The sequence below is a fragment of the Pleurodeles waltl genome, chromosome 3_1, assembly GCF_031143425.1.
Source record: "Pleurodeles waltl isolate 20211129_DDA chromosome 3_1, aPleWal1.hap1.20221129, whole genome shotgun sequence".
In the NCBI taxonomy this organism is placed as follows: Eukaryota; Metazoa; Chordata; class Amphibia; order Caudata; family Salamandridae; genus Pleurodeles; species Pleurodeles waltl.
Window position 1 is genome coordinate 30,807,029 of NC_090440.1, and position 121,896 is coordinate 30,928,924.

The 121,896-nt window shown below is 48.6% G+C and overlaps 1 long non-coding RNA gene across 3 annotated transcripts; it reads right to left on the bottom strand.

Moving 5' to 3' along the window:
* Positions 1 to 80,074: 80,074 nt before the first annotated feature.
* On the bottom strand, positions 80,075 to 120,882 carry LOC138283720 (uncharacterized). 3 transcript variants are annotated; one of them, XR_011201297.1, is made up of 4 exons: positions 120,556 to 120,882; positions 111,303 to 111,379; positions 103,859 to 103,897; positions 80,075 to 80,285 (listed from the first exon to the last, which is right to left on the bottom strand). It is a non-coding gene; the product is annotated as an uncharacterized lncRNA (long non-coding RNA). The 3 variants fall into 3 exon arrangements; XR_011201296.1 differs by lacking the exons at positions 103,859 to 103,897; positions 111,303 to 111,379; XR_011201295.1 differs by lacking the exons at positions 111,303 to 111,379; positions 120,556 to 120,882 and having other exon boundaries at positions 103,859 to 104,890.
* Positions 120,883 to 121,896: the final 1,014 nt, after the last annotated feature.

Here is a 121,896-nt window from a genome sequence, read left to right on the forward strand (position 1 = left end):
TAACTAGTATTTCAAAATGTTATTCTATGTATAATATTTGGTTGCATTATATTATCCCTATTCAGGCTATTATCTTGGACCGTCATAATGGATGTTTATTGATGAATAACTCTAGATATGAACATGCTGCTTGCTCTTTTTCTTTGTTGTTATCTCAGTAACTACAAACCTCTAAACTAATCCACCTGTGTTTAGTTAATTAAATCACAGTAGTATTGATATGCACACTTAATAACATACTTGTATGAAGCTTAAATATTGAGTTATCATATAATTAAGATTTCTTTCATCAAAGTATGGTAAATTCAACTATGAATTAGTCAAGATTATGCCTGTAAATATTGCCTGCTGGATTTTCAAATATCCTCTCTATGTTTAAAGTGCTTGACCTTTGCTATTGCTCCACACTGTCTCACCTAACTCACTGAGGTGTATCTGGAATACTTTCTAGGATGTTCTCTAGTACCTTGCTAGATCCACACTAGTAATAAGACATTTTACTATCCTTGACTTTATTGACACTTTTTACTACTATTTGTACCACTTTGTATCATTTTCAGCCTTGAAAAAGCCCCAGGTGTATCCACCCTTAGGGGGCAAAACACGTGTCGGCTGTCTGTTTTGAACACCTACAAGTCCTCTTAAAATGACTTCTACAATGATGTCTGGATCTTGAGGACAATAGTAAAAGGATTTGGATTTACCAATTTGACTTGAAGAATTAATTTCAAATAATCTTCAGTAAGTCCACTATTTTTATATGGAAGTGGGTTTTCAACTTCTTCACTGTTTCTTTATAAGTGCCCCCAGTCTCCATAAGATTCCATTAGGCACCCAACACCAACTTTGACCTCTGCACCCAGCCGGCCCGTGTTGCTGGTTGTACAACCTTGTGGGGCATTTTTATGAAAAATGGTGCAGTTGTGCGTAATTTTTCTTAATGCCGGCTAAAGCCATTCCTTAAAGCTAACCGTGTGCCATATTGATGGAATGACATACAATGGCGCTAAGGAATGGCTAGCGTCAAAAACAAAAGACACTAGGCGGGCGGGTATGGCATTAGGGTGAATGGCACTAGTGGCTCAGAAATTACATTAGGCTGGTTAGCGAGAAAGGTTTTTCCCCAGTTAGCCTGGTGTCATTTACTGACGCACAAGCAGCCAAAAAATGACTCTTTTCTAAGTTAAGACAGGAGTCATACCCACCACCCAAATGCCCACGACAGGGTACCAATGTCCCCTGAGCAAGCCCAAAATGCCCAGTGCCAAGCATGTAAGGGGCCCCCAATAACACTTTAAAAAAATATAATATATACTCACCTAAACTTACCTGGTGTGTGGTCTACCCTCCTGTAGTGTCCCTGTGGTATGGGTGGTCGTGTTGCTGCGCCTTGGGCATTTTTGTGCCCGTTCCATGGTGTTTCACCATGGAAATGGGCCTACCTGCACCCTAATGCCTGATCTGACACAGGCATTAAATAATGGCGCTAGGCGGGCTTAGCTCCATTATTTAGGCCCGCTGCCTCCATACGCGTTGTTTCTGCGGCGGAGGTAGATATGGCACTAGGGGGTTAGCGTGTTTAGGACGCAAACGCCTACCTTGCATCTCATTGACGCAAGGTGGTTTTGCACATTCAAAAGTTGGCGCTAACTCCAATATTTTGACACTAGACGGGTCTACTGTCAAAATATTAACATGGAGTTGGGTTAGCGCCATTTTAGCGTCAAAATAAATGGTGATGAGGCAACGCTAATCATCCATAAATATGGGCCTTGGTGTCTTCCTAAACTTTGTCCTGTGGACACCCTAACCCCGGAAGACTGGGCTTGGAAGTCAAGTGTTTACCTGCAAATTGTGTTGTTCCTTTTCCTCCCCTAGGACTGCATTGCTATCTATAAGAAATAGCACTGTGTCTACTTATTTAACTAAAAAGTATTACTTACCAGTAAACTGTTTGACCTGTATACTCTACACACAGTGCAGTTGATACTTGAGAGTGAAACTGTACTCACCTGCAACAAAGATCATTTTGGTTCTCGAAATAAAGTAATAAAGTATATTTTTGACAAATAAAACATTGGCCTGGAGTTAGTCATTGAGTGTGCGCCTAATTTCTTGATTGTGTGTGTACAAAGAGAGCATTAGTATTATCTACTTTAGCCTCTGTAAAGCCTCCGGAGATCCTTACTTTGGTAGAGCCAGCTTCCTATATTGGTGGATCTGAGGTGGGGTCTACGACTTTCCATTTCCTGGACTACTCAGCCAACATCTGATCACACAACTTAGGGCCATATGTACGAACACATTTTCCCATTGACTCAGAATGGGAACAACCCTTTGCTACATCTGGCCCCAAGTTCCAAAATTGCCTTTAGATTCAATTTATTTTTGAATTGACAATTTATTTCCAAATTTTTAAAAGTCTTGCGAGGGCCTTGATTAAGTCCCCTTTAGCATTTCTTGTTAAGTTTAAAACATTATTACAGTTGAGGTAAAGTAACTATAAGTAGTCTTAGTTCCTAAAAGAAATCCCCAACCTTAATGACATAATGAGCAGCTCAGAAGACATAGTTGTGGAAATCGACCTCACCCCTAACCCCCATCCCAAGATGATAGAGCCAAGGTCCCTCTGCCGTCTCAAAAAGATTTAAACTGGTTCAAACCCTATCAAGATCCAGCTCCAGGAGCTCTTGGCAGAGTATGCAAAGGAACACCCTGCTGACGAGGAAGGCCTCCTCTCAGATGAGGAAAAAGTTAGGGATCAAAGGATGATCCCTCCCCCCCAACCTCACCAGGGAGGACATGGCCTCTGTGCCCCTGACTCCAAGGATAGTACTCACAGGACCTGGGTCTCCCACAGGTGAGTTGGGCTCCTCTGAGAACACTGAGGGCAGCCTCAGTTAAGAGGACCGCCTTTTAGCCACGATGGCCAAAAGACTAGCTTTGGAGAGACAGCTCCTAGCTATAGAGAGGGAGAGAGCAGAAATGGGCTTAGTACCCATTAATGGTGGCAGCAACCTCATACCTAGGGATAGAGAGCAATCTTATGACCCTAAAATCCCCAAAGGGGTAGTCCCCAAGTATGAGGATGGTGATGACATCACCGAATGGTTCACAGCCTTTGAGAGGGCTTGTGGAATGAGAAAAAGTTTCACTGGGGAGCTCTCCTTTGGGGACTCCTCACAGGAGCAAACGCTGAGTCCTATGACCTTATGAAGGCTACCCTGATTGAGGGCTTTGGACTCACCATTGAGGAGTATATTATTCGGTTCAGGGGGTCTCACAAAACCATGAGCCAGTTCTGAGTTTACCTCAGAGACTACTCAGTGAAAACACTAGATTGTTGGTTAACTGGAAGTGACGTGCATAACTATGATAGGTTCTAAATAGGAGGCACTGGGCCCAAGGGACCAGATAGGAATACGTTTAAGTAGACCCACATAGTAAAATGGTCCGCATACACTGGAGAGATAGGGTTGTATATACTGATAATTATCATACTTGTGCATGGCTTTGTTCTGTTTTTTTTTGTTTTTTTTATTATTATTTTTTGTTGTATTAAAGTTTTGTTTAGTTTAATTTCCTTGTCTCTGTAGCTAAATGATGGACAATAACATGCTTAATTAGTTACAGTATGAATATTATCCTAGTGTATAAATGGAATGTATAACATGACATTATAACCACTGACTGTGACTGTTTGGAATAATATGTCTATACATCGACTATTGCCACATGCAGAAAATTAATAAAATAAAGTTAAAAAAAAACTATGATAGGCTCTAAAATTTGTTTATAAAAGAATACATATTAACTAATTGCTTTAATGAAACGTTGCATCAATATCTGGTAGACCAAGGTCCGATTTCTCCCCAAGAATTGGGAATGAAGACAGACCACTGGGTCAAGACTAGGGTGATCAAAGCTTCCACTGGGGTGACCAAAAGAAAGGGGTTACTAAGCCTTCCCAGGGGAAGGGGGGTATGAGGGTGTGAGACACCTAAGGATAAAACTAAAGAGTCTTCTAGAGGCCCCCAAAAACCTGCTCAGGAGGGTGGGTCCGAACCTCTTCACAATCCTCTTGTGGATACAAAGGTAAAAATGTTAATCCCATAAAGGCCTGGTGTTTCAACTGTAGACAGACTGGACACCAAACTGGAGACTTGGCCGGTCCCAAAAAGAATCCCCCTAGTACTGCACCAGCTAGCACTGGTGTAGCCAGTCTCCAGGTGGGATCTACAGTCTTCCCAGAGCAAATCATGATTCACACTAAAGCTATTTTAGCCTCTGGGGGTGGGGTAAATGTTGCCACTTTTGCTGTCTGGCCCCTAACATGAACAAATACAGACTTCATCACTTGATTATTGGGACTAGAGTTGAAGCCCTGAGGGATACAGGTGCCAGTGCCACCATGGTGACAGAAAAACTGTTTTCCCCAGGACAGTACTTGGCTGGACAAACCTATTCAGTTACCAATGCTGATAATGTAACTAAGGTCCATCTCATGGCTATGGTGACGTTAGAAAGGGGAGGGGCTATTGGCCTGAAACAGATAGTGGTCTCTTATGCAATCCCAGTTGTATGTCTGCTAGGAAATGATCTCGAGTACTAAGCATGGGCTGAGGTAGAACTCAAAACCCATGCAACCATGACGGGAATCACTGAGATGGTGTGTGTGTAAACCAGAGCACAGAGGTGAGCACAGGGAGGAAAATAAGTATTGGAGCCTGGAATAATGTCCCAACTTTCCAAGAGAAAGAGTAAGAAGACTGTGGGACCAACTCCTAAACAGCAAAAAGCTCAGGACCCCTCTTCCCAGGAAGAGCACTTATCCTCCCCAGAGGGAACTGAGCCCATGAAACTTGAACCTTACCAGGTTGAGCTCTCCTCTACGGAACACCTGTGCCAAGAACAGAGAACCTGTCCTACTCTTGAAGACCTGTGACAGCAAGCTGCTGCACAGGAGAAGGGAGATGTCACTGGCTCCCACAGGGTCTATTGGGAGGAGGGACTCTTGTGCATTGAGGCCAGAGATCCCAAACCTGGTGCCACAAGGTGAGTGGTAGTGCCTCAGCAGCTCAGGGAATTCATCCTCACACTAGCCCATGACATCCCCATAGCTGGGCACCTGGCCCAGACCAAAACTTGAGATAGGCTAGTCATCCATTTCTATTGGCACACTACGTCTCAAAAGGTGAGAGTTTTGCAGCTCCTGTGTCACCTGCCAAGCCTGTGTTAAGGCATATGGCCACCTGAATTCCCCCTAATTCCACTACCTGTGGTTGGGGTCCCTTTTGTAAGGGTTTGTATGGACATAGTGAGACCACTTTGACCACCTACAGCCTCAGGAAATCAATATATAGTGGTACTAGTAAATCAAGCAACCAAGTATCCTGAAGCAATTCCCCTTAGGTCTACTACAGCCCCTGCAGTAGCCAAAACCCTAATTGGTTTCCTAAGGAGGTTGTTTCTGACAGAGGTGCCAACTTCATGTCAGCTTACCTGAGACACATGTGGAATGAGTGTGAGGTGACCTACAAGTTCACCACACCATACCATCTACAAACCAATTGACTTGTTTAAAGGCTCAACAAGACATTTGAAGGCATGATCATGGGACTCCCTTAAAAGTGCAAAAGGAGATGGGATGTCATTTTGCCATGCCTGCGTTTTGCCTTCAGGGAGGTGCCTCAGAAGGGAACTTCTGCTTAGCCATCCTGTTAGGGGACTACTTGCTCTTGTGAAAGAGGGTTGGGAGAGACCTCTCTGATATCTGAGCAAGACGTTGTGGACTATGTACTAGCCTACTTTCCAGGATGGCAGAGTACAGGAAGAAAACCTCTAAAAATGTTGAGGCCAGCCAACAGCCCCATAAGCAGTGGTATGACCAAAAAGCTGCACTGGTGGAGTTTTAACCAGGGCAGAAGGTGTGGGTTCTGGAGTCTGTGGCTGCGGTATTTCATTGAGGCCAACAACTCCCTGGACACCTCCCACTCTGGCTTCCGCAGCAACCACAGCACGAAGACAGCCTTCCAGGCAGCCACCGATGACATCCGATTACTCCTAGACCGCGGCCACACCACAGCGTTCATACTCATCGACTTATCAGCAGCTTTCGACACGGTCTCCCACAGCACCCTGCACACCAGATTCCACAACATAGGAATCCGCAGAAAATCCCTGGAATGGATCCACTCCTTCCTCTCTGGGAAGACGCAGAGGGTCAGGCTCTCGCCCTGCACATCCAGACCCACAGGAGTCAACTGCAGAGTCCACCAAAGATCCTCACTGAGCCACACACTGTTCAACGTATACATGACCCCTCTCGCAGCCATTGTCAGAAGCCATGGTATGAAAATTATGTCATATGCGAATTACACACAACTCATTTCCATCATTGAATACCCGGACACTGCCAAAAGGAACTTCCACTGCGGAATGGAAGCTGTCGCCACCTGGATGAGAGAAAGTTGCCTCAAGCTCAAGTCTGACAAGACTGAGCTCATCATCTTTGGAAACGCCACCTCAGCTTGGGACGACTCCTGGTGGCCCACATCCCTCAGCGCCCCCCCTGCACCGACTGAGCACGCCCGTAACCTAGGCATCATCCTTAACTCCTCCCTATCCATGCAGGTAAACTCAGTCACCTCCTCCTGCTGGCACACACTCCACAAACCTCAGAAGATCTTCAGATGGATCCCAGCAGACTGTCGCAGAACAGTCACCCACGCCTTAGTCACAGGCAAGTTCGACTACAGCAAAGCCCTCAATGCCGGCACATCAACTAGAAACATCAAAAAACTACAACTCATCTAGAACGGCGCCACTAGACTCGTTCTAGACCTCCCATGCCGAGGACCCATTCTAGACCTCCCACGCCGAGAATCCATCTCCCAGCACCTTAGGACCGTCCACTGGCTACTGGTCGAGAAGCAAATCATCTTCAAGCTATTACCCACACGTACAAGGCCATACACAATGCAGGACCAGCCTACCTGAACCACTGCGTCTCCTTCCACACCCACGCCAGATCCATCCGCTCTGCCCAGATTGCCCTGGCCACTGTCACTCGCATCTGCAAAACCACCGCCGGAAGACAATCCTTCACCTACATTGCAGCTCAAAGAGCTGGAACAACCTCTCCTTGCACCTCAGACAAAGCCCGTTGCTTACCATCTTCAGGAAGAACCTCAAGATGTGGCTCTTCGAATGAAGCCCCTCCCCTTTCCCCCAGCGCCTTCAGACCCTCACGGGTGAGTAGCGGCGCTTTACAAAAACTGATTGATTGATTGGCTCCCAGGGCACTTCAAGACAGATGGAGTGGCCCTTACCCCATCCTTGAGAAGAAAAGTGAGATCACCTGCTTGGTACACCTGGGCACTAGCAGGACACCCAAAAGTGTGATCCATGTGAACCGCCTCAAGCTTTTCTGTGACATGGCTGATGGTTACTGGTGAGGATCAGGAGGCAGTGAATGAGCCTCTCCCTGACCTCCTCTCTCTCAACCCTGAAGATGTGTCAGTTGACTACTCAGACACCCTTACTGCCCAACAGCAGGCTGACTGCAGGCAAGTCCTACAGCAGTATGCAAAGCTCTCCTCCTTAACCCCTCGACAGGCACACTGGTGTACCCATGATGTGGACACTGTAGGCAGCTTGCCTGTCAAATCCAAGGATTATCGGCAGTCTGACCAAGTTAAGGAGAGCAGCAAAGTTGAAGTCAACACGATGCTGTACTTGGGGGTTATTGAACCCTCTGACATCCCCTGGGCTAAGCCAGTGATCTTAGTCCCCGAACTCATCCCCAGGGTAGAAGACAGAAATGAGGTTTTGTGTGGACTACAGAGGTCTCAACTCTGTCACCAAGACAGATACTTACCCTATATACCCAGGTCTGATGAGTTGATAGACAAACTAGGTGCAGCAAAGGTTCGCAGTACCTTTGACTTAACTACAGGGTACTGGCAATTTCATATGGCACCGGGAGCAAAAGAAAGTACAGCATTCTCCACACCTGATGGACATTATCAGTTCACCGTTATGAACTTTGGTTTAAAGAATGCCCCTGCCACCTTCCAAAGATTGGTGAATCAAGTCCTTGCTGGAATGGAGTCCTTTAGTGCAGTATATCTAGATAATATTGCTGTCTTTAGCTCCTCCAGGCAGGATCACCTGGTCCACCTGGGGAAGGTTCTGCAGGCCATGCAATCTGCAGGCCTCACTATTAAGGCATCCAAATGCCAGATAGGGCAGGGCACTGTTGTATACTTGGGCCACCTTGTAGGTGGAGGCCAGGTGCAATCCTTACGGCCCACTATCCAGACAGACAGTTCTGGACTGGGAATCTCCTACCCCCTACACTCTAGTCAGGGCATTCCTTGGCTTATTACAGGAGGTTCGTGAAGGGGTATGGATCCATTGTGACCCCTTCACAGAACTTAGCTCTAAAAAAAATGCCCAGGAAAGTTAACCAGATGGTTAGTTGTCAAAAGGCCTTTGACACTTTGAAGGAGGCAATGTGCTCAGCACCAATTCTCAAAACTCCAGACTACTCTAAGCAGTTCATTGTGCAGACTGATGACTCTGAACATGAAATAGGAGCAGTCATACCCCAAATCAGCAGTGATTTCCATGAACAGCCTGTTGCTTTTATTAGCGTTGGAGTGCCATTGAGAGGAAGGCCTTTGCTGTGGTTTGGTTCCTGAAGAAGATGATACCATACATGTTTGGTACCCACTTAATTGTCTGACCACGGACCTCTCAGATGGCCGATGCAGATGAAAAGCAAGAACCCTAAACTTTTGAGGTTGTCCATCTCCCTACAGGGAATGGACTTTACAGTTTAACACAGACCTGGGACTGCCTATGTCAATGCAGATGTATTTTCTGGGTTCTTCCACTTAGACAATGTAGACTCTCTTGGTAAAGGTTAGTCTCATCCTCTTCCGTTTGGGACGGAGTTGTGTAGGAAAGCGCCTCTTTTGGCATGGTCACCCCCCACGTCCGCACTTTTTGCCTGATATCTGATACTAACTTTCCTGAGTGTGTGCTGGGATTTTCCTAAACAGGGCCCAGCACCTGTGTTCTTTCCCTATACTGTACCATTGCTTCCACAATTGGCACATCCCTGGCACACAGCTAAGTCTCTTGTAAAAGGTACCAATGGTACCAGGACCCTGTGGACAGGGCTGGTCTTTAAGGGCTGCAGCATGTATTCTGCCACCCTAAGGGACCCCTCACCAAACACACACACACACACTGCCATTGCAGATTGTGTGTGTTGGTGAGAGAAAAAGGTAAAGTCGATATGGCATTCCTCTCTGGGTGCAATGCCCACAAACCACTGCCTCTAGCATAGGTAAGTCAACACTTTAGCAGGCCTTACAGCCCTAAGGAAGGGTGCACTATACCACAGGTGAGGGCATAGCTGCATGAGCAATATGCCCCTACAATGTCTAAGTCCATTCTTAGACATTGTAAGTGCAGTGTGGCCATATTGAGTACTGGGAGTTTGTCATTACGAACTCCACAGCTCTATGATGAATTCACCGAAGACTGGGAACTTCTCGGCTCAGTAAACCCACACTGTGTTGGATTTATTGAAAAATGCACACAGAGGGCATCTTAGAAATGCCCCCTGTATTTCACCCAACCCTCTAGTGTGGGGCTGACAGGTCTGTGCCAGCCTGCCACCAACAGACAGGTTTCAGACCCCATGGGGGGGAGAGTCTTTGTGATCTCAGGAGTCAGAGACTATGGGGGTAATTTTGACCTCAGCAGTCTTTTTGAAAGACCGCTGAGGGACCTCCGTGCGGAAGACCGCCAGTGGTGGTCCTGTGATTCGGCGTGGCGGTGTTCTGTTGACGGAGTGGTGTCGGCGGAGCAGCCCCCATGGATCCCGTCCCCTCCTGGAGGATTGACGGACCAGGTAAGTCGATCGTCCGTTAGGGGAGGGGGGGTGGGGCGGTGTTGTGTTGTGTGTCTGCATGGGGGTGTGCGTGTGTGTATGTAGAGGGGGTGTGTGAGTGCGTGTATGCTTGCAGGGGTGTTGTGTGTTTGGGAATGAGTGCGTGTATGTCTGTGGGTATGTCTGTATGGATGTGTGCGTGTATGTTTGAATGTGGGTGTGCGTGTCTGACTGTGTGTGTGGATGTTGGCATGTATGTCGGTGTGTGTGAGTGTATGTGTGTTGGTGGTACCTGCGTGCGTGTCGTGTGTGGGGGTCGGGTTGGGGAGGGGGGTCCTGCCACCTTTGGGGGGTGGCAAGGGTGTAGGGGAGGGAGTCGGGGTTGTTGGAGACCCCTATCAGTGCCAGGGAAGGAATTCCCTGGCACTGATAGTGCTTACCGCCATGGATTTTATGGCGGTTCCAAACCACATGAAATCCATGGCGGTCAGCCGGGTCTAAATACCGCCGGCGGTATAGTGACGGCCGCCGGACTGGGGACCCAGGTCTCCAGCCCAGTGGTCGTCTCCGCCCTGGCAGGTGGAACGGAGAACCAGCGGATGACCATGGCGGTAACTGCCATGGTCATAATTCCAAAAAAAAGACCGCCAGCCTGTTGGCGCTCTTACCGCCGCTTCTCCGCCGTCCGCCAGGGTCGTAATGACCCCCTATGTCTGCTCTGGGTGGAAGTGCTTCAAACCTCCCCCCTGCAGGAACAGCAACACTTGCTGGTGAGCCTCAAAAGCTCCTACCTTTAGTTCTGCTGCCCTAGGGCACTCCAGCTAGTGGCGATGCCAGCCCCCGGACCAGTACCAACTTTTGGTGGCAGGTCTGGTGAGAAAATAAGTAAACACCAGGAAGAATGTCCTGCCCAGCTGAGACTATCCCTAGAGTCCCCAGAGCTGAGATGAACCCCTCCTGGAAGAATTACCCATCTTGTTCTGGAGGATGTTAGCCAAAAGGTTTAGGAATGTGCCCTCCTCCCCAAAAGGAGTGGGCACAGGAAGGATGTAGCCACCCTCAGGGTAGGTAACCATTGGCTACTGCCCTCTGTCCCCTGTAATGCCGCTAAATCTAGTATTTAGGGGCATCCCAGAACCTAAACCGAGTACTTACCTGCAAATTGTGTTGGTACTTTTCCTCCTCTAGGACAGCATTGCTTTCTATGAGAAATTACACAGTCTACTTTTGAAATTGAAAAGTATTACTTACCTAAAAACTGTTAACTGTTTAACCGTGACTTCTAAACAAAGTACATTTGATACTTGAAAGTGTACTTACGTGCAACAAAGATCCTTTTGGTTCTAGAAATAAAGTAACAAGGAATATTTTTTAGCCTGGAGTTAGTCATTGACTGTGTGCCTCATTTCTTGAATGTATGTATACAACAAATGCTTAGCACTGCCCTCTGATAAGCCTAACTGCTTGTCCACACTACCACAAAAGAGAGCATTAGTGTTATCTAACTTTAGCCTTTGGGCATCCACTGGACTCTGTGCACACTATACCTTACTTTGGTATAGTATATAGAGCGCCATCTTCCTACATGTATTATCTGCCTTCCTTCCTGTGACATCTGCAGGAAGTTTTCCAGACACCACTGTGAGACATAGAGAAGATTCGCCGGCAAGCAAGATAGAAAATGACAAAAACAATCTGCCAGTGCGACTTCAGAGCGAGGGGAAGGTCAGTCTTCCACCAGGGCTCCACCTTCAATCTCCAGCAGACATAGAACATCAGAAAAGCTTGTTTCTGGCAAGAAATGACGTCGGTACTGATGGACGTCGAGGCACGGTACGGCTCCAACTTGTTCAATGTCAGAGAAGTTGACATCCCATTGACATCGAGGGGTTATACACCACTGTCCCATCTCAGCTGTATGACATGGAGAAGTGCCTCGTCGTCAAGGAGTGCCAACATCAACATGCTGTGGACGATCGTCATCGAGAGCTAAACATTGACGTGAGCGGTCGACATTGAGAAGTGTGTTGACTCGAGGAGGGAGAGGAGAAAGAGGAGAAGAATTTATTTTTCATCAGATTCTTCACGTTCTCTTGTGATGTTACCTTCCTCTCCTTCACCGCTACAGTCACCACCACTTCTGTCACCATCTCCTCCATCAGCTTCACCTCCACCACTGGTGCTTCCTCCACCAGCAGCACCTCCTACTTTAGCACCTCCTCCAGTACCTAGAAGAATGTCAGCTCTCAGGACTCCACAAGCTCACGGTTGTGAAACCAATCAAGTCACACTCATCACACACCAGAGTGCTCTCCTAGTATGACAAGGCATTTCAATCGTAGTCATGGATCTCCTGCTAGATCTTGGTCACGTTCTCACTGATGGCATACTGATAATTTTTTTTCTTCAACAAGAGGATGTTCACCCACTGTATCAGACATTCCACCACCTCGTGTCTCCCCGATAGATGATAAATCCACTTTTCAAGATGTTTTAGTCCGTGGGGATGCCAAACTGAATATACCGATGTCAGTCCTCACACCGGTAATCTTTGAAAGGTTACAACAATGTTCGTCCGCAAAGCTGTTGCTCCCCCTGGTTCCAGGTCTCCTCGAGCTGCCCAACGACCTTTTTTTAACTTAAGCCATTGCTAAGCCTGCCCCATCCAGGCTTCAAAACAAATACTGGCCTCGGTATCTAGATCCCTTATTTTTACGCTCGGATCCTCCACCCAACTCTGTTGTGATCTAGGCTGCGAAAAAAGTCCATTCCACCTCTCCATCATCCTCTTCACCTCCAGATAACGAGAGTAGAAAATTTTATTCCACAGGCCGCAAAGTCTGCAGCACAGCTGCCACTTCAATGAAAGCAATCATTGCTAACCCCCTCTTGGTAAGATATGACTGAGCCCTTTGGGATTTGATCCAACGTTTTGCTGAGCACCTTCCAAGTTATAAAAGATAAGACTTCCTTGAGATCGTAAATGAGGGTACAATGGTATCAGTCCAGCTGCAGACCCTTCCCTCCTTTCTGCACATGGGTATTGCCACGGGTAATTCTGTGGAGGAACACTTGGCTCCGACTAAAATCATTGAAACCCGAAGCACTACACCCCATCCAAAAGTTGCCGTTGGCTGGTCCAACATTATTTGGCAGCAATGCTAATGACAAGATGGCGATGATGAAATCAGAAATAGACACGTTAAAAGCAGCAGGCCTGGAAAAACCCAGAGAACAATGCAAATCGTTCAGGAACTACCAACGTTGTTTTTCATCACAGAGGGTTCAAACCTCTCACTGGCTTCAAATTAGATCTTAGCAACATCAGAGATCTTACCAAACACAGCGTAAGCAATCAGGAGGATGATTTACCCATCAGCCCTCCCAAGGTGGCAAACAAGCATCTGGCACAAAACCTTGAGTCCTTACTTCCCCCTCTCTTGTTATTCACTCTGGTAGGAGGAAGTATTACACATTACCTGGAAGAGTGGCAACACATCACAATTAACGCCTGGGTTCTGAATATTGTGCAGAATGGGTACTTTTCTAGGTTTACCACCCCGCCACCATCCATTCCACCAAAGCCGTCCACTTTCTGTCACGATTTACTCAGGACAGAGGTGAACATCGTGTTACAAAAGATGGCGGTGGAAACCATTCTTAACGGTCAACAAGGAAAGGGCATTTACTCCAGTTACTTCCTTGCACCAAAGAAAGACCAGCACAAATTCAAACCCATTCTCGATCTAAAAGTCGCCAACAAGTGGATTGAAGAAGAGAAGTTCAGGATTCTGGCTTTACATCAAATATATCCCCAACTTCATAAGGGGAATTGGCTTTGCTCCATCGATCTTCACAATGCATACTTCTGCATTCCCATTGCAAAGGAAGCATGGGAAATTTCTCATTTTCCTCATTTGGCACAACCATTACCAATACACATAATACCATTTGGCCTCAAGTCAGCACCCAGAACTTTCTACAAATGCATGGCTGTATTGGCAGGCCATCTAAGGAAAAACTGAATCTTTGTCTACCGCTATCTAGACGACTGGTTCATAAAAGCATCCTTCTCATGAAGCACAACTGCATTTGAATTGGACTTGCGGTCTCCTTCATCTATGGGGGTTTCACGTCAACCTCAAGAAGTCATCAACCATCATCAATCTTTCTTTATTTCGGCTGTAAGCCATAAAAGTAGACAAAACAAAACATAACATGATTAAGAAACATAGCACTTTAAGATTTTTAAAAATGTGTAGATAATATTGTTTTTAAACATTTTTGTTTTTACAAAATCTCAAGACATATAAAAATATTAGATGGTTAGAATTTGGGTTCAATCAATTAAAATTTATCAGACTAATTAATTATAATCTAAAACCAAATTATTAAAAGCACGTAATTATCAAAGTTTTAGTTCAAAAACCCTCGCCGCTGGAGGACCAATTTTTCATTTATCTCTTTTTTTTTTTTTTTTTTTAAACCCCTAAATAAAGTTATGGTCACAAATTTATAAAACATGCAAATCATCATTATTCTTTAACTAAAAGTCCAGACCATTAAGGCTATAGCTTCATCCAATTGAAAACTGATATATTAAATGAATATGGTCTAAAACCAATGTGTTGGGATTACACATTTATAATAGTTCTTTTGTTCTTATTGACCATGCACTTCGTAGGTATCCCACCACAGAGAAAACTATTTTATCACTTGTATCAGTTGTTAGGAGTCGTAATGCCGTATTCCATTCCCTTATTCCAATTTCCCTACATAAGGGAGCAATCCACTTTTTCCTGGGTACCAGATATCTAGGGCAGAAAAACATAAAGTGCGCAAGTGACTCTTTTGTCTTTTGACAGTGATGGCAGTATATTGAATTGCAGTCCTCCGATCTCCATTGCGCTGTAAATGACTTAAGCGGAAGAGTCCCTAGTCTAAACTTAATAAATAGTGTTTTGGTATATGGAGGATTTACATTATCCATGTAAGCCTCAAACTTCGGACTGCATTTGTGGTCTAAGAAGTGCAAAGTCAGACTGCCATGGTTTTTTAACCAAGTTTGGGTCAAAATGTTCTCCCAGTAGCACTTTTTTACACGTTCCTTTATTTCCTTTACCAACTTGTGGGGAGCACTCCACACCTCCTCCATTTTGAGAAATTTACACGTGTCTCTGATGTATCTAAACCAAGGGATCTTTAGTACACTGTTATTTGCGAGAAATTCATCTAGTGCTGCATGGAGAGTATGCCGGTCCTCTGAGGTCCAAAGATTAATCCAATACATTAGGGGTCTTAGTGCAATTTCATTGTGTATTTCATTTAGGGCTAAATCAAATCTGAGCGGAGTGAGAGGGGTGCTCATCGGCAACTTTAGGAAGTTTCGAATAAACCGGTTTTCTACAGTGGTCAGACATCTAGAATTAGTATGGCCCCAAAGCTCGGCACCATAAGTTGAGGCCGCTACTGCCACTGCTTTATAAACGGTGATGGCAGGTGTTATCTCCCCCTCATAGGCATTAGCTATTTTTTGGCTATCACTATAGCCCTTTGCCTAAGTATTGTCAGACTCTTCTTGATCTGTGCCGACCAACGTTGGTCGTCGCTTAGCCTGATCCCCAAGTAGTCAAATTGTCTGACTCTCTCCACTAATTGGCCTGCTATCGTCATTTTTCCCCTAAATAATTTGTGTGGGTTAAAGGCCATAAACTTAGATTTTGTTAGATTAATTTCAAGTCCTCTGTTGGAGCAAAAATTATAAAAGGTATCCAGTTCGTTTTGCAAACCCATAGGTGTTCTTGAAATTAATAAGGTGTCATCGGCAAACTTTAAAATAGGGACCGGAGTTCCAGCTAGTCTAGGGGCATCATGATTACAGTGTAGCAATTGGTCCACAGCACCATTTATATAAAGATTAAATAGTGTTGGTGCCAAGATGCAACCCTGCCTAACCCCTCTATTGACGGGTATGGCTTCCGTTAGGTCACCACTATCTGACCAACGAACATGGGCATAAGTCCCTTCATGGAGGTATCTAATCAGTCTTAGTAGTTCGCTATTGGGGTGATAACTCTCCATAACTTCCCATAGTGTATCCCGAGGGACCGTGTCAAAAGCAGCTTTTAAATCGATAAAAGCTACATACAATTGGCTTTTATTGAGTGACAGGTATTTCCAGCAAAGGAGGTTGAACCTAAATGCCTGGTCTATTGTACTCACTCCTCTTCTGAAGCCTCCCTGGAATTCGGAGAGAATTTGGGAATCCTCTATCCATGTCTGTAGTCTGTTAAGCACTTGCTTAGCGAAGATTTTTTGACTAACATCAATAAGGCTGATAGGCCTATAATTGTCAGGTTGATCCCTTGGCCCTTTCTTATAGATAGGGACTATGACTGCTCCTTGCCATGTGATAGGGAGTCCTCCCCCCCTCAATATCTCATTACTAAGTGCATTTAGATACAATGACCACGTTGTCAGACGAGAAAGATATAGATCTCCTGGGATGCCATCAAGACCAGGGGCCTTTCCCTTGCGTGTAGATTTGAGAGCCTCTGTTGTTTCTTTTAAGGAAAATAGGTCCAGATCAAATTTGGGTGGTATTATACTCCCCCACGTTAAGATATTGCCAACAGAATCATTAGGTTTTAGTAGGGGTGTAATTGTACTGTTGATATGTGGTTTCCTATATATATTTGAAAAGTGCGTCATCCAAATTTCTGGCTGGATAACAGGGTAGCTTCCCATTTCTTGGGGGCTACTCTTATCTGACACTAGCTTCCAGAATAGGTTAAGATCCTTCTCCTGGAGCGCCACAACCATCTTATTCCAATTCCTATTCGTCCATTCTTTTTTTGCATTTTTAAGTGTGTCTTTGTATACAGACCTATTCTTCCTTATCTCTCTTGGGTTCCCTTCCTTAAGTGCTACCAATAACTGCGTCTTAGCTTGGCGTCAGGGATTGGAGAACCACCTAGAGGTTTTAATCACAGTCTCTGTCCGCCTCCTTACCGTCTGGAAGTGTGGTTTTAGTCGGGTGACCAAGGTGTTATGAAGATAGACCAAGTCTACCAATTTGATGTTTGTATGTTTCAAGGGAGAGAGTGTTGTTGCGAGCGATCTATAGATCGCTAGCTGAAAATTCGCATCACTTTCAACCCGATCCCATTTCACATTTTTACGATCGTTGGTCCTAGTGAGGACACTATTTGAAGTCCACGTTGACAGTGTCTTGGAACTAAATAAAATAGTGGAAAAGGAGGTGCTTAAGGCTAGATGGTCACTGTCCATACGTGGGAGAACTATCATGTCAGTTAGGGATTTCCAGAGGGCGTCATTTACTAAAACATAGTCCAGATGACTAGTGTATACGCCTCTCCTATATGTAGGTGACGCCGGATTATCTGATCTGGTATTCCCATTGACTATTCTTAATCCCTTTATTTTTATTAGGTCTTCCAATAGTTCTGATACTCCTCCTTCTTTCTTAGATGTAATTTGCACCGGCCCTGATCTATCCCATGAATCTGTGAGCTGGGTTCCCTCTTGCTGATTACCATCGCTGCAATTCAATTGCATATTGAAGTCACCCGCGGCCATTATACCCCGCCCATTAGGTAGGCAGTTAAAGAAATCTACTATTGAACTCATCTGAATGGTCTGGGTCCTTTGAGTGCCAGGTCTGATATATAAATTTACAATTATTATATTAACTGGACCTTTAACGGTACTGATTTCAATCGCAACAGCAGTAGATCCCTCGTAGGGGATACTATCTCTTTGACTTTTGGGAACAGGTCGTGTTTTAACCAAATTATCAGGCCGCCTGAAGCCCTACCTGATGGCGATGGTAATGCCGCCTTCTGAAAGGTCCAGTAGCCTTCTCTATTTACTACAGATGACGCCCATGTCTCCTGCAGTAAAATAATGTGATGTTGATCTATAAATCTGCACCAGTCAGGATTATCTATTTTCTGAGTCAGGCCTGCCACATTCCAGGATAGGATCTTGATCGGTAAGTCATGGTCTTGCCCATTTTCTGATAGATTTTCCCTATTCTCATATATACAAATTATTTCTTGCTGGGGCTTCTCCTTTGGCGAGCCACTGGAATATATTTTGGGCTCTGCTCCCAGAATATTAGATAGGTCATTTTTTGTGTTATAGGAGTCAGGCTGGGTTATGCCATCACTCCCAACTTCAGCGGCTGAAGCTTCAGCGGCAAAGGCTTCACGTCAATCTATGTCAGAGATATGGCTTTGCTTTCGATCCCTACTCTGCGGGCAAGGATACTGGGCCATTATAGTGTTGTTTCTCTCTTGTGGGAACCGTTTTAGTTGGGGAAGTTTGTGGACAAATGTCATTTGGGAGAAGGTACCCGGTCTCATTCTTTCCTCAAGTGCCAAAAGACCCTTAGCTAGATTCTGACTCATCAATTTTATCCCTATGAGATCTGATGTTGAGCCTATTTTTGTGAGTCTCTGTGCGATGACTATATCGTCCCTTATAATGGATCTACATTTCTTTGTCTTTCTTATCCAATGTATAACTTTGTTTTTAAGAGAATCCCCTTGCTCAATTTGATCTTTACTTAACTTGGGGACGTTTGTTATATAAATATCATAAATATTATGTCTAGGCTGACTTTGGAAGTTATTTCCCAAGGGGTGTTTGGGGCTTTTATCTAGATGTCCTTCTCTGTACATCTTCCAATTGTTCCCTGTATCCAAGGGTGGGTTATAGTTATTACGAACACGCGCTACAGGAGGTGCGTTATTGCCCCCCTGGGTAGTCTGTGTTACCATTTCGACCCTTTGGCCCCTACACCTTTGTGGGATAGATGCTTCCGATGTTTCAACTAACTTTGGCAGAATATTAGGATCAGATTTTTGTGGTGTCTTCCTTATATCCCCAATTACTGCAGATATGCTATCCAGCTTCTCATATATCATATGGGTAAAAGATGTAAGATGTTCTCTAAGACCTAAAATTTCATCTCTTAGCTGCGCTAACTGAAAGTCAGCTAAATGGTCTTCCTGAGTGGGTATGGCTGGAACTGGCTCCTCAATTTCCCTTGAGATAGTTCTCTCTAATTCAGCTGGTGATGGTAAAACAAGGGGTAAGAAGCGATTATTGCAGTTTGGCAGGGGGGGTGCGTCATCTTGCTGGTTAGACAGATTTAATTTAGGGCTCTCTGTTGGATTCTTTAGAATTTCTAGCTTCCTAAGTTCTGTGCTGGTGCCTTGAAGTATAGATCTCTGCGAGTCTCTGTGCACAGGGGCGAAGAAAGATTTTATGACATTGGAGGAGGAGGGAGCATCTTTCTACAAGATTTTGAAGGTTTGGTGGCTAGCAAACTCTCCACTTCCTCTATAAGGTCATCGATTTGGGTGAGCGTACAATTTTCGGCCGCGTGTCGGGGTGCTCTTTTTGCCCTTCCCTGCTCAGTAGGATTGCTGGTAGCTTTTCTTTTCCCCATCTTGATAAGCTATTAACCTCAAGGACGTTATAGCTAAAGCGCGAAGTGGAAGTTATGAATACCTTGAGTAATATATTCCAGAAACCGATAGGCCCTAATTGAAAGGTAGCGCGATATAGGTAAGGTTGTTTATACTTAAATAAACCCAGGCGCACTACTTTTAAGGGGCATCACATTTGAGCCTACCTAGTTCAAAACATTAGGGGGGTGGCCCTGCCCTGGCTCTTCCTGGCAATGACGGGCAAGGACGGGCCCGCCTTTGGCCCGGGCTTTGCCCGGGCGCCTCCCGCGCAGCGGGAGCGCGTCAATGTTTTCAAAGGGCTCCTTGCCCTGGCGTGTGGCGGCTGGCCCCTCCTCCTTCTCCACAAAGCGCTACCCGCGGCAGCGGGAGCGCGTCAATGTTTTTAAAGGGCTCCTTGCCCTGGCGTGTGGCCGCTGGCCCCTCCTCCTTCTCCACAAAGCGCTACCCGCGGCAGCGGGAGCGCGTCAATGTTTTTAAAGGGCTCCTTGCCCTGGCGTGTGGCCGCTGGCCCCTCCTCCTTCTCCACAAAGCGCTACCCCTCAAGAAGTCAACATCAACACCAGTCCAGATGTTGCATTACTTAGGGGGTTACCAGAAATACCATTCACGCAAAGGTGTAACCTTCAGAGGAGCGACGCTTATCGATCCTTCAGAAATGTCACTCAAGAAGGTACCTCATCCAAAAGCAAGAGAAGTCTCATCTCTCCTCGGATCGATGGCCTCCTGCATCTTTCTCACTCCAAATGCTCGCCTCCGCATGTGACCTTTCCAGGAGTGTCTAGAAGACCAGTGAGAACAGCTGTTGGGCAATTGGGGCGACATGATCGCTCTTCCTATATATGCAATATGATCCCTCAAGTGGTGGAGTTCTCCAAGCAATCTCCTAAAAGAGGTGCTGTTACACCAACAGGTTCCTACTCAAACAATTGTGAGGGATGCATTATTGCTCGGATGGAGAGCCCACATGGATCACCTCCAGATTCAAGGATCTTGGTTTTAGAAGAGATGACATACGATATCAATCTCCTCGAGCTCCGTGCAGTTCATCTGGCATTCAAAGCTTTTCAACCACCATTCACCTCCAACACCTTCTTGTTCAGACTGACAATACAACCACCATGTATTACCTGAACAACAGGGGGGCACCAGGTCCAGAGCGTTGTTACCGGAGGCCCAGGTAATTTGGAAGTGGCTTCTGGCCAGGAACCTGAAAATATTAGCAACTCACCTCCCAGGCATCCAGTACGTTCAAGCAGACGCTCTCAGCAGAGCTCTCGACGAAAATCACGATAAAGTCATTCAAACTATCTTCCGCATGTGGGGCACCCCTTCTATCACCCTGGTTGCCAAAGCAGAAAACAGCAAATGTTGCGACGTCGCATCCAGGTACTACCATCCAAGAATTCAAGGGAATGCTCTGTGGATGGACTGGTCTGGCAAATTTCTTTTCGCCTTTCCACCGGTTCCCCCTTCCCCGGCAGTCCTGATCAAGCTGTTCCACTCTAAAGCCAAGGAGATCCTAATTGCTCCAGAGTGGCCACAGCAATGGTAGTTCCCGGACATTCTTCACTGGTCACAGCATCCACATCTCAAGCTGCCTTGCAGACCAGACCTACTAACGAAATTCAAAGACCAGAGCAGATGATACATCCAAATCTCTCATCCTTGAATTTTGTTGCATGACTCCTGGACTAGTGCAGCATAGACACTTAAACTTGCCACACGACTGCATGGAAGTGCCACTCCCATGCACTTCCACTTGCTCCGCTTCAAATTGAAGCGATTTTGCCTCTGGTGTTCCTCTAAGAACATGGACCATATTATTTGCCAAGTGGATGTGATTCTACCATATCTTCTGCACTTTGCTAAATCTGGTTTACAGTACTTCCGTCGCAGTTCACCTGGCAACTTTTACTGCTTACAGAAAATGTCCGTCACAAACCTCTTTTTTCCAAATCCTAGTCATAAAGGACTTCTTAGAGGAGTTGAATAAGCTTTTCCCTCCCATTAGGCATTTCTCGCCTCCCTGGGATCTCAATATAGTGCTTTTTCACCTTATGCAGGATCCTTTTGAACCCATCCACAAAGTTTCCCTACAACATCTTACGTGGAAGGCAGATTTCCTGGTTGAAATTACATCAGCATGCCAGTTTAGTGAGATACAAGCATTATGTTTTCATGAACCATACACTGTCTTTCATTCTACCAAAGTGGTTATGAGAACTCACCCGAAATTCTTTCCTAAAGTAGTGTCGGACTTCCATATAAACCAGACTAACTTGTCCTAAATTGCAGTGCAGTGGGTAAAGCACCCGGGTTAGATGGTGTCCTGGTTGATGCCTTTAAGTTTGTGGGAGATTTTCAGGACCCTATTCAGACCCACATGCTGAATGCAGTTGTAAAGTGAAAGAGCCCCTATAGCTGGGCTGATTCAAATATAGGACCAGATTCACAAGGCCATAGCACCTTTTAGAACCACATTAGCGTCATTTTTTTTACACTAATGAGGCATTAAGGAATCCGTTCTCCTTCGCCATATTTATAAAGTGACCCAATGCTAGCATTGTGCCACTTTGTAACCCCTTGTACCACATTCCGGGTCTATGGGCCTTCATAGTGCTTTACTGCACTAGCGCCATGATTTATGGAGCTAATCCAGAAAAGTGTCACAATAGCATCATAAATTATGATGCTTTTGTGGAAACGAGCACCATGGTGCGCATGATTGTAAATACAGTGCACACATGATGTCGTTAGGGGAGAGCAAGAAAAGTGGTGCATCAAAGCTGATGTGCCACTTTCTTGTACATCTGGCCAATAGTGCCTATCTTTAAGAAGGAGGATAGATCAGACCCGAAGTGCTATCGTCCTATTTCTTTATTGGACTCCTCTGTTAAACTGATGAGTAGAGTTCTTCTACAAAGATTAAAGCAATGGGCCACTGATAATTCTATCTTGTCAGAAGTCCAGCATGCCTTTAAGAAAGGCTTGGGGACAGTAGAATAGTGGGTCAACTTGGACCTACTCATTAAGAAATACACAAAGACCAAGTCTGGCTCACTATACTTATGCTTTGCCAACCTCAGCAGTGCCTTTGATCTGGTGTATCAGTCATTTTTTGTGGCAACCACTACTCTCGCTTGGGACACCTCAGAACATTGGTAGTTTCCTTGCTAACTTATTGACAGCCAAGGTACGTTTTGACCCAAACAGGGAATGCACTCTATCCTTTAGAGTTAAGAAGGGGGAGAAGATTGGGTTGCGTCTTGGCCCCGTTTCTTTTTTCTCTTTATATCAATGAGGTTGATGATGTCCTCAGGGCTTTGCAGGCTGACATGTCTATTGTCTCCAGACATTCAGTTCCTGTGTTACCTTATGCCGACGATGCTGTTCTGATGTCAAGGACAGCAGTCGGCCTATTGGGACTGATGGATACCTTTGCAGTCTTTGTGGAAGGGAGGAAATTGATGATAAATGTAACCAGGACCTATACAACAGTATGTGGGAGAAAGTCAAAGCTTTTTTATTAAAGGTTCTTCAATTACGAGGGTTCAAACTTTTAATTATCTGGGTATATCCTTTTCCAGCAATGGCTCTTTGGTCAATCATATACACGGTGCCAGACTAAAAATTAGTAGGGTCTGTGAGGGTATTTTTAGATTTTCATATAAGCTCTCCAGTCGCCCATCAGAGAAATTTGTAAAATATATGAAGCTAAAGCACTGTCTGCTGCTATGTATGGAGGAGGCATTTGGGGTTATGAGAAAAGTGCTTCCCTTCAGACAGAGGAAAATGACTTTCTCAAAACATCTGTTGAGTTACCCCACCTTTGTTTTAACATATACTACTCATAAAGAGATTAGGCCTAAATACCTAGAAGATCTACTCCTACTTCAACCCATTTCGCTTTGTTGATCAATTTTGGCCAAGCCCGAAACAAGCTTAACATGATCTATTATTATGGATTGCCTTACTCTTGATAATACTTTTAACATTCCTCTGGTCTCTCATGTTAACAATATTTGAAATAAGCTCTGTAGCCCCCTCACAGTGGAATTGCCTCATAGTGTGTTGGCCCGGCAAAAAAGTGAGTTAAAAGCTCTTTTCGTAGAGTCCAGTTGTGAAAACAGGACAATTACTGAAGGGGCAAATCTACGATTTGTTTATTATTGTCACTTTCATCTGGTGAAGGGTTTCAACCTTACTTGTCTATGGTCACACCCCCTCAGCACCTATTTGTTTTAACTAGGCTGTGTATGGGAATTGTTCATTTCTATATTCCTTACCAGTTATGAAACAGACCCAGGAAGGTGATCCCTTGCTCATGTGATGGTATTTTTAAGCAGGGCACTAAGCACTTTATTCTTATCTTTTGAATTTATGATTGGTTGAGACAATTTTATTTGAAACCTTTTTTTATTGAGAATAATATTAGGGGACACCAAGCAGCGTTAAAATTCCTATGTGCTTTGACGGGTTCTTTTGTATGTTTTAGTGCAGCCTCATGTATATGGGGCACAGTAAATATTAGGGAAAGTAGTCCCTTTTAGCTAATATGAAGTATTCACATTTAAGCACTTTTAATAGATTTGTTCCTCTCACAACCAACAAAAAGAGTGGTCTTCTAAATGTGCTGAGCTTGAGTTATGTGTGATGTATATAATTGTTCACTTCTGTTTTAATTGCTTGAAGTAATTTTTATCTTATCTTGTTTTTATTATTATTGATATTGCATAAATGCTCTTTTATGGTCAACTTGTTTGTACAGAAGAAAGAATTTTGAATCAAATCAAATTGACTGGTGAAATTCCGCCCAGGCTCTCAGCACCCTTTGCTGTTCCACCTTCCTGGTGGTGCTCTTGGCAGGAAGTCCCCTTTCTTTAAACCTGCTTGAGCTGGGCCACAGAGTAGGACTCCATGTTTACCAACTCAAAATCCATGCTTGTATAGATGGATCAAAATCAAAAAGGCCAAACAAGGAGAATTTAACTTGAATTGGTCTTAGATTATTTATGTTGGGTGGTAGTGTAACACAAAATTACTGTATGGCACTGCACAAACACAAGTCCAAATGCTTACCAAGCAGCAACCACAATTCTTCTGAAGGTGAAGTCACAAGCGAACCCTAGATTAACTTGTGCTCAATCCTCGGGTACCTTGGCACAGAGCAGTCAGTCTTAACTCGAAGGCAATGTGTAAAGTATTTGTACAACACTTCAAACAGTAACACAGTGAAAACATAACACCAAGTGAGCCCACAACAGAATTAGAAACAGAGAGTACTTTTGAATAGCTACAACAAGACCAAAATGACATAAATACAATTAGCAGAGCCGGAATTCATTTTTTTTTTTTGTGAAAACAGCGACACAAGGCATAGAGTGACAACTGTGGTTATCTGGTCCCACTGGACTAGGACCAAGTCATAGCTTCACTACCACCATGATGGAGCGCGGGCCGGCTACAGGGACACAGTTAGACCCACTGAACAAAAGTACCTTTGAACCTTGTATGTGGAGAGCTGCATGTATCCGCATAGAGGATGCGTTGTGCAGCTGAAGTGATACATCAGTTCTGAGATGTGGTGAAGCTCTGAGGCAAGAGCCTGCGTTTTTACTGAGGATCACATCGATGCGGCTTGCTTTGTGAAGTACAGGAACGAGGATGCAGGTACGCAGTTGGGCGATGCACTTATTCTGAAGTGCTGTGAAGCAGAGTCTGGGGTAATCATTTAGGATGCTGTTGATGAGAGATGCAAGGGCTGCGCTTCATGCAGCAGCGGTTCCAAAGGACATGTTGGCTGTTGCTGGTGATGTGGGTCTTTGAAAGGAGTTCAATCTACATGGCAGTAGTGATGCGTCAGTTCTACTTGGAGTTGCGCCTCACAGCAGAGGAGGTGCGTCAGTTCCGCTGGGTCCACATAGGCTGGTAAGCACCTTAGGGATAAAGGACCGATGTGGCATCACTTGGCAAGGGAGACTCACAGATGGGAGTGTCCAGGTGCATGTGCAAGGTTGTTAGAAGTGTAGGAGGCTGGCCTGGTTTGTAGTGGGTACCTAAGGTACTTACACCTTATACCAGGTCCAGTTATCCGTTATTAGTGAAATGTAGGCAGTGTCTAGCAGCTTAGGATGTCTAGGGGTAGCTGTAGCAGAGCAGCCCAAGGCTGAACAAGGAGACATGCAAAGCTCTTGCATTACCACTACAGCCACACAGTACTTATACACAATAAAAGACAATACTCAGTGTTACCAAAAATAAAGGTACTTTGCTTTAGTGACACAAGGCCAAAAATATCTTAGAGGCAATACTCCTTCTGGAGGTAAGTATTATAGACAATATATACACTAGTGACCAAAATCAGGTAAGTAAACAGTCATAGAATAGTGTGAACAGTAGACAATACAATAGATTGCAATAGACCTATGGACAGCACAAACCACATACTAAAATAGTGGAATGCGAATGTCGAATTCCCCCATGGCAAGTGTAGTGTGTAGAGGGGCGCTAGGAGTGTAAGAAAACACTAAAGGTAAGTAAAGTACCCCACCCCAGAGCCCAGGAAAGCAGGAGTAAAGTACAGCAAGTTTCCTCAGAACACACTACAAGTCGTGATGAAGAAGTATGCCAGAACCAAGCAAGACTGCATGCAACCAACTATGGATTCCTGGTCCTGAAGACCTGTGGAGAGAGGAGACCAAGTCCAGAAGTCGAAGAAGAGTCCAGGAAGAACAGGAGCCCCTGCCCACCTGGAAGAAGGTGCAAAAGTGGATTCTCCGGTTGGAAGAAAAGTACAGAAATGCACCAAAGAAGATACCTGTGGGTTCCTACTTGGTAGATGTCCCACGACTAGTTGTTGGATGCAGGCTGTTTGCGTTGCTGGATTCCGCCAACGAGCCTTGGTTCATGCAAGTATGCAGGGAGCTTCCTGGACCCAGGAGGGACCTGGGGGTCTCAACTCAGACTGAGGAGACAGAGGGGGCTCTCTGCACTTCAGAGATCCCACAGAAGACCAGGCAGCGCCCACAAGAGTCCCAGAACATGGGGACAAAGGAGTTACAAAGTGCGGTCGTCGCAGCACTACACTGGAGGATCCCACACCGCCGGAGAACAACTCAGAGAGCTGTGCGTCTAAGGACGGAGTGCTGGGGACCTGTGTTACACTGTGCACGAAGAACTTTTGGAAAAAGTGCACAGAAGCCCAAGGAGCTGCTGAAGACGTGGTGCACAGGGGTTCTGTCGCTACACGTGAAGACAAGCTCTTACCTCTACCAAATTTGTACAGCTGGACGTTTGGACAGTCTGGGTCACTTCGGTCCACCACCTGTATTTCAGGGATCACGCTCCTCAACAGGAGAGGAGTCCCAGAGTACTGGTTGTCATCACAGAGAGGTGCTTGCTGAAGCAGAGAAGAGACTCCACGGGAGATTCCTTCGGTTCTTCTGGTGCAGCGTGAAGACAGGCAGTCTTCAGGACATGCACATCTTGTAAACTGTAGCAGTTGCTGGCTGGAGCTGAAGTTGCAGGTCACTTGAGTCTTCCTGGATACTTTGTTGCAGTTACAGCGGTTCCTGGAGCAGTCTGCAGTTGATCTGACACTCAAAAGCTGAAGTAGAGGATGCAGAGGAATCCTGGAGGAATCTTGCAAACCAAATCTGAGGAAACACCAAGAGGAGACCCTAAATAGCTCTGAGAGGGTGATTGGCTACCTTCCCAGGTATGCACCTATCAGGAGGGTCTCTGACGTCACCTGCTGGCACTGACCACTCATAGGTCTCCAGAGGGTCCCCACACCTTGGAATCCAAGGTGGCTAATGCCAGGGACACTCTTGAGGAGCTCTGGGCACCACCCCTGGGGTGGTGATGGACAGGGGAGTCGTCACTCCCCTTTCCTTTGTCCAGTTTCAAGCCAGAGCAGGGACTGGGGGTCCCTGAACCGGTGTAGACTGGATTATGCAAGGAAGGCACCGTTTGTGCCCTTCAAAGCATTTCCGGAGGCTCTGGGACGATACCACTCCCATGCCTGTAACACCTATTTCCAATGGGAGAGAGTGTAACACCCCTCTCCTAAAGGAAATGCATTGTCTTCCTTCCTGGGATTGAGCTGCTCAACCCCCAGGAGGGTAGAAACCTGTCTGTGAGGTGGCAGCAGCTGGGGCTGCAGTGGAAACCTCAGAGAGCTGGTTTGGCAGTACTGGGGGTCCATGGTGGAGCTACCAGGCTGCATGGAATTGGCCCCCAATACCAGATTTGGATTGGGGGTTCAATTCCACAATCTTAGACACCTCACAGGGCCATATTTGGAGTTACCATTGTGAAGCTACATATATGTACTGACACATATGTAGTGCACGCTTATAATGGTGTCCCCGCACTCACGAAGTCAGGGGAATCGGCCCTGGGCAACGTGGGGACACCTTTGTTAGTGCAAGGGTGCACTCACACACAGTAACTTTGCACCTAACTTTCAGTAAATGAAGGTTAGACATATAGGTGACTTATAAGTTACCTGGTGCAGTGAAAAATGGCTGTGAAATAGTGTGTGCACTATTTCACTCAGACTGCAGTGGCAGACCTGATGAAGGGTTTGTATGAGCTCCTTATGGGTGGCAAAAGAAATGCTGCAGCCCATAAGGATCTCCTGGAACCCCAATGCCCTGGGTACCTAGGTACCATATCCTAGGCTAATAAAGGGGGGGGGGGGGGGGGGGTCCAGTGTGCCAATCAGAATTGGAATATGGAGTCACTAAACTATAGTGGCAAGACAAGTTTGGTACACAGAGAGAGCAGAAGCACTAGAGTTCTGGTTAGCAGAACTCCAGTGACACAGTCAACCATACTGACAACACATATAGGCCACAAACTATGAGCACTGGGGTCCTGACTAGCAGGATCCCAGTGAGACATAAAAACACACTGACAAACAGGCAGAAATTAGGGATAATATGCCAAGAAAGATGGTACATTCCTACAGGAAGCCGGTTATGTCCCTGAGGCTTTGGATCAGGAGGAAAGCCAACTAGCTCTTGAAGAACTCTGGGTTCTGTGTTCAAGAGATGCAGGTCCAGTCCTTCTCACCCAAGCAAGAAGGCAGCTGGTCAGCACAGCAAAGCAGTAGTCCAGCAGTGTGGCACCCTTCAGCAGCACAACCATCCTCCTTTCTGGCAGAGTAACCACAGATCCAGAAGTGTACTGAAGTTTTGATGTCCGAGGTCCAGTATTTATACCAAGTTGTGCCTTTGAAGTGGCAGATAAGCTTCTAGAGGTTTCCCTTTGAAGTCCCCATGCATCATGTCTTCCCTACCATGGCTCCACACTAACTACAAAAGGTATGCTGCCCTTTGTGTGGAAGCAGGCCACAGCATTTGCAGGTATAAGTGGAGCTGTGCCCAGCTCCTCCTTCCCATCCTGCCAGTAATGGCCCATCCAGGAACACCTAAGCTCCCTATTGAGTGTGGCTGTATAGGATGAATACTCAAAGCCCAACTATCACCCACACCCAGTCATGTGAACAGAGAAAAGCTAAAGACATTGATGGCCTGATTACGACGGGTAGGTTGCCTCCAGTGCCGCCGCCTCCCTGCCAGCCTCATAACGTGTTTCCCGCTGGGTCAGTGGGCGGAAAGAGAAATGGCCTACAGCATTGTAATAGAGTCGGCAGCAATGCTGGAGTGCGTAGTGTGCACAAGCACTCATCGAGGGCTGGCCAGAGGGGGCCCTGCATTGTTCAAGCCAAGTGCATGGGCAGTACTGGGGCCCCCTGCACCCCGTCTCCACCAGCCATTTCATGGCAGTGTACTGCCCTGGCAGATTAGGACTGCCAGCACCGCCAGTCCATCCTATGGCGGAAAAGTGGCGCTGCTGGCTGTCCAACCGCTGTGCTACCACTGCAGTCGTAATGTGGCGGTCGGACTGCCACATTGGCGGCGGTCTGACGGTGACCATGGCGGCCTTTAGACCGCCAGGTTCGTAATAAGGGCCTAAATGGCTAAAACAGGAAAATGCCAACATTCTAAAAGTGGCATTTCCAGAACTACAATTAAAAATCCGACTTTACCATTGTAGGAAGCTGGCTCTGCATAAATTTTATAACAAAATGAGATACAAGCCTTCATTATAACCCTGGGGGTCGGTGATAAAATGGCGGTAATACCGCCAACAGGCCGGCAATAATTACTGCCAAATTAGGACCATGGTGGTGAGATCTCAGATAGACAGCCACTTTACCACACCGACCACCAGGGCAGGTACAACAGCCACCACGGCGGTAGCCACCTACAGCCAGACGGAAGTCAATGTTCCGCCCACCATATTAAGACACATCAATCCCCCACTTTTTCCGGGGCGGTACCAATGACATCAAAAGCCTGGCAGAAGCAGACCTCAGAAGGGAAAGGACTCACCTTTGGAGACACAGGGAACAACCATGCCGCCGTGGAGCCTGAACTTCAAATATTCCCGATGATATTCTACGTCCTGCTTCACCGCGAACAACAACGACGGCGAAGACAACCATGGTGAGTACAGCCGCCTAGCACACAGGGGAGGGAGGGAGGAAAAAGAGAGTGACACACACATGCACAACACACATCCCCACCCCCAACACCATACACACATACAGTGCAGTAATAAAACATATTTACCACGTACCCTTGAGGAATAATAGAAGGACAACAGGATTGTGCAAAAGTGAGTGTAATAATAACAACACAGTAGAAATATGAAATGCAATGTAATGGTAAATACATATATAGAGTTCAACGGACACTGCCCAGTCCATATTGTACGTGGGCCACAGGGCCACAGGCCAAAGTCCAAGGCCCCACTTGTCACCTACACCAACACGGAGAGAACACTGCAGGGGCATCAGTTGGAAAATAGGCAGGCACCTCAGGGGGATGGGGAACAGGGGGCACCTCAGCCGGCAGATGGAACAACACCACTGGTTCTGGAGGGGGCAACATGCCCTGTGCTCGGCCCTGGGGAGTGCAAGGCCACAGTCTCTCAAGTGTGTAACTTGCCCACTGGCTCTGGAAGTGGCAACATGCCCTGTGCTTGCTCCTGGGCAGTGCAAGGCCAGAGTCTCTCAAGTGGGTGACTTCCCCACATGCTCTTGGGGGGGGCAACATGCCCTGTGCTCGGTCCTGGGGAGTGCAAGGCCACAGTCTCTCAAGTGGGTGACCTGCCCACTGGCTCTGGAGGGGGCAACATGCCCTGTGCTCTGTCCTGGGGAGGCAAGGCCACAGTCTCTTAGGTGGGTGTCTTACCCACTGGTTCTGGAGGGGGCATTGTGCCCTGTGCTCTTGATCCTGGGGAGGCTGGGGTTGGTGGGTGTATTACCCATTGGTTCTGGAGGGGGCATTGTGCCCTGTGCTCTTGATCCTGGGGAGGCTGGGGATGGTGGATGGCTTACCCACTGGTTCTGGGGGGGAGGGCATTGTGCCCTGTGCTCTTGATCCTGTAGAGGCTGGGGTTGGTGGGTGCCTTACCCACTGGTTCTGGACGGGGCATCGTACCCTGTGCGCTTGATCCTGGGGAGGCTGGGGTTATTGGGTGTCTTACCCACTGGTTCGGGAAGGGGCATCGTGCCCTGTGCTCTTGATCCTGGGGAGGCTGGGGTTGGTGGGTGTCTTACCCACTGGTTCTGGAGAGAGCATCGTGCCCTGTGCTCTTGATCCTGGGGAGGCTGGGGTTGGTGGGTGTCTTACCCACTGGTTCTTGACGGGGCATCATGCCCTGTGCTTCTTATCTGTGGGAGTGCAAGGTCACAGTCTCTCAGCTGGGTGTCATACCCACAGGATTTTCAGGGGGCAGGCCACACAGAAGCCCATGGAGGCAGGACTAGATACCGTTCGTCGGCGTTGACGGCTGCTCAGTGGTGGTGCTGCTGCTGCAGCCGCTGGTGGGGGGAGGCTCCAGCCCATCCCCTGCAGCCTCGGCCGGCTGCCCACTGCTGCTGGTGGTGGTGCTGCTGCTGCTGGTGGTTGGGGGGAGGGAAGTTCCAGCCCATCCCCTGCAGCCTCAAACGGCTGCCCACTGCTAGTGGTGGTGATGCTGCTGCTGGTGGTGGTGGTGGTGGGGGGAAGCTTCAGCCCATCCCCTGCAGCCTCGGACAGCTGCACAACCATGGTTGGTGGTGGAGGCTTTGTCTGAGTCCCTGCACCAGGCCCCTTGTCCTTCCTGCTGGTGCAGGCTCCTTCCCCTTTCTGGCAGCACCTGGGGCATTCTCCTTGCCCTTCCGGGCAGCAGCTGGGAAAGCCTCCTTGCCCTTTCTGCCAGCACTTGGTGCAGGCTCCTTGACATTCCGGGCAGCATGTGGGGCAGGCTCCTAGCCCTTCCGGGCAGCATGTGGGGCAGGCTCCTAGCCCTTCCGGGCAGCATGTGGGGCAGGCTCCTAGCCCTTCCGGGCAGCATGTGGGGCAGGTACCCTTTCCTTGAGGCTGCCTGGTGCCCTGGATCCTTTCCCACCACGAGTGGGTGTGGAGACTACTGGGCCCGTCAACTGGGTGGCTGAGGTGCTTGCCTGGGTTTTTGCCACCCTGGCCAGACATGAAAGACTGGGTGGGGGATGGAAGAGGTCAATGGTGGAGAGGAAAACCTTCTTAGGGACATTGGGGCGGGAAGAGGGAGAAGGTTTGGGAGTGGCAGAAGAGGGAGTGGTATGAGAGGTGTCTGCTGTGTTTGGGCTGGATGCTGTTGTGAGGTGGTGTCTGAGTGCTTGCGTTTGTGTATCTTGGGGGGGTGAAAGACACAGTGGGAGAGGACACATGGGACATGTGCATGGCTGTTGTGGAGGTGTCTACCAGTGAGGTGTGTGTTCTGCTTGGTGTGGTGGAGATGCTGGCAGTGGATGAGGATGTAGTGCATGCAGGTGTGAGTGTAAGCGCAACTGGGAGGGAGGTGGAGGAGGAGGAGGAGGAGGGGGACACAGTAGAGGCAGTGGATGTTGGTATGTCTGCATCTGGATGGTGTTTGTGTGAGTGCCTGTGGGATGATGTGTGGTGCTTGTGTTTGCCTGTGCATCTCTTGTGTGTTGTCTTGTGTGCATGCTCGTCTGCCTGTGTGCTTAGGATAGGTTGGGGTTGAGGGGAATGAGATTGGGAAGAGGAAGTTGGAGGGGGAGGGTGGAAACAGGGACAATGGCTGCCATCAAAGAGGAGGCCAGAGCGTGGATCGATCTCTGTTGGGCCGCCAATCCAGTTTGAATGCCCTCAAGGAATGCATTAGATTGTTGCATTTGGGCTGCAATCCCCTGGATGGCATTCACAATGGTTGACTGCCCTGCTGAGATGGATCTCAGGAGGTTAATAGCCTCCTTACTCAGGGTAGCAGGGCTAAGTGGGGCAGGGCCTGAGATGCTTGGGGCGAAGGAGATGCCCACCCTCCTGGGTAAGCGGGCACGGGCAACTCGCTGAGGGGCTGCTGGGAGGGCGGTGCTGGTACAGTGGTGGCAGCTGTACCTGTAGCTGGGATGGTCACAGAAGTGTCCGCCACCACCAGGGAGCTTCCATCGGAGAAGGTATCTGTGTCTGAACTGTCTCCCCCAGTCTCCGCCATGCTGCTCCCCTCGCCCTCCGTCCCACTGATGCCCTCACCATTGGTGGACTCTGCCTCCTGTGGGATGCAGCTTTCTCCATCGCCGTGCCTCTGCTCCTCTGACAGATGATGCTAATGCACATAAGGACAGGGTGACAAAACAAAAAGATGGGGTGAGACAAAGGATACACACCACCATCACACACGGAACAGCCCTACACACTATGCAATGCAGTCGTAGTTATAATGCTAGCCCCCAAGGCATGGGGAGTTGCACATACTGCCAAATGCAGCACACCTGGGACCCACACAGCCCTGACCATTTGTGGATGCCTACAAGCTAGGTAGCAGGATTATCACTTCAGAACCCTGCCCAACATGGGACTTACTCTGCAATGTCAGGCCTGGCCTAGGGGCACCCACTGACACACATCCCCTACCTGAGTACACCCCTGCCATGCATACGTTGTGATGATGGCACTGTACTCACCCCTCTTTGGCTGCAGTGATGCCCTCAAGTGCCCATCCAGCTCCATATAGGCCACTGCCAGTATGCAGGCCATCAGAGGGGTCAGGGTTCGACGGGCACCCCTTCCTCGTTGGGAGGCCCTCCGCAGCTGGGCCTCCACCGTCTTCTGTGCCCAGTGTCTCAGGTCATCCTACCGTTTGACAGTGGGTGCTCTGCCTGCTGTAGACCCCCAGGGTCCGCACGTCCTTGGCGATGGCACACCATAATCCCTTCTTTTGATGGGCGCTGACCTGCACAGGTAATACATACAGGATATGGTATCAGTCAGACAGTCCTGCCTGTTACACTTATGGCCCACCATGCCCCTTCATATTGGAATTTGCACACACAGGGCCCAGTACACAAGCTGCACACCACCCAGGGGACATCTACCCACCCCCCCACAAGGCCTTCACACACACCACTCCATGCATTCATGCCACATTTATCGTTCTCACAGTGTACTCACCTGTTGGTCTGCAGGCCCATACAGCAGTCTGTACTGAGGTAGGGCCCAATCCACCAGTCGCTCCAACTCCACTGAGGTGAAGGCAGGGGCCTTTTCCCCAGTCACACGAGCCATGGTAGGTTCCAGACACAGGTCAAAGCAGCACATGCAGTGTAGGTCCTCTCCTATGGAAGGTCAAGTAGCAAGTGAGTTATCAGATAGAAAATGGCAGTCACGTCCGCGGCGGTGCATACCGTCACTGCCGGCGTACATCACCATTGGCCACTGTACCCCATAGGGCCCAATGTTAACCAATGAGGAGTTGCACAGCGGTTCCTGAACGCCTCCCCCAACAGCGCACAATGTCAGCGGAATTACCTCACTTCCACCTGTCTCTCCACAAAGTACAGGCTGACGCCATAACTGTGACAGAGTTATTATCCAGGGCCTGCCCCCCCCCCCCTGGATAATAACTCTGTCACAGTTTAAAAGAGGACATACAGGACAACTACCACTTATACATTACAAATTAACTTCATGCATTGTACTGTTGTGGCTTCAATGTTCAGTTTGTGACCGGCTCCTCACTCTTTTGTCCCTTAGACTGCAACCGCTGCAGATGAATAGGAGATGGAGACATAACCCCGTGTACAGACCCCTGGTGGACTTGGCAACAATGGAGGACAGGCACATTATCCTTACCTATAGACTTGACAGGGCCACAATCACGGAGCTGTGTGCCCAACTGCAGCCTGACCTGATATCTGCTATCCATCACCCCACCAGGATTCCCCCTCTTGTGCAAGTCCTATCAGTGCTCCATTTCTTGGCAACTGGTTCTTTCCAAGTGACAGTGGGCTTGGCAGCAAGAATGTCACAGCCAATGTTCTCAATAGTGCTGACAAGAGTGTTGTCTGCCCTGATTAAACACATGTGCAGCTACATTGTTTTCCCCCAGGTGGAGTATTTGGCCACAGTGAAGGCTGACTTATACGCAATGGGACATATCCCCAACATCATTGGGGCAATTGATGGAACACGTATTGCATTTGTCCGTTACACCCCCCCACTCTGCTCCCCCCCCCCCTGGCAAAATGAACAGGTGTTTAGAAATCGTAAGAGTTTTCACTCCATGAATGTCCAGATGGTGTGCTTTACAGGCCAGTACATCTCCCATGTCAATGCTAAATATCCTGGGTCGGTGCATGATGCCTTTATCCTGAGGGATAGCAGCATCCCAAATGTGATGGCCCAACTACAGAGGCACCGGGTGTGTCTAATAGGTGAGCCCTGGTTCCCACCCAGTCTATGTTGGTGTATGGGTATGGTGTGGGCCATATAGAATAGTGAGTGCCTAAATGTTGACCCTCAATATTTGCAGGTGACTCTTGTTACCCAAACCAATCATGGCTACTGACCCCTGTGAGGAATCCCAGGACAAGGGCAGAAGAACGTTACAATGAGGCACATGGGCGAACAAGAAGGATTATTGAACGCACCTTTGGCTTCCTGGAGGCCAGGTTCAGTGCCTTCATCTAACTGGGGGATCCCTGTGCTACTCACCCAGGAAGGACTGCCAGATAATCGTGGCATGCTGCATGTTGCACAACCTTGCCTTGAGACACCATGTACCTTTTCTGCAGGAGGAGGAGGCTGGAGATGGCCGTGTGACAGCAGTGGACCCTGTGGACAGTGAGGATGAGGAGGCAGAGGATGAGGATGAGGACAACAGAACTGCAGTGATTCGACAATACTTCCAATGACACACATGTAAGACAGTTGAACTTCACATTTCATTGTCATTTTTGTTGATTATCTTTAGCACTGGCATGCTGTTATGTACCAGTTCTATGCCCACTCACTGTACCCTTTGGCAACTCATTTTGCAGATGTCGGTGCCCCACTATCGCTCCTAGTGTGCTCACTGCAGCCAACTGCAGGTCTTTCCTATGTGAACATTACTGTACAGTTGAATTGCAATGTTTTAACCTGGTTAAACGAATACATACTTAAATAAGTTTGACATACTCCATACTTGTATTTTTTCAAAGGGGGTTTATTGAAGTGCTAAGAAGAAGAGGGGCAAGTGCATTGGGATGGGGTGATTATGGAGGAAAGTCCAGGGTATTGTTCCAGTCTATTTGGTTCACAGGTGCATTGTCCATGGGGACAAAGGAAGGGGAGCAATGGCAGTTCAAGATGGACAGGGTGACAGAGTGGGACACAAGGGTGACAAGCAGGAGAGTCTAATTTCCTGGTGGGGGGTCTTGGCAATAGTCTCTGGTTTCTTCCTGGATCGCAGGGAATGTTTGCGGGGTGGTTCACCTTCTGCAGGGGGAGGGGTGCTGGTGGCCTGTTGGTCCTTTGGCGTGGCCTCCTGTCCTCTAGTGGCAGCGGAGGTGGAAGGCTGTTCAGATGTCTGGCTAGTGGCAGGGGCCTGCTGTTGTGAGGCTGTCTCCCTCATAATGTTTGCCATGTCTGCCAGCACCCCTGCTATCAATCGCGGGCACCCGCACGCATCCGGCCGCCGCAACAGGTAAAGAAGGACGAGCTTTCTTGGGGGGGGCTCTTAAATAGCACCTGCACGCATCCGGCCGCCGCAACAGGCAAAGAAGGATGAGCCTTCTTGGGGGGGGCTCTTAAATAGCCCCCCACAGGATTGCGGCAGCCGGACCCGGCCAGAGGGCAACGCAGACCCAACGTCTGACCCCCTGAAGTACTTCCGTCCGACGCCTCGCGGGGACGAAAGTCTGGCCGGCCCTGCGCCCCTCCGGTGCGTCCAAGGGGAGTGCTGGGCCTCGGAGTCCCCGACCCCTAACGGGCCGCACCCCCCCCCCCACTTTTGGGAGGGCGCTTTACCCTAGGATTCAGAGGCCTCCAGACAACCCACACTCCCCCCACCAGAAATACACAGAGTCATTTGAAGTGGTTTTTATTTAAACATTAAAAAACATCTTATAACTTTAAAGCTAACTAGTTATACCAAGTGTAATGGGTATTCGTTCCACAAACATTTATCATATTTACATTTATCATATTTACATGTCATGAGAGTTTGTGACCATAAATCAATTCTGACAGGATCCCTTCCTGTCCTGAACCACCATTGGACCACACAGGTGACCCATATCTCACCTGTATCCATAGGAGGGGCGGTTACCCTGACTACACCGTACCTTGTCCTCATGCTTCGGGTTCCGCCCCCCCCCTCCAAACACCAATCAGACTCGGGGTGTAACGGGCGGCCAAGAGCTGGAGCCCCATGTTCCCCCCAGCGATCTGAGCTCCCTTACCCCTTGATCTGGTGTGTACATCCGCTGGTTGGCTCAGAACTTCAGGATCCTATCCCAGGTGTCCTCCCGGGGGCCTAACCTTGGAGACCCCCCCTGTTGCTTCTAGTCACGTTTATATCTCAATTTCCGCCACGAGGGCGACCAGGGCCCAAAAGGTCCTTCGCCCTCCCCACCCAAAAACAGACTACGAGCGAAACACCACATGTCACAAATGGCCATCTCAGCGTTAAGCCGGCGTACTGAAACATTGATAGTCCTTGATCTGATCCCTGTGCCCCATTTGCGTCGTGGCACCATGTGGGACCATGCAATTGCAGCATTTGGAAATTGTTTTGCCAACTTAGTGATCTCTAAGAAGACTGTTTCTCTTAGAGCCTTGCGGCCCAATCGCACCAAGTCGTTGCTTCCTAAGTGAATAATGATAAGATCCGGGGACTGGAGCCCCCCCACATCCTTTTGCCATATTGACCAAATGCTGTAGTTGAGTGATGCCTACTCCACCAATTCCACACCAGCGGAACGCCACACCTTGCACCATCGCCGGATTCGACCCACGGAGCTGTTGCACCTGGTACGCCGCCCGTCGAACAAATGAATGCCCCAGAACCCAAACTACACGTTGAGACATTGCACAGAAATGAAAAGAAAAGAGCGTGAGGAGATCAGATACTAGCACCAGCGCTGACATTATACCAATTCGGGCCTGATGTAACGCCTGTAACACTCCGATGACCACCGCCCGATGCCTTTTATTGCGGTAGCAGACAGGCCAGCAGCCGCCGCCAGTGTGGCTGCCCCTATTCTAAATGAATGGGAGCAGTATCCTTTTTGATCCACCCCTATTGTCTTCAGGGCCAACTTGAAGACCTCCAAGAATTGGTAGCACGATAGGCAGTCCCCATTATGGTGTATGAACAAGGCGGACGAGCCTGCTGGAGGGCTGACTGTGAGGTATCTATTCTTTAGAAACACTGGGCATAGAGGGGATCCGGGCGCAGCACTGAGTGTGATGCGCACTCCCTTCTTAAGCTGATCAGTTTTTGATTTGCGCAAGACTATAGAAAGGAACCCTGCGCTGACTGTCACATTACCCCACTGTAACCCACCCGAGTGGTCGCCCTTGGAGGAGCCCACCAATTCAATGATGCGGAAGGCCCCATAGAAGGCCACCATGAAAGCTGTGGAAAATAAAGCTGATTCAGCTTGGGACGAGCAGATGTCTGGGAGTGCACGCAAAAGGTTCTCCAGCAGGGGTACGGTAACGGGCGACTAGCATCTGCACTAACATGGGCCACCCTGGCCCAACCCGCTAGGGCCCGCTTTATAATAAAGGTGTTCAAAGGTGCCTCCAGTTTTCTGATCTTTGCGAGAAAAAAAAACTTATCGCCCCCAAATAAGCTTTTGCACAAGACACAGGGTGCCCCAAGATTTTTAGATGCTGCAGGAAAGCGCAAACAGTGGACTCAATGAATATTTCGGAAACTTCTGCATCTGTAAGAACCGTCTGTAATGGTAGAAATTGTTCTCGTAAGCTTTCTTAGTGCGTGGTGCTAGAGATGTTGCTACTAAATCATTGAGGGAAGGGCACCAATTCTCCACAGAGATTATGGGAACTCCATCATCTTCTCCATCGCCCGGGGTGATACCGCAGAAAATCCTGCATTAATGAGTGAGACAGAGCGTCAGCTGCGTTGTTATGAACCCCAGGCACATGTTTAGCCCTGAAAGTAATGTTGTGTTGCAGGCAAGTCAAAATCAGGTGCTTTGACAGGGGCAGGACCGGAGGGCATGAAGCCCCTTGGCGGTTAATTACTTCTACTAACACCATGTTGTCAGACCAAAAGATTACCACCCTATTCTTCAATACTTCCGCCCAGATATTTACAGCTACAACAATTGGGAATAATTCCAAAAAGGCTATGTTCTTGGTCCAACCCATGCAGACCCAATCTTCAGGCCAGTCAGCCCTGCACCACAAGGGGCCCAATATTGCTCCAAAACCTATGCTACCTGCAGAATCAGTGTAAAAGCCCAGCTTAGGGCTGGAAATCAGGCCAAATGACAGCGCTATTGAAAATCTTGCAGAAAAAGTTCCCACAGCCTTAAGTCCTCATTAACTTCCCCAGACAACCGAGTGTGGTGATGCTTCTCAGACAGCCCTGCCATTGAACGAGTGATTGATCTAGAAAAGGGGCGGGCCATAGGAATGATCCTCAGTGCGAAATTCAGTTGGCCTACCAGCACCTGGAGCTGTTGGAGGGTAACTTTCTTCTGAGACAACATTGTATGAATGGATTCCTTGAAAGCCAGCAACTTCTGAGGTAAGCGACACTCCCCGGCCACAGAATCAAATCCCCAGAAATGTGATGCAAGTAGAGAGACCAGCCGTTTTTTCGGGGGCCGAATTCCTCATACATTGCGATCAACGCCCGGAGAGCCCACCCGCATTTGTCAGACCCAGGGGGGCCCAGTATTAGGAAGTCATCCAAGTAATGAATGACATCGCGGTGACCAGTGCGAAGTGAGAAAACCCACTGAAGAAAAGTGCTGAATTGCTCAAAATAACTGCATGATATACTACAACCCATGGGCATGCATTTATCATAGAAGTATTCACCATGGAACTGAAAACCCAATAGGTGATAATCATCGGGTTGGACAGGAAGAAGTCGGAAAGTTGACTCGATGTCGGTTTTTGCTAACAAGGCCCCATGGCCTAACGCCCTTACTTTTTCCAATGCATTGTCAACTGATGCATAACGGACCGAGCAAAGTTGAGGATCAATGGCATCGTTAACTGATGACCCCCGGGGGGCAGACAAATTGTGAATCAGCCTGAATTGCCCTGGTTCGCTCTTAGGAACCACTCCCAAAGGGGAACACACAAAGCCTGCTAAAGGTGGTCTTTGGAAGGGGCCCGCTAGCCTGCCCAGGGCCCGTTCTTTTGCCAGCTTCCTGGCCACCACATCTGTGATGCTGAGATTAAGTTCTTACAGTGATTCACTGGTGAGACATTAGAGGCAGGGATCCTGAAACCAAAGGAAAAAACGTGAAGAAGTAACTGCGGAATCTAACGCTGGGTAAGCCTGTAACCACGGTAGTAATGTGTCTAGTCTAATAGGGGAAGGCAGAGGGCGGTCAAGTAGATGGCTTACTTTGATCTCTCCCCTTCTCTCTAGACTTCTTGATACATTTAAATTCTGGGTGGGAAGGGTGCCCGCAAAAGGAACAGTTGTGCCTGAACTTGCAGGATCCGGCGGGACGTTAACACACCTTCCTGTTGAACAGCCAGCAAGAACCCTTCTTCTCACCTGACTCTTGTGGCCGAAAGGGCTGCCTCCCAGAGACCTTGTTATTCACGCATTCCAGCCAAACATTAACCTCGGTTTGATCCCATCCAATGGATGGATCTTCTACCTTAGCCCAGCGAAAATCCCTGTCACATTCCAACCAAGCAGACCCCCCCATAAGTGTGTTGGGCCTTCAATATTTTATTTGCGTTGTAAATTAGAGAGGTGCCTAACTCAGGTTTTTTCTCCAAAAAAATTGACATGAATACGTTAAAACCAAATAACTAGTTTGTAATATTCTCCTCCACCTTGGGCTTTCTATCTCCAAAGGATGATGACTTAGGTTCTTTATCTTTAGTCTCCACCTCCCTCCTTTTTGCTCTTATCAACGAAAAGATGTCCACAAATTCCCCCTTCCAGACCTTTTCTTTTACCACTGTACTAACGTGTGCTGCCAGCTTACCTGGTCTGGATAGTAACGCATCTGTTGTCGCTTCCTTTGTAGAGTTATCCTGACCCAGAACCTTGCTGGTACTAGGCAGGATGTTTTGAACTATGGGGGGTGATGCGAGAACAGCACCCGGTGTCTGGGTGATACTCGGGCTGTTAACTGATGCTTGTGGAGGATTTGAGGTATGTGCAGCCAACAGTGCGTCTACCTGGCGTTTTAGTTCCTTTAGTGAATTCTACAAGGAATCATTTGACCCCCACGGGGTTGTAGGCGGGGGGGGTGTTGCTAGTTGGGGCATTAATACTGGCTAACAACTTGGATACCTCTAGTAACGCTTGCCTGGATGGATCCTGTACCTGTGCATGATGCTCGGGAGCCTGGGGAGTAGGGGGGCACAGGCAGCGCTGCAGGCAGAACTACCCCTGCTAAAGGGGAGGGAGGGACCCCTGACTGCGTTGTGGGTGCCAAGGAGGCCAGGGATTTCCGGATATCAGCTAAGACCCCTTCCAGACCCAGAACCAGTGATGTAGTGGTGCCTACAGTTACGCCCTGAGGCACGGGGGAGGGGCTGCGACGAGGGCAGGAGGTTCTGGTAGGGCAATCTGTGCTGGGGGGCTGACCACTGCAGTGGGAGTCTGCTTAGAGGAGGCCGGAAACTGCGTTTTTCTATTCCTCTTGCGCTTGACCGGGGGGAAAGCAGCGCTGGGAGCTACATGGGACCACTTTGGGCGGCTGCTCCTATCCCCACCAACTTCTTTATCAGGTGACCCGTTAACCTCGACTGCATCATCTCTCCCCAATTTCTCTAGAACCAATCTTAGCAACTGGGATAATTCAGGATCCCTCCCATTTCTTTTTGGGGCGCTCGCCTTTTTTAGTGGCATGATCAAATGCAAACACAAGAAACCCCCCTACGGCTGAAATTGAAGAAGTATTTTTTTTTAATGTGTTATTGATGACCCTGCAAACAAGATGAATACAAACACAGTTAACAACTGAATTAAGAGGATAACAAGTCTTAAATATCTAACCCTGCCAAGAACAGCCAGATAATTAGTGCAACCACACAAGCTACACACACCCGTTGGCTGAATGCAAATGGGCCACTTCTTAACAATGGCTCATACACATAACGCGCTACACAGGCAGGTGGTCTAGCACCACGCTAAAACACGATAAAATACAATACAAATGCTATGAAAGACTGTAAGCCCCCAGAAGATAACCAAAGCTTTACATAAAAAATTTCTTGCTTGCCAGTAAACCATGAGCTTCAAGGAAATTGAGCCGAGGCAGAAGTTCCCCCTTTTTTACTAACAAAAGCAGAAACCTGAAATTCCCCAGAGGTCCTGTAAAGCGGGACTGCACAATCAGTACCATAAATCCACCGATCACAAAATTAAAACCAGAGCGATACACCAAGAACAATTAGCCCAGCGTGCATTCAGCAAAATACACTGCGCGTCAGGGGTCGCGCGGCCCACCACTGAAAATGCGCTGCCCACCACCTGGGAGTCCGACCCAGCGACCGGAACCCAAGCACTCCGCTGCGCGGAAAATATTTCGCCCCCACGTGGCTTAACAAAAAGGGGGCAGGGGGGGGCTCCAGCAAATCTGCAGAGCTTTCCCGAAAGATTCTACTTAGCCGGCTGCCCAAAAAACAAACATTCCCGGCGCTCAGGCATGGACCAGCGTGGTCAGCAAACGCTAGACTGGGCAGCCCTGTGCCCCTTATAAAATTACTATGCGTCTGACTGCGCGCTGCCAACAGTTTTAGAAAAAACGCGCCTGCAACGCGCTGCCCAGCTCCTGTACGATATCCCACGGCCGTCAACAGCGAAGCGGGAAAATCCAAGAAAAAGGAAGCAACCGAAGACGAAAAGAGGAAGCGGGAATCCACTGGTGAGTAATCCTCAATCGCGGGCTCCCGCAACAGGTAAAGAAGGACAAGCCTTCTTTGGGGGGGCTCTTAAATAGCCCCCCACTGGATTGCGGCGGCCAGACCCGACTAGAGGCCAACGCAGACCCAACGTCTGGGCCCCTGAAGTACTTCCGCCCGACGCCTCGCGAGGCGCGGGCGGAAGTCCGGCCGGTCCTGCGCACCTCCGGTGCGTCCAAAGGGAGGGCTGGGCCTCGGAGGCCCGACCCCTAATGGGCCTCGCCCCCCCACTTTGGGGAGGGCACTTTACCCTTCTCTCTAGTGTGCATGCTTTAGTGATAGGTGTTCCATGCAGGTCTGTGAGTGGTGTCCATGCATTGGTATGGCATGCAGGGCTTGACATTGGGATGAGTGAGGTGTGATTGTAGGGTGTTTGGGAAGTGGTGGAGTGATGGGAGTGGGGGTGAGGGTGGGGTTATGTGTTGGTATACAGGTAGGGGGTTAGTAGTAGTATAGAGTTGACTTACCAGAGTCCAGTCCTCCTGCTACTCCAGGTCAGGCCCTCAGGATGTATGATTATCAAGACTTGCTCCTCCCATGTTGTTAGTTGTGGGGAAGGAGGAGGGGGTCCACCGCCAGTCCTCTGTACAGTGAGTTGATGTTGTCCCTTGTTCTTGGGTGCTGTCCCACAACGTTGACCCTGTCCACGATCCTCCGCCATAGCTCCATCTTCCTAGCAATGGATATCTGCTGCACCTGTGCTCCAAATAGCTGTGGCTCTACCCTGATGATTTCCTCCACCATGACCCTTAGATCCTCCTCTGACAATCTGGGGTGTCTTCGTGGTGCCATGGGTGCTGTGTGAGTTGTGTAGGTGAGGGTGTGTAGGGTGATGTGTAGGGTGATGTGTTGGTGGGGGTGTGTGATGTGGGGTGCATGTGTGGTGTTGAGGTGTAGGTGGTGTGTGGCTCTGGATGTGTGTATGCGCTTGCTGTCCCTCTCTGTTGGCAGTAAAGGGATGTGGGTAATGTGGGTGTGTGTTTTATTGTTGTGTGGGTGTGATGTGTGTATGGGTGTCAGGTGTGTGTTATTTAAATTGGCCAATATAGTGTTGTTTTGAGTGCGGGGGTATGTACCGCCAATGGTTTACCGCCGTTGAATGTCCGCCGTGGTGATTCGTGGGTCATATTGTGATGGGCGTAGTTCTGTTGGCGTAACAGTGTGGGTTTTGATACCGCCAGTTTATCACTGACACTTGGTGGGGCGGAGTTGTGTATGTGGCTGAAGAGTGACGGGTTGGTGTGTGTGTGTCATAATATGGTGAACAGATATCCGCTGCGGAGGAGGTATGTAGCCGGCAGGCAGCATGACAGTAACTGGGATTTACTGCCAATGTCATAATGAGGGCCCTAGTGTGCACAGAGTCCAGGGTTCAATGTGCACAGTGCAATGTTCAACAGTTCCTGGGTAAGGTAAGTAAAGGATAGTTTTTGAGGTAAGTAACAAACTTACGGGTTCAATCTCCGGGTCAGAGGTAGCCCACCGTTGGGGGTTCAAAATAACCCTAAGCACCCAGCACCAGCAACACATGCCTGTTTAGTGGTAATGGTCAAAGAGGAGCCAAAATTACGTGGGCCCCCATGGAGACGGGGTACTCAGGTTCCGGTCTGCTTGCAGGTAAGTACCCGTGTTGTTGGAGGGCAGACCAGGGGGGGTTGAAGGAGCACTGGAGGTGCCCAAAGTAGGCACAAACAACACACTCCAGGCTTCAGGAATCACCCCAGATCTCCCTTCTGAGTGGAGGCAACACTCAAAAACCAAGCAAGAATCAACAAATTGATGAGGGTCACTTCACTGATCAGCCGATATCTCCCCAACCAGAAGGCGCAGCCAGACCTGAAGATACACCAACGACTGCCCGGACGTGACCTACAAGTGCGTCACGTTTAGTGGCTCTGCCCCCTCCAGTGGCCAAGTTATGTAAACACCCTGGTTACTGTCAGCTAACATCAGACAACCAAAAAAACAGCTTTCGTAGAGCTGAAAAAGGATCAGGAGGAAGCACCAGTTGAGGGACTTCAGGAACACCCTGGATCTCCTGCCAGAGTGCCCCCGTAGTCCTGTAAGCAGCCCTCAAAGAGACTCACCTCCAGCTTCAAAGGACTCTGTTGCGCACAGCTCCTGGATCTCCAACTCTCCCTGCAGCCGGCTGCCCTGCGCCCGGCAACGAGGAACCAGCTGTACTCCATGGGTCCCCAACCCCTTGCGTCCTCAACAGCCTAAGGGGACCACAAGGCACCATCTTTAAAACTGCAAACCAGCTCCTTTTCCAAGTGGCACACGGTGCAGGGGGTCCAGGCAACCACATGTTAGTTTCCAGATGCAAAAACTAAACCACCAAATGCTCTAATTTTTTAAGGTAGTTTGGTCGAGCAGTTAAGCCAATCTTGGAGAAGTACAAAGCATTTGTTGTACTGACAGTATCAATCATGCATCTCACACATTCAAAGGAATAACTCTAATCGAATTTATAAAAATACTTTTATATACATTTTAGGAACAAGATTATTAAAAAAGGTTAAGTACTTTTTAAGATATGGATTTTTTAAGTTTTAACAAATTACACACCATAGGAATCAATAAGCAGTCACTTTTTAAAATTGCGTATAAAATCACACAATTGTGTTTCCAGGGTTCGCTTTTACGGGTTGGTCGAGGTCACCAGTGGGCACACTGTGCCAGCTTGAGAGGTTCGGGTGGCTACCAGTTCCGGCAGGAGCCACATTAAAAAGTCTCTTGGAGCTTGTGCAGGGCCACCGCGGGGGAACCACTTGGAAAAGAGTGGTTCTCGCAGATTTAAAGGTGGTGCCTTGGGGTTCTCTTGTGGTTTTGAGGTCATGAGGGGTGAGGGACCCTTGGGGCACAGATGGTTCCTCCTTGCTGAGCGCAGGGGGGCCGGGTGCTGAGGGAGTTGTTGATCCAGAAGCTGTGCACAATGGAGCCCTTTGAAGCTGGAGGTAAGTCTATTTGAAGGTGGCTTACAGGACAAGGAGGGCACTCTGGCAGTTGGTCGGGGATGTTCCTGAAGTCCCTCGACTAGGGCTTCCTCCTGATCCTTTTTCAGCTGCAAGGGAGCTGGTTTTGCTATTGTTCAACTTCAGCTGACCAGTACCCAGGGTATTGTACGGTCCTGCCACCAGGAGGCACAGTGCCATCAAACTTGGCACATTTGCTGGGTTTTTCCTGGCGGTCATTTGTATGTCATCGAGTCTGGCTGTGGCTTCCGGTTCATGAGATATCAGTCAGTCAAGTGACCCTCACTGGGATGCTGGTTCTTGTTGGTTGCAGAGTGGTACCTCCACTCAGAAGGGAGATCGCGGGCGATTTGTGAAGCCTGGAGGTCCTCTGGGTCTCTTGAGGTCAGTCCAGTGTCCAGCTTCTCCGCAGCAGCGACTGTCAGGTCCTGGATGCAGGAGGCAGGGTTTGGCGCCTTTTCTTTGGGCAGCAGGTCCACAGATTCTCGAGCCTTGGATCTTCTTTGGGGGTAGTCTTCTTTGTCATTTCAAATCTGATTTCCTGGTCCAGCAATGCCCACTAAGTACTGAATTTAGTGGGCATTTTAGGGGGAACCTGGTAGTGTGCATGGGACACTTACCTTTGGGTGGCTACACCCAGTATAGTGACCACTTCCTGTGGGAAGGGTCACTGCCCTAAACCCAATTGGCTATTTTCCTTCCATCCAAGATGGCTGAAAATGAAATACAGAGGATAACTTGGAGGCAACACCTTAGGGGTGGTGCATTGGTCCCTCCAAAAGTGGGTGTTTTCAAAGGGGGAGGCCATCTGCTGCTAGCAGCAGGCCTGGGGGTCAGGGTTCAAGGGCGGTAGGCCCTTTGAAGCTCATCAGCCTTCCTGTGGGAGGGGCTGTTAGCACCTCCACCCAGGAGGGGCATTGTTTTACAAACCAGAGAGATAAGGCTCTCCCCCAAGCTTTGTATATTGGCTGTCTGGAGGTGGCAGGCTTGATAGAACCGGTCAGCAGCAATGCCAGGATAGTTCGCGTTTTCAGAGGGCACCTCTAAGGTGACCCCTGGGTACATTTTATAATAAATCCAGTACCGGTATCAGTTTGGATTTATCATTCTGAGTTGTTTGATACCAAACAGCCCAGAGTTCAGATTAGAAATTATGTAGATGGGAAACATGTGTTGACCAGTTTCCAGCACATATATTAAAATGGCTGCTCTGTTCACGCACTATGTCCCAGGTTTGGCAGGGACGCAGTGGGGGCATATTGCTCATGCAGCTATGCCCGCACATATAGTATGATGCACCCTGACTTAGGGCTGTAAGTCCTGGCAGAGGAGTGTCTCAACCATAGTGTATTCAGTGTATGGTGAACAGGACACACAGGTAGTGAGCCTTGTCGAGTTTGTGTTTCAGGTTTGCACCAGGACACTCAGCCCGCAATGGCAGTGATGGGAGCATCAGGATGCATGGCCCAAAAGGGAGGCAAAATCAGTGCTGCTGAACTCAGAGGCCTACCCTTAGTACCCCATGCCCTGGGTACCTAGGTACCCATTTACAAGGGACTTACAGTCATAGTTAAGAGTGTTTCCAATTACCTTTGCAATATTTTAGGGAAAGAACACTGGCACTGGACAACCTGGTTAGCTGGATCATAGTGACGTCCAGTCCAAGTTCCATTCAAAAGGTAGGCAAAAAGTGGGGGAGGGTACTGCAACAAGGTACCAGTTTCTCACACCAGTCTAGCATGGCCAGATAGCCCCAGTTGGCATTTTATGCTTCTAAGCAATATATTGTTTTTTAATCTTTAAAAATTCATATCTTGATTTCTGCCTATTACATTTTGTCATCTTGGTCTTGTTTTACTCATAAAATTAAGCTTTATTTTTCTAACCGGGTGCAGTGTCTTTGTGTTTTGTGTTTTCACTGTTCAGTTTTTGAAGTTTTGCACAAATACCTTATACATTGCCTCTTAAAGTTAAACCTGACTGCTGTGTGTGTGTGTATCTGCCTCACCCTGTCTAGGATTGTTGTTCCTGCTAGGATAGGGTGCACACCTCTGCCATACAGAAACCGTTTCTAACAATAGGAGTTCGCCTTTCTTCGCATTTGTTTGCATTTAAATCACTAATGGATAGCCTACACAGCTCTAAAGTACTTTTGACATGTTTCATATTGTGATTGCTACTGTAAGCTTATATTTCAAAGCAGAAACCGGCAAAGTTTATTTCCCCATTTTTACCTGATTTATCCTGAAAATACTGTCCAGACCAATGTCTTTCCAGAGTTTCAATAATCATAATAGAGCGTGGAGAGTTGATGTGCCTAAACTAGAGTAGTGCATGCAATGTTTATCTCACATTTGTATTCTAAGTAAGACAGCTCAGTGAGTGAATGATTTTGTTACAGAGGTTCCTGTGTAATCTATGGAATTCAAGTTACAATGATAGTGAAGTAGATGTAGTGACCTATGCACACATTGTAAACAGTTCCATCTAACAAGAAAGGCATAGGTTTGGAACTGCAAATATTTAACTAATATTTCATTTGTCTAAGAACTAAAACGTTGATTTAAGAGTGCAACTACAAACTCTATCAAGTGCCAAAAATTTTAGAATGTATTGTACTGTCTATATAAATGTTTATTATTAGTGTAATAACACACAAAATATTCATACTTGTGAAACTGAGTTGCGTTTCTTGTCTGTGCCGTTTGTATGGGTTCTGTCTGTCTGGCCTTGTCTGTGTAAGAAGGGGAAAAGGGCATTGACAAACTTTTGTAGTTCCTCTGTCTTCCATTGCTGAACACATTTTTTGTTGGTTTTAGGGCTTTGTGCACTTTTTCTTTGCCAGCTAACCAGTGGTAAAGTGCTAAAACATGGTAAAATTGGGCTACACCTGGTTGATACATTTAATTTACATGTACAGTCACTAGTATACGTAGTACATTCCTCAGTATATGGTACTACAAGTACCCAGCACATGTAAATTAAATGCTACTAGTGAGCTGCAGCACTCGTGCCACCATATAAAGTAGCCATCTAAACCATGTCTCAGGCCTGCCACTACACCCTGTGGTGGCACGCCCTAGAAATAAACCTTCTTCCAAGCCTAAACCTTATTTTTATTACTTGTAAGTCACCCCTAAGATAGGCCCTAAAGGCTGTTAGGGCAGAGTGCATGGCATTTGAAAAGTAGGACAAGAGAATTTAGGTTTTGCATGTCCTAGTAATGAAAAACTCCTAAACTCTTTTTTTCATTTTTATAAGGCATGTCTCTCCCATTGACTAATATGGGGTTATCTTATTACATTTGATAAGTTATAACATCAGATTGGGAGCAGATAAAGAAATTATGTTTGTACTCAAATTAATTGTAATTTAAATTTCTCTTTAACGGTAAGGTCGGATTTTAGATTAGAATTTGAAAATGCCACTTTTAGAAAGTTGCCATTTTCCTGTTTCCGGGGTCTTTCTAAGATTTCCCATCTTCCTGAGCCTGTTCATTGTTTCCCCATCAAGGACATACTGGGCCCATTCAGTCAGCAATGGGGCGTGGGTGTAGCTGGGAGAGGGTCTTTCAGGCAAGATGGCTGTATCCTGCCCTGATTACGTTTCTAGGGACCTTGCCCATAGCACACACAAAGGAACCTGACACAAGACCTGTAAAGCCTTTTGTCACTGTAGATAGTATGGAACTAAACCCAAGGGAAGGATTGACCAAAACCAGGTTTGGGAGTAGGTCAGGGAATTACTCCACACAAAGAATGGCACCAAGCATAAAAAAGAACCTTCAGAACCAATCATCAGAACGCATTTGAACCCATGGAAGATTAACAGGAAGGACTGCCCTGCTGCCAGGACTGCATTTCTGCTTGAAGGACTGCCTTGCTGTCTGAAGGACATTTGGACCTGCTGGCTGTGATCACCGGCTACCAAGAGTGACCCAAAAGAAAGTTGGCTAACATTCTCTGTGAGAGGGAACATGCTTCCAGGGGCCGTCCTACAACTGCCCAGATGAACAGCTGTAACTGGGCCTGAAATGGACCTGCTTGAGCCATACTGCTGGCCTCTGTGGGAGTGAGTCTTGATCCCCAACTGGTGCCCCCCCACCCAGGTTCTAGACCCCTGGCTAGCATTAGTGAGAGCTCCCACTGAAGAAAGCGGTGAAAATCCTGAAGTTTGGGCTGCAAGCGACCACAAACAGGCCTGTTTGAGCATAAACTCTTCCACACGCGATGGCTGCCAATGTGAAGTTTCAGTGCGACTCGCTCGTTGCACTGACAGTGATTGTCAGGACTGACCAGCAATGTGAGACCTGCACTTCATGCTACAGCAGTGACAGCAAGCAGTGACTGCCAACGCGAAGCTCCAGTGAAGACCGACTGTTCATGCTACAGCAACAACTGCCCACAATATTCAACCCGCTCTTTGTGCCGTCAGACTGCTCCTCGTACATTCCTCCCACACAAACTGAACTCTTTGCGTCAGGAATGGAGAATGTAACTTTTCAGCAGGACTAACCTGGGCACTGTATCAGGCCCACGCTCCATCGCGGTTGGCCTGAAAATGTGACTTTTCCTCAGTCCAGTGCAACTAGATATCCTTGAGTGGCACTTCCTCCTTCTTGATGCTATTTTCAAGAAGGCGGAAGTGCCACTCGAGGATATCTAGTTGTACTGATATCTCTGGTTCTACTGATTGGAATTTATTTATTTTTATGTCATTGTATTTATTAAAATCCACTTTGTTTTTCTAAATTGGTTTGGGATTTTTCTTGAGCTGTGTTTTCACTTTGTTACTGTTTGGGTGCTGCATAAATACTTTACACATTCCCTCCAAGTTAAGTCTGACTGCTCTGTGCCAAGCTATTAGAGGGTTAAGCACAGGTTAATTTAGTGACTTTTTCACCTGACAAGGATTGTGGTTGTTGTCGGAGTGGGGCTTCCATCCCTCTCAACAAATAACGCTATCACATGCCTGAAAGAAATTAGGTTGACATGTTGTTGAGTGCGGGCCTGCCCAATGTTAAGTTTTCCTTGCCTATAAGTGCAGGCCGGTGGTCCCTTCTTTTGCAACATCTCATCTCCTTGGATTGAAGAAGTGGTGGTACTACTATGTACCACAAATGTGATCTGATCCCTTGGCCCTACTTTTGGCCTTTTGTATTTCTCGAATGGCCCCATGTCATCTGCGGTGCAGGCAGTACTGGTGGAGTGTGTTGATTTGCTCTCAGTGACTCCCATCTTTATCCCCTCTCAGCCCAGTCCAATCTACCCTTCACAAACCTGCTTCATTGTCAGCAGGAGACCAATATCATGGGTCCATCATGCACATAACTCAGCTCCAAACCTGTCTCACTATGTACTAACTCAACAGCACATAGAGATCAAGCAATTCTCTCATGCCACCATACATCAGTACACATTAGACAATTCCTATCACTCTCCATGCACACAGATCGGCTTAAGAGACCGTCTTCCCTAAGTGTCTGCACTTCAACAGCACATGAAGATCAGACCATGCCTACGCATCACCCTACAATAGAACACATTAGACAAAACTCCTGTCACTATCAGATGCCCAATATGTCACTAAGTTGTATAGTTGGCTACGTTGTTGCTCCCAGAATGGCACATTATGTTAGGTTGTACTGATAAACTACATCATAAAGCAGTGATACTCAAAGTACGGCCTGGGGGCCGCATGGCCCTCCTGACCTTTACATGTGCCCCCCACCCACCCGTCAAAAGTAGCACTGGGCTGCTGTTTTCAGTCCTGTATTTAAAGCTTTAATTGAAGTTCATGAAAGGTACTAACTAGGTTATCCTGCACAACCTAACTTTAAGAACCACCTTTCTTTTTAAAGACGTCTTGCAGCAAAAGTGTAAAAATATGATAAGTTATTTTCAGATTTCAAAGACTGTAGTTCATTAACATGAAGAACCGTTTCTCTCTAATACATCACTTTATACCAGTGCACTGAGAAGTATTTTTTTGCAATACTTTTCAAACATGAATTTGCATTCATTAATCCCCCCCAACACCCTGTAAATAATCCAAGCCAGTTGTTAAGTGCACATTTTGGGCTGGGATCCTATAATACATGAAAAAGAGTAGTTTATTAAATCAAACGCACAAGAAGTTTTTGTACATTGCACACACAGAAGTCTTGTATTTCAATTATTTCAATGTCATTTTATATATGATAATGAAGAATAAGGAGGGAAGGTGAAAGTAAACAATTGCCTAGCATCACATAATTTAGGGAAGCTGGGAATAATCCCAGGTTTTCTGGTTTGTCATTAAGCAATCCAGCCAATGGCTGTATATAGTTCACACCGACCCCCCCTCCCCCCCCCCCCCCAACTTCCTTGTTTTAAGCCCCCTCCCCCAACCGTCACCCTTCTATTATCAATGCGGCCCTCGGTCGCATCTCAGATAAACCTTTTTGGAGTCTGAGAAAATGTTTGTGAGTATCCATGTCCTAAAGCAATGTTCAGAACCTTCAGGAAGAAGCAATGAAACCAATCACAATCACAAACACACAGAATGGCATCGAAGTCACAGAGTATTTGTAGAAGTATTTATATAGCGCTTACTACCCCTGACATAGAAAGATTTTTCAAAATGCAACAACTACTCGAAAGTGAGCAATGAACACCCAGGCGGTTTTTACTGTTGATGTCTCTGGCATTGTAAAGAAATGGCTCCCTGTTGCAGTTACCCCCCACTTTTTGCCTGATACTGATGCTGACTTGACTGAGAAGTGTGCTGGGACCCTGCTAACCAGGCCCCAGCACCAGTGTTCCTTCACCTAAAATGTACCATTGTATCCACAATTGGCACACCCTGGCATTCAGATAAGTCCCTTGTAACTGGTACTTCTAGTACCAAGGGCCCTGATGCCAAGAAAGGTCTCTAAGGGCTGCAGCATGTCTTATGCCACCCTAGAGACCCCTCACTCAGCACAGACACACTGCTTACAAGCCTGTGTGTGCTAGTGAGAACAAAATGAGTCAGTCGACATGGCACTCCCCTCAGGGTGCCATGCCAGCCTCTCACTGCCTATGCAGTATAGGTAAGACACCCCTCTAGCAGGCCTTACAGCCCTAAGGCAGGGTGCACTATACCATAGGTGAGGGTACCAGTGCATGAGCACTGTGCCCCTACAGTGTCTACACAAAACCTTAGACATTGTAAGTGCAGGGTAGCCATAAGAGTATATGGTCTGGGAGTCTGTTTTACACGAACTCCACAGCACCATAATGGCTACACTGAAAACTGGGAAGTTTGGTATCAAACTTCTCAGCACAATAAAGGCACACTGATGCCAGTGTACATTTTATTGTAAAATACACCACAGAGGGCACCTTAGAGGTGCCCCCTGAAACTTAACCAACTATCTGTGTAGGCTGACTGGTTCCAGCAGCCTGCCACACTAGAGACATGTTGCTGGCCCCATGGGGAGAGTGCCTTTGTCACTCTGAGGCCAGTAACAAAGCCTGCACTGGGTGGAGATGCTAACACCTCCCCCAGGCAGGAGCTGTGACACCTGGCGGTGAGCCTCAAAGGCTCACCCCTTTGTCACAGCCCAGCAGGGCACTCCAGCTTAGTGGAGTTGCCCGCCCCCTCCGGCCACGGCCCCCACTTTTGGCGGCAAGGCTGGAGGGAACAAAGAAAGCAACAAGGAGGAGTCACTGGCCAGTCAGGACAGCCCCTAAGGTGTCCTGAGCTGAAGTGACTCTAACTTTTAGAAATCCTCCATCTTGCAGATGGAGGATTCCCCCAATAGGGTTAGGATTGTGACCCCCTCCCCTTGGGAGGAGGCACAAAGAGGGTGTACCCACCCTCAGGGCTAGTAGCCATTGGCTACTAACCCCCCAGACCTAAACACGCCCTTAAATTTAGTATTTAAGGGCTACCCTGAACCCTAGAAAATTAGATTCCTGCAACTACAAGAAGAAGGACTGCCCAGCTGAAAACCCCTGCAGCGGAAGACCAGAAGACGACAACTGCCTTGGCTCCAGAAACTCACCGGCCTGTCTCCTGCCTTCCAAAGATCCTGCTCCAGCGACACCTTCCAAAGGGACCAGCGACCTCGACATCCTCCGAGGACTGCCCCTGCTTCGAAAAGACAAGAAACTCCCGAGGACAGCGGACCTGCTCCAAGAAAAGCTGCAACTTTGTTTCCAGCAACTTTAAAGAACCCTGCAAGCTCCCCGCAAGAAGCGTGAGACTTGCAACACTGCACCCGGCGACCCCGACTCGGCTGGTGGCGATCCAACACCTCAGGAGGGACCCCAGGACTACTCTGATACTGTGAGTACCAAAACCTGTCCCCCCTGAGCCCCCACAGCGCCGCCTGCAGAGGGAATCCCGAGGCTTCCCCTGACCGCGACTCTTTGAACCTAAAGTCCCGACGCCTGGGAGAGACCCTGCACCCGCAGCCCCCAGGACCTGAAGGACCGGACTTTCACTGGAGAAGTGACCCCCAGGAGTCCCTCTCCCTTGCCCAAGTGGAGGTTTCCCCGAGGAATCCCCCCTTGCCTGCCTGCAGCGCTGAAGAGATCCCGAGATCTCTCATAGACTAACATTGCGAACCCGACGCTTGTTTCTACACTGCACCCGGCCGCCCCCGCGCCGCTGAGGGTGAAATTTCTGTGTGGACTTGTGTCCCCCCCGGTGCCCTACAAAACCCCCCTGGTCTGCCCTCCGAAGACGCGGGTACTTACCTGCAAGCAGACCGGAACCGGGGCACCCCCTTCTCTCCATTCTAGCCTATGTGTTTTGGGCACCACTTTGAACTCTGCACCTGACCGGCCCTGAGCTGCTGGTGTGGTGACTTTGGGGTTGCTCTGAACCCCCAACGGTGGGCTACCTTGGACCAAGAACTAAGCCCTGTAAGTGTCTTACTTACCTGGTTAACCTAACAAATACTTACCTCCCCTAGGAACTGTGAAAATTGCACTAAGTGTCCACTTTTAAAACAGCTATTTGTGAATAACTTGAAAAGTATACATGCAATTTTGATGATTTGAAGTTCCTAAAGTACTTACCTGCAATACCTTTCGAATTAGATATTACATGTAGAATTTGAACCTGTGGTTCTTAAAATAAGCTAAGAAAAGATATTTTTCTATATAAAAACCTATTGGCTGGATTTGTCTCTGAGTGTGTACCTCATTTATTGTCTATGTGTATGTACAACAAATGCTTAACACTACTCCTTGGATAAGCCTACTGCTCGACCACACTACCACAAAATAGAGCATTAGTATTATCTCTTTTTGCCACTATCTTACCTCTAAGGGGAACCCTTGGACTCTGTGCATGCTATTCCTTACTTTGAAATAGCACATACAGAGCCAACTTCCTACAGGCATTAAAAGGAGTATTAAGCAAGCATTAAAACAAGCATTCCCTGCAGATTGCTCAAGTCCAGTCAGTCGTCCACAGCTTGCAACAACATACAGCGCATCTTTACAAGTCCAAAACTGCCCCAATTAGCAAACCTCGGCATTTTGTGTAACTGCCTAATTCACTAAGGGGCCAGTTTTATTCTGGTGCCTTTGTCCTGTCCGAGTCCGACTGCGCACGAGTACAAGGACCAGTGACCGAGGCATGGATGAGTGATGAGTGAGCATGGATGGAATGATGAAGGAGTGCTTGGGTGGAATCATGGCTGTTCACTTCTGCTGGTGGGGGGGGGGGGGGGGGGGGGGGGGGGGGCAGGCTGGCCTGAACCCTCGCCCGGGAGAACGGCTGACGAAGGGTTAATGCAACGCACTTACAATTATTAATGCATCAGTCCCTCTGAAAGTGATGTCATTTGTGGCGGATACTCGGAGTAAAGAGTACTGGACCTCCCACCCCTCACCTATCCCGCGAGCCACAGTTCAAGTTGCTGTTTGCAGTGTGATGTTGTTGCAATCCCTTATCCCGAGAGGACCCTGATATGGGTGTCAGGTGCAAAGAGGCCATTTCTCTTTGTTAATCACGCGCATTCCTATGCACAGGCATAGACTTTGAGTTGAATATTCCATTAAACGGGGCCTTGTTCCCAGCCCAGTGGGTGTGAGGGAGGGGCACCCTAATTTGCCTCTAATTACACCCCCTGCCTGTTTCCACCACGAAATGTGTTCCCCCTCGTTAGGATCCGGAAGCTTTCTGGGCTACAATTGCTGTAAAAAGACAGTGACTAAGAGCGCATTTCTAGAAAATACCGACAAATGCCCCCCAGCTGCGAGATCAGTGAAATTTGCAAAAAGAAACAGAAAAAACATTACACCGCTCCCCTCTAGAGCGCGACTTGGTAAAAAAGAAAAGTGCGCAAACCCACATGAAGGCGCGCCTAAATCCCCTCTCCTGGGTAATTTGTTGAGCTGGGTGTGCCCAAGGGCAGGCTGGCAGCTGCGCCGGGGCTCACCTTCTGAGAGGCAGACAGCGGCCAGCAGCAGGCTCAGCAGGGCCAAGGCTCGCGCGTCCATGGTGGCCACTGGTGCACGTTGTGCTCTCTAGCAGGGTAGCTGTACAATCGCGGGCCGCACGCCAGGTCCCGCCGCCGCACACAGGAAAAGAAGGTCTAGCCTTCTTTGGGGGGGGGGGGGGGGGGCTTTAAATAGCCCCCCACCAGTATGCGCCGGCCGGAACCGGAACCGGCGCACGGCGAACGCCGGTGTTCTGACGCTTGACGCTCCCCCGTCCGAATCTGCACCCCCTACGTCAGAGGGTGCTTGTTCAGTCAGCTCCTTCCTGAATGTTTCAGCTCGGGTGCCCGTCTCCGCTCCCCCAGCACGATGTTGCGCATGCGCGAGCGCTCACAGCAACACAGATTCAAACGAGGTGTTTAACCCCGTCGCTGCCAATGTTTAACCCCTTCGCTGCCAGGACTTTTCCTTCTCGGGTGCCAGGGATTTTTTTGTTTATTTGGGGATCTTCGCCTTTAGGCCCTCATAACTTTTTGTCTATATAAGCTACGCAAGCCAAATTTTAGTCCTTTTTTCCCCACATCCCAGGGATTCTACAGGTACCCAGACTTTTTGGGTTCCCCTGAAGGAGACAAAGAAATTTGCCAAAATGCAGCAAAAATTTCGTTTTTTCAAACAAGTGAAAAAAGGGCTGAAGATGAGGGCTCGTGTTTTTTCCTTGAAAATGGCATCAACAAAGGGTTCGCGGTGCTAAAATAACCATCTTCACAGCTTTCAGGAACGGGCAGACATGAATCAGAAAACGCAGTTTTTCAACCAATTTTGGCATTTTACTGGGACATACCCCATTTTAATGTAGACAAAATTTATAATTCACCAAGGGGTCATTTGTGTAGATCCTACAGTGTTTTCCTACTGAAATAACAACATAAATAAAAAATAATAAAATTGACGTAAAAAAAAAAACAACTGTTTTTCTCCACGTTTTACTCTGTAACTTTTTTCTGCGAAGTTAGATTTTTTAAAGCAATATACTGTTACGTCTGCTGGACTCTTCTGGTTGCGGGGATATATTGGGCTTGTCGGTTCATCAATAACCCTAGGTACCCAGAGCCAATAAATGAGCTGCACCTTGCAATGGGTTTTCATTCTATTCCGGTCGTACATCAATTCATTTGCTGAAATATAAAGATTGAAAGATAGGATTCAAGAAAACCTTTGTATTTCCAAAATGGCCACAAGATAAGGTGTTGAGAAGCAGTGGTTATTTGCACATCTCTGAATTCCGGGGTCCCATACTAGCATGTGAATTACAGGTCATTTCTCAAATAGATGTCTTTTTTACACACTGTCTTACATTTGGAAAGAAAAAATGTTGAATAAGACAAAGGCCAATAACACTTGTTCTTCTATTCTGTTTTCCCACAAGTCTCCCGATAAAAATGGTACCTCACTTGCGTGGGTAGGCCAAGTGCCTGCGACAGGAAACGTAACATGGACACATCACATTTTTACATTGAAATTTTACGTGTTTTTTGCAAAGTGCCTACTTGTGGATTTGGGCCCCTAGCTCATTCAGCACCTAAGAAAACCTAGCAAACCAGGACATTTCTTAAAACTAGACACCTATGGGATTACAGAATGGGTTGGCTTGTGGGGCACTCACCAAGTTCCTTTACCCAGAATCCTTTGCAAACCTCACAATTTGTCCCAAAAAAACCATTTTCCTCTCATTTCAGTGACAGAAAGTTCTGTAATCTGAGAGGAGACACAAATTTCCTTGCACCCAGCGTTCCCCCAAGTGTCCTGATAAAAATGGTACTTCACTTGTGTGAGTAGGCCTAGCACCTGCAACAGGAAATGCCCCAAAACACAACGTGGACACTTCACATTTTCCTAAAGCAAACAGAGCTGTTTTTAGCAAAGTGCCTAGCTGTGGATTTTGTCTTCAAGCTCAGCCGGCACCTAGGGAAACCTACCAAACCTGTGCATTTCCCCCAAGTCTCCCGATAAAAATGGTACCTCACTTGTGTGGGTACTCCTAGGTCTTGCGACAGAAAAACCCCCAAAACACTATCTGGACACATCAAAATTATTAAATACAAAACTACCTGTTTTGGTGGGGAGGGGGGGCACCTGCGTTTTTGTTCCTGGATTCAGCAGCCATCTAGGAAAACCTACCAAACCCAGACATTTCTGAAAAATAGACACTAGAGGGAGTGCAGGGTGGTTTGACTTGCGTGGATCCTCCAATGTTTTCTTATCCAGAATCCTCAGCAAACCTCACATTTAGCTAAAAAATCTAAATTTTCCAACATTTCTGTTTGGGATCACCCCACCGGGACAAATTTCCTACCACCCAATGTTCCCCTCAGTCTCTCGTTAAAAATGATCCCTCACTTGTGTAGGTGGGCCAAGTGCCTGTGATAGGGAAGAGCCAAAAACATGTGGAAATCGAGGGGGAAACAAAGCGGGTCCAAAAAGGCAGATTGAAATAAAAAAAATGTTGTCTGACAAATGCAGCATAATTTTTATCGGTATAGATGAGACAATGTTGAGAGGTAGGAGGTTTGTGTATTCCTGCAGATTCCGGAAGGTTCCATCACAAAAATGTAGTAGAAATGTGTGATTCCCAGCAAAGTTGGAGGTTTGCAAGGCATTGTGGGAAAGAAAATGGTGTGGGGTGTATGTGAAGCACACTATCCTGGAATCAACTAGATGTTAAGTTTTCAGATGTGTCTAGGTGTTGTGGATGTTTCTAAATGGCAGCGTCCCAAAGTCCAAAAAGCGCAGCCCTCAACATTCCAAGTGGCACACTTTTGAGAGTTACCAAGCTCTCATGGCCCAAACGTAAAACCAAGACCCAAAATAATTGGGGGGGGGGGGCAGGAATGGCCTAAAAGTAATTAGGCCCCACCGGGAGTGACCCTTGACTAAGGGGTGGCTCCCCACATATAAAAAATAAAAAAGAAACAAAAAAATAAGTTATCCCTGGTCTCTAGGGGTTTTCTGCCCACCCTGGGGGCAGATCGTCCTAATTATATTAGGCCGATCTGCCACCGTGGGGGCAGAAATGGCCTACAAATGTTTTGCCCCTCCTTGGGAGCGGCTGTTGCACAAGGGGCCACTCCCCTTCTGAGTAACTATAAAAACAATAAAAATTCCCTGGTGTCTAGTGGTTTCTGCCTCCCTGTGGGCAGTAATGGCCTAAAAATAATTTGCCCCCCCCAGGGGGTGACCCTTGCCTAAGGAGTCACTCCCCACATATAAAAAAATATATATATATATATATCCCTGGTGTCTAGGGGCTCATATTAGGCCGATCTGCCCCCATGGGTTGGTGGGACTGGGCAGAAATGGCCTAAAAATGTTACGGGCCCCTAGGGAGCGACCCTTGCCCAAGGGGCCGCTCCCCTTATGTGTCAGCATGCTAAAAAAATAAAATTCCCTGGTGTCTAGTGGTTTCTGCCCCCAGGTGGGGCAGAATTGGCCTAAAAATAATTTGGCTCCCGGGGAGTGACCCTTGCCTAAGGGGTTGCTCCCCACACATAAAAAAAATAAATAAACAAAAAAATTATCCCTGGTGTCTAGGGGCTTTCTGCCCCCGGGGGCAGATTGGCCTAATTATATTAGATCTGTCTGCCACCAGGGGCGGCAGAAATGGCCTAAAAATAATATGGACCCCTAGGGAGCGATCCTTTCCCAAGGGGCTGCTCCCCTTATTGACAGTACCTAAAATAAAAATTCCCTGGTGTCTAGTGGTTATTTCGGCTGCCCAATCGCATTGCGATCAAACAGCAGAAATGCTGTGAGAGACAAGAAAGGTAAGGTCTTTCCTTTCCTTTCTTGTCCCTCCCGCCCCACCTCCCGGTCGGAAGAGAAATGCAAAAGCATTTCTCTTCCGGTGTTCTAGCTGTCTGCGCATTCCCGTCTGTCTGCGCATCCCCGTCTGTCTGCGCATCCCCGTCTGTCTTCGCTCCCCCTGATGTCAGAGGGTGCTCAGGAATACCGCTGCTGCCTGTATGTTTGAGTTTGTACGTCTGTCGGTGCCTCCCCAAACGTGATGTTATACAGGCATATCGCTGGATGAAATACTTATCCTTGCAAGGTCACACAATCTGTCCAATAGTCGCAGAGGACATGGATGCTGCCCTAGCGCGATCTGCTCCGGCACCAGGCCAGGCCAAATTGGGCCCAGTAAAGGAAGAACGGGTTGACGCCGTCCAAGGATGCTACAATCAGCCGCATGTGGCTCGACCACCGAGACTGGAGAAAAAGAGGTACGGTAGCTGTGGTCTAGAGCACAGGATACCAGGAATATGCCCTGCCAAGGGAAAGAACTTCTCCAAATGTGATAAGCCCAACGATTTTGCCAAAGTTTTCTGAGGGAGGTGGCCCAGATCCGTGACCATGTTGGCCCGGAAGGCGGCAATAAAGCAAGTTACGCCAGACGATGGCACTGGGATGGTGGCGGTTGACGCATACCCAGGCAACAAACCCTACGAGGATGATGAAGATAAGGAGATATTTGTTGTTTCGTTTGCTGACAGGTTGGACCAGAGGTGGAGACCACCACCCATGTGTACCATAACGGTAAATGGCACGACAGTGCTCATAGACACTGGGGCGTCAGTAAACGTTATGGATGTGGAACAATACAGCAAGATATCTCCCCCACCAGAGCTCACACCATGCTGGACCAAGATATATGCCCATAGGGGCGTGGACCCTTAACCCCGGCGAGGGGCGATAGAGGTTACTGTTGGTAGTGAGCGCCGTTCGACACATGCCAAATGCCATGTGTTGGAAGGCAAGAAAGGAACCCTTCTCCGATGCCACACGGTGGAAGACCTGGAGCTAGTGTTTTTCGCCTGGCAAGTCCACGACTCCCTGGCTGAGGCGGTGCTGGCCCATTTCCCGGAGTTGTTTCAAGGGCTAGGAAAACTGAAAGGAAAGTAGTTCCAGTTACATGTTGATCCTGCAGTACGACCCATTGCCCTAAAGCACCGGCGGGTGACTTTCCACTTACGAGCCCAGGTGGAGAGTGAACTACAGACAATTGAGGAGTGGGGGTCATAGAGAAGGTGACCGGCCCGACGCCCTGGGTGTCGCCACTCGTCATCGCCCCAAAGCCTAAGCAGCCTGACACCATTCGCCTGTGTGTGGGCATGCGCCTTCCCAACATTGCCATAAATTGAGAACGCCACATCACACCCACCATGGATGATATTGTTGTGGATCTTAACAGAGCCCAGTGGTTCTCTAAGTTGGACCTATACTCGGGATACCATCAGCGGGAGCTAACCCCAGAAAGCCGTAACGTCACCACATTCTCAAACCAGGTGGTGCTGCGACGTTACAAGTGCCTTAGCTTTGGGGGCTCTTCGGCCGTGCATATCTTCCACAATGCCATACGGGAGACACTGTCCGGTTTGACCGGTGTCATTAATCGACATCTTAATTTTCTCCAACACGTTAGAGGAACATCAAAAACAGCTGAGAGCCACTCTCCAGAGGTTAGCAGAAGCAGGACTAACGTTGCACCGGAAGAAATGCGCCTTGTACCACAACTCCATTGAATTTTTTTGGTTACATCTTTGCAAGGGAACTTCTGAAGGTTGACCCCAAGAAAGTAGAGGCCATCCAAGGAGCAGCCTTACCTCGCAACGCCACTGAAGTCAGGAGCTTCCTCGGTATGGCAACGTACTATGGGAGGTTCATCCCCAATCTGGCCACACTTTCCGAACCTCTTCGACAGCTCACGAAGGCCAACACCCCGTGGGAGTGGGGCATAGAAGTGGACAAGGCGTTCCAAGCAGTCAAAAGTTCACTGTTGGACTCTGTGGTCATGGCATACTTCCACCCGCACAAGAAAACGGAAGTCATGGTGGACTACAGCCCCATTGGGCTCGGAGCCGTATTGCTGCAGGACAGAGCCAACAGCAGTGGACGCCAGTGGCCTATGCCAACATGGCCCTCTCGGCAACGGATGCCCGGTATGCGCAAATTGAGCTGGAAGCGCTGGCCATACGACGGGCCTGTCAGCATTTCAACTTGTATTTTTGAGGGCACAAATTTATGATGGTTACCAACCACAAACCACTGGTATCCCTCTTTGCGGGCACGGCCCGAATTGCCCTGCCAAGAATTGAAAGGTGGGCGGTGCTCCTCCAGCCCTACCGGTTTTACATTGTCTACTGGCCTGTAGTCAACAATCCTGCAGATTACTTATCACGCCATCCGTTGCGGCCACGCTCGCAGGTAGAAGAAGAGGAGGAGGATGGACGGACAGAGAGTTTCGTAAACATGATTGTGAACCTAGCATGTCCCACAGCGCTGATGGTGACGGAGATCATTGATGCCTCAATCCGAGATGCAGTCATCGGCTGAGCCAATCGGTCATGGAAATGTTTCCTTGACAAGAAGTACGATTTTGACTCTGAGGAGCGCAAGACGATGCAGTGGATTTTGAATGTGAGGGCTGGAGCTCTCTGTGAGTCCAGAAGGTCTTCCTCTCCAGGGCCAGCGCTTAGTAATACCCCGCAGTCTACACCTTAGAGTTGTAGAATTAGCTTACCAGGGTCATCAGGGGACAGCGAAGACTGTTTGCGTGAGAAGGTGTGGTTCCCCAGGATGAACGCCATGGTAGATGACCTGATACCAACAGGTGATCCCTGTGCGATCACCGCTCGAGATCCCGTCCTTGCTCCAGTGATGACCAAACCTCCCAGCACTCGACCATGGCCCCGGGTAAGCCTGGATTTTGGTAGTTTTCCTGATGGATGGCTGACGGCTGTCATGACTGACTTGTGCGCCTGGTTCCCGATGGTGGAACTGGTGACGTCCACGGCATTTGAGCATGTCCATCCTGTCTTGGAGAAGGTTTTCGCTCTCCTGGGTCTGCTGGAGGACATAACAATGGACAATGGTCCTCCATTTCACGGCCAGGAGTTTCAGGTTTTGTTCGCCATATCACACTGGTGAATTACCCCTCAATAACCCCAGGCAAACGGGGATGTTGAGCACTTCATGTGGACTTTGAACCCTGCTTTACGAACTAGAGTAAGTCAACAAGAGAACGCCAAGATATGCCTGCATGCGTTCCTGAGGGCATACCGGCAGACACCCCATAGCACGACGGGGTGTGCCCCGGCAGCGTTGATGTTTCTTTCGCCACCACAGGACTGCAGATACGCTGATGAGCAGTGGAAACCTACTGAATTGGATATACTCAAGACGCAGGAGAAGCGAAAACAGACCAATGTCTAGGCCAGCAAGAGGAGAAGGGCGAAACATTCTGACCTAAAAGTGGGGGAATCCGTCATTCTGAAGGATCGCCACCCAGGTTGGAAGTTCCGTACCCCTTTTGAACCTGACATCTAGATAGTCGAGAAGAACGCTGGGACCATCGCTGCTGCCACAAAAGTGGGGCGTCAGGTGACCCGGAATGTGTCTTGGTTCTTGAGGGTGGAGCCTTGGGATGGCGATTCAGGAGCTGACCCGCTGGAGGAGAGTGGCGAAGAGCTTGAAGGAGGCTACGTTTCACAGCCAAGTTCTCCAGATGAATGCTGACCAGGAAGTGACGGAGGTCCCAGCAGAGATCTCGAAGGGTCCTGTTCCCCATATCGGGGACCCGCACGAGGGCTGAAGCAGAGCGGGAGAAGTGAAAGGTACGACCTGCTGCCCAACCCTGAACCCAGCCAAAGTCTTAAGAGACTTCATGTGTTTAAAAGAAAAGTGACTGGTGTGCATGTACAGCCAATAACTCCTGCTGTTATCTTCTTTTCCTTTCTCTCTCTTTTCTTTTGTATCTCTGGTTGTTATTGTTATTCATATGCCTTGTTCGAGGGTGAATGTTTTTGTAGTAGTTCACTAAAACATGTGGGGGAAGTAGACAATCACCCGGGCTCTCCCCTACATTGTTGCCTGCTCTGTGACACCATACGTTGTCCGGGGCGGAGGTTATAAAATAAAGAGGTGCCCGGCTTGCGCGGTATTGGCACACTAGTTAACTGTACAGCTTGCTCCAACGAGGTTTTGTTCCCCCATTAGGCCGTACAGTCCACAGTCAGCGCGACGCACCCAGCCGTGCTACAGTAACTAGAACCTCCGCCCCGCCATGCAGTTATGTCATCGAACATTTTCCTACAAATGTTATGGCCACACATCAATTTTGTTATAACAGATGTAATGAGTGCTGTAATATATGGGTTAATTATCAGCGCACGGCGAGTGCACAAGTTATATTTAACCTCTATCATATTATTTTACTTTTAGCCCTGCGGAAGTGGTGGTCTCCAGGGTGTGGGGGCTAGGCGCAGCCCTTGCATAGTTACTAAGCTTAGCCCTGGGGAGGTGGTGGTCTCTTGGGCTTCTAAAAGCACTAGTAGGGGGGATCCTGTGTGCCCCCATCCTATTTTTAAGCCATAATGCCCTGAGGACCTGGCCAACCCTGGGGAAAAAAAACTGTGAAACTTGGGAGACCATTTTTTTAAACCTCTGCAAAATCTACAGATCCAGCCGCAGATTTTGCAGATATTTAAAAACAAAATACCTTTAAGCCCTGGTGGGGTCCCAGGGGGACCCCTGGACCAAAGCTAGTCTGTTAGACTATACATATCCCGTTACATTTTCTTTTTATGTTTTTATTGGGACTCTGGGAAGCTGAATTCCACTGGTGCCTGGAAGAATGTATGGGATTTAGGAGTGTACGTACGTCTGATGTCTTAGGGGTCACCTCCTCTCCATTCTTAGGTCTGCACTACCCACAGTGCATTTACTGCCTCTGCAATATATACAGCATACCTTTTGGGGTTTGTAGCCTATTCATTGCTTGCTGTTGGACCGGACGCAAAAACGACAAGGTGATGGATGGAATGCTTGAATTAATCCCGGCCCATGGAAATTGCTCGGGCAGCATCCCATTACAACATTTCTTTTGCCCACCATGCCACCATATCACCCCAGTTTGGAACCTGCCATATGCAAAGCAGTTTTTACCCTACTGCTCAAGGAACAGTCCAGCCTGAAATGCCAGGCCAGATCCTCCCTGGACCATAAACAAGCATTCTGGGACCGTTTTTAGGGTATCACCACCTATGGGCCAGGCTAGCTTGAATTCAGTGGCACAGTGACCACAGGATAAACATCTGGGCATAAGCTTCCTACGTAGGGCAACACCACACCACTCCACTTTACACTACTCCTCCCTACAACACTCTACATCACTTCACTCTGCAACACTCTGCTCCACTCTATGCCCTTCTACTCCATGCAAGCCTCACTTCATACCGTGCTACTCCACTCCAAGACACTCCACTGTAAGACTTTCTATGACACGGCTCGCCACTCCACTCCACACCGCTATACTCCATTCTACCCCACTCCACTCCAATTCAATACAACCCAATCTACCCCACTCCACTGCACTACAATCTATGCCACTCCACTCAAACCTTCCATTTCAATCTACCATACTCTAAATTACCCAATCTACTCTGCTCCAGTGTATCACACTCCATGTTAACCTACCCCCACTCTACTTCAGTCCAATCCACCCCACTGTACTCCACTACAGTTTAGCCCACTCCACTCTAATCCCCTTTACCACTCTGTATTTAACCTCAATCTACCCCACTTCACTCCAATCAATCCCACTAAAAATGTACCACACACCACTGCAATCTAACCCACTCCACCCCAATCTACGGCATTACAGTCTAGTGCAGTATACTCCACTACAATCTACTTCACCTCAATTTACTCCACTATACCCTATTCTTATCCACTCCAACCTACACTATTCCACTATAATCTAACCCACTTCAAACTACTCCACTCCAATCTACTCCAGTATACCCCAATCCACTATTCCCCAATTTACCCCATTCCAGTGTATCTCAGTCCACTCTACTGCAGCCTACCCGGATATACCTCAATCCTATCTACCGCAATCAGCACAGACTTATTCCTTTGAGACGTGCATCAGCTGCAAGGTGCTTCATTTGCATCTATCTTTACTTATATAGCTGAGCTGTTGTCTTAATGTATCAATGCTCATGCTGTATGACAGTTTATTCACACCTCATGATAGTATATTTCATTAGTGTGTAGCTCACTCTTGCAGGGATGCATTTCTTGCACTTACCTTGTTGGAGACTCAATAGTAGCCAAGCCTGGTTTGTGTTTATGTAACTTTCTTGACATAGAGAGGTAGGCCTCTTTTTGCCCTTGGTTGTGTGACCTTAGCTGTTCTTGCTAGTCCAGTTGATGCCTTGTTATTTGTTGTTTAGCAGGGCTCCTTCTCTGCCCCACCATCTCCTAGCACCGTTTTTGGTCTGCAGTTGCTCTTTTCATTGCTCAGCTCGGCCCCTAGGCACTGTTACTCGATGCTTGTTGTCGGTTATGTCTTGGCTGGTGGGTCTGTGTGTTTCTTTTGTACTCTTTGCATTTTATTTTGCCCTTTTATTGTTGTCCTACTGCTACTGCATTGACTTAATAGTGTCTTATTCAAATTCCAACATGTAGTCCTCTTTTGTACTTGGTGTACTCCTCTGTGTCTATGGCCGGAATATTGCTATTCCTCTTTTTCTCATAAGTCCATGTATATCTGTGGGTTCCAGTATGGCTCCACTCCACTCAATGCAACTGCAAGCCACACAGTGCCACTTCACTATACTCAGTGCCTCACCACTTCACACCTCACACCACATAATGACTACACTCCATGCCACTATACTCCAAGCCACACAATGCCACCCTACACCACACAATTACACCGCTCTTAATACCACACCACACAATACCAACTCCACTCCACCAGCACTAAGCCACTCCACCCTACACCACTGATCTTCAAACTTTTTAACCCCAAGCCCACACAGACACATACACCCACACAGACACACACACCCACACCAACTTTTTCACAATTATTCTATTCAATGTGCAATGTTTAAACTTTTTTAAATATTGCAGATAACTTGTGTTACTGTTATAAAAAATGCAATCAAATACATGATGCCAACCATACTATTCTGGTCAGGCATGTACTGCTCATTTTCTTCAGCTTAAGACACAGCACGGTTCTCACCATAATGCTTCTCTTGGCCATAGCCTGGTGCCTCACCTCCCTGGGATCATTTGAGGCCCCCCCAGGGGAACCCACCTCCCAGTTTGAAGGCCCCCTGTTCTACACAATGGCACCGTACTTCACTCCTCTAAGTGCAACTCCACACTACTTAATGCCACTCCAGTACACTCCAAGCCACACAGTGCCACTCCATCCCACAATGTACCACACTACTCTAATCCACACAATGCTACTCTTTTACATGTTGCACAATGCTACTTCAAACCATGCCAGTCCACTAAATGACAATACACTACACTCCAGGCCACAAAATGACACTTCCCCCAAGCCAAGGCACTCCACTTCAGTCAGTGCACTATACTTATTGCAACATAACATAAGTCCACTTAATAACATTTCACTCCTCTATACTCCACTCCACACAGTGCCATGCAACACAATGCCACTCCACTCCTTCTAAATCAATATAGTTTACATATGTGCAGGAGCAGTGCGTGGTGGGGGCGGCTGGTGCAGGGGTGAAGAAAAATTAATAATTGAAGAAAAAAAACTTACCTGAATGCGCTGCCGCCATCACCACCACCAAGCATCACCTCTTTCCTTGGCAACAGGCACAGGCTCCCAGCCTGCCCAGCCTGCCCTGCGGCCAATCTAAATGTTACCATCATGACACAAGTGTTCAGATTTGGGGGAGTGCCAAGCCAGGGTGCTCCTAGGCAGACTGTGAGAGTCTGCCTGTTCTCTCCAACCCAGCACTGCATTGCTGGATTGGACAGAGCTTAGTGCGCATGTATGTTTGCCCAGCCTGAGACGGCCGGCTAACATACATGCGTACTGAGGGGGAGTACTGAGTATTCCCCCTCTGTGCTCGTCAGGGCCCGTGGCCCCACCCCTTCTACAATACAACAATAATAAACATAGTTCATTATTGCTGTATTGTAGAGGTTTGCCAGCTGCCGCTGCTGGCGGGGGCGATGCTCCTCCGACCTAACGGAGGTTCCACCCCTGCATATGTGAGATCTATTGATTTTGCAAATGCTTGTTTTGCAACACCTTTGGCGTTCCGTAATCTTTGTGTTCCCTGGAGGTATAATGAGGGCAGATCTTCCAGTCTTTCCCACGGGTGAGTGAGAAGGACCATTAGAGTCCAAGGGGCTGGAATTCTGGTCTGAGGCGGGCGGTCTCCAAACATATTTTACTTTCATATTTTTAGATACATCTTTGAGTGCAATGGGTTTTTAACCACCCCTCATGCCCCCACCTCCAGAGATCATGACGGTTGGACTGTGGGTAATCCTCCAATATCATTGATAACTGTATTCGCAGCAACTGATGCTGTGACTGTGTGTTATGCGTCATATCATTTTAAATGTTTTTATTTGTTCTCTTTTTAAGTTAAATCAGAGTTTAACTTGTTGTGGAGCAAAATATACATGTCAGATTAGAGGCTAACCGTAAACTTTTATACGTCAATACAGGTGTTGGAAATATGGCTGAAGGTGGTCTAGTCTTTTCAAGGGCAGAAACAGACACACTTGCCACGATTCTTAAGGAAGTTAATTATATATGAAGATCTCAACCTTTAACACTACTCTACTAGACATGGCACCCAATGTAAAATATTTCATATTAGAACTGATTTTTATTCATCAACATGTAGATAACACTAATAAAAGTATAGATGAAATATATCATGTCTATGGTCAACCGCCTGATTGGGGTACAGATATTGCCAGGTTACAGTAGAAGTTAACCAATTTGAAAGTCCGTGGAGATATACATATTATGTCCATCCTATATTAATAGGCCTCACTTTTCCGGGCAATCTGTAAAATATTTCCGACATGATGATGTCATGTCAGATGGCTATTTTGTTCTTCGGTGAGTCTGACTGCCAGGGTACATTACAGAGCCTTATTGTGTGAGCCCTCTGAAATTCTAAATCTGCAATACTCAAACGTCCTATTACCTAACATTACATGGACGCTCTGGCAGAAAAGGTCTAGGTTGAGTTTTTGATGCCCTGTTGCTAGAACATGGCAAAGAGAAATCAAGACCGCCCCCCTCCCCCCGGAAAGAATAACTCATGGAAGGATTATAATAATTACCTTTTCATCAAGGTTCAGTTATGTCTATGGTATGCTGTGGCTTACAATTGCTAAATCTTTATTGACGAGTGTTGAAAGAATGATAAAACAATTCGTATTGGGGGTCAACTAAACCTAGGACCCGAGGACTAAACTATAGGCTCACACAGAGGCTGAAGGCCTGCGTCTCCTAAAATGTGTTTTTATTATAGGGCTAGTCATCTGTCACAGATTGTATCTGATAAGTGCAAAATGAGATTGCAGAATGAATCCTATGTGCAGACAACTGGAGTTTTTTATGTTGCTAAGAAACTCTGCATTGGACTTGTTTCACTCAACTAAGGGCCCGGTTTAATTAGTGGCCAACCCATCATTGAGTAAATTATGAGAACATGGAGTCTTGCGTATATGGAGGGGGGCTGGATCCATGCACACACCCCTACATGGAATACTGCTCAATTTAACTATACCCAAGGACCTCCCTGATATGCAAGCCCTAGTAGATCCAATGGGCTCTTAACACAATAAGATATTGGGGTATTATCCTAACTCCCACACTGCCACCTTGGACGCAGGCCAGTTGGCCGCAACACTGGTTCCACATGGATCTGTCAGTGGACTGCTAGCCCCTCTTGGTTCTAGGCTGGCTACCCAAGCACGTTTCATTGTTCAGCACCTACATAGCTACCCCCCATTAGGACGGCACTTGACATATGAGACAGACTGGGAATCAGGTGAGGGCTTACTACCTTCCCCTCCTCCAACACTCCAATTGCACGCAACCCGGATTTCACTCTTGTGCTACTGCCTCCATTATTTACTAGCTTGGAGGCAGAGGAGTTTAGGAAATTAACAGACCTCTTTGCGGGAGCCTCCATTAAGTCATTTGAACAGTGTAAGGCTTATTACTCTCTCCCTGAAACAACAAGGCTACAGTACTGCCAGCTGCATCATTGGGCATTGCACCCCTCCAATTATTCTGGGGCTACCATATCCTATACTGACTTGAAAAATTAGTGAGCGCATATGACGGGTCTAAAGGACTAATCTCCAATACATACCGGACCATTCAACACTCTACACCTCTTCAAACCCACACATTTCAAACTTTCAGGCAGACTACCACTGCAGATGGCATTTTGTCTAAGCAATTGGAACCCCTTTGGCGAGACATACCTAAAACTTAAGAAAGCTTATCCCACTGTAAAATAGCTTATATGATCATTTTTCAATGGTATTATACACTGGCTTACCTCTCCACCATATACCCCTCCACATCTTTTTTCTGCTGGTAAAGCAGACTAGTTGTGGGAGATTATTGACAAATCCGCTGTTGACCCCCAAGCAGGAATTGGAATGTTTGGGGATCAGAGTGTGCTGGTGTCATGCTAACTGACCAAGCAGGCCGCTTCCCTTTTGTGACCCACCCGCCACCACAAAACTCTTGGCCACAGAAAGGCCTGATACCGGGGGAGTTCAGGGCATAGGCGACCTTAGATAGCATCTTACATTGAACTGCTGTAGCATAGGAGCTTGCACCACACATCAGTGAACAGACTTTGGTTGATACCAGTTACTGAGAATCCCGGCAACCCAGTGGGCCTGAACTTCGACCAACAACCCCACTGCGGGCTTCACGAAGGAGTGCAGACTGAAAGTGGGTGTGGGCTACCACCCATTTTTTCCCCAGGGCCTATAGTGACCACACTTGAGTATTTGCCAGTGCAGCATTGGGACTGCCTGTCCCCCTCTGCTACGTGGGGTAATTCGGGTCTTACAACATATATTACTGGGTGTAGAGTGCAGCAGGGGCTGACATTGCTGCTGGTCAAGTGGTGTGCACAGACTCTCAGCTAGAACAGCAAAGCCATTCCGTTACAAAAATGCCAGTATTCCTCTTCCCGGATTATATCAGTGCAGTGCCGCAGGGCTCCCTTTTTGGGGGTGACGTGCAGATTGAGACAGGCTGACCTCCACTATTCCCTCCTTTTTCAAGTTAAACTGAAGGACATGGTTTGAATTAAAAGTTAATGCTTTACCAAGCCCATGGATACCTGGGACTGGGTTGAGACATCCGCTTTCCCTTCACTGCCATGCCGACAACATGAGGCACAAACATCGCATCGCCAGAAGCACTGGGCACGCAAACATGGTGGTGCTGGATTCAAAGGGGCATCTACCCCAGAACAGGCAAAGGAGGGACAAACCCAGACTTGAGGTTGGAGGTTACATTGTGGGCAGACTGCATTCACCCCTTGTTTACTGTTCAGACGATGGCATAGCCGATGTCAAAGCATGGTCTCAGCAACCCTGCAGGAGCTGACAAGGGAAACAGCAGAGGAGCTTATATCACAACAAGAACCTCAGGTGAAGTAATCTGTATTCATCAGATTGTAGTAACAGGTCGTCCCAACTGACCCAGAGAGAGTAGAACTGCAGACTGCTTACACACTGTGGAAACTGAAGACAGCCTGGCTACCCCCCTTGCCTAGCAAACATGATGCATGCTGGTAACATGCAGGACCTTTTCAGCCATGGGCCTTTTTTTTTTTTTTTTTTACTGTTTAGGTGATCATAATGTTTGAGGGCTGTCCACGGTAGAAATTGTTTTTTTTACAGTTTTGTATAACTGTGATGATGTGGCTTATGATCCGCTACAGAGCCCACACTCTCCCCACTTAGGATACTGACATGTCTAAACTTAGCATAATCTGGTAGAATGTCCATGGTATGGGCTCCACACGTAACAGACATGCGGTTCAGCAGTATCTTAGGTGATGGGGTGTTCAAATTGCACTGCTATAAGAGACTCATATCATGGGAGGGGAGGGTTCCCGTTTTAAAAAATGCTTTAAGGAAATGTTTTGTACCACATAGTCTGGCTTTGCTTGCAGAGCCATAATCTTGCTTAGACCAGGTGTTCTCTTCAGGCTCACAGTAATCAAAATTGACTTGAAGGGCGGTCCCATGCTGGTCGAGGGGCAACTAGATGGGAGGACGGTCTTGTTTTTAGGGCCCTCCATTCAACATAGCAGGCCTACTTCTCACGTTTGTTCTCCATATTCACTAAATGGGCCCGCATCCCCTGTATCATTGACTCTAGGTGTTTAGTTGACCCACAGCGTGATTGATCCCACCTACAACTCCCATACTCCCCGGTGTAGGCTTCAACACTGGACTTTGTTGGACTGAAGGAGATTGCTGAACTCACTCTAGGGAATGTTCCTTTAATTCTCCCGCCCCCCCCCACCACATGCTTTGCGTATCTGATTCGATTGGATACTCTGTGTCACAGCTACTAGGCTATTGGCATCAAGGGCAGAATATCAGGGGGAAGACCTATTCCAACCTTAATCCCCTCCAGGTACAGTTTTAGTGGGGTGTGTCATAGTCACAGGTTCCCACTAGGCATTTACAGCCCACCATGCTTGTAGATGAGGTATTCTGTGACACAACAGCAGAGACACTCTCCCATAGCCTACTCGACAACTGGGGAACATCTGTGTCCAAGGTAATTGACTGGGAAGCGATGAAAGTTATCCACAGAGGTCACTGCATCCATGCGGTTGTAGGGGTGAAGGCACGCCCACACAGTGACATGTCCTGTATTTAGACATCCCTGGGTGCACTGCAAACTACGGCCCAAGCTGACTGTACAATGCTGGGTGCAATGATTAAGGCACTGCATAGACATGCTCAAATGAGTGAGCAACTACAACACCTCGACATCCGTGCGTACCATGCGAAGCAGTATGCAGATGTTTATTGTCCTGGCTCCTGCGCAGCATGAACCTGCCCACACAGATCACGATAATCAGGGATTCACCAGCAATTGTCACAAATCAGTCAGATTCACAAGGCATTTACTATGCATTATCAGACCGCATATGACCCTCTATTATGGACAGTCAGGTTGCAATATGTCACTTTCTTGCGTCTGTCAACTTAGTAGTCCGTCGTCCACTAGATAGGGAAGATCTTAACGCACCCCTTTCATGAGAGAAAGAGACGGTGTCAGGCGGGGCACAGCAACTCATAAAACACTGGGTATGAATTCCAAATCTAATTCTACAAAGCCTACAAGCACCTTTTAGCCCTGAAACTCCTCAAACCTTAACAAGAGTTCCAAACGGACGGTTGACTTCTGCCCACCCTCCGCAAATCTTAGTATCCTTTTCCAAGCCTGTGAAAGACCCCATGGAGCTTGCCTCTTAATACCCGCATTCTATGTTGAGGTCTGATTATAAAATCCTGAACAAGGTTATAACGGGCAGGCTGTGTGAACACATGCCACGTCTGGTGCACACAGGTAGGTCCACCACCACTTTAAATATACACCTTCTGCACAGGGTAATGAAGCTTCCTCTGATCCAGTTGCCATTTGCTGCATGCTTGGTGCTGGACTTGCATGAAGCATTTGATATAGTGGATTGAAATTGCCCGTTTTTGACCATGACTACTTTTGGCATCAAGGGATGACTAGATGCGTTAATTTTACTCATATACATTGAACGCACAGTGCGGGTGAATATTGGCCAGTGTATCTTCCCCTGTGTCTGAGTGAGCAGAGGAATGTGGCAAGTCTGTCCGCTGTCCCCTCTGCTCTTTGGCCTCGCAATGGAGCCCTTATCCCCGAGGCTCCAACAGCAGGGGCGTTCCTGGAGTATCCCATTGTCTGGGGAGATCCATGTAGTCTTGTTATATGCAGATGATGCATTATTCTACATCCGAAACATACAGTAGGGCATAGCTGATATCCAAGACATACCCCTGGAGTTTCATGTTGCTTCTGGCCTGGGGGTGACCTGTGCCAAATCATGCCTGTTTATGCTGCACCTGAACTGTCCCCAGCAGCATTTCATTGTGGATTCCAATCCTTTGTGTTAGGAGCCCCGCACGTTTTGATACCTTGGCATAAACATCTATCACGAGACAAAGTATCTAATAGATGACAACCTTATAAGAAGCATAGCAACCCACATGGCTTTTTGGAGCACTTTGCAAGGTAGAGTGTCCCTATCTAAGATGGTAATGCTCCCTCTGCTACTTTACTTTTCCTATAACCTCCTGGTCTGTCACCCAGAGGCACATCCCAACCATTACACTTGGCCATAAGGAGTTTCATTCAAAACAAGGGGAGTTGCCACATTGCACTCCGTAAACTACAGTTGTCCCTAGACTAAGGGGTATTTGGGGCTCCAGATTTTGAACATTACTAGTTGGCGGCCCAGGTGCATTGGTCGGCAAGTTGTTTGTCAGGTCATCACACAGAAGAACTTGAATCTCCCACAGCAGCCCGAGCACACTTTGTGGTCTAGCGGATCTTCCTTCCCCAGGACAGGCTTTCACATGATGCTAATGGATTATTGCTGATCACATGAGAGTTTTAATCAGAGCTTGCGATACATCACGCAGATTCTTTGCTTGAGATACCACTGAGCTACATAACCTCATTCAGCAAAATGTTTGGTAGCGTGGGCACGAGGGCCTGGGTAGAGGCAGGCATAAGTACACTAGTTGCTTTGTATCAGGGGGGTACATTATTTTCTTATAAATGCTTACAGGAGGAACATGCCCTTCCAGCAGGTCATTTCTTGGCATACGGGCGCTTGCTGGGCCACCGTAGAAATACTCTGGGCCATCACAGACAATATGCCAGTACAGCGACAAACAACACATTACACATAGTTTATACAGTGGAAAAGGAAATTTGGCAGTGAATTACATCATGCAATACATAGCTATCAGCTATGTAGGTACCTTGCAATCTTGTGTGCATGGGAACGTCACTCGAGGGTGGCCGTACTCCAGCTTGGGGTATCATGTGCACTGCATTGTGAGGGCTGTCTGGTTGGGGCAGTGGAAATTGCCTGGTACTATTTGCAATTTGAGGGCGGCTAACTATGGTGGAAGGCTGCTGGTCAAGGAATTCAGGAGCACTCAGAGTTACGCTGTATGTAATAAGTGCTGTGTTGGGAAATAAACAAATAATTATTTTGAAAAGAGCTGAACTCTCTAATTGGGAGCAGAAAGGCAAACTTTGGCCATGTGTCGGTTGTCCTTCAGGCCTCTTAATTGTATGAAGTTCCTGGTGACAGTCAGCACATAAAGGGTAGTTACATGAGAGGTTGCTTTAACAGGAGGGGATGGGTGGATTGAGGAGAAAGGTGGCGGTTCTCCTTTGTGATGTGTACACCTGCATAGGGGCATTGCAAGAGAAGTTCTCATCTGACTGGGGAATTGAGAGGTGTTGTGTGGGTAAACTGATGAAATCGTGATGCCTTCATCAATATGGGGCCTTCCGTTGGCATGGGTAAGGTTCCACTTTGTCATTGGGTAAGGCTGTGGTTTAGTGAGTTATGGGTTTTTCAAGGTGAAGCACCTGCTGTAAGGGCCTTATATTGTAGCAACATCACATCCCATGCTGCTGCGATGGGGCACTGTCTGATACAGCCGGCCTACAACCAGTGTAGTGCAAGCCTATCTGCCTCATCCTAGCAGGACACTGCCAATTGCCATGGGCCTGCGACGCGGTTGCGGGGCCTTTCAATACAAAGAGAGGAGGCATTTGGCCAATAAGAGGGCCAGCTTACCAAATTTGGCTTGTACTTTGTGTTGGTTCCATCAATGGGAATAATCCTAGTGCGGTGGCATTAAGTTATGGGACTGTGGCCAAAGTGCTATGCAGCTTGTCCCAAAAGTGTGCCAATGTGGAGCAGGACTAGAGCATGTGTTGAAGGTGCACCACTGGGAAAGAGCATTTCAGGCAGGTGAGGTGTGCCACTAGGAATATTCTGTTAAGGGGGGGGGGGAGGGGTTGAGGTAGCCCTTATGTAGAAGCACTTATTGGTTATTCTTGTAGCATGCTTTATGTCTTACCATCTTATGTGATTCCAGGGCCCTGCCATATTGATGATCATGAAAATGCCTCCTGTGGTTCTCCGTACAGAACTGCCTAAGTTGCATCAGGGGTATGTCGAAGTGTTCCAATGGCTTTACAAAGCCAAATGATAAGATGTCACCCGTGTACCATTTGATATATTATACAAACAACTTTGTGTCTAGTTTTTTCTGTAAGGATTTACCATAGGGAGTCCATTGAGGTAGCAGGCATCAGTATGTGATGAATTGTCCTGGGAGATGGCATAGTCCTGGTCAAAAGTTGGCCGTCCCGGAAGAGGTCTTCCACTGTGTCAAATGAGTGTGCCTGCCAGTCTGGTAGCTGCTCTCTTGTCAATGAGCCCTACACGCTGGTGAGGCCCTGTATTGCAATGTTAGGGGCATATGGAACAATCTGGTTTGTTTGTTAGGCGAAAGTTTCTGGTTAGACATTTCCACGACAACCATCCAGGAAAGGAGCAGGGCATCATCAGTGGTGATCTTAAATGTGTTTTTGCCCACCAGCCATCGAGCCACCCAATCAAGCTGTGCCACCAGGTAGTAAGACTCGAAACATGGGTCCCCTCAAACCTCCCTGAACCACTATCAACCCATCATTCCAAATTGTATCCCCATCAAATGATCTAGATCACAGAAGTGGTATGGTGGAAAGGCTGGTACGTTGACAAAATACTGCAATTGGGGAAGGATTATCATCTTTGAGAATGCAATCTTGCCGGTGAGGGCTCTGGGGAGCTGCTGACAGAGTTGCCCTCAAATTTGTCTTCCTGCAAGTGGTGAAGTGGCACCCCAGGTAACGGAAGGCTGTGGACTTCCAAGCTAAGACTGTAGGGGCAATGTTGGCGGTGTGGGTTTTCACCTCGGAACAAGTATAGAATTTTCCCTAGTTAACTTGGAGCCCAGTCACCGCTTCGAAGTCCTGAAAGGCAGATGTCGAACAGGTGGTGTCGATTTTCATATCTCAGATGTAAAGTAGAACATAATTTGCGTAAAGGAACACCAAGTTCCTCCGTGTAGCTGTATTCACCCCCCCTCCCCCCACAAACGGGGCTCTTCCAACTGAGGCAGTGCGCCATTGGCTACATGGATATGGAGAACAGGATTGGGGAGATGGGACAACCCTGTTTAACCACGACCAACAGGAAAGGGGGGCAATATTAGGCAGCCCTCTTGGACCCTTGAAGAGAGGTTTAGGTTTAGTAGTTTGATGTAAGCTAGGAGGCATGGACCTAGAACGAAGGATGATAGGGTCGCAAACAGGTGCTCCATAAGAGTCAATCAATACAGACTATTAGGCTGATCTAGTATATAGTGTGGATGCCTGGTCTATTACACTGAATAGGCGACGGATATTATAGGGGTGGCCAGTTAGCTGTGTAGGTCAGAGTGATACATACTGAAGAATGGCAGATTGCAATTGTAATATCCAGCCTGTAGGCAGGGTCATTTCTGTTCTTGTAGGGGACCACCACACCAGCAGTTATCAAGGTTTGTCCCCTTATGAGTGGATTCGAGCTGTGTATTTGCTAGAGTTAGGCTGGCAATCCGAGAGATACTGCAGTACGGTGCCTCAGGAAGCCCTCGTTAATAGTGTGGAGCAGACTGATTAAAAAGCCACCTACAGTGTTGAAGAAAGAAGTGGATGGGCTGGCCCGTGATCTTTGGTTTTTACAGGTAGTCTGCTAATGGCAGGGTCACAACCTGGTCATGAGTTTCATTGGCATGCTTCACTTGGCGTTAGCCTGGCATGACTCAGCATGTACCTAACAAGTGCACTTTGTCCAGAAGGTCTTGGGTGGTCTGTTTTTGGGTCTTCAGCTGTGGTACCATCTCTGTGATATTACGTTCTGTGTTGGGGAACCGGGAAGTAAATTTTCGCAGGTCCTTCTGAAGGAGACCAAATTCCACACATCTCCTTTATGTGCGCTTCTACTGATGAGCAAGAGGATTTATTGGTAAGTAGGATGGTGGCCTGTTTTTCACCCAAGTCCTGTGGAGAGCTGGAGGTCTTTGCCCGTGTCAAGGCTCCTCCCCATGATGGAGCGTGGGATAGGGTGGACGGGGTGAGGTTTTGGTGATTTTGGTTTACCCATGGTGTGTTCCCAGTCTACCGCGCCAATACGTTGCTGGATCACTGTATGCAGGATGACTAAAATCATGTTCCGTGGGGTAAAAGTCTGCTAGTGTCAGCTGTGGTCTTTGTAGTAGCCAGCTCCCTACACCCTCCCCCTCTGCCGGGCATGCCCGGTATGGTATGCAAGGTTGGTTCTGGCCAGTCGACAGTCTGATGCAGCACTGTGTCTCTGTGTGTGTGTGTGTGTGTGTGTGTGTGTGTGTGTGTGTGTGTGTAATGACAGGATTAATGTTGATTGCGGCATTCAGGTCCTGGAGCAAATTTACTCCACGGCTGCCATCTTTGGCTCCATGGCAACCCCATAAACACCCTCTCATACACACACTGTATATAATGGGTTGAGGCTGTAGACTTGTCACCTGGTTTGTTTGTGCACTAGCATACACCGCACACAACCTGTTAAATGTAGTCCTTAGGGAGTGGGGCTTAGGTGGCGAGTCGACAAGGAAATACTGGAAACAGTACTTACATACCCCAGGATGATGCAGAATACCAAGTTCAGTAGATCCTGCATAATATATTTCATATAGCTTACCTCACTCCTGCAACTCTGTCCTAAATGTTTGGGTCCTCCTCTGTTTGCCCGAGATGCCAACATGCAGGTGCTGACACGATGCAAGTATTCTGGAGTTGCTCAGTCTGTAACCTTATGGGTGTCAGTGTCCAACTTGCTGAGAGGTGACTGGATATGTTCACAATGGAAGTTGCACTGTTGGGATTGTTCAGGTGCTCAAACACAGATAAAGCCGCTAACCGGTTTAATAACCAAGCATTGCTGATAGCATGCAGACTAATTGCCATGCACTGGAAAGCCCAGGTATTGTTAGATATAGCCCACTGGTGTGCGGCAATACTGAAGTGGGGACAGGGAGAGGAGCTCAGGAGGCAAGAAATATGAGGACTACGCAAATACCCCAGAAATGTGGAATGGGAAGCACTATTACTTGACTTGCACACATTCAAGAGTTGGTGGCCCGTACTTAAACCTACCCTGGCGGGGACATAACCCCCTCCTCCCCCATCCCCTTTTATCCACATTCCCACACCTCCATCATAACCCCTTCCAGCCTGTCCATGGGTGAGTGACAACACCCTTCTGTTACACCCTTTGATGTCCCCGAATAGCTTCCTAGTGGCCATTATAGCTTCATGGATGTCACTGTTGATTTTCAATGTTTGCAGTACCTGCTTGAGATAGGAAGATTGAATAGCACTTATGGTAATGGCAGAATGTGAGTTAACATCAACACATGACTTGTTTTTTCCAATGTTGCTGTTTAAGGACTGAACCAAGGACTCCTGCTGATACTGATGTGAAACTATTTTATTAATGACGATGTAGCTGGATTGCGGATTTTACTAATGATAATGTAACTTTCATAGATGTAATTTATTCAAGATTGTGATATTGAAAATGCAATTTAAAACTGGTTAAAAAAAAAGTTATTGGAGATGCAGTTGGGTAGTTAGCTTTCACTAAAAAATGCTAATGGTAGGTCAGCACTAATGAGGGACACATTAGCAAAGCACATTTACTTTTGATAATTATTGAAATTATGAACTATGATTCAATCTCAAGACCGGAGCCATGGATTATGCATTTCCTTTGTCCATTTTATTAATCAGCAGCCTTTACAATTAGAAAAAAAAACCTTTATTTCACAGAAATCTTAGGGAAGGGGTATTCCACATAACCTATCAAACTCTAAATTCATAACATAGTCCATGTTTATGTCCCCTCTTTCTTCGTGAGATAAAAATGGTCAGTTCCTTCTTGTTCATTCCCGTTTGGAGCCGTCATTCCCTAGAAGAGAAAATACACCTTGTAACTATTCCATGCAGAACCAATATGACGTTCAAGTGGAGGGCACGCAAATAGCAATGTCACCTTAAATCTCAAATACAGTATTCAAAAGCATGATAATGGCAAAACAGTCATACTACTACCATAGGAAAGTCCCAAATGTATCCTGCATCAACTTTGTCACCGGGTCAACAGAAACCTCTTGCTAAAGCGGGTGTTGTCTTCATGTCCTTAAGCCCTTCACTGCCATGGACATAATGCTATTAAAGAACGAGTTACTTACCTTCGGTAGCGACTTTTCTGGTGGATACATTAGCTTCCTGTGGATTCCTCACCTAATGAATACTCCCATTGCGCCAGCATTCAACGGAAATCTTCTTCCTAGCTTCTGCACGTCGACGAGCAGTTGCCTACGCGATGCCGTCTGACGTCATACAGGCAATAAGAGGTCCTCGCCGACGTGCCGACGTCAGTACCAACATTTTTTACGTGCCTGAGAATAATAGGCCATTGAGATGAAAGAACAATAGTAATATTTAATGATATTCCAAACAAACACATCATTCTGAGAATTCAACCTACCCTTTTTTTTTTTTTAAACAAGTAAATAAATATATTAACTATATATATAGATATAAACATATATATATAATATATACAAATCCTCAAAACCAAGAGGAGCACACTCAAGAATTACTTGGTTAGACCAAACAGGCAACGGGGAGGCGGGTGGGACCGCGAGGAATCCACAGGTAGCTAATGTATCCACCAGAAAAGTCGCTACCGAAGGTAAGTAACTCATTCTTCTGATGGATACAACTACCTGTGGATTCCTCAACTAATGAATAGAGTCCCAAAGCAGTACCGCACTCGGTGGTGGGTGCCTGAATGGTCAAACCAAGAAATCCTGCAGCACTGACCGTGCAAAATGGCCATCCCTTCTGACCTCAGAGTCCAAGCAGTAATGCTTCGCAAAAGTATGAAGGGATGACCAAGTTGCGGCCTTGCAGATGTCAACCACAGGAACACCCCTAGCCAAGGTCGAAGAGGCCGACTTAGCTCTGGTGGAATGAGCTCTTATACCATCAGGAGGATCCTTCTTTGCTAAAGAGCAACACATTTTAATGCAAAGAGCAACCCACCTGGAGAGTGTTCTCTTGTGGACTGCCTTTCCTCTCCTCTTTCCCACGTATCCGATGAAAAGCTGATCCTCCAGCCTGAAATCCTTTGTCCTGTCTATATAAAAGCTTAGCGCCCTCTTTGGGTCCAAGCGGTGTAGTCTCTCTTCTTCCTTTGACGGATGAGGCGGAGGATAAAACGTGGATAGAGTAATTGTCTGGGCCAAATGAAAGGGTGAAACAACCTTCGGAAGGAAAGCAGCCTTCGTCCTCAGCACCACCTTATCCCCATAAAAAGATGTATAAGGGGGTTTTACCGATAGAGCCTGCAACTCACTCACTCTCCTTGCAGAGGTAATTGCAACCAGGAAAACCATTTTAAGAACCAATAATCTTATGGGGCAAGAATGCATAGGCTCAAAAGGGGCCCCCCATAGGGAAAGTTAGAACCACAGTCAAATCCCATTGAGCCATAACGAAAGGAGTTGGAGGGATTTTATTCATAAGGCCCTTTAAGAATCTAAGTACTATTGGTGATTTAAATAAAGAAGGCTGGTCTGGAAGACAGAGAAAGGCTGACAAGGCAGACAAGTAACCCTGAACAGTAGCCACTGCACAACCCCTCTGTGCTAAAGACAAAGCAAAAGATAAAACATCTGACAAATGAGCACGTAAGGGATCAATCTGCCTCTCTCCACACCAAACCACAAATTTAGACCACCTATTAGCGTAGATAGATTTAGTGGAGTGTCGCCTGGCCGATAAGATAACATCCACTACATCAGGCAGGAGAGAGAAAGAACTCAGGTTGCCCCGTTCAATCTCCAGGCATGAAGGTGCAGGCTCTGGAGGTGGGGGTGTGAAACCTGCCCCTGCGACTGCGAGAGGAGGTCTGCCCTGAGAGGGAGACGGAGCGGAGGGCACAGTGAGAGTTGGAGAAGGTCCGAGTACCACACCCTCCTTGGCCAATCCGGAGCAATTAAGATGACTTGAGCCCGGTCTTGGCGAATTTTACTCAACACACAAGGAATCAAGGGTATGGGGGGAAACGCGTAAAGCAACTGGTCGCACCAGGTCATCTGAAACGCATCCCCCAAAGCTCCTTGTACCGGATACTGGAGGCTGCAGAATAACGGGCAGTGCGAATTCTCCCGGATGGCAAACAGATCTATCCGAGGAAACCCCCACATCTGGAAGATTAACCGGACTTGATCTGGATGGAGACGCCACTCGTGATCGGCCGAGAAATGGCGACAGATTGTCCGCACGTACGTTCAAGACTCCGGCCAGATAATTTGCTACCAAGCAAATCTGATGGTCCTTTGCCCAGGACCATAGCCGTAGAGCTTCTCTGCAGAGAAGGTACGACCCTACCCCTCCCTGTTTGTTTATATACCACATCGCAGTAGTGTTGTCCGTCAGGACCTGAACCGACTGACCAAGAAGGGACGGGAGGAAGGCCTTGAGAGCCAGACGTACAGCCCGTAACTCCAACAGATTGATATGAAACACCTGTTCTACTGGAGACCAAAGTCCCTTGATCTCCAGGTCCCACAGATGAGCTCCCCACCCTAGAGTGGAAGCATCCGTTATTACTGTGGCCACAGGCGTAGCTTGCAAGAACGGCCTTCCTCTGGAAAGATTGCCGTCCGCAATCCACCATTTCAAATCCATGGCAGCATCTCTGGAGATTCTCACCGAGCCTTCGAGATCCCCTTTGTGTTGAGATCACTGCCTTCGGAGGCACCACTGAAGAGCCCTCATGTGCCAGCGAGCATGCATGACCAACAGTATGCAAGAAGCAAACAGACCGAGCAGACGTAGGACCTTGAGGACTGGAATGACTGCTCCACTTTGAAACATTGGAACCAACGCCTGAATGTCCTGAATCCGCTGAGGCGGAGGAAAGGCTCGGTTCAATGTTGTATCCAGTACTGCCCCTATGAACAGGAGGCGCTGAGAGGGCTCTAGGTGAGATTTGGGCATGTTCACCCAAAAGCCCAGGTCGAACAACAACTGGGTTGTCGACTGCAGGTGATGCAACACGAGCTCCGGAGACCTGGCTTTGATCAACCAGTCGTCTAGATAAGGAAATACTGCTATCCCATTCCTTCTGAGCTCTGCCGCAACCACCGACATCACCTTCATGAAGACTCGAGGTGCTGAAGTAAGACCAAACGGGAGGACCGCAAACTGATAGTGCTGCGACCCCACCACAAAACGGAGATACTTCCTGTGCGACCTCAGTATCAGGATATGAAAGTAAGCATCCTGCAAGTCGACAGACACCATCCAATCTCCATTGTTCAGTGCCAAAAGCACCTGAGCTAGGGTCAGCATCTTGAACTTTTCCTGTTTGAGGAACCAATTCAAGATACTTAGGTCCAGGATTGGTCTCAAACGACCATCCTTCTTGGGAATCAGGAAGTACCTTGAATAACAACCTTGACCCCTTTATTGCTCTGGAACCAACTCCACCGAGCCCTTTGAAAGGAGGACTTGAACCTCCTGTTCCAACAACAGGAGGTGTTCTTCTGAACAAGAAGATGGGCGGGGCGGGATGGGGGCGGAAAGTCCCAAAAGGGAAGGGTGTAGCCTTTTCTCACAATGCTGGTAACCCAGGAGTCTGAAGTTATGACCTCCCACTTGTGGAGAAAATTCAGTAACCTCCCCCCTACAGGAGTGGAGTGAGTGGTAATTGTTGGAAGCCTAAGGCTGCTTCCCCTGCTGCACCCCTCCAGAGGAAGAGGAAAAGGCAGAGTGCTGCTGAGAGGCTCCCCTGGTACGGACCCTACCCCTCCCTCTAAAAGATCTATAGGAGAGAGCAGAGGTAGGCTTCTGGAATTTCCCTCGAAAGGAGGAGGAGGAGGAGGAGCCACAATCAAATCCTCCTAAAAAATCTGGAGGAGGCAGAAGTGGCTTGCAAGCCCAGCGACTTGGCCATGGCCCTGCTCTCCTTGAACCTCTCTTAGGCCGAATCCGCCTTGGCACCAAAGAGCTTGTTCCCAACAAAAGGAAGGTCCAGTAGGGTCGACTGCACATCAGAGGAAAATCATGAGTTACGAAGCCAAGCCTGCCTCCTCGTAACTACAGCAGTGCCCATTGCCCTAGCAATGGAGTCAGTTGTATCCAACCCAGATTGGATAACCAGAGTTGCAGCTGCCTGAGCGTCCAATACTAGATTTAACAGCCCCTGAGGGACCTCCGTATGCGTTGATGCAATCTCGTCCATCAGGGCATAAAGGTATCTTCCTAAAATACATGTAGCATTGGTGGACTTCAATGCCGTGCTACATGGAGAACACCTTTTTGGGTGCCATGTCCATCTTCTTGGAGTCTCTATCCGAGGGCACAGATGGAAAAGAGCCAGGAGCAGACCTTGCCGAGCAGGAAGCCTGGACCACCAAGTTTTCAGGTGTTGGATGTCTGGTAAGAAAACCAGGGTCAGCCGGTGCAGCCCGATACCTCCCAGCCACAGATCTATTGACAGCTGAAGAAGACCCCGGCTTCTTCCAGACTTCCAAAACAGGGTCCAGCAAAGCCTCATTGAACGGCAAAAGTGGTTCTGCCAATGTAGAGGCCGGGTGCAACACCTCTGTCAACAAATTCTGCTTGGCTTCAGTTACCGGCAAAGGAAGATCCAAGAAGCTAGCTGCCTTCCTGATAACAGAATAAAAAGTGGCCGCCTCTTCTGTATACTCCCCAGGAGATGACAAGTCCCACTCGGGGGAAGTATCTAGGCCACTAGCAGTGTCCAGCCCATGGAGACCCTCACGAGAGTCCTCAATCTCTCCTTCCTCCATGTTTTGTCTCTGGTACTCCTGCTCTTCAAGGAGGTGGAGAGCAAGTCTCCTCGAGTGCAGCCTCTCCTCTATCCTCGGCGTCGACATGGCGTCAGCTGATGTTGAAGAACGACGCCGATCGAGGAGTCGCATGGAGAGAAGACTGCTTCGGAGTTGCAGGAGGTCTAGACGGCGCCACTGGTTGAAACATCGAAGCCACCGGAGCCGAAGTCTCAGGAGCCACCGGAGCCGATACTGGCGCCGAGCCCACGTTCCCCAGGGGGAGAAAGGGCATAAAGGGTGCCGGTCGAAGTGGAGCCGGAGCACCCATGTTGAAGGCCAAAGGGCCCGAAGGACCAGCCGGTCCACCACCTGGAGCCATCTGCTGGAAGATGGAAAACATCGCATTTAAAAATGCGGTACTATCAGCTCCAGGGGCCGGGAAAGCCGGGTACTGGGGTGCCTGGTTCGAAGGCGACACCGACCTCGACGTCTGCAACGACGGAGAAAATATTTGAGGCTGTGGAACCTCAAACACTGAAGGTGGTTGGCCCGATGACCCGGGCGAAGTCGGTGAGGCTGGAGAAGGAAACGGCGTCGACGGATGGGGAGTGACAGTGGGACTGACCTCCCAAGTCTTCAGACGTCGAGTTGATAGTGACCTCGACCTCTCTTTACTCGACCGGCGCCGTGATTCTCGATGACGTCGGGAGTCCCGATGACGCCGATGAGACTTCGGTGACGAGGATTTTCGATGACATCTCTTTTCCTTCCTTTTCGACTTCGCCAGAAAAAGCTTAGCCTCGCGCTCTTTCAGGGCCTTAGGATTCATATGTTGACACGAATCGCACTTGTCAACATCATGATCGGAACTAAGACACCATAAACAGTCTTAGTTAGTTACCGACATTTTGCCCCCACACTCACGGCAGGGCTTGAATCCTGACTTTCTTTGCGACATTGTAATCTCAAAGAAAAAAATAGATCCAAAAAACACACTCACTGTCTAACAGCAACAGTAGCTCCCTCTAAGATAACCTTTTCGAATGGCACGGAAAAAAGTGAACGGACGTCGGCGAGGACCTCTTATTGCCTGTATGACGTCAGACAGCGTCGCGTGGGCAACTGTGACGTCCTCGTCGACGTGCAGAAGCTAGGAAGATTTCCGTCGAACGCTGGCGCAATGGGAGTATTCATTAGGTGAGTAATCCACAGGTAGTTGTATCCATCAGAAATAGGCTGATCTGCCCCCAGGGAGGGCAGAAGCCATTAGGCACCAGGGATGCTTTTATTTATATTGAGAACAGGAGTGACCCCTTCGGCAAGGGTTGTTCCCCCCTCAAGCAATTTTTAAAAAATATCATTTCTGCCCCCCCCCCCCCCCCCCCAAGGGGGCAGATTGGCCTTTATTAATTAGGCCGATCTGCCCCTTTTGGCAGGGGGTGGGGTGCAGAAGCCACTAGAAACCAGGGTTTGTTTAAAAAAATGTTTAAACCTTTATACTGATAAGGGGTGCGACCCCTTATGCAAGCTCACAAATGGCCTAAAGTACAAATTACTTACCTTCGGTAATGAAATATCTGGTAGAGACATATTCTAATTGCAGATTCCTTACCTTAGAATTTCCCCCCAGGCGTTAGACTGTATCTGGAGATTTTTCTTTGAGCAATACCCTTGGGCGTCTGTAGGTGGCGTTGTTCGACTCCGCAGGCATCGACTGATGCCTTGATGACGTCTGGAGTAGTACACTGACGCAGCCCTCCCGCAGTGATGTCAGTTTCTTTTAACGACTTTCCACGCCAGAGCGCAGAGCCGCTAAGAACACTGAGATTGGTGTGACAGAGCTAAGGACCTGAAAGGGTGGAACACCTGTCCCCAGAAATAATTTCGCAAAGCGGAGAGGATGGGCGGGCGGTAAGGAAGCTGCAACTAGAATGTGTCTCCCACCAGATATTTCAAATACCGAAGGCAACTAACCTGTACATCTGATAGAGACTTCTAGTTGCAGATTCCTCACCTTAGAATTGATACCCAAGCAATGCCATCCTATGTGGTGGGCTGCGAACAAAGATCATACTAGAAAGTCTTGCAGGACTGAACGACCAAAGTAGCCGCCTCGACGGACCTGACTATCCAGGCAGTAATGCTTATCAAACGTGTGCAGGGATGCCCATGTAGCTGCCCGACAGATATCCAGGACAGGAACTCCGCGTGCTAACGCAGTGGAAGCCTCAATTTCTCTGTTGGAATGAGCATGCAAGCCTTCAGGAGGTTGCTTTTTAGCCAAAGTGTAGCACATTTTGATGCAAAGAAGCACCCATCGAGAGATGATATGCTTTTGCACCGCCTTCCCTTTCTTAGCACCCACATAGCCAAAGAGTTGATTGTCCACCTGGAAATCTTTAGTACAATGGAGGTAGAACACCAACACTCTTTTTGGGTCCAGACAGTGGAGTCTCTCCCCTTCTCATGGGAAGGGTGTGGGAGTGTGTAGAAGGTAGGCAAAGTGATGGACTGGCCTACATAAAATGGTGTAAATACCTTAGGAAGGAATGAAGCTCTAATGCGTAACACCACTTTGTCAGGGTGTACAGACAAGTTTGGAGGCATTGAAGAAAGCACCTGGAGCTCACTTACCCTGCAAGCAGAGGTGATAGCGACAAAGAAAGACAGTTTGAATGCGAGGATCCGCAAGGGACAATTATGCATTGGCTCAAAGGGGGTACACATTAAATAAGTAAGTACAAGATTAAGATCCCACTGAGGCATAATAAATGGAGTGGGAGATAATTAAGTGGGTGAGCCCTTTTAAGAACCTACTGACAATATGAGATTTAAAGAGTGAGGGCTGATCAGGTAACCTTTAAGGGTGCCCAAAGCAGAGCCCTGCTGGGCTAAATAATGAACAGAAGAACCTCTGACAGAGGGGCACAAATGTGATCAACAGATTTGTTGGTACACCATGCCACAAGATTTATTCCAACAACAGGCATATACAGTTTTAGTCGATGGATGCCTGGCTGCCAAGAAACATTGCAGACTTTGGGTGGAAGGGCAAATGCATTCAACTGTTGCAGCTCAATCTCCACGCATGAAGGTGGAGGTTGGACAGGTGCCGGTGGAGAACCGTCTCCTGCTGCTGTGACAGAAGATCCGCCCAAAGAGGCAGTCTGAGTGGAGGATGGATGGACATGCTCAATAGCTCTGGATACCACACTCTTCAAGCCCAGTCCGGAGCCACCAAGATAACTTGGGCCCGGTCGTACTTGATTTTCTTGAGAACTCTGGGTAGAAGAGGGCTAGACGGGAAGGCGTACAGGAGGCTGGAGCTCCACTCGAGATGAAAAGCGTCTCCGAGCGAGTGCAGTCTTCGAAAATTCCAACGTGCAAAACAGCTGACATTGCGTGTTCTCTGCGGAGGCAAACAGATCTAACCAAGGCTCTCCCCACTTGAGACCTTGCGTCACCTCCAGATAGAGACGCCATTCGTGATCGACTGTGCGTCGGCGGCTGAGTTTGTCTGCTCTGGCGTTGAGAGCCTGCCAGATGTTCAACCATCAGCGTAATGCCCTGATATTCCAGCCATGTTCAGAGGCGTAGTGCTTCCTGACAAAGGGTCCAGGACCCTACCCCGAGTTGTCTGTTGGAGTACCACATAGCGGTAGTGTGGTCTGTGAACACCTGCACCACTTTCCCTTAGAGAGGGAAGGAATGTTTTTGACCTAAGCCTGATTGCCCGGAGCTCCAGCATTTTTATGTGGAGCCCGACTCCGCCGGAAACCAGAGGCCTCTGATCTCTGCTTCTCCCATGTGGCCACACCAACCCACAAGTGACGCATCTGTCACTATAGAGAGATCTGGTTGGGGAAGGGAGAGGGATCTGCTGTTGACACAATTTGGATTCTAAAGCCACCACTGCAGGTCTTTCGCAGTCCCCTCCGAGATATGGACCATGTCTGAGCGATTTCCCTGATGCTGCGCCCACTGGAACTTTAGGTCCCACTGCAGAGTGCGCATATGCCATCTGGCATGTGTACTAGCAGGAGACAGGAGGCCATGAGGCCCAGCAGGCTCACACTCACGAAACCCAAGACCGAGGCTGAAAGAAAGATCTGAATCATAGCCTGAAGGTCTTGGACTCGCTTGTCTGGAGAATAAGCGAGAAATCGCACTGTATCCAGAACAGCTCCAATGAAAGTGAGCGTCTGAGAGGGAGTCAGGTGTGACTTCGGCACATTTATAGTGAACCCCAGCTTGTGCAGGAGGTTTGCCATAGTCTGAAGGTGAGAGACGACTGTCTGGGGAGAAGGCGCCTTCAACAGCCAGTCATTGAGGTATAGGAAAACTGAGACCCCTAACCTGCACAGATAAGCTGCAACCACCGCCATCATTTTTGTGAACACCAGAGGGGCGGTGGTAAGGCCGAAAAGGAGCATGGTAAACTGAAAGTGCTCGTGACCTACCATGAATCGTAGGTAACGTCTGTGGGCAGGCAGGATGGGGATGTGAAAATAAGCGTCCTGCAAGTCCAACGCTACCATCCAGTCTCATGGGTCTAAGGCAGAAAGAACCTGAGCCAGGGTGACCATTTTTAATTTCTCCTTCTTGAGGAAGTAGTTCAGGACCCGAAAGTCTAGGATTGGGTGTAAGCCCTTGTCCTTCGTTGGTATAAGAAAGTAGCAGGAATAACAACCACGACCCACTTCTGGCACAGGGACTCTTTCTATAGCTCCCTTGGCCAAGAGAGCCATGACTTCCTGGTGGAGAAGCACAAAATGATCCTCCGGAAGATGATGGGAGGATGGTGGCATGTGTGGTGCTGCAGATTCCAAAGGAGGGTGGGGAGGAGTAGCCCTTCCGAATGATCTGCAAAACCCACCCATCAGTGGTGAAAAGTTCCCAGAGGGGCAGGTGATGGCGGATCCTGCCCCTAACTGGGTAGGAGTGACGGGACTAGGAGGGTTTGGAGACTGCAGCGGGGGGGGGCAGAGGTGGAATGGACAGACCTATGGTTCCCTGTCTCACAGCCACGTGGAATTCCGCGACCTCGGCCATGCATAGGCTGCCCAGCGTGCGTGGCACGATGGCTGGGTTGAGGACATGACAGGGTGCCCCTTCCGTGTTCCACGAAATGGATGAAAAGCTGAATGCGGTGGGCGAGTGGCGGAGGAAAGACCAAGGGTCCGAGCCGTAGACTGGGAATCATTGAATCTCTCCAAGGCAGAGTCCGCTTTGTCTCCAAAGAGATGGGTGCCATCAAAGGGCATGTCCATGAGTGACTGTTTGACATCCCCCGAGAAGCCACAAGTGCATAACCAGGCATGGCGCCGTAAGACCACTGTTGTTGCAACCGATCTGCCCAGAAAGTCTCTCGTATCCCGCCCACAACGGATAGTGAACTTTTCTGCATCTCTCCCATCTTTCACTGCTTGGGAGACGATAGCACGGGCCTCCTCCGGTATCTGCGGCAGGACTTGCGCAACTGTAACCCACAGGGAGTGGGTATAACGTCACAAAAAACATGCAGTGTTCACAGACCGCAGTGCGAGGCTGCAGGAAGAAAACAACTTCTTGGCAAATTGTTCCAGCCTTTTGGATTCACTATCCTGGGGTACGGAAGGGAATGCGCCTGAAGAAGTGGAAGCCTGGATAACACGACTCTCAGGAGTGGGGTGTTGGGACAGGAATTTTGGGTCGGTCGGTGCAGGCCAATGGCGGATAGCAATAGTCCTGTTCACAGGAGCCCCTGTGTTGGGTTTGGACCATGTACCCAAAAGGACATCGGTGAGGGCCTCATTGAATGAGAGAAGGGGTTCTGAAGTAGAAGCCCCAGGCTGAAGCACCTCATTCAGGAGATTAGACCTGACTTCCACAGTAGGTAGCTCAAGGCTGAGGACCTCAGCTGCCCTACTGACCACCATACTGTAAGTTGCTTCCTCCGCCGTAGCCACACTAGGAGGAGACAGCATGCCAGCGTCAGGAGAAGTATCCAGACCACTGGCTTCACCCAAATCCTGTTCCCAGTCCACAGCATGGTCATCCTGGTATTCATAATGGTCCAGGGATCCATCCAATTCCTCCCCATAGGAAAAAGGGTCCAATCAGACCTTGGGTGAATAGGCCCCACTGAAGCCGATGGTGCAGTCGACCGATGCCTCTCCGAGTCGTCTGGGATAAATTCTTGTTCTCCTCCAGGGGAACCCACAAACTATGGGTACCTCTCGAATCCCTATGAAGTTGGCAAAAATATAAATAAAAATAAATACGTATTTTTTTTTTATTTTTAAAAACTTCTTAGCCAAAGCGTAGCACTTTTTCATGCAAAGAAGCACCCATCGTGAGATGTTACACTTCTGCACCGCCTTCCCTTTCTTCGTCTCTTCACACCCATGTCGATCCTGGTATGACCAGACAGACAACTGGGAGGCGGGAGGGACCGTGAGGAATCCACAGGTAGCTAATATATCCACCAGAAAAAGCGTTACCGAAGGTAAGTAACTTGCTCTTCTGATGGATACAACTACCTGTGGATTCCTCACCTAATGAATAGAGTCCCAAAGCAGTACCACCTCGGAGGGTGTCTGTCTGGTCAAACCAGGAAATCCTGCAGCACCGACCGCGCAAAATTGCCATCCATTCGCACCTCTGCATCCAAACAATAATGCTTCACAAAGGTGTAGAGGGAAGACCAAGTCACAGCCTTGCAGATGTCCACCATCAGAACACCTCTGGCCAAAGCCGATGAGGTTGACTTGGCCCTGGTGGAATGAGCCCTGATCCCCTCAGGAGGATCCTTCTTTGCCAATGAGTAACATATTTTAATACAAAGAACGGCCCACCTGGAGATCGCTCTCTTGTGGACGGCCTTCCCCTTCCTCACGTATCCAATAAAGAGTTGTTCATCCAACCGGAACTCTCTCGTCCTGTCGACATAAAAACTGAGAGCCCTCTTAGGGTCCAGACGATGGAGTCTTTCCTCCTCCTTAGATGGATGAGGAGGAGGGTAGAACGTCAAGAGAGTTATTGATTGTCCCAAGTGAAATGGAGACACCACCTTGGGGAGGAAAGCCACCCTGGTCCTCAAAACCACCTAATCCTTATAAAAAGTGGTGAAAGGCGGGTGAGCAGAAAGAGCCTGCAGTTTGCTAACACGTCTAGCCGAAGTGATGGCCACCGTTTTGAAAAACAAATATCCTAATGGGCAGCAAGGAAGTCAACACCAAATTCAAGTCCCACTGCGGCATAATAAAAGGCCTGGGAGGAAATTTATTAGTAAGCCCCCTCAAAAATCGAACAACAAAAGGAGATCTGAATAGGGAGGGCTGATCTGGAAGATATAAAAAAAGTCGAAAGGGCCGAAAGATAGCCCTTAACCGTGGGCAAAGCACAACCACGCTGAGCCAATGACAACGCGAACAACAAAACATCAGAAAGATGGGCACTTAAGGGATACATTTTCTTCTCCCCACACCAACGAACAAAATTAGGCCACCTACTTGCATAGACCAACTTGGTGGAGTGTCGTCTGGCTGATAAAAGAACGTCCACCACCTTCGGTGGGAGAGAAAAGGAACTCCGGTTGCCCCGTTCGATCGCCAGGCATGAAGCTGCAGGCTTTGGAGGTGGTATGTCGAACCTGCCCCTGCGAAAGGAGGTCTGCCCTGAGAGGGAGACCGAGCGGAGGGTACAGTGAGTCAGAGAAGGTCTGCATACCACACCCTTCATGGCCAATCCAGAGCTTTCAGAATGACTTGGGTTTTGGGGAAGATTCGGCAAGACCGGGCCCGAGGAATCAAGGGTATGGGAGGAAACGCGTAAAGCAACCGGTCGCACCAGGACATCTGGAACGCGCCCCCCAACGCTCCTTGCATCGGATACTGGAGGCTGCATAACGACTGACAATGCGCATTCTCGAGTGGCAAAGAGGTCTATTCAGGGAAAAAACCCCATCCGAAAGATGTAAAGAACTAGATCCGGATGCAGACACCACTCGTGGTTGTCCGAGAAGAAGCGACTGAGCTTGTCCGCATGTACGTTTAGGACCCCGGCCAAATGGTTTGCCACTACACAAAGCCGATGGTCCCGCACCCGGGACCAGAGTCGCAGAGCCTCTCTGCAAAGAAGGTACGACCCTACACCCCCCTGTTTGTTGATATACCAAATCGCAGTTGTGTTGTCCATCAGAATCTGAACTGACTGACCGCAAAGGGAAGGGAGGAAGGCCTTGAGGGCCAAACGAATCGCCCGTAGTTCCAGCAGATTAATATGAAACCTCTGCTCTACTGGAGACCAACGATCCTTGATCTCCAGATCCTCCAGATGAGCTCCCCACCCTACGGTGGAGGCATCCGTTATCACTGTGGCCACCAGAGTTGGCTGCGAGAACGGCTTCTCTTGAGAAAGGTTGCCTTCCACAGCCCACCATCGGAGATCCGCTGCAGTGTCTCTGGAGACCCTAATCGATTCCCCGAGATCTCCTCTGTGCTGAAGCCACTGCTTGCGGAAGCACCACTGAAGAGCCCTCATATGCCAGTGTGCATGCGTGACCAACAGAATGCAAGAAGCGAACAGACCGAGCAAACAAAGGACCTTGAGGACCGGAACTACTGCTCCTTCTTGAAACATTGGAACCAGCGCCTGAATGTCCTGTATCCGCTGTGGCAGAGGAAAGGCTCGATTCAATGTTGTGTCCAGTACTGCCCCTATGAACAGGAGACGTTGAGAGGGCTCTAGGTGAGACTTGGGCACATTTATTGTAAAACACAGACTGAACAACAACTGGGTTGTCAGCTGCAGATGACGCAGCACAAGCCCCGGAGACTGAGCTTTGATAAACCAATCGTCCAGGTAAGGGAATACTGCTACTCCCTTTCTCCTGAGGTGTGCTGCAACAACTGCAATCACCTTCGTGAAGACCCGTGGTGCGGAAGTAAGACCAAAAGGAAGGACCGCAAACTGGTAGTGCTGCGATCCTACCACAAACCGGAGATACTTCCTGTGCGACTTGAGAATGGGAATGTGAAAATAAGCATCCTGCAAGCCGACGACACCATCCAATCCTCCTTGTCCAACACCAAAAGCACCTGTGATAGTCAGCATTTTTAATTTCTCCTGTTTGAGGAACCAATTCAAAATCCTCAGGTCCAAAATAGGCCTCAGATGACCATCCTTCTTGGGGATCAGGAAGTACCTGGAATAACACCCCTGACCCCTTTCTTACTCTGGAACCAACCCCACTGCACCTTTCAATAATAGGGAGAGAAGCTCCTGTTGTAACAGCAAGAGATGATCTTCTGAACAAAAAGGAAAGATGGGGAGGGAAGTGAGGTGGGATCTCCCGAAAGGGAAGGGCGTAACCTCTCCTCACCAAACTGATGAAGTCTGTTGTTATAGACTCCCATATGGGAAGAAAGAGTGAAAGCCTCCCCCTACCGGAGAGGTATAAGAAACAATGGTGAGAGAACTAGGGCTTCTTTCCTTGAGGTAACCCTCCAGCGGAAGAGGAAGGGTGCTGCTGCTGGGTGGCACCTCTTGTGCCGACTCTACCCCGCCCCCTGTGTGAGCGATAAGGGAGGCTGGAGGACTGCTGCAATCTCCCACGAAAGGAAGAACCTCTTCCAAAAACATGCAGCCGTCTAAGAGATCGAAATGGGGTAGCAGCAGCCTGCAGACCCAAAGATCTAGCTGTGGCCCTACATTCTTTAAAGCGCTCTAGCGAAGAGTCCGCTTTTGAACCAAACAGTTTTGCCCCATCAAAGGGCAGATCCAGCAACATAGACTGGACGTCTGTCGAAAATCCGGAAGTGCGTAACCACGCATGCCGTCTGGAGGCAACGGAAGTCCCCATGGCTCTTGCAATAGAGTCCGTGGTATCCAGCCCTGTCTGAATAACCTGTGTAGCCGCCACCCGAGCGTCCGAAAGAAGACTACACAAATCCTGGCACATGTCCGGAAGTACAGTCTTCGTCGCATCCATTATGGCATGGATATACCTGCCCAGAATACATGTTGCATTGGCAATTTTAGAGCCATGCTGCAAAAAGAACACACCTTCCTGGCCGATTGGTACATCCATTTGGATTCCCGGTCCGAGGGTACTCCCGGAAACGAACCAGGGGCCGACCTCAAAGAGAAGGATGCTTGACCACCAAGCTCTCTGGTGAAGGGTGTTTGGATAAAAACTCCGGGTCCCCAGGCGCAGATCTATAATGCCTGGCCACCGACCTACTATCAGCCAAAGAAAAAAACAGGCTTCTTCCAAACCTCTTCGATCGGATCCATCAGGGCTTCATTAAATGGTAAAAGAGGATCCACCACGGCTGTAGCAGAATGCAAATCCTCAGTCGAAAGGTTGGTCTTCACCTGCGCCGTCGGTAAAGGAAGATCCAGAAATGCTGCGGCCTTCCTAATAAGATTGGTACGAGGCTGCCTCCTCTGTATATTCATCAGGGGATGGCAGATCATATTTGAGAGGTTTCAAGACCACTTGCTGTGTCCAACCCAGGGAAATCACCCTGGGGGTCAGTGATCTCCCCTTCTTCGAGGAATTGCTGTTGATATTCCCTCTCCTCTAAAAGTCTAAGTCATGGAGCAGAGCAACGTCGGTGAATGGCGCCGGGAAGGCGTCATGACAGGTTCTCCGGATCCACCGACGCCGCAGATGGATCCATAAGCGCCATGGAGAAGGCACCCGCATCCGATGCCGACATCCGACCCCATCACCTCCAACACCAGCATCAAAGGTCTCTCCCTCGACGTCGAGGGCTGCACTGTCGGCAGAGGGGCCTGACTTGAATCTCCAGCCAAACAAAATGGTATAAACGGCGTCGGTTTATATGGAGCTGGAACGAGATTGAAAGCCAGGGGACCAGTAGGGCCAGCCGGCGCACCACCTCCCGGAGCCATATTTTGAAAAATCTGGAACATGGCATTAAGGAATGCCGCAGGATCCGTACCCGGAGCCGGGAACGAAGGATAAGCCTGTGGAGCCGGTGCCGGGCTGGACTCTTCAGGTTCAGGATGCACCGGCGAAGCCAGATGACTGAGGATCCACAACTTCAAAGACTGACGGGGCCGGGGACGTTTGCGGCGTCGCAGGTTGAGGGGGACACAGTCGGACTCACTTCCCAAGACCTTTGGTGCCGGGACGATGGAGACCTCGACCGACTTCTGGACTGACGTCGGGAGTCACGATGACGTCACTTCTTATGGGATGACTTTCCAGAAGAGGACCGATGGTGCTGCTTCCTCTCCTTCTTGGACCTTGCCAAGAAAAGCTTTGCCTCGCGTTCCTTCAATGCCTTCGTATTCATCTTTTGGCAGGATCCGCCTTCTTGGAAGTCGTGATCGGAACTGAGGCACCAAAGACAATCGTTGTGCGGATCAGTCACAGACATGCAACCTCCACATTCCCTGCAAGGCTTCAACCCCGACTTTTTCGGAGCCGACATCCTGGAAATACATACCTTCCGAAGAGCTAATGATACAGGTAACAGAAAAGGGTCGGTGGAGGAAATCAAGAGACTTGTTTCTACACCATGACACAAATTGATGCCGACAAGCGTATACCATTTTGGTGGAGGGACTCCTGGTTGCCAAGATAAACTCACAGACTTCGTGTGGAAGGTCAAAAGCCGTCAACTGCCGCCGCTCTATCGCCACATGGAAAGCGAAGATTGGACAGCTTCAGATGGAGAACCATCCCCTGCTGCTGCACCAGAAGTGCCTCCCTAATTTGCAGTCTGACTGGAAGATCGGTGGCCATGCTCAATAGCTCTGGATACCGTACTCTCCGTGCCCAGTCGAGCCACAAAGATTACTTGGACCAGAAGTGGTATCGGCAGGAAGGCGTAAAGGAAGCCCGAGATCCACTCAAGACTAAAAGCGTTGCAGAGCGAGTGCAGTCATGAAAACTTCAACATGCAAAACAGCTGACATTGAGTGCTCTCTACAGAGCCGAACAGATAACCAAAGCTCTCCCCATTTGTGAAAGAGACCTTGCACCTTTTCTAGATGTAGACGCCATTCTAGATCGACTGACTCAATGACTGCATTTGTCTGCTCTGACGCTTGGGGATCACACCAGATGTTGAACCACCAGCGATATGCCCTGATGTGCCAGCCATGTCCAGAATCACAGAGCCTCTTTATAAAGTGTCCAGGACCCTACTCCACCCTGTTTGTTGCAGTACCACATGCCAGTAGTGCCGTCTGTGAACACTTGCACTACTTTCCCTTTGAGAGAGGGAAGTATTTCAATGCAAGCGTGATTCCCTGGAGCTCCAGAAGGTTGATGTTGGGCCCAGAATCCACATGAGACCAGAGGCCTATGATCTACGCCTCTCCTATGTGGCCGCCCAATCCCAGTAGTGAGGCATCTGTCACTACTGAGATATCTGGTTGGGGGAAGCAAGAGATCCAGATTCCAAAGCCACCACAGCAGATCTTTCACAGTCCCCTCCGAGATCTAGACCATGTCGGAGAGATTACACTGATGCTGTGCCCACTGGAACTTAAGTCCCATTGAAAAGCCCGCATATGCCATCTGGCATGTGTCACTAGCAGGATGCAGGACGCCATGAGGCCCTGCAGCCTCTGAGTTGTTTTCACCGAAAGCCAGGATAGAGGCTGAAACATCAGAATCATAGCATGAATATTCTTGATTCGCTTTTTGGGAGGATAGGTCAGAAACTGCACTGTGTCCAGAACAGCCCAGATTAAACGGAGCATCTGATAGGAAGTCAAGTGAGACTTTGGCATGTTTATAGTGAACCTCAATGTATGCAGGAGGTTCGCCTTAGTCTGAAGGTGGGAGACAACTTTCTGGGGCGTGTCTGCCTTCAACAGCCAGTCATCAAGATAGGGGAAGACCGAAACCCCTAACCTGCACAGATGAGCTGCAACCACCGCCATCACTTTCGTGAACACCCGAGGGGTGCTGGTAAGGCCCAAAGGGATCACAGTAAATTGAAAGTGCTCGTGATCTACTAGGAATCGTAGACAGTACCCGTGGGCAGGCAGGATGGGAATATGGAAACAAGCACCCTGCAAGTATAACGCTACCATCCAGTCTCCTGGGTCTAAGGCAGACAAGACTTGAGCCAGAGTGATCATTTTGAACTTCTTCTTGCAGAACAGAATGAGGGCACGAAGGTCTAGGATAGGACATAAGTCTTTGCCTTTTTTGGGCACCAGAAAGTAGCAGGAATAACAACTACAACCTACTTCTGGCACAGGGACACTCTCTATGGCACCTTTGGCGAAGAGAGCCGTGACTTTCTAGCAGAGAATTGCCAGATGATCATCTGGTAAGGGGCCGTAAAATGGAGGCATGGCCGGTGGGGATTACCCCCTTTGTATGATATGCAAAACCCACCTGTCTGTCGTGATGGTCTCCTAGTGGGGCAGGTGAATGTGAATCCTGCCACCAACTGGTATATAGGAGGGTCCGAACCTTCCTAGTCAGTACTAGGAAGGTTTGGAGGCTGCACCAGGATGGAGTGGGAAAACCTGTGTTTTCCTGTCCCATGGGCCTGCAGGATTCTGCATCCCCGGTGGCTGTAAAAGGGACCCAACAGGAAGCCCGTTCCGTTGCCACGAAAGGGGCAAAATATGGACTGTTGGTGGTGAGGTGAAACAGAGAGGCCAAGGGATCGAGCCATAGCCCGGCACTCAAACCTCTCATGCGCTGAGTCCGCCTTGTCCCCAAAGAGACAGGTGCCATCAAAGGGCATGTCCATGAGGGTCTGTTGGACATTTCCTGGAAAAACAGATGCCCTCAACCAGGCATGGCTCCTCAAGGCCACCGTCAACGCATCCCATTTACCTGTAGAATTGGTTGTGTCCATTTCACAGGGAATGGTGAACTTAGCTGCATCTCTCCCATCAGCAAAGGCTTGGGAGATGTTAGCCCGGGTCTTCTCCAGGATCTGCGGCAGAACTTGCACGACCGTATCCCACACGCAGTGGTTAAAGCAGCACAAAAGGCATGCAGTGCTCACCGACCGCAACGCCAGACTGGAGGAAGAAAACCTCATCTTCTTACCAAGTTAGTCTTTGATTCTCTATCCGGGGGAGTGGAAAGTAATGCACCAGATGACAATGATGCCTGGATGAAAAGGCTCTCAGGTGAGGGGTGTTGGGCCAGGAATTTAGGGTCGTTTGGAGCAGGCGGATGGGGGCGAGCAATTCTACTGTTTACAGGAGCCCATGTTCTGGGTCTGGACCAAGTACCCGGAAGGACATCAATAAGGGCTTCATTGAAGGGGAGGCTCGGCGGCAGAAGCCCCAGCTTGAAGCACCTCCGTCAGGAGATTCGTCCTGACCGCTACAGTGGACAGCTCCATGTCAATGACCTCAGCCACCCTTCTGACCACAACAGAATAAGAGGTTCCCTCCGCCGTAGCCACGGTAGGAGGAGAATGCATGCCAGCATCTGGAGAAGTATCCAGACCATTAGCTTCACCCTATTCCTGTGCCCAGTCCAAATCAGGGTTATCTAGCTGGTATTCTAAAGGGTCCAGCGTCCCCTCCTATCCTTCCTTGTATTTGTACCCATAGTAATAAGGGTCCAAACCCAATCTGGGGTGAGAACCACATCGAAGTCAGAAGCAGCGTCGGCAGGCGCCGTTCTTTCTCCGGGTCATCGTGGGTAAGAATTGGGTCAACGTCGATCGTGTGCACCACCAATGTCAGAAGCACTGATGACCTAGCTGGTGTCGGGGAAGGTCGCGATGGCACGACCAGGGTCAGCAAGGATCCGGAGGGACCACTGGGGGCAGAGGCCAAAGACGCTGGCGTGGAACCAAAAGGGCCCTCATATGAACCCCTAGGCCTCGAAGGTGCCACAGAAGGGTCAGAATGACCAAATATGAGGCGCATGGCCTCAAAACACATTGAGTTTGGCACGGGTCGCCCTGGCTCACGGAAAACTGGGGAGGTGCGGAGCACAGCAAGGACACTCCTCCCACGTCGCATCGGCTGAGCGATGCAGTGAAGTTGGAAAACGCCTGGCCTTCTTTGCCGACTTCTTTCTCTGACCTGAATGACACGAATAGTATGATGATGAGTGGTGGTGACTCCGCGAACAGTCTCAAGACACTCCTCATGAGTGACACCATGAACGATGCAGAGTCGAGCGTCGGGCCTTCATGAGCTTTAGGGACCGCTCCCTCAAAGCCTTCGGGTGCATGGCCTGGCACTCAAAGCACAACTTCGGGTTGCACTACAAACACAAACGGACCGGATGCCGATCTGTCCCAGACATCATATGGTGACAGGCCTCGCAAGGCTTGAACCCGTTCTTTGGGGACATCATGAGGCGCCAAGGGTCAACACAAAAAACAGACAAAAGGGTCCAATACACTTAAAAAATTAACAGGGTATCTCTTCTCCACATCAGCGTGTGGCACAGAAAAGAACAGACGTCACTTCGCCGATTTCCTCAAGTAGTGGAACTAAAATGTTGTGGATGATTGCATGGCAAAGTAGTGGCTTATGGAAGGTAGGTATCCATACACAGACTTTTGAAAGGTTTCTCTAATGGAAGGTAAACCTCAGTCAATTTCGAAGTACTTAACTTTTGTATGATACAACAAGATACAAGTAGGAAAATACAGGTCTGGTTGAGATGGGAACTGGGGGCAGCAAACAACACTCTACAGCCTTTTCCCCTGCTTAGGTCAGACTTTAGAAGGACAACATGGTTGAGCCTTTTTTGGGCGTTTCAGGTATGAAATCACAAAGTGTCCTTTTCACCCTTGCTACGTTCTCCAGAACATATGAAGTGGAGGCTGCCGCTTCTGTAACAGTAAGACTTTCATTAACAGGCAAAAGAAAGTGAAGGAAAAACACAAGACTTCATGTGGTTGTCTGATGAGGAACAAAATACGCAATGTACTTTACCCTCTGGATTTGGAGGATAAACAATTTCTAGTACCAAGAAGTTTTATGAATCACATTGTATGGATGAAAAAACTGGTTCTTATCCAGTCCGTCCAATGAAATCAGGTGATCAGAAGATGAGCTGGAATCCAAAGGCACCTAACAGTGAGCTGTAGCCTCGGAGTTCTGAGCAGTATCCACCAACTGATAGGGAGTAAGAACCGCAAGTCCTTAGGATTCACACGGTCCTTGAGGTGGGCAGAAGACTTTAGTAGGAGTGTGAACCTCTGGGGCCATGTGTAGGAAGTTGGCTCTGTGTATACTATTTCAAAGTACGAAATAGTCTTCACAAATCCCAAGGTTTCCCCTTACAGGTAAGAAGGTGGCAAAATCAGATAATACTAATGCACTATTTGTGGGAGTATGGTCGAGCAGTAGGCTTATCAGAGAGTACTCTTAAGCATTTGTTGTACACACACAGGCAATAAATGAGGAACAAAGACTTACTCCAGTCCAATAGGTTTTTATATTGAAAAATATTTTCATAGTTTATTTTAAGAACCACAGGTTCAAGATTTACAGTTAACACTTTAAATGTAAGGTACTTCACTTAGATACTTTAGGAACTTTGAATAAAAGCACTATCATATACAGTGTTTGCAAAAATGGCAATAAACTATTTTCAAAATGGACAGTGCAAAAATCAACAGTTCCTGGGGGAGGTAAGTAAAGGTTAGATTAGGAGGAAAGTAAAACACTTTCAAGTCTCAGTTCTGGGGTATAGGCAGCCCACCGTTGGGGGGGGTTCAAGGCAACCCCAAAATTACCACACCAGCAACTCAGGGCCAGTCAGGTGCAGATGTCAAAGTGGTGCCCAAAACACATAGGTGCCTATGGAGAACAGGGGTGCTCCGGTTCCAGTCTGCCAGCAATTTAGTACCTGCGTCCTTAGGAGCAGACTGGGGGGGAATGGAGGGGGGGAAAGGGAGGGAGGATTGGGCGCACAAGTAGGCATACAAAATACACCCTCGGCAGCACAGGGCCAGCCGGGTGCAGTGTGCAAAGCAGGCGTCTGGTTTCAATGGAGGGACCTGGGGGGTCACTCTAGTGGTGCAGGCAGGCACAGGGGGTGGTTCTTGGGACAGCCACCACCTGGACAAGGGAGAGGGTCACCTGGGGGTCACTCCTGCGCTGAAGTTTGGTTCCTTCAGGTCCTGGGTGCTGAGGGTGCAGTGTTGGTTCCAGGCGCCGGACCCTTGTTGGAGGTCGCGGTCAGGGGGCGCTTCTGGATTCTCTGCAGGCATCGCTGTGGGGGCTCAGGGAGGGGTCGTCTCTTGTCACTCACTGGCTCGCAGACACCGGGTAGTCCTCCCTGTAGTTTGTGTTCTCTGGATCTTGAGCCGGGGGCGTCGGGTGCAGAGTGTGAAGTCTCACACTTCCGGCGGGAAACGTGAAGTCTTTGAAAGTTGCTTCTTTGTTGCAAAGAAGTAGCTGGTTTTGAACAGGGCCGTTGTTCAAGGGAGTTTCTTGGCCCTTTAATCCAGGGCAGTCCTTTGAGGCTTCAGAGGTCGCTGGTCCCTGATGGATGCGCCGCTGGTCGTAGGTTTTCAAAGTTGGAGACAGGCCGGTAGGGCTGGGGATAAAGCAGGTGTGGTCGCCAGTCTTCTCTGCAGGCTTGTAGGTCAGCAGTCCTCCTCGTTTCTTCAGGTTGCAGGAATCTAGTTTCCTAGGTTCTGGAGTGCCCCTAAATACTAAATTTAGGGGTGTGTTTAGGTCTGGGAGGGCAGTAGCCGATGGCTACTGTCCTGGAGGGTGGCTGCACCCTCTTTGTGCCTCTTCCCTGTGGGGAGGAGGGCACATCCCTAATCCTATTGCCCCTAATGCCCATTGCTTCACAGCTTGTGTGCTGGTGGGGAGAAAATGACTAAGTCGACATAGGACTCCCCTCAGAGTGCCATGCCTACCTCCCACTGCCTGTGGCATAGGTAAGTCACCCCTCTATCAGGCCTTACAGCCCTAAGGCAGGGTGCACTCTACCACAGGTGAGGGCATAAGTACTATGCCCATACAGTGGCCAAGCAAAACCTTAGACATTGTAAGTGCAGGCTAGCCATAAGAGTATATGGTCTGGGAGTTGGTCAAACATGAACTCCACAGTTCCATAATGGTAACACTGAAATCTGGGAAGTTTGGTATCAAACTTATCAGCACAATAAATGCACACTGATGCCAGTGTGCAATTTATTGTAACATACACCCAGAGGGCATCTTAGAGATGCCCCCTGAATGCCAACCAGAATTCTAGTGTAGGCGGACTAGTTTTTGCCAGCCTGCGACAGACCAGACATGTTGCTGGCCAGGAACAAAGCCTGTACTGGGTGGAAGTGCTTCTCACCTCCCCCTGCAGGAACTGTTAACACCTGGAGGTGAGCCTCAAATGATCAGGCTTCTTACCTAGAAGCAGGCCTGATTCTGAGTGCCCCCAGTCGCCATAGGTTCCCACTGTAAAACCCGGCAGCAACGTTGACCTCTGCATAAAGCCAGCCCCGTGTGGCTGGTGGAGGGTGCTTGGCACTAACTCAAACTCAGACCCATGGTATTAGAACCCCCAGAGAATGGAACTGTAGGTCTGGTACTTACCGCCATAACTGTACTTTCTTTTATTCCGTACGGAACTGTTCCTGAAAATTGCAGTGTGTCAACTTTTAAAACATATTTGCTATATTCAAATAAGCCATTTATATTGCCAAATTGAAACAAATCGGTATTGATACATATTTTGGATACTTACTTGTAAATGTGCTTTCCTTGCAAATTGAATCTTGTGGTTCTAGAAATAAATGGACAAAAACAAGTTTTGGTATCTAAAAAGAATTGCCCTGAAATTAGGGCTTTGAGAGCATGCTTCATTTATTACCTGTGTGTACAAAAAATGCTTTGCACTACCCTCTGATAAGCCTAACTGCTCGACCACAGTACAACAAAACAGCATTAGTATCATATTTGTTGCCTCTAAACTCTGGTAAATCCCTGTACAGACTATATCTCGATTTGATATAGCATATCCAGAGCCATCTTCCTACAATCTTGTATCAGTGGTTCCCCTAAATAGTCAATTTAGGGGAACCGGTATTGAGAGTGAAGGGTAGCAATCACTGGAGTACTGTAGGAATCTGGCCTGGTGTGTGCTAACTACCTATGGTATGATCACCTTATACAAGGTCCATGTATCCCTTATGAGTGAAGTGGAGTCAGTGTCAAGGAAGCCAGGCTCTCTAAAGGTAGCTGTGGATAAGTAGCCAAGGCTTATTTAGGAGACACGCAAAGCTCTCATGCAATACCACTGTAGTCATACAGCACTTACACAAATGAAAGAAGGCACTCAGTGCTACGAAAATAGAGGCTCTTTATTAGAGTAATACAAACACTAGTTAGGCAATACTCTAATTGTAGGTAAGTAAACATACTACACATGTACAGTAACAATCAGGAATAGGCTTAAAAAGCAATTGAGAACACTGAAAAACAGCAGACAAAACTCTAGACCAGGGGGAGTGGGGGTGGGGTGGTGTTGGTGTTAGGTGGATGCAGGAGTTGGTCAACGGTGGAAAGAAGACGGTCAACACTGGGGCAGGTGAAGAGTTCCTGGCTGATGCGGTCGACGTCCCACGCTGGATGAAGGATTGCAGTCAGTCTGTGGAGTGAAAAAAACACATACAAGACCTGAAAAAGGAAAATATCGCAGTTGCTAGCAGTGGAGCTGTTGGGGTCCAGGAAGGCCAAGTGAGGGGGAGAGGGAACTAAACCCACAGGGGATGTCCGTAGCGACCTTCGGCAGTGCGGAGAGTCCAAAGAAGAAGATGCAGCCCACACAGATGACTCGCAGGCAAGGAGCACAGGAGTCACGGTGAGGCCCATGCAGGACACTTAAAAAGGAGTCCCACGTCGCTGAATAACCATGCGAAGGGCTGAGCGTCACAGGGAAGAGTGATGTGGACAGGAGCAACACAAAGACTGAAGTTCCCCTGGAGGCGGTGCCATCAAGCCTTGTCAGTTGCAAGAGACACTATTCATGGAGAAGGGAAGGTCCTACCTTCACCCAAGTTGGACAGCTGGTAGGGAGGACACAAAGGACCACCAACTGTGATGCAGGATCCACAAAATCCATAGAAGAGGAGATCCATGCAGCCGGTCATCATTGCAGCAGAATGCCTGCAGATGCACAGGAGCGACTCTTTAATTCCACTGGAAGTTTGCTTCTTAGGGCAGACTGAAGACTCGCCACCCTCATATGATGCACAGCCGGGGAAATGTTGCAGTTGCTAGAAGAAGCCAGAGAAACAATGTTGGAAAGCAGAGGCGTAGCTGTAGATGCGGACTGTAGGTCCCTGTGGAGTCCAGCTGCGGTTCGAGAGGCCAGAAGTTTCAGTAAACGATGCAGATGATTCCTGCTGGAGTCTTGCATGTCGAATCTGGGAACCCACCCATGAGGAAGACCCTAAATAGCCCTGGAAGGGGAACTGGTCACCTAACCACATGGCCACTAAGATGCCCCCAGAGGCCTCTGCCCACCCTAAGGTCAAGATGGCAGAATCAAAGGGCCATCTGGGGTGGTGATAGACAGGGGAGTGGTCATTCCCATTTCCATTGTTCAGTTCCAGGACAGAGCAGGGATTAGGGGTCCCTCAACTGGTGCAGATTGGTTTTATGAGAGGATGGCACCAATGGTGGCCATCAAAGCATACCAGTGGCTTGGCGAGGCTACCCCTCACAAGTCATTTAACACCTTTTTTCTACCCAAAGCCAAAGGGTGTTGACTCCGTCACCTAAAGGAAATTCTTTTGTTCTGCCTTCCTGGACTACAAGTCGGAAATGTTTGATAACAAACATGCCCATGTTCAGAGTTACCCTTATGTAGCTGGCAAAGGTAGTGACCTATGTCCAGTACAAGCGTGAAATGGCATCCCCGCACTAATGAAGTCCAGGAAAATGGAGATGAGTCTGTGGGGGAATCTCTGCTCATGCAGGGGTGCCCTCCGACATCGGTACTTGCAGCAGGCCCTCTGGGCTAGGAGGCCCTGCCTTAGGAGTGACTTACAGGGACCTGGTGCAGTGATCTTCAGTGAAAGGGTGCATGCACCTTTACATGCAGGCTGCAATGCCAGCCCTGCAAACACATTTTACATAGGTCCCCATGGGTGGCATAACATGCTGCAGCCCATGGGGAACCCCTGGTGTCTCCCCGCCCTGGGCACCATATACTAGGGACTTACATGGGGGCACCAGTATGCAAATGTGGGAGGTATGAAGTCATAGCAAACAAATGTACAGGGGGAGTGCACAGTAACTGGGTTCCTGGTTAGCATACTGACAAGCAAAAAGTGGGGGTAGCCATGCCACAATAAGGGTACTTTGCTACAGCTACATACCCTGGAGTCACAACACCCTGTAGATGACCACTTTCTGTGGGGAGTGGGCAACACCATGTCCAGAGGTCCTAAATTCCACCAGACACAAGTAGAATTTCCTAGGCTGTGTCCATTTCGGGCTGGTCACCCTAGGGGTGTGTCCAGCCTCGAAATGCAAAATGCCTCCTACCTAGCTAATGTTCCTGAATATCCAGGTGCCAGATGGGGTCTGGGGGTGGGCATCTCCCTTTCAGAGACTAGATCTGTCTCGGAATGCAGATCATGCTATGGGAAGGGGTGTCCAACACCTCACCCTGAGAAGCTTTGTGTCTGACCTCCAAAGAGCAAAGGATCTCACCCCTGGATCTCACTCTAGTCTGTTGGTGGCAAACTGGCTAGAACTGGTCAGTTAGCTCAGAAGCAGTTGTTATGTTTTCAGGAGGAAACTGTAAGGTACACTCTGGATGCGTGCATTAATAAATCCATCGCCAGGGCTTATAAAACCTGAGAGGTTCAACATCCCTATTTTCATTAAAGACATCATGGAGCTGGGCAACTCGTATTAATCAGTGGCCAACTAAAATGGATTCCCTGTTCACCTAATATATCTAAGAAACGACAGACCTAGCAGGGGCATATCTTCTCTTGCAGATATGACCACGCATATAATAATATGCACCATGCCTTAGGGCTATAAGGCCTGCTATAGGGGTGACTTACAAATATTACATGCAATGTTTTGGGGACATGGCACACAGTCCATAATTTATGTTGCGTTTTCACTTTTAGGGGGCACCTTGTCAAGCAGTCTGCATGAGGTCAGTGCTGGGTCCCTTAGAGAAGAACAAGTTCTGCTACAGCTCTTAGCGACCCTCTGCAGTACCGAGGCACTCTAGGTAACACTTACTATGGGACTTAGAAGGGTGCTACAGAGCCTTATCACTTGGGATCAAGGGATCAGGTGTCTTGTTTTGGGGAAAGACTGGCACTGGGGACCAGCTTACCAGGAAGCCAGTGAACTTCAGTTAAAGCTGCATCAAAACTTGGCAACAAGTTGGGAGGGGGCAAGGGACGGACAGCTAAGTACAAGTGTGAGTATGACTTTTTTGTGATGTTCGTTAATTGGTTGCAATGTTACACAAGGAGGACTGGCTGGGAGTTGAGATGAATTTGTGAGTATGGCACGTGGTGCCAAAAAAATCTTGCCATTGAATGTATTATGACCGCCCATGTTAAATATAGGGCTGCTCAGTTCCAAGGCAAACAAGACTTACTTGGTTTCACCTTATCCCATTTTCTTCTACCGTCCTACTCTTCCTTTATCCTTATTTTATCCTTGCAGGTTCATTTTCTTCTCTACTTTCTCCTGGTGATTGCTTCTCTATGACCCTGTTCCCCTTCCCATTCTGCCTTTTGCTCTTTGGCCAGGTCACTGGCACACTGGTCTACATTCTAAAAGTTTTAACATCTCATTTTCAGGGATAGGGAGGTCTTTCCATTATTGTAACACGGGAGCAGCTCACTACTATTCATGGAAATAATGTGCGACACCCTCACATTTACAATATATGAGGTTCTATTTTGATGTATGTAGGAAGTTGGCTCTGAATATACTATCTCAAAGTGAGAGATAGTGTGCACAGAGTCTAAGGGTTCCCCTTAGAGGTTGATAGTGGGAAAATTAGATAATTTGAATGCTCTATTTTTTGGTGGTGTAGTTGAGCAGTAGGCTTGTCAGAGGGTAGTGTTAAACATTTGTTGTACACACACAGGCAATAAATGAGGAACACACACACTCAAAAGACTTAACCCAAGTCCAATAGTTTGCCTGCAGAACATCAGGATCCCTCGGCACCGGCGAAAAGTGAGGGCTACTTTGAGCTACCTCAAAAACTGAAGGGACCAGTGACAACTCCGGACTCTCCTGCTGAGGCGTGACAGTAGGACTCATCTCCCATGTCTTCTGGCATCGTGAAGATCGAGACCTCGACCTCGATCGGCTCCGCTCCAAACGGCGCCGAGAGTCATGATGACGCTGCTTCTTATGCTTTTTGGGAGAAACATGGAAGGAATCCTTTTTATGGCCCTTCTTCTTTGCTTTGGCTAAGAAGAGCTTCGCTTCGCGCTCCTTCAGAGCTTTTGGATTCATGCTCTGACACGAAGAGCAACCTTCCACATCATGCTCTGAACTAAGGCACCAAATACAGTCCGAGTGGGGGTCGGTCACTGACATCCGACCCCCCGCATTCTCTACACAGCTTGAAACCGGACTTCTTCGGAGGCGACACTGTAACCACCGAAAATCGTTACAGTTAACAACGAGCCAGGAAGAAAAACCATTGGCGAAGGCACGGAAAAAAGGAAAACTGATGTCAGTACGCCGACAAGGACCTATGATTGGCACGTTGACGTCAGACGGAGTCACGTGGAGCCATGCCATTATGACGTCCTCGTCGACGTAGACAGCTAGGAAGAAGACTTTCCGTCGGATGCTGGCGCAAGGATACAATTCATAAGGTGAGGAATCCACAGGTAGTTGTATCCATCAGAAATATATTTTAATTTATTTTAGAACCACAAGATTCAACTCAGGTTACTCACGTTATCGCAGTCGCCTGGGAGTCCCCTCTGCGGTATTTGTTTTCTGGAGCTCGAGGTGGGGGCATTGGATGCAGAGTGAGAAGTCTCACGCTTCTGGCGGGAAGGGAGAGTTCTTTCAAGAGTGGCTGTTCCCCGACAGATGCGTCGCTGTGCAGTTTGAGTCTGGGGACAGGCCGGTAGGGCTGGAGCCAAGTCAGTTGGTGTTTCCGTCATCTCTGCGGGGCTTTCAGGTCAGCAGAACTTATTTGTGCAGGTTGCAGGAATCTGATTTCCTGGGTTCAGGGTCGCCCCTAAATACTCAATTTAGGGGGGTGTTTAGGTCTTGGGGCAGTAGCCAATGGCTACACCCTCTTGGTGCCTCCACCCTTAGGTGATGGGGGCACATCCATATTGCTTTTGGGGGCATCTTCCAATCTCAAGATGGAGGAATTATAAAAGTTGAGTCACCTTAGGGGCTGTCCTGATTGGTGGGTGGCTCCTCCTTGTTTCCCTCATCATCTCCTCCAGCCTTGCCGCCTAAAGTGGGGGCGGGGGAGAGTCCATCTCCACTAGCTGGGATGCCCTGGGGTGTTGTAACAAAAGGCATGAGCCTTTGAGGCTCCCGCCAGGTGTTACAGTTCCTGCAGGGGGAGGTGAGAAGCATATCCACCCAGTACAGTCTTTGTTCCTGGCCACAGATTGACAAATGTACTCTCCCCATGTTGCCAGAAACTAGTCTGGTTGTGTCAGACTGGCAGAAACTGGTCAGCCTAGCACTAGGAGTCGGACTGGTATTCCGGGTCCCTCTCTAAGATGCCCTCTGGGTGTATTTTAAAACAAATACCACACTGGCATCAGTGTGCATTTATTGTGCTGAGAAGTTGGATACCAAACTTCTCATATTTCAGTTTAGCCATTATGGAACTGTGGAGTTCGTGCTTGTTAAACCCCCAGACCTTATACCCTTATGGCTAACCTGCAATTACAATGTCCAAGGTTTTGCTAAGACACCGTAGGGGCATAGTGCTCATGCAGCTATTCCCTCACCTGGGGCATAGTACACCCTGCCTTAGGGCTGTGAGGCCTGCTAGAGGGGTGACTTATCTATGCCATAGGCAGTGTGAGGTTGGCATGTCACCCTGAGGGGAGTGCCATGTCGACTTAGTCATTTTCTCACAACCAGCACACACAAGCTGGCAAGCAGTGTGTCTGTGCTGAGTGAGGGGTCTCCAGGGTGTCATACGGCATGCTGCAGCCCTTAGAGACCTTCCTTGGCAACAGGCCCTTGGTACCAGGTGTACCATTTACAATGGACATATCTGTGTGCCGTGCCGTGCCAATTGTGGGTACCGGTTAGGGAAAGAACACCAGGCAGATCTTATCCTCCAAACCCACCCTTGCTGCCATCCACAGAATCAGGAAGAGCACATCTGAAGGCAGATGGTTTTCTTACCTTGTAGCCCAGTCAAACACGCTTCCACTCAAACTCAGACATGCAGACTCACTGAACCAGCTCACAAAGGATCTAAAGACATGGATCGCAGAGTGTGCAGCACGTCCGCAACAGCTATTTGAGTCTCCATGGGTGATAAGCCACCCTTTAAAAGCGTCTGATTGCTCAAATGACTGATGTGTGCAAAAATACCTTTATTAGGAATGAAAAACTTGCCGAATAATAGCTTTACAAGTATGTCTCAATAAAAACATAAAAGAAAATAAATGTTTTACCTAGAAGTTATTTTGAAAGATTAGCAACACATAACTCACCCACTGTTCAATATCAGTCATGTTTGGCCACTAGAAATGGCTGTCAATACTCTTTTTAGTTTTGTTAGTTCCAGAGTGATCTCCAATTAGTGAAGAATGTACCTTATTAAAAATGTGTTTTGCCAATTCTTCACCAATGATAACTTGTGCCTTCTTCCCCTTTCCTACAAAGAACACCTTTTCACCTAATTTGCCAAAAAAACATGAACGTTTAAAGGACGATTTCTATTTACTGCAGATGTTGCACGAGAGATACATTAAAAGCACGTAATATATATATACACACACGCTAACAATCATTTAAAAAAATAAAATATAATGAAATGAATCAGACTAAACAATATTTGTTAACACATAAGTAGGTAGATCAATATAATTGAAAGGATCACCAATTCATGAAGCTTCATTCAAACAAGTACAGTAAATTGTATGAATGTATAACAATTTTCTAATTCCAAAGTAATTTGAAAAATAACTTACCATCAATGGTGATTTTTTTGGAAAGTCTCCGTAATCCATGCTTCATTATTTTACTGAAATCATCAGGGTACACATTACTGCGTATATAAAATTCAGAATCTGGTTGTACTTTGTAGCATCCATTGTTCTTTACAATAACAAAATAAATATAAACTGAAGAAAATCTAAACATCGTAATAGTAAAAAAATAAAATCACATGGATGAATATACATTAACAAAGGTAAATAATGTGTTCCTCTGATTGACAATTTGCACCCACACATTCGTTTTTTGAGAATGGATACCATAAGAATATCTCTCCACAGTAGCTGCCTCCGCTCTGGTGGGAGGAGCACATAAGCCATCAGAAGTCTGCTTCTTCGCCAAGGCATTGCACCTTTTAATAGGAAGAAAAAGATAGTTGGAGATGGTCCTCTTCTCTCATCAGCTTGCCTAATTTTCACAGCAATTAAGCAAATAAAAAGCTGATCATCCATTTAGCGTTCTTTAGTACAATGAATGACCGCTGTGGGTCAAATATATGTAAGAATGAGGAGGTAGAGAAAAAGTCGTCAGGACAATATTTAGACCAACGTGAAAGAGTGAACACTTTTGGAAAAAGAGAACCAGCTTGCCTCAATAGATGGTAGTTAAATGTGTGGCTACAGAGAGGGTTAGATGCTCGTTAACCCTTATGTAAGAAGTAATTACGGGAAAAAAAGAATATTGTATAGTCAACAAACCTATAGGTCCTCATTACAACCCTGGCGGTCGGTGTTAAAGCGGCGGTAAAACAGCCAACAGGCCGGCGGTAAAAAAAATGTAATCACAACCGTGGTGGAAACCGCCAACATAGACAGCCACTTTAACACTCTGACTGCCACAGTGGTACAAACAAACAGCATGGTGGTCACCACCAACAGACAGGCGGAAGACAATGTATCGCCCACAGTATCATGAGAGGCTAATCCGCCACCTTTTCAGGGGCGGATTCAACGCGAACAAAAACACGGCGGAAAAAGAACTTGGAAGGAAAAATGCTCACCTCTACACACCATACGAGGAACCAGGATGCCATGGAGCCGGAACTCCATATTCTACCAGCCATTGTCTTCCTGCTCCTCTACCAGGAGCACGAACGCCAGCGGCAAAGACCACAGTGAGTATTGCACCTACGACACAGGGGAGGGGGGAGGGAAAAGAGTGACACACACACGCAACACCCCCATCCTCACCCACTACAGCACACACACACACAAATACATGTTGATACATTACAGTTACACCCCCCAAGGCCCCCGGAAGAAGGCAAGGACAATGGAAATGACTGTAACGATTCTGATCAATAAAAATCCAGTACTCATAAATATATATATATATATATACACACACTATTAACAAATATATACACCAAGAATTAAAGTCCATGTGCTGCACATACATAGTCCGTGGACCACTGGGCCCAAAATGCATGGGCGAGGCCCACACAAGATATCCAATAAAAACGGAGCGAACACTGCAGGGGCATCAGATCGAAATACAACAGGCACCTCAGGGGGAAGGGAAGGGGGGGGGGGGCACCTCAGCCGGATGAGTGCACAACGCCAGATCCATGAGGGGCCTCCATGCCCATTGATGTATCCTGGGGAGTGCAACGCCACAGTCTCAAGTCTTTTCAGTGGGTGGTTTGCCCACTGCTGCATCCTGGGGAGTGCAAAGCCACAGTCTCACAAGTGAATAACAGTCTCCACTGGTTCTGGAGGGGGGTTTGTGCCCAGCGTGCTTCATCCTGCCAAGGACTGAGGTAGTGGATGTGAATCTCCACTGGTTCAGGAGGGGGCTTGGTGCCCAGAGTGTTTCATCCTGCCAAGGACAGAGGTAGTGGATGTGAATCTCCACTCTCGGTGGGCCATGAAAGCTGTCCAGGCCCCTGAAACTGACCACCAGCTCCGTACGACTGACCACGGAGGGTGGCAGCCATATCTGCGGTGGTGCCACTGGCATATGTGGCGTGTCCACTGGCAGTGATTGTGGCAGCCTCAGTAGCGGCGGTGCTTGCGGCGCTCATTGGCCTGCAGTGCTGGTGGGTGGCTCAGTGAGCGTGCTGGTGGCGGTGGTGTCCTGGGACGCGGTGATGGTAGCGCCGGTGTCCTGGGAAGCGGTGCTGGTGGTGGCGGTGTCCTGGGAAGCAGTGCTGGTGGTGGCGGTGTCCTGGGAAGCAGTGCTGGTGGCGGCGGTGTCCTGGGAAGCAGTGCTGGTGGCGGCGGTGTCCTGGGAAGCAGTGCTGGTGGCGGCGGTGTCCTGGGAAGCAGTGCTGGTGGCGGCGGTGTCCTGGGAAGCGGTCTTGTCCGCCGTGCAGGTTGGCGGCGACTTCCCTTTCTTTCTGTGCCCCTTCCCCACCTTGGATGGTGGCGCAGCTGTCTTCACACTCCCAACTGTAGTCCTGGGAGAGCCCTTGGTGGCAGGTATTTTGCCCTTCTCCCTCCGGGCTGTGGCCAACTTCTTATGTTTCTGAGGTGGGGGACTGTCTGTGGTCTGGCTCCTTGGCACACTGGCTGCCCTGCTGCTTGGCGCACTCCAGAAGCCGGTTACTGCTGGCACCACTGTTCCCGTTGATGTGGTGGCTGAGGTGCTGGGTTGTGACCTGGAAAGCCGTGCCACAGGGGACGGAAGGGGTGGGGGAGGTGAGGGGGAAGAGGTCAAGGTTTGACAGGAAAAGTTTTAGACACACTGGGAAGGGTAGATGGAGGGGGTTTGGGAGTGGAGGAAGAGGTAGTGGTTGTAGGAGGTGTACATCTGCTGAATTTGGGTGAAGGTGCATGGGCTGGAGGCTGTTGAGGTGGATGGGTGTTGGGTGGGTGGGTGCCTGCGTTTGTGTACTTTGGGAGGAGGGATCACAGACACACTGGGAGAGGAAACTGGGGATGTGTGACTGGTAGTGGTGTGGTGAGTGCACATGAGCGGTGTGTGGTGATGGACGTAGTGGCTGAAGATGTAGCGCATGCAGGTGTGAGTGGAGACGTGACAGGGAGGGATGAGGGAGACGAGGAGGAGGGGGACACAGTGGAGGCAGTGGATGTTGGTTATGTCTGCATGGGTATGATGCTTGTGTGAGTGCCTGTGGGATGTGTGGTGCTTATGTTTGCCAGAGCTACCCTTGTGTGTTGAGGTGTGTGCATGCTGGTCTGATAGTGTGCTTGGGATAGGCTGAGGTACAGGGGATTAGGTCTGGGTGGAGGAAGTTGGAGGGGGGAGGCTGGACACCGGGACAATGGCTGCCATCAGTGCTGAGGCCAGCGTATGAAAAGCTTGCTGTTGGGCTGCCTGACCAGAATGAATGCCCTCCAGGTATGCATTTGTCTGTTGCAACTGCCTCTCTACACCCTGGATAGCATTCAGAATGGTAGACTGCCCAACAGTGAGGGATCTGAGGAGGTCAATGGCCTCCTCACTGAGGGCAGCAGGGCTGACAGGGGCAGGGGGGGGGGGGGGGGTGGCGGCTGTACCTGTAGATGCAGGGGGCACAGAGGGGCCCGCCACCGCAAAGGAGCTCCCATCAGAGGAGGAGTCCGTGTCGCTGGTCTCAGCTCCTGTCCCCGCTGTGGACCTCCCCTCGCCCGCCGTTTCGCCCTCCAGGGCCATGTGGGATGCAGCTCCCTCCTGCTCCGGTGCCACTGCTCCTCTGCCTGATGATGCTAATGCACACAAGAACAGGTAGACCACAAAAAGGTGGGGAAGACAGAAGAAAGACATGTTCAGTGCATGCAATACCGCTACAGTTGGCGGACGCTATAGACACAGCAGCCCTCTGCACTACGCCATGCACTTAGAGTTCCCTAATTAATCACAGGGACATGGGGTACAAAGCCTATGCCCGACTGCTACACACGAGTCACAGGAGCCTGACTAGGTGTAGATGGCTCTTAACACTGGTGGGGTGCCACATAGCCTGCCTTACGGAGGGAACATACCTACAAAACTCGTCCTGGCCAAGGGGTACCCACAGCCCACCTCCCCCAACCAGACACCTCCAATGTGCGCAGAATCAGCTGAATGAGAGCGTACTCACCCCCTTGTGGCTGCTGTGATGCTCTCAAGCGCCCATCCAACTCCCGGTACGCCACCACCAGGATCTGGAACATCAGGGGTGTCATGGTGCGACGGGCACCACTCCCCACGTTGGGAGGCCATCCCCAGCTGGGCCTCCGCTGTCTTCTTGCTCAAGCGGCGAATGTCCTCCCATCTTTTCCGGCAGTGGGTGCTACGTCTGTGGTGGACACCCAGGGTCCTGACTTCCTTGGCGATGACACGCCAAATATCCTTCTTCTGGTGGGCGCTGACCTACAGGAATAAGGAGAAGATATAACCGTCCGCACCGTCACAGTCATTGGCCCGCATTCCTACACTTGCCATGACACACATACACTCACCGTCGTTTCATCCACGCCTAATTCTCCCCTTCCATCTTCCATCCACACAGGCATTGCCCATACAGCATGCTCACAGTGTACTTACCTGTTTGTCTGGAGGAACGTAGAGCAGCGTGTACGGGGGGGGAGGACCCCATCCACTAGTTTCTCAAACTCCTCCGTGGTGAAGGCAGGGGCCCTTTTCCCAGACACATGAGCTATTGTCTCTTCCAGACTGAGGTCACAGCAGCACTTGCAGTGTAGGTCATCTCCTGTTGAACATCAGGTATCAAGTGAGTGAACAGATAGAAAACGGCGGTCATGTCCGCTGCGGTGCGTACCGTCATCGCCAGCGTACATCGTCATTGGCTCCTGGGACCCATAGGGCCCAATGCAGGATTGCGCGGCGGTCTTCGACCGCCTACTGCGACGGTGTACAACGCCAGCGCAGTTACCTCATATCCCATTGTCCCACCTTACAGGTCAGGCAGCCGCCATTTCAGGGGGCCACATGGCATTATGTTTAAATGCGTCACACATACCTAGGCCTTGCATACACACTAAGACAGGCACATATCGGATTGAAAAATATGTGCAATAAAGTTGTGTTTTCGTACATCAGTGTTGGCTGACCCTCTGCTCGCTGTTCTCCTCCACAGAGTACGTCCGCTGGGGCAGGTGAGGAGATGGCGGCATCCTCCGGTGTACAGACCGCTGGTGGACCTGTTGACAATGGAAGAGCGACATGTAATTGTCACCTACAGACTGGACCGTGCCACAATCCATGAACTGTGTGCCCAGTTGGAGCCAGACCTGATGTCAGCTATCCGCCATCCCACAGGTATCCCCCCCTATAGTGCAGGTGCTGTCAGTACTCCATTTCCTGGCAAGTGGGTCTTTTCAGACGACAGTGGGCATAGCCTCTGGGATGTCCCAGCCTATGTTCTCCAACGTGTTGTCCAGAGTGTTGTCTGCCCTGCTGAAACACATACACAGCTACATCGTGCTCCCTCAGATGGAGGATTTGCCTACAGTGAAAGGTGACTTCTATGCCCTGGGACATATCCCCAACATCATAGGTGCCATTGATGGGACACATGTGGCCTTGGCCCCCCCCGCAGGAGTGAACAGGTGTACAGTAACCGGAAGAGCTACCATTCAATGAATGTGCAGATGGTGTGTTTGGCCGACCAGTACATCTCCCATGTGAATGCCAAGTTTCCTGGATCAGTGCATGACGCTTACATTCTGAGGAATAGCAGCATCCCTTATGTGATGGGGCAACTCCAGAGACACTGTGTGTGGCTATTAGGTGAGGACATGGACCCTGTATAGTGTGACTAGGTGTCTTGGAATGGGGTTGCCCCTAAGGGTAAGTGTGTGTCTAACAGTTGTAACAACATTTGCAGATGACTCTGGCTACCCCAACCTGTCATGGCTACTGACCCCAGTGAGGAATCCCAGGACAAGGGCAGAGGAACGCTACAATGAGGCACATGGGCGAACTAGGAGGGTTATAGAGAAAGACCTTCGGCCTCCTGAAGGCCAGGTTTAGGTGCCTACATGACAGGTGTTTCCCTATTCTACGCACCAAAGAAGGTGTGCCAGATCATCGTGGCCTGCTGTATGCTGCACAACTTGGCTTTGCGACGACAGCTGCCTTTTCTGCAGGAGGATGGTCCTGAAGGAGGTCTTGTGGCAGCTGTGGAGCCTGTGGATAGTGAAGACGAGGAAGCAGAACAGGAAATCGACAACAGAAACAAGGTGATTCATCAATACTTCCAGTGAGACACAGGTAAGACGACATCACTGCCTGCTACATCTGATACACTTGTTCTACCTCTCATCTGTCTGTCACTTTCACCCAGTGTATGGACCCTGATTTGTCATTTTCCCTTTCGATTTCACAGATGTGTGTCCCACTGTGTGACCTCTGCTATGTTTCCTCATGGACTAGAGCTGTGTGACATAGGTATGCTGACAATACAATGGATATTGCTATTTTCCTCAGTTATTGCAAATACACATTTGTGAAAGCACAGACTGACTCCAGATTGTTTTGTGATTTAAGTGTGTTTATTTAAGTGCTAAATAGTGGAGGGGGTTGTAAAATGGTCAGGGGTGATGGTGGAGGAATGTCCATGGCAGAGTCCAGTCTATTTGTTTCACAGGTGCATTGTCCAAAGGGACATAGGAAGTGGAGCTGGGGCAGTTGGTGGTTGAACAGGGTGACAAAGTGGGACAGAAGGATGACAATCAGGGTGGTCTTATTTCTTGACGGGGGTCTTGGCATCGTGCTCTGTCTTTGTCCTAGATCTCAGGGACCGCTTGCAGGGTGGTTCTCCATCTGCAGGGGGTGGGGTGCTGGTGTCGAGGTCCTGTGGTGGTGCCTCCTGTCTACTAGCGCCGGGAAGTTCATCGTCCAGGCTAGTGTCAGGGGCCCCTTGTTGTGCCACAGTGTCCCTCCTGGTGTTCACAAGTTCCTTCAGCACCCCCTACAATGGTGCCCAGGGTGGTATTGATGGATCCGAGTTCCTCCCTGAACCCCAAATACTGTTCCTCCTGCAGCCGCTGGATCTCCTGAAACTTGGACAGTACTGTTGCCATCGTCTCCTGGGAATAGTGGTAGGTTCCCATGACGTTGGAGGGCCTCATGGAGAGTGGGTTCCCTAGGCCTGTCCTCCCCCTGTTGCCCAGCAGCCCTCCCAGTTCCCCTGTGTTCCTGGGCCTCTGTCCCCTGAACCGTGTGCCCACTGCCAATGCCCCCAAGTCCCTGCTGTTCTTGGGGTGCTGGGTTAGCCTGAGTTCCCTGAAGTGGTGGACACACTGCTGCTTGACGTGTCATGGGGACAGAGGTATGGGCCCGGTGGGTGCTGGTGTTTCCAGAGGGGGGAGGCTCTGTTGTGGCTTCTGCCGGTGTGAGGGGAACCGACTGTCCTGAGGTGCCAGATGGGCCGGGCTGGTCATCTAGATCCAGTTGGACAGAGCTGCTGTCATCAATGTGGGCCTCTTCTGTGGGTGGAGTGGACATGTCTGGAACATCCTGTCCGGTGACGTTGGTTAGGGGTCCTGCAGGGGGTTTAAAGGCCTAGTTTATCTGTGTGTTCCATGGTGTGCAATGGGTGGGTGACCCTGTACCCCAGTGGTTGCATTCCTGTGTAGGAGCTTGTGCGCTTGATGTTTAGGGGTCTGTGTGGGTATGTGCAGTGGACATGCATTTATGATGGGTACCCATGCTTTGTTGTTGAATGAAGGGCCTGGTGTTGGGATGTGTGGTTTGTGATAGTGGGACATCTGTGAGGAGTTGGAGTGATGGGGGGGGAAGGTGAGGGTATGTGATTGCATGCAAGTAGGGTGGGGGATGAAGTAGTGAAAGCTTTGACTTACCAATTCCTCCAGCTACTCCTGTGAGGCCCTCCGGATGCAGTATAGCCAAGACCTGCTCCTCCCATGTTAGTTGTGGGGGAGAAGGTGGGGGTCCGCCGCCAGTCCTCTGAACCGCGATGTGGTGTCTTGAGACCACGGAACACACCTTCCCCCATGGGCCGTTCCACCTCTTACTGATGTTATCCCGTGTTCTTGGGTGCTGTCCCACTGCGCTGACCCTGTCCACGATTCTGCGCCATAGCTCCATCTTCCTAGCTATGGTGGTGTGCTGCACTTGTGATTCGAATAGCTGTGGCTCTACCCGGATGATTTCATCCACCATGACCCTGAGCTCCTCCTCAGAAAACCTGTGGTGAACATGGGGTGGTGTGGGTGATGTCTGAGGTGATGTTTAGGGGTGTGTGGTGTTTTGTGCGTGGATGTGTGTGTGATGGTGTTTTGTGCCTCTGTATGGTGTCATCTTTGCTGTGCTGTCTCTCTGGCCTTCGTCAATATTTTAGGTAGTAAGGGTTTGTGGGTGATGTGGGAGTGGTGTGTGTATGTGTATAAGGTGCGTGTATTTGGAATTGTCCAATGTGCTTGTGTTTTGTAATAGAGTGTATTTTGAGCGCGGCTGTGTGTTATCGCAAGTTTATCACTGACCTTTGGTGTTACCGCCAATGTTGTAATGAGGGCCATAGTGATTATGCTCAAATGGCGTTCACGAGAAAATCTCCAAAAACAAATGTAAGATTTCAGTGTGCTCTAAAAAAACATTTTTAGGCTGCTAGTGAAACAAGCTGCTTGAAATACTATCGACAGATGGTGACTAACATGGAAGATCGGTCAGGCACCCGCAAACAGGCTGGAAACACTGAAAGATAACCTTTGTTTGTGCTCAAAGATGACTATAGTCCCACGCCAATGAGCTGACACCACCATCATCAGTTTTGTGAAGACACGAAAGAGGATCACAGTAAACTTAAAAAGCTACTTGCTCACTTTGAAACACAGTTAACATGTGTGAAAAATTCAGGATGCGGGTGTGTGAATAAGCATTGTGAAGGTCCAGCACTACTATAAAGTATCCTGTTTGAGCACTGACAACACCTCAGCCAGGGGGTGCATTTAGAAATTGTCTTTGTGGAGGTAGCTGTTGACTGACCACCAAAAAAAAAAGGACCTTTTAGTTTTTTTTGTGCACAAAGAAATGAAAAAGAAAAGGAACCACAACCTATCTCTGGAGGTAGGACAACCTACTCTGCGCTTGTGCAGAAGAGAGATGGAAACACCCGCTGGAGCAAGGAAGATTAGCTCTCCATCAGACACTGAATGAACATAGCAACAGGTCATGAGCTTCGCAGGTTTCTAAACGTAGATGACCACTGCTGTTGCTTTTGCCATCTCCATCCCTCCCAATGACTCCCTCCCATTTCTGTTAGTCAGCACAAACCTTGGCACTGAAAAAATAAAAAATACCAAGCCAAAGGCACTTTACCGTCAAGTCTGCGAAGATCCACATCCAGAGCCGATCCCACATAGCCTGCTCTTCCTTGCCAGCACCAAATGTTGAGGCGTTAGTCACACAAGTGCAGAACATTTTGATAGCTGCCTGTGGATCTTCCATGGTGTGTACAAGCTTGAACTTTCTTGTGCAGAGCCTGTGGGTGTCTAAAACTGAAACTTTATAACAGAGGGCACAAAAACGCATAGACCTCAGCCAGATTATGTTGTGACTTTAAAGACTCATATTGACTAGCAGGCTGTATGTCACCACACTAGACTGAGGAATAATAGTGGGTAAGAGACAAAGAGCCCACACAAACAGTTGTAGACTATAGTTCTAAGAAAGACTATTATTTTGACACACTATGTTCTATCTTGCGTGTGATGTTTAATTAAAAGACAAGTATTAAATGGAACATTTGTTGTACACACACGGGCAGTAAATATCAATCAATCAATCACTGCATTTGTAAAGCACGCTACATACCTGCAAGGGTCTCAAGGCGCTGGGGAGGGGGGGTGCTACTGGTCGAAGAGCCAGGTCTTGAGGAGTCTTCTGAAGGCCAGCAGGTCCTGGGTCTGTCGTAGGATGGTGGGGAGAGTGTTCCAGGTCTTGGCGGCGAGGTAGGAGAAGGATCTGCCGCCGGCGGTGGTTTTTCGGATGCGGGGGACTGTGGCGACGGCGAGGTTGGCTGAGCGGAGGCTTCGGGTGGGGGTGTGGAAGCTGAGTCGGTTGTTGAGGTAGGTGGGTCCGGTGTTGTGCAGTGCTTTGTGTGCGTGGATCAGGAGCTTGAAGGTGATCCTTTTGTTGACGGGGAGCCAGTGCAGGCCTCTCAGGTGGAGTGTGATGTGGCTGCGGCGGGGGACATCGAGGATGAGTCGGCCGAGGCGTTCTGGATGCGTTGGAGTCGTCTCAGGAGCTTGTTTGTAGTTCCTGAGTAGAGGGCGTTCCCGTAGTCGAGTCTGTTGGTGATGAGGGCCTGGGTAATGTTTTTTCTCGCGTCGAGGGGGATCCATTTGAAGATCCTGCGGAGCATACGGAGGGTGTTGAAGCAGGACGCGGAGACGGCGTTGACTTGCCTGGTCATGGAGAGAGTGGAGTCGAGGATGACCCCCAGGTTGCGTGCGTGGTCCGTGGGTTCCAGGGCTGTGCCTAGTGACGTGGGCCACCAAGAGTCGTCCCAGGCTGATGGGGTGGGTCCGAGAATGAGGACCTCCGTCTTGTCTGAGTTCAGCTTCAGTCTGCTGTCCTTCATCCAGTCGGCTATGGCCTTCATTCCTCGGTGGAGGTTAGCTTTGGCGGTGTGGGGATCTTCGGTGAGGGATATGATCA